Source organism: Hippocampus bargibanti, linkage group LG08, assembly GCF_051943395.1.
Source record: "Hippocampus bargibanti isolate YZ-2025 linkage group LG08, ASM5194339v1, whole genome shotgun sequence".
Lineage (NCBI taxonomy): Eukaryota > Metazoa > Chordata > Actinopteri > Syngnathiformes > Syngnathidae > Hippocampus > Hippocampus bargibanti.
This window is the reverse complement of record NC_142741.1, coordinates 19,134,346-19,278,524: the sequence shown is the minus strand read 5'-3', so window position 1 is coordinate 19,278,524 and position 144,179 is coordinate 19,134,346. Positions and strand designations below refer to the sequence as shown.

The following is a 144,179-nucleotide window of genomic DNA, read 5'->3' as shown; positions in this document are numbered from 1 at the left end:
ACCTCGGACTTCAACTACAACACCCCAACCTGCCACCTTCAGAAGTTCTCTGACGACTCAGCTATTGTCGGCCTCATTACAGAGGGAGACGATAGGGAGTACAGGGGACTGACAAAGGACTTTGTGGACTGGTGCCAGCAGAATCACCTCCAGATCAACACTGGCAAAACCAAGGAGCTGGTGGTGGATTTCTGCAGGAAACAATCGTCACCTGCACCATTGAACATCCAGGGTTCGGACATTGAGAGGGTGACCTCCTACAAGTACCTGGGTGTTACTCTCAACAATAAACTGGACTGGACAACAAACACGGATGCCCTAATCAAAAAGGGACAGAGTCGCCTCTTCCTCCTCAGGAAACTGAGGTCTTTTGGAGTTCAGGGGTCACTCCTAAAGACTTTCTATGACTCTGTGGTGGCATCAGCCATCCACTATGGCATTGTCTGCTGGTCAGGCAGCATCACCACCCGGGACAGAAAAAGACTGGAGCGCTTTGTCAAGCGGGCCAGTTCTGTCGTGGGCTGCTCGCTGGACTCTCTTGAGGAGGTGGGCAACAGACGGACGCTAGCTAAACTAAAAGCTATGACGGACAGCCCCTCCCACCCCCTCCTGCCCATCCTGACAGCTCTGGGTAGCTCCTTTAGCCAGAGACTATTACACCCGCGCTGCAAGAAGGAGAGGTACCGCCGCTCGTTCCTACCGACTGCTGTCAGGCTTCACAATTCCCAATGATCACATGTGAAAAAAAAAAAAAAAAAAAAAAAAAACTGGACACTTGTAAATATGGGTTGTTGCAATATATCTAAATGCATTTCTTGATTCTGCACTATGTACAGTCTTGTTTATAGAACGGTTTTTGCACATCTACATTTGCACAGTATACAGTTGACATTTTTATTTTGTTATGCTTAGAATATCTTGTTTTCTATCCTTTCACTCCCACCCCAACCCCATCCCTCTTCAATTGCTGCTGTGGACTGCAAATTTCCCCATTGCGGGACGAATAAAGGTATTCTGATTCTGATTCTGATTCTGAAATTGTAAAGGTTTTTTTTAACTTTCTGAACATGACCTCTGGTAACTTAAAAGTAATCAATTGCCTCATATTGATGTCTGTTGAAGAGAGGGCATAGGTGCAACAGGAGATCCATAAACGCATTGGACTTCACAGATAAGTCATCAGAATCAGAATCAGAAAACCTTTATTTGTCCCACAATGGGGAAATTTGCAGTCCACAGCAGTGCAGTCCACAGCAGCAATTTGAAAGCGGATGAGGTGGGGGTGTGTATGTGAAAGGATAGAAACAAGATACGTATTCTAAGCAGAGCAAAATAAAAATATCACCTGCATACGGGCCTTACATACGATTGTGTCATATATAAAAGGACAAAATGTTTGCTCTCCACTCGGAGTCTCCTCCTTACCTTATCGCAAATTTTATGTCATTTATTATTGAAAAATAACAGCTCATTTAGCACAGCTTGACTAGCACTGATAACTAGATGGTCACTCGGCCCACTAGACAAGCTAATACTGCGCGTGCTGTTTTTGGGTCAACTAATATATACTGTTAAACAACCCTTTATCGTTATATTACATATTAAAACTGTTTTCGATAGTGTTTCCAATTTAAATCCTTAAGGACCACTGAACAGTGGAACTTTGTTGGAAAGTTACTCAAATGACGGTGTGAGTCCCGCAACACATTCCGCAGTAAAATGTTTTTTATTTTTTTTCTTCAATTTACACTCGAAATACAGAGATATAAATTAATGTTGCATATAATAAACTTTTTATTTCAAAGCGCGTGACTGAAATGAAGGCTATATCTTCATACAAAGCCACCCTGGTATTATAAACGCTTATTCTGAAAGCAAAAAAATAACAGTTTCCGGTTACATCCCGGCAAGCATTTCCATACTTGACACAGCTGGACAACAGTGTTATCATCCTTCATATTCCGGATTACCTCATATTTTAAAACAACACCAGTTTGTTTGTCGTTAGGGGAGGTTTAAATTTACAGACGTTGCGGAAGATGGTGGCCAAACAGAGGATCCGAATGGCGAACGAGAAACACAGCAAGAACATCACGCAGAGAGGAAATGTGGCCAAGACGCTGGTGAGCCCATTTAACTGTCAGCATGATGACATTAGCAGGAATAGGTGATGTCCTGGTCCTGCATTGTCATTTTCTTTCAGCTGCTTTAGGGGGATGAGACAAGAGCCATGTTCATCGTAGGAACTCCCCATCTTAGTTCTATATCAAGAATCATGTTTCCAATAATAAAAGTAATATTTATTCCACATCTCCTCCAAACTCTGGCTTGGAAGGAGGCTGAAAGAGAACAAGGATGGATAGTAATCATCCTCCAAACAAATACAGTGAGACCTCAACTTACAAACACCTTATCTTACAAACTTTTCGTCTTGTACACGTCAAATTTATGAAAATTAAACCTTATAATATGCACTATTTTCATAATACACACCCACCACGGCTGGCGGAGTGATCTTCGGCGGAAGCACACGACTGAACAGCATCAGAGGTTAAGTTACCAACAGTCCTTATGGAAGGTGACTCTCCTTCCATAAGCCATCAACGACCATCAAAAAGGTAAATAAAACTTTATTTTACATTACAGTTTATTTCTTTAATTACAGTCCTCATGTAATGCGCCTCTCTTTCCAAACAGCAATTCCCTTTGACCTTCAACCTCCAACGCCATTCCATCAAGCCTTAAATGACCATCACAAATGTAAATAAAGTGACTTTATGATACAATGCAGGCGGCCCGGTAGTCGAGTGGTTAGCACACCGGCTTCGCAGTGCAGAGATCGCCGGTTCGCGTCCCGGTCCGGCCTCCCTGTGTGGAGCTTACATGTTCTCCCCGGACCCGCGTGGGTTTTCTCCGGGTCCTCCGGTTTCCTCCCACACTCCAGAAACATGCATGGCAGGCAGATTGACCACTCCAAATTGTCCCTAGGTGTGAGTGTGAGAGTGACTGTTTTATGTCTTTGTGTGCCCTGCGATTGGCTGGCAACCAATTCAGGGTCTCGTGCCCGAGGACAGCTGAGATAGGCTCCAGCAACCCCCATGATAGAGTGTTTATGCACCATAAACACTCTATCACCTCGCGACCCTAATGAGGAATAAGCGGTACGGAAAATGAGATGAGATGATACAATGCAGTGTATTTCTTTGATTACAATACAATAGCACATTTATTATACATAGAATAAGGTATGTTGTGTGTAGTTTTAAGGCTTATTTAGTTGAAAAGTATATTTTATGGAAACCCGGGAACGGATTATTCCCATTTTATTGGTTTCTTATGGGAATTGTTTTTTGAGATACACACTTTTCGCCTTACACACTCTGTCTGGGAACCAATTAAGTTCGTAAGTTGAGGTCTCACTGTATTTTATTTTGATCCTCCAAAGGGGATTTATCAAGATTTAAATCAACATTTAAATGCCTTAATTTCAATTCAAATAGACTGCTAACACTGCTGAATATGTGCTTTTTTATGTAATTAGAAACAGTAAAATCAAAGTGTTCCCAAACAAGGGAAATGTGACTTCTTAGCTCAGTCTCGCAGATACACACGTCAGGTATAACAGCAGGCTCAAATCCTAGAACTGCTTCATGTCAAAAAAGGGTACAGCAAGTGCTGAAGAATTATTTTTATTTCATATTATTTGTTATTCAGATTTTTTTTGTTTGTTTTACTTCAATATGGCACTGCGAGAGTGGCTGCCTTTCCAGGAGTTCCTGTATTTTGTTTTTCTACTTCTTTCTTTCCTTTCCTCTTCCTGTCATAACTTTGCTGCTGTGAAATGTAAATTTCTCCACTGCAAGACGAATAAAGGTACATCCAACCAATCCAATCCACAAAATGTGATATGACCGATAGCCATCATTGCATATTGTTGCCACTTCATACCAGACTCTGTACTGTATTTGCATTGCCTGCTAATTGAACCACTTGTTAAAGCAGTCATAATTTCCGTGTATGGCCCAAATGAAGCGTTCCTCCACACGTTTTGTTTAAATGACTCTCCGATTATGCGACACAAGCCTCGGAGCCCTTGCACATTTCATCCCATCACTAGTGAAATTAGATTGGATTTACCGTTTTTAGTCTCGCAGTGGAGAAATTTACATTTCACAGCAGCAAAGTTATGAAAGGAAGATGAAAGGAAATAAATACGTTGAAAAACAAAATACAAGAGCTGCTGGAAAGGCAGCCACTCTTGCAGCACCATCTTGAAGTCAAAAGAACAAAAAAAACCCAGATAACCAATAATATGACAATACAAAGACGCAGAGATACGTCTGTGTAAGCTCTCAGTCGTACAGGAGTGGTCCATCGATGAAAAGGTTTCTTCAGCCGTCATCTGTACTTCTTTGAAGGTGTCGGACGTTTCGCTTCTTATCCAAGAAACTTCATCAGGAAACTAAACTACCAGTAAGACTTTAGTTTGACACAGAGAGTCGTTCATTCTTAAGTACTTCCTGTACCCTCTTTGTGACATGAAGCAATTCTAGATGAAACGGGAGAGGATCAAAGTGTCCTTTTCACCAGTGGATGAGGTAATAGATATCCGTCATGTTTTATTATCAGAGGACTGTGGAAAAAAAGAGTTCTTAACCTGGATTTAAAGGCATTTATACTTGAGTCTGACTTCGCTTTTTTTACTTGCATCATAACAGCTAAATGCCGCTTCACCATCTTCACTTTGAAATCTGTACTCCACTAACACTAGTAATACTCGTTTGCCTGATAGTTACTAGTCCACAGTTTTGCCTCACTGTTAACATGCAATTGTTCTACAAGTATGGCAACGTCATGAGTGTGCAGAAATGTCAGACAGTAGAGGTCATAGACAGTAGTTAGACATCATGTGCCATATCCGTCCTACTAGTGAGGACAAAGCACATACTATTAAGTGGACTTTATTTGGCTATCAAATCGACTTTCTGAACACTGGAACAGATCAACCAGGACTAAAACTGAGTAATTAGCTCTTTGAAATAGTATTTTCTTCTAAAAGATGTTTTACTCTTTCCTCTACTGTGCTAATTATCTTGTTGTGTGTGTGAATGTGCATGTGTGTGCGTTTCCCATAGCGACCACAGGAGGAAAAGTATCCAGTGGGCCCCTGGTTGCTTGCCCTTTTTGTGTTTGTTGTGTGTGGATCAGGTATGTACTACATACAGGTTAGAGCAAAAGTGACAGTTTTGAAAAGATTTACCTTGATTTCATTTATTTATATCACAAAACAATTTGGACAACAATGTGGAGGTTTTTTTATATCCACTGTATGTTTTGAAATACAGTAAAGTCTCGTTATATCGATATTCAAGGGAGTCCGCAAAAATATCGATATAACCGGGACTATCGATATATCCGACCCTGTTTGCATGTAATTTTCTCCGTGCGTGCATAGGAATAGTATCGATATAACCGGGACTATCGATATATCCGATATCGATATAACGAGACTTTACTGTATATTACCAAGGGAGATTTCATGTAGTACCGTATTATCCGGTGTATAAGGCGCACAGGAGTACTCGGCGTACCCCCAATGAATGGTGTATTTTCACACCATTTCCAGATGTAAGGCGCACCTTCAATGAATGAAAACAGTTTTCCAAATATAATCTATAAATATATAACGTTTCCCAAATATAATACACATCACAATATAAGGCGCTCAGTGACGCAGTCAGGGGAGGCAGGTGAGGCAGTGCCTCACCTGTCATCTTGGAAATATTAAAAGAAAAAATAAATGAAACAGTTGTATTTATTTAGTGATTTGTACTTTGAAGTTCTTTTCCATTTAACTTCAGCATTTTGGGATTTTTTTTCAAAATCGCTGAATTTTCACATTTACCGTTCAAATACTAAGTAGAGACGAGCGGTGAGGCAGCAGCCAGCTGAGCCTCAACATGGATTGCGCAATCACTATGCTTACTGTGCTGGCTTGCTCTGCAGTGAGACCGCATTGCTGTCCATCTGCATATCGCTATTATAGTGTTCCAAAACTTTTAGTATATGAACTAAATTTCTACACTTGCTGGTGTATATAATGTAGAAGAGTCACTGTACATTATAAACACTGTACTACAGTGTTTATTTTATTTTATTTTGATCAAAACTGTGTGCATAGGTGAGGCACACAGTTCTCCTGCCTCATGACAGGGGGCGCTGGTGATTGCAGATTCTTCTTGCGCCTCCTTGGCTGCAGAATAATAGAATTAGTGAGAGCGAGCTACAGTAAACAATGACCAAGTTAAGTGCAACCATCCAGTCATTTTTTCGTGTTTCTTGGCCTTATTTTCAGAATGGAGGATTACATATCTAAATTGAAAGAAATAGAGAGACTTTTAAAACTGAAGAAAGATAAGGAAGGCTTCTACAAAGAAGTTATGGAGATGCCTTTCTTCAGAAGGAGCGGCACATGGACTTCATTTATTCGTAAAGATAACACGATAATCACATTTTTTTTATTCTTTTTTCTATGCTACAGTTTATATAAAGGATGCTGACATGACATTTTAAACAAAACACGTTAACTGTTGTCAATCAAATGGTGATTAAGCTACTCTGTAGAGTTCATGTTCATGACTGTGATGACGTCAGTGCCTCACCAGCCATGAACCTCACCGCACATCACTGAAGGCGCTACAGTTGAGATTGGGGTTGCGCACTCTTTATTATACATGGGGAAATAAAGTTAGTGGCTGCTAACAGTCATTGCGAGACCTGTTGTGGCTCAATATTGCTTCACATATAAGGTGCACCTGTGCATAAGGCGCAAATAAAGGCTGTTGGGTGTGCCTTATACACCGGAAAATACGATATTCATGAGTTGTAAGATTTTTTTTCTCTTCTGCACCTCACTTGAACCTTTTTTGTTTTTTTTTGCATTACTGCACTACATCGTTTTACATATGACACTACCTCATTTTACACTTACAATTTACATGTATTGTCTGTGATCAATTGTCTGTCTTTTTTAGTCACATTATAAGTGGCACACTGGGTCAGAGAGGCCAGTAATTTAATCTTTGCTGTATGTCATGCATATTAGCATATTTAACAATAAAGCTGACTTTGACTTTGATTTACTGGTTGTCCTCTCAGCCATATTTCAGATCATCCAAAGTATTCGTATGGGAATGTGATACAGAGACAACACCTTGACTTGCTTCAAGTGCCCACTGAGCCTGGCCAGGGTACACACCTGATCTCCTCCAACCCCTCCCAACCAAAAAAGGGCAGAGAGAAAGCCACCAGGCCTCAGAGAGTACATTTAACACCACCACCGCCCGTCATTCGCAATTGCAGTGTTGGAGTCTGTGGTGCTGACAGCTTTTCTATGGACAGTCTAAAACCATGCCGGCTGTGTCTTGTTAACGCATTTGACTCTAAACTGTGAGAACGTGTGCACGTTTGCGTGAGACTGTTTACGCACATGAATATATCCAGACATTCCTGCTGACAATGTGCCATACTTGCCTGTTGCAGTATTCATCTGTCTTGTGTAAGAAGGCTCTTTTTATTCTAATAAATTTTGAGCATTTCGCAAGCGCCACATTTTATGTTTCTTTGTAACCTCCCCTAGCTGCACTCATTGATCACCCAATAAGGCGACCTTTCATGTATCGAGTTGGAAAAAACAATTTTAAGATGAACAGTTTTGGCTGGGTTGTGTTATTCAGAGAGGATGCCAAGCAACAACACAATGAATGAAATGAAACAACATAATGAATGGCCACATCACCAATCTGCAGCCTTTAAAAATTGGGTGGCCCCATTGCCATGACATGGGCCAGCATGTGAGCTAGCAATTAGTTCTCATTTTATTGAGCAAGCTGGCTCGCAGACCAGTGGTGGAACCATCCCAAATGTCGAGCCATTTTGCCAAGGTCCAAAAAGTCCAGACAATTGACAAGGTTCAAAATCTGAACAATTCAGGACTAAATTATTCTCAGTTTTCATACTTGTTTCAACACTTCATCAAAGACTACATGGTATTTATTGCCTATATTTGCTGAATAACAGGCACTTCAGCAATGTTACAAAACTGTAAATTGAACTATAAAACACAAACTGGCAAAAGGTAAACTATAGTAGCCTACATAGTTCATGACCGGTTAACGTGAGACCAAGGACCTCACAAATGTAATTGACCTGGTTTTCATTAAGGAAAGCAGTTACATTTGAGTTGCAATTGCTCTTTATTTTAAAATGTTCCTCTTTAGTTGACACAAAGCCATTTTTTCGGAAAGATCTTACTGACCAGACCCGAGCACACAGCTTCATGTGCACCAAGAGCTGCACAGCTTCCAGCAGTGTAAACTATCATTGTCACATTTGCTAGGTTGATCTTCCTCCCAAACCACCCATCACAAAGAAGCAGGGCTACAAAACACCGGACACGTATTCAGGATTTTAATGAAAGTTGTGGGTGCAGCTTTCAAGTGCAATTGCGGTCTGGTATGTTACAACTTCTCATCCAGTCTTGCAGAAACATGCACAAACCATCATGAACATATAATCGTAACAGAGAATGTCATGGAAAAACATCAAGTTGTTTTTTTTCCAATGTTGAAAAATTCATTTACTGTTCATCCAAAAGTATTTTACTGTCCAAAAACAAAACACTAAATCATAAAAAAGTGCAATATAACAGAAAAGAAAAAAAAAGGTTTACAGTAAGAATGAATGTCGCAGTGGCGGTTCAAGATTACATTGTTGGCTGCACCTTGTCAGTTTAAATAACCAAACTCGTTCGATCCTGAAAACACAAGCTTTTAAAAATAGACAACAGCCCGGGCAAGGTGCAAGGTAAGCATGTTGCTGCTCACACCATGTGACCAAGATACTAATGCATCTGCTGTTTCTCTTCCTCTCATTATTTTACATGTTTACTTACACTATACAGAAATGTACATGTTTTTTTTTGCCTGCCAAACAATGTTGTGTCCAGACCACTGCAGATCTAAGAAATGTGAAAAGAAATAATGAGAATGTAAGAAAACATCTCGTTTGTTCCACCAAAGCCAAGCAACACAATCCATGCAGATGTTATTTCGAAGGGCTCCCCCCTCGCTCCCCATTCCAGATGGGGACTTGGTCTTAATATTTGCTCACATTCGTTATTTGTCATTCTGGAAAGGCCTTTTCTTTTAATGTAACGTCAGCTTCTGGGCATGAGAAATACATTTATTTACAACATATGACAAGGAGAGAAAAAAATCAAAAGCAAACAAACAAAAAAGACTTTCATTCTTCTACCTGTAACATTAGAACAATTGACATCGCTTCAAAGCCACACACAGGCACAGTGATCTTTTCAGCATCTGTGTTGAAGTGTGTGTGGTTTTACTTATTGTTGAGAAAACATTCTAGCTGATATGTCCACTTTTTTCTTCATTTGTTTTTGGCAATTTTTCAATTAGTTGCAGGATTGTCGCCTTGTGCAGCACTTGTCCCACTGGATGCATCCTTCTCAGGGATAAATATGTGCAAATTCTTGGATCAACAGCATCGACTCCTCTTCCTCATCACCTGCTCATTTAGTGTAAGCAAAAGTCGTGTTGAGTCAGTCTGCGTGCGTCGGGCTACGCTGAGGGGCCGGAGGTGTGCGAGACGGATTGAGCGAGGGTACAAGCGGCACTTGGGATGGCGACCGTTGTGGAGGTGGCGGGCGGGGAGGCAGTGTGGACCTGCGCCTGGAACTGTGCCATTTGCTCTGGGCTGGCCAGCGTTTTGAGCAGGGTATTCTCCTGCTCTAGTTGGGAGTTGCGGTCAATGAGCTCCTTGATCTGCTCCTTCAAGACTTCTACCTCCTCGCGCACGGCGTACATCAGGTGACTCTTTACCAGGTCCTGAAACAGACAAAGTCAAATGTATTATAACACTGACACACGTCAGCCGAGTTTGGCACACATTTTAAAAGGCCTGCATGGAATGATGAAACCTATCAAGACCATGCCAGATTTCATACGTGCCAACAGTCAGAGCTAATCTATTTACTGAATTGAAATTGCTGAAAACTGATTGACTCTGGGAAAACACCCCATGCAACGTGCCAATATTTATGATAGTTATGATCTATGTTGATGCTTACTCTGTTGTTAAAGCGCGATATAAATCAATATGTATTATACTCTTAGTGTGAAGCGAATTCACGAAGCATTGGATTGCTCACATAATTCTATAGGAATGGGAGCTGAGTTTGCACAGTCCTGAGACCAGGTTCGTCTTATCCTCTGTGGTGTGTTATTGCAACACAAATTACTAAAGCCCTGGAGAAATACCATCCATCTATCAAATACAGACAGCTAATACTAGCTACAATGGCTACATTGACTGTGCATGCTAGCAATCTGCAAACGTTCTGGTGACGTGTTCAATATTACTTTGAGAACAACCTGTGTGATGTCCTTTAGAATGCGTCAGAACACAGTATGATTCTTGATTCCGAAATGCTTTGGAATTCCTTCCCCACAAACGTCGGAAGCCATTTAATTCTTAACTCCTCTCTGGTTGGCAGGTGATGCAAAGTGTTAGTTTTAGATTTGCATAAAATACAAGTATGCATCTATATAGCCAAAGTTTAGTGGGTGGATACCAACAACTAAGTGCACAGCTACTTGAATAATAAGTGTGTTTATACCAAAACAACCAAAAATCTTTGTGCTTCCCTTTTCATTTTAAATGGCGTTCGCACAAAATTGACAAAGCACAAAGGTTCTCAAACATAAACATGGGCACATCTCATTTTGATCTATGTTATGAATAAAACATGTTTACATTGATTCTATGAGACTTAGGGGATTTTCCCTCTGAATATTGTGGAATGACTAAATGGAGTCTTCTTCCTTTCGGCTTTTCCCTTCAAGGGCTCGCAACAGCGAATTACTGTCCTCCATCTTCAGAGGTTTGATTCGCATGTTTGTTTTGGCCAAGCTTTTACGTCGGATGCCCTTCCTGACACAACCCTCTGCATTTATCCGGGCTTGGGACCGGCACAAGAAGACACTGGCCTATGTACCCTTGTGGCTACAGAACAAGCAACTCTATGAACTTAATAAAGATGAAGATGCTCAGTAAAAGGCTCCCAAACACAAAATGGTCATCGACACAGCAACATTCACTAAATGCAGTGCGGATAATTATTACAAGGATAGAAGAAGCAATGTCATGTTTTATAGACTCTTCTAAGTTATGAATCACGGTAATATGTCTGCACAACCTCAAAAGTCTTCCTTGAAAAAATAAAGACCTAAATGTTTCAGACATGCTTTCTCATTAAAATGTCATGTCATCACAAAGAGGGTACAGCAAGTCCTGAAGAATGAATGTCTCTCTGTGTCTTTGTTTTGTCATATTGTCTCTATGCTGTCATATTATTTGTTAATTAGTTTTTTTTTTGTTCTTTTGACTTCAAGACGGCGCCCCGAGAGTGGCTGCGTTTCCAGCAGCTCATGTATTTTGTTTTTCTACTTTCATTCCTTTCATCACTTTGCTGCTGTGAAATGTAAATGTCTCCACTGTGAGACTAATAAAGGCAAATTCAATCCAAAACTACAGTTCTGTCTTAAAATGTTGTCAATATTTTATTCGGTACATGATGCATTGTGTATTAATAATCAATGCTACTTGTGAATGAGATTTTACAGACTTATTTTCATTCAAATATTTATGCTAAATTTCTTAAAAATGATATGGATCCAGTCCATAAAGGCCCATTGCTGTGATCACACTGAGCAAATATGAGGTCTTTAACTTTATCATGTTGTCCTTGAAAAAGCTCAGTAAACGATCGTGTATTTACACACACCGTATTGTCTGAATAAAACTTCAAATACTGTGTATTTTACACACCTAAGTGGGCATTACTCGACGATAAGATTTCACATGCGATAACGTGTGAGTTCTGCCCATTAAAAAAAAAACAGCCAATGAGCGGTCTGGATTTTTTTTTTTACCCACTGTGTATATCGTCTTGCCTAGCAACAGAACCGAGAGTAAGGACAACAACATAACAGCAAAGTCACTTCGCATTATGTAAAATAAATTAATGTAATCTACAAATTCCCAGACCTGATACTGAACCGTTATACAACGTTAAGTCCAACCCTCAACGCCGTGGTTCACGGAGTAACATTGTACTATTGTAGTTTGCAACCTTACGCAGTTCAAGGCGAAAGCGAGGTACATGATAAAAGGTACAGGGCCTATTCATTGTTTTGGCACGGTATTGTTTTCATAGCTGACTCCATTTTGGGATAGAAATTCCCCTGAAGGCATTTGAAACGGCCAGTCGTTTCCAAGTGGGCTCCCGACGGTGACAAAAGGGTATTCATCACGCATGGTATTTCAAGTGGAGGACTGGTAATAAAACTCACCATCGCCTGTTCGATCTTGTTGTCGATGGCCACAACACTGGCTCCCGACGAACTGGGAAAAAAAAGAAAGGATATTAATTTGGGGTTAAGAAGGCATTGCAGATATCCACAACGAATATTAACATGTATCATCTGTGTCCCATGAGGCCATTTCCCCTGCAAGTTGAGCATCCACCGCGGAGGCAGGTGAGACGAGGCAGCTTAACAACGCTTAACAGTTAGCCAACAACAGCTGATAGTTTACCTGCTATCGAGCTTCACGTGCGAGTTTTCTGCGCTTAATAACGACGACAGGAACGAGATGGAGATATTTCGGAGCTGGCAGACGCCAAGATCCATCGCCACCGTGTAGCAAGGCGTATTCATGGCGCTTTGTGCGTTAGTTATAGGAGCTTGAGTTCAGGACAAAAGGAGTCCGCCGTGACCCGATACGGACACTGCGCGATCAGCTCCCAGGGACACATTCACGCGAGACGTTCGGATTGAGGACCGAACAACACGAACGCACAACTCAAGGTCAGCAGAGCTTGATTCAGCACACAAGACGACGCCCGCAGCTCAGAACAGGCTCGCGTGATGTCGTCCGTGACGTAACTAGGAGGACTGGTCCCAGATTGGACGAGGCACTTCGCATTTGCCTAATATGTTCAGAAACGCCCCCACCTGCCGCTCAGCTGACATATTTGCATAGAATATTCGAGTATCACAAAATGAGGTGGATGAAACCGGGAAGAACCGGATGAGACTGAAAGGGAGAAAAAAGGCAATCTCTTTGACTCTCCGGTGACAAAACACGCCCCCAACTAATATTTTAGCAGATGTCAGCACAATATTTCATTCTCTATTTTTGGAATAAATATTTAAACAATATCTATTTACTGCGTATTTTTTTGCAAAACAAACAGTAAGAATAAAATGAACACAATCAAGCATTTTGATGGCCATTGCCTATTTAGGTTTGTCGTGTCAATGGCATCAAGAAGGGAGACGCTCGATGCTTCAGAAATTTAAGTAACGCGATTCGCATTAGCATGCATTGCCCCGGTGTGGAATTGTATGTCACTGCTTGTGAAGTGAGCTCAGTCGTTGGCACACCGGCATTAATTGTACTGCTGTTTTGTTGAATATGGCTCACATATAGAAGGAACAAACATATCAATTGTAAATTTGAATTGGCGATTGATGAATCCAGAATTGTGAACAATTTTGGCCGGATCATCTTGTTATAACAAATGTTAATCCAATTTATTACATTAATTATGATCCCTCAATTTGCAATCTGTATACAACTATGTTGGGATGCACGGAGCCAGGAAGCTAGCTGACTTGCATTTTCTCCAACAACTAAATGACTACTTCCAAATAGCTGTCCCATGATTGGGAAAAGGCGCTGCAAACAAATATCCTGGTGTGCACTGTTAATGTCAGTTTAGTCAACCAAGAGTACATGATAACAATGATCAATTGTGTCATGTATATTTGTAATATACTATATTGTAAACCAATGGTAGATAATCTTTTGGTAGCCTCATGAGACAACTGGGAGTCACGACTTGGATTTATACAAGACAGGAGATGTGAGCGAATCTCTTTTTGTCAATGGACGCAACATTCTTGTTTGCTTTCAAACTCGGCTCGCAGCAAATGTGTACACATTTTCGGCATGATGTCTTTGCTTCACTGATGAAGCAATACTTTGATTCTCTCCTCTTATCTATAACTGCTACAAATAACGTGTATAAAAAAGCAGCTCCCTTCTCTCTGGTGGTTGAGAGGAAAGAAATCTAATCTGTACTCTATGTTGCCCATAGAGCACATTTAACAATAAAATCGACTTTAACTTGAACATTGTGCCAACAGCTCACACCCAGCCCTCCACACACAATGAACCACATCTTCAAATTTTTATATATGCACATGCCAATCACTCGACCTACCCAATTTACCTGGTGCTGTCCAAGCACAGAGCAAATGCTGGAATTCACGTGTAGAGTCCCTGACAAGTCTTGTCGATTATCCAAGTTGTAGGACCAACAAATAACTTGACTTTTAGTTGAGCTATTGCAGCGGTGTCAAAGTCATTTTTTGCCGCGGGCCACATTGTAGTTATGGTTTCCTCTCGAGGGCCGTTATGAATTTGGGGAACCCATTAGAATGTTTAAATCCCTTCAAATATTACATACAGAGCACAAAGCAAATTAATGAATAACTCGTTTTCAAATCTGAAGTCAAGAATAATGACTGGTTGACATCCAAAAATATGAAATTTTGGCTCAGATTTTAGCAATCATCATGGAATTTAACAAGTTTGTTTGCTTTCGCGGGCCGGAAAAAAAATGATGTGGCGGGCCGGATTTGGCCCGCGGGCCTTGACTTTGACACCTGTGATCTATTGGAATCAAAAATGGCTTATATGAAAGGCCAAGCCCTCTAGATTATGCTTATTATACCAAAATAAAGTTTTTTATCATTGAGTTTTATTATTTAATTAGGACAGCAAGATCAGACTTTGCTGGGACAAAAGTCTTGTCGCATACAAAAATAATGTCGAATACATATATTTCATTTTGAATACATAAAAATGCTACAATAACGTCAGAACATAAAGTCATGATGCCTTAGAAAAAGAATTAATATGGTGTATGGCTGCCATGAGCATGGAGGACTGCATCCATACGTCTCGGCAATGACTCAATTAACTTATTGATGAAGTCGTCTGGAATGGCAAAGAAATCAGTCTTGCAGGACTCCCAGAGTTCATCAAGATTCTTCGCTTTCATCTTCCAAGCATCCTCCTTCATCTTACCCCAGACATGTTCAATCACGTTCATGTCTGGTGACTGGGCTGGCCAATTCTGGAGCACCTTGTCCTTCTTTGCTTTCAGGAACGTTGATGCGGAGGCTGAAATATGTGAAGGAGCACCATCCTGCTGCAGAATTTGCCCTTTCATGCGGTTTGGGATGTAATGGGCAGCAAGAATTTCTTGATACTTCACGCACAACCCCATACAGGATGTAATCCCAAACCATGATATTTCCTCCACCAAACTTGACTGTTGTCTGGGTCAATCTTGGGTCCGTGCGGGTTCCAGCAGGTCTTCTGCAGTATTTGCGGCGATTGGGATGCAGTTCAATGAACGATTCATCAGAAAAATCAACCTTCTGCCACTTTTCCACTGCCCATCCTTTCTGCAAGCTGTGGGCCTTAGCAAATGCAACACGATTGTTTCGTTGTCTTCTGTTTAATGCTGGTTTCTGAGCACTAACTCGGCCATGGAGACCACTGCGTGAGAGAATTAGACAAACTGTTCTTGAGATACAGGGGTTTCTCCGCTGCAGTTGAAAAAGGGCTGGCCTTGGACTGGCGAAGCAACAGACGGTCCCCACGAACAGTTGTTTTATGGGGTCTGCCTGACCTGGGCTTGTCATGAACGTCACCGGTTTCTTCAAATCTTTGTCTAATCCTCTCCACTTGACGTTTGGACACATTAAAGATGTCTGCCACCTCAGTGGCAGACTTGGTCTTCAGGCTCTTGATGATCATTGCCGAGACGTATGGATGGAGTCCTCCACGCTCACGGGAGCAATACACAATATTAATTCTTTTTCTCAGGCATCATGACTATGTTCTGACGTTATTATAGCATATTTGTGTATTCAAAATGAAATATATAATTTCTATATTATTCTTATATGCCACAAGACTTTTGTCCAAGCAAAATCTGACCTTGCTGTCCTCATTAAATAATAAAACTCAATGAATGATACAAAACTTAATTTTGGTATAATAGGCAAAACCTAGAGGGCTTTGCCTTTCATATAAGCCATTTCTGATTCCAATAGATCAACTACAAGTCAAGTTATTTGTTGTTCCTACAACTTGGATAGGCAATGACTTTTGTCAGGGACTGTATGGATTGGATTGGATTGGATATGCCTTTTGTCATGATGCCAAAAGAAATGTTAAATAATTTTGTGTGTTCTGGATTTTGGATGGGAGAAAGGTGCGCATTTCTCCCCATCCAAAACAGTAGAGTTGGGCGACCACTAATTGATTTAGACTGATTGAGAAGGTGATTGCAACCACCTGGGAATGGCCAATTGCCGCTGGGACCTGATTGGCCAGAAGCTCAGGTGAAGCACCTTTAAAGCCAGACTGAGCCAGTCTCTTGGAGGAGGAAGAAGAGGGACAAAGGACAACCTGGAGAGCGGTGTTACCTGGGGCCTGCCGAAAACTGATATCAACTTCAAATAAAGAAAACTCACAATACCCTTCCTGCATCTGGCTGAGTGAACTTTTATCCTCTTTCCACCTGCTTGCTGTCTCGCCGCACGACAATTGGTGGCAGCGGCGGGATCGTTTCACCCTGCATGAAGAAGGTGGGATCGTTACGCCTTGCTGAAGTGGAAAAGATAGAAGGAAGCCGAGATGGAGAAGGTGGGACGAGTAAGAAGTTGTGTAGCACGGGCCAACCAAACTGGACTGAAGAGTTCTGAAGGGGATCAAGGAAACCAGAAGCTTGAGTTGCCCCAAGAAGATGCCGTTCTTCTTTTCCATGAGGCGTCTGACAGTTGCCAAGCCAAGGATGGAACTGAGCAGAGTGAGATGGAACCAGTGGTGAAGCCTAAGACTCAGACAAGAGGTGATGTTGATCGAACAGATCTAGAGATCAGATGCACCCAACAAGTAAGAATGGACATTTGACAGTCGATCTAGTTAACATTATCCCCCTCTGGGACCGCAGCCCCGGGGCGCTGACTCTCGAACAGCCAGGCCAACGAACCTTCGTCCCGCACAAGAAACTCCCAAGTTGGGTTACTTAACATGCCCAACCTCCACAGTTTCATCATCTAAGACAAGCTGCAATTCCCATGGTTTCTGAACCCAGAATTCCAGAAAGAAACGGAAGATGCAGAACGTCAGGAGCTGGAAGAGGATCTCCAGCGAGAATAACGGCAAGAATTTATCAGGGAGAGATTGGCACCCTGGACAGAAGGTGTTAATATTGTTGCATATGGGATCAAGTAAGCTACTGGCAAAGTGGCAGGGCCCATACGCTGTGACTAGGAGAATAGGACCTGTCACATATGACATTCTCTGCCCTGACAACAAATGTTATTGCTGATTATTTGACAAGAATGTCTGAACTCTGAGGAGAGGGTGTGAATGATGTCATGATGCCAAAAGAAATGTTAAATAATTTTGTGTGTTCTGGATTTTGGATGGGAGAAAGGTGCGCATTTCTCCCCATCCAAAACAGTAGAGTTGGGCGACCACTAATTGATTTAGACTGATTGAGAAGGTGATTGCAACCACCTGGGAATGGCCAATTGCCGCTGGGACCTGATTGGCCAGAAGCTCAGGTGAAGCACCTTTAAAGCCAGACTGAGCCAGTCTCTTGGAGGAGGAAGAAGAGGGACAAAGGACAACCTGGAGAGCGGTGTTACCTGGGGCCTGCCGAAAACTGATATCAACTTCAAATAAAGAAAACTCACAATACCCTTCCTGCATCTGGCTGAGTGAACTTTTATCAACTTTCCACCTGCTTGCTGTATCGCCGCACGACACCTTTATTAGTCTCACAGTGTATGTTATAGGGTAGAGACACTTGCCATGTCTATTAGGCACACACGATGTTTAAATTTAGCCACTGAGTGATTGTTTTGATGCTGTCAACCATGATCTAATTCTTGGAGAGAACTTAAGCTAACCAGCTTATCAAAAGTCTCTCAGAGCTCTTCCGCATTTTTTTGAATGATCGAGAAGTAAAGCCAATTATACAAGCCCAAATAGAGTGGCCGACTTGAATGAGCTATTCGTGAAGAAAAGCGATGAAGCTACCCATCTGAAAAATGCATTCAACCAGCAGCCAGTGTCGCGACACAAGATGGTTCGATTACATATAATGTACATAAAAAAATTAAGAAAAAAACATTAAAATCCACACATACATTTGTAGATATGGATTGCTTTTATTTTCATAACCAAATATTATATTTTAGTAGAATTAAAATGACTACTATTTGCAAAAATTAAAAGTCACGAACCAGTAAATGAGAATAAGATCAATCACACAACTGACAACCGATAACATGGATTTTTTTGGTGGGAGATCAGAATGGACTTTGGTCCAAATGGGTCGATCAAAAATCATGTTGTTTTGCATGATGCAGCAGACACTGAAATAAATACTCTTTAGGAAGAACATGAAAAAAATCATGCCTATAATAATCCTTATACTGTGCATGTCTGTCATTTTGAGTCCAGGACCTGAAATACGTTTTCAAAGCATGGCTGCATGTTCATGTATGTCACGCTTTAAAGAAAATGGGTGTACATTTAATCTCTATGTGCACATTAAGGTAGGAGTACTCAATAAAAAAGCATGTTCTTGACAGTCCAATCCAACTTCGGTCTCTCTTGGAAAAAGGACTAATTGAATGCAACTTGTCTTCCTGTCCTGTGGTGTCTAGGCGACTACATGTGAAACCAGATGGAGTAAGATGAGGGCAGCACAGTGGTTAAAGCAATCTCCACCGCCTTCCCGAGCCCCCCCACCCCCTAAAAAAAAAGAAAGCTAAATATGGCAAGCTTAGCTCTGACAAAAATGAGTTAAATTATTCACACCTTCACAGAGCATCATGGCTGGTGGAAATATGTTTTTTTTCTGGACACCATTTTGTATTCACTGCAGACACATCACAATGTAAGCAGTGAAAATTGGTGTCCAGTAAGAACATCTTTCAACATTCATACACACAATGCGGCCTTGGAGCCTTTTGTGTTCACCTCTTGTGGTGATTGGCCAGGCAGCGCTACTGTAGACCTTCTTTATTCTTTAGTTTTACCTTTTGAGATGCTGCTCCAACTCCCAGAACAAAAGCTTCATTGCCATCTCGTCATGACCCTGAACACGAACATCGCGCACTTTCATGGCGTCTTCGGTCTGGAGGAACATTTAGAATCCAAAGTGGAAGAGTGTGTCCCCGAGCCTCTTTGTTTACCTAAAAATCCTTGTGCCTTGTCAAATTTGGCAGTAGGGTCCAAACGAGCTCCCTTACAGATGTATTAGGGGTAACAACTGCACAAGTATTACAAAATACACGACGAGGTTGCCATGAGTTCCTGTGTGTGTTATCCCCATTTCCCTCCTTCATTTATTTGTGTTTGAATGGCTGTGGGTAAATTACCAGACAGAAGCTGGGTGAGTAGTGACGTGTGATCATGTGACACAGCGAGTTACATAAACTATCAAGAGAGATTAGCATGTGGCCCAATGATTTCCCTGCTCCTCCACCACAGAGCCTCCTCCTCGAGAGTGCACAGTCAAATCTGTTCAAACATCACATTGGATGTCCCAGATGTCTACAATGCAACTTCTCCATTTCTCTCTTCCATTCGCTGTAATGCATATCCTAGCTCCTTCAATTAACTAAGAAGTAATTTTTATAATGTGTGAGGAACAAAGCAAGGCGGGGGGCTGGTTTTGAAAGCTTCACCTCAGACTTCTCCAAAAATCAAGATACCAGTCAAATACATACATAAAGATCGTTTTTGTCGAATTTGTAAAAGCACTTCTATGAAAAAAATGTGTACCATGTATTTCAATCCTCTATTTGACAGGGGCGAGCAAGAGTGTATGCCTCAGGGACTTAACTTGTCAACTCTCATTGAAAGGCTTCCTAAAGATGGCCCGAAACCTTGCCAGACAGAAACCATAACATAGACCGGCAGAGCCTACAATGGCGAAAAGACAGCCGGTCAAGAAATAACAGGTATGGGAAGAGCACAATGCTGGGGATTTTTCTTGTTCTAACAGACTTCATCTGTCTGCTGTCTGAATGAATCAGCATCATATGACTTTTGGGAGGGCCAGGCGATTTCTAAAACTCAGCAACCTCATGCATGGCCACAAGTGCCAAAAACTTCAAATAGTCGATGTTTTGCAAAGGGCAGATGTCACAGCCTTGAGATATACAGTAAAGTCTCGTTATATCGATATTCAAGGGAGTCCGAAAAAATATTGATATAACCGGGACTATCGATATATCCGACCCTGTTTGCATGTAATTTTCTCCGTGCGTGCATAGAAATAGTATCGATATAGCCGGGACTATCGATATATCCGATATCGATATAACGAGACTTTACTGTATATATATATATATATATATATATATATATATATATATATATATACATACACACACACACACACACACACACACACACACACACACACACATATATATATATATATATATATATATACATATATACACATATATATATATATATATATATATATATATATATATACATATATATATATACATATATATATATACATATATACATATATATATATACATATATATATATATACATATATATATATATACATATATATATATATATATATATATATATATATATATATATATATACAGTGAGACCTCAACTTACAAACACCTTAACTTACAAAATTTTCATCTTACAAACGTCAAATTTATGAAAATTAAACCTTATAATAAGCACTATTTTCATAATACACACCCACCACGGCTGGCGGAGTGATCTTCGGCGCAAGCACACGACCGAACAGCACCAGAGCTTAAGTTACCAACAGTCCTTATGGAAGGTGACTCTCCTTCCATAAGCCATCAACGACCATCAAAAAGGTAAATAAAACTTTATTTTACAGCAGTTTATTTCTTTAATTACAGTCCTCATGTAATGCGCCTCTCTTTCCAAACAGCAATTCCCTTTGACCTTCGACCTCCATCGCCATTCCATCAAGCCATAAATGAACATCACAAATGTAAATAAAGTGACTTTATGATACACTTCAGTGTATTTCTTTCATTACAATACAATAGCACATTTATTATACATAGAATAAGGTATGTCGTGTGTAGTTTTAAGGCTTATTTAGTTGAAAAGTATATTTTATGGAAACCCGGGAACGGATTATTCCCATTTTAATGGTTTCCTATGGGAAATTGTGTTTTGAGATAAACAGTTTTCGCCTTACACACTGTCTGGGAACCAATTAAGTTCGTAAGTTGAGGTCTCACTGTATACACACACACATATATACACACACACACACACACACACACACACACACACACACACACACACACACACACACACACACACACACACATATATATACATATATATATATATATATACACAGTAAAGTCTCGTTATATCGATATCGGATATATCGATAGTCCCGGTTATGTCGATACTATTTCTATGCACGCACGGAGAAAATTACATGCAAACAGGGTCGGATATATCGATAGTCCCGGTTATATCGATATTTTTTCGGACTCCCTTGAATATCGATATAACGAGACTTTACTGTATATATATATATATATATATATATATATATATATATATATATATATATATATATATATATATATATGGTATCTTAATTAGTTGTGATTTTTTTCATGTACTATCATATTTGGCCACCAGCTTTTGTTTTTAGGACTACAGTTTTTTCCGGTGTATAAGGCACACCCAAAAGCCTGACCCTGATGACCCTGTGCCTTATACTGAGGTGCATCTTATATGTGAAGTAATATTGAGCCACAAAATGTCTCTCAACTCCTATCAGCACCCACTGACTCCATTTCCCCCTGTAGAAGTAGTGCGTGGTCCATGCTGGGATATTTAAAACATGACCGCAGCAACTACTGTAGTGGCCTTATGTGGTGTGCCTTATATATGGAAACCTTTTTAAACATGTCATTCATTGAAAATGCGCCTTATAGTCTGGTGCGCCTTATATATGGTAAGGTTTGAAAATACACCATTCATTGGCGGTGTGCCTTATACACCGGAAAATATGGTATATGGAAAGAGGAATAAAAAAAAAAAACATAAAATAGACAGCTTGGTAGTCCAGTGGTTAGCACGTTGACTTCACAGTGCATGGGTCGTGAGTTCAAATCCCCCTCCAACCTCTCTGTGTGGAGTTTGCATGTTCTCCCGGGGCCAGTTTTCTCTCACATGCCCAAAACATGTATGGCAAGCTGATTGAACATTCCAAATTAAGCCTTGGTGCGAGTGTGAGAGCAACCAATTAAAGGTGTCCTCAGCAGAGTGTCCGAAGATAGCTGGGATAGGCTCCAGCACACCCGAGACTCTCATGAGGATGAAGCGGTCCAGAAGATAATGAATATTTTACGTCTGTGTAAACTCTCAGTCGTACAGGAGTGGTCCATCGATGAAAAGGTTTCATCAGCCGTCATCTGTCAGCTTTTCTCAAAAAAAGACTTTATCAACGTCGCAGGGATAATACTCGTGGGTGGGCCTCAATCGGCATTACATATGCACTTAAAAGCTAGCAACTACTCATTTGACGACAATGAGGTCAAAATCTTAGCGAAAGAACATAAATGGTTTGAAAGGGGAGTAAAAGAAGCGATTTTCATAAAACAGCTAAATCCTTCATTAAAACGATATGGTGGGGTGATGATCAATTTGGATCGTTCGTACAACAGCCTACTCAGGCAACATAGGATTAGTAATACTGATGAGGTGATACCAGAGGAAGTGGGGCAACCAGGCCAGTCGTTAGAACAATCGGAACAATCAGTGGAGCGTCAGGGAGTAGTCCTCTGCTCCCAACCTGAGAGAAGGGACCTATCATAGCAGAGTCCGGCACCACCATGTCTGGACAGTAGGGATATATATATAGGGCCTAAACTACCAGTAAGTATTTAGTTTGCTGACGAAGTTTCCTGGATAAGAAGCGAAACGTCTGACACCTTCAAACAGATGACGGCAGAAGAAACCTTTTCATCAATTAATATTTTACTAATATTTTTAATTCACCAACAGTTTTGTGTGAATGCAATATTGGCCGCTGGTAAATGTTCATGTTGGAATATTTATAAAATATGTTTGAATTATTTATAAAAAAAGGTTGTTCGTGGACCAGCAGTGGGGGGGGGGCGTTTCTGTTGAATTGTAAAGGCTTTTGGCTGGGCTATAGTTTGATAGTTTAGTGTGTATGTACACAGATGTTACCAGTAAGGCCTGGCAGTGGCTTTCCATAGTCAAACCCTGACTATGGGGAATGACAGAGCGAGAGAGAGAGTGATCCAGCCATAGAGCTGGCTTGGAATGATGAGTAGCCACTTTAGCCTTCAGGAGCGATGGGTTCTATAGGAGGATTTCGGCTGACAGCAGCACACCATTAGTTGTCATTACGTACCTGGCAAGGGGTGACAGAGAAGGAGGAAGCGATAATCAGCTAGACTGTGCTAGAATGGTCGTGGCCTATCACCTGATCATTCATTCATATTCACATGCAGATGTATGTGTGCTAACAAATGTTTACTACCAAAAGACAGCTCGGACAGACTCAAGCATGACCCTAGTGAGGATAAAGTGGTTCGGAAAATGAATGAATGAATGACACATGCTTCTGAATTAATTAAAAGTAAAGCCATTAAAAACCGCAGGCAAGGTTCTGGAGAGATTTGTGCATGAAGGCCACTTCTGCTGACAGCAGCAATGAGACTTGAACATAGACACACAACAACATACCTACATTGCGTAACAGCAGCCAAGTTATTTGGAGTGAAAACTGCCATTATAAGGATTTGCAACCAAAGAAAACACAGCACATCAAGTTCACAGTGCATTAAACAATGTGTAGTCCAGCAACTAGAAGATCATTTCTCAGCAGCCTAACCCCAATTGCATGTGCCCACGTAAAGGTCAACTGTGAAGTAATTTTAGAAAATACCAAACAAAATATTTTGTCACAAATAACGAAAAAAATAAATCAAGCATGAAGAAAATATATATTTTATAAAATTGACAATTGACGATGAGCGCAAAACTTAGAAATGTGATTAGCCCGTTGATACATTTTCTCGGGCCATCCAAAATAATAAGTATTAATAATAGCGGTACGTATTCAGAGTCCAGTTCTGCAGCCAAAAATGGCTTCTACTCCATCTTTACTCCATCCAAACTAGGGCGTGGAAAATCCTACTGGACCCTCCACACCCTGCACACCACCTTTTCCAGCTACTCCCCTCAGGCAGGCGCTACCGATCCATGCGCACCAAATCCAGCAGACATTTAAACAGCTTCTTCCCCCAAGCCATTAACTCTTTGAACTCTTTCCACAGTAGCCAAAATGGAACTGTATAGTGCCACTTAGCAGTTTTTTTTTTGACGACGATACTAGTGCAGCGTGTTCTACCAGAAACAAATTCCTTGTGTGTTCTACATACTTGGCAATAAAGATGATTCTGATTCTGATTCTTTAAACTCTTCAAGTATCTGTATATTAATCTAGCCTAACAAAATGCTGCTTGCTCTTTGATCCAGCTTTGTTCTTTTGTGTATACTGTAAAGCAGGGGTCGGGAACCTATGGCTCGCGAGCCATATATGGCTCTTTTGATGATTGCATATGGCTCGCCGATAAAACTATATACATATTCTCGTTTTTTTCGCCGTTGATTTCCCGTTGGGGCTGCAGTTGGCGGAAAGCGCAATTTTGATTGGATGACACTGGCCGTCAGTCGAAACAGGTAAACGCCCCTTTAAATGAGCCCCACGAGTGCACTTCAGCTTGAATTCACCGAAGGATTCATTAGCCTTTGAGGAGAGAAAATGTTGGGATTCGAATTTGCAATGAAACAACACCATCGATGAAACAGTCGAATGTCAGTGACATTTTAACAAGCCCCGTGTTAACGTTAGCATCAACATACTGCTGCGAGAAGTAGATTGCAGAAAGCAAGTGTGGAAGCTTATGAGCCGTGCGCAGGCTAGCTAGCAGTAACTCCGCCTCCGGAAAGGCAAGTTAAATTTCATTCCGATCGTTTACCTGGATTTTTACTCATCACGAGGAACGGAAAAACATTAATGTTAACGGTGAGTACTATCACAAAGTTAGTTTAAATAATCCATTCTGATATTTTGTTGAAAAGTGACCGCGCGTGTTTGCTTGTGTGCGCGCGCACGCCCGTGTGTGTGTGCGTGTGCGCGCCTGTGCCGTGTGTGTGTGTGTGTGTGTGTGTGCGCCCGTGTGTGTGTGCGCACGCGCGTGGCTCTCGCTGAAGAACATTTCTAAATATTTTACTTTTATGGCTCTCTTAGTCAAAAACCCCTGCTGTAAAGCAATGTTTCCAAACTTGAACCAAGGCACCTATTTTACCCTAGATTAGTCTAGGCCCTAGAGTCTAGGGCCTAGACCAGTCATGTGCAAACTACGGCCCGCGGGCCACATACGGCCCGTTAAGCTTTGTAATCCGGCCCGCCGAACCTGCCCAAATTATAGTAAAAACAGTGTCTGAAACTCATGACAAAAAATTAGCGGACAACAGGGCCGATAACTGAAAAGTTGCCTGCCCCATTTTTCACAACTTGAAGCACAATGAGACAACTAATCACATGAAAAAACATTGTCACAAAGTATAAAGTTTTTTTTAATCAATAATGTACCTACTACAAAAGCTACCTTGCTTAATTTACGGTAAATGTGCATGGCTAGATTTTGCTGCAGTAGTCGATTGTCACTGTGGTGCACAATGCAACGTTTGCATTGCTTCCTACGAGCCACTAATCCCCTTTCATAAGTCTCACGTACACTTTACAGTGACGGTTCAATGTAAATTTACGTTTTGTAGCGTCACATATGTTGTTAGCTTCTTTTGAATCTTTCTTCTGGGCTGAGGTTCTGTGCATCTATTTTGGAAAATTATATTCAATTGCACGACTTTATAACGCTTGGGAAAGTCCGGAAGAAAGAAGCAGGCTTCTGATTGGCTGCCGTGCCGAGTATGCAAATTTCACTGCAGGTAGCCTATGTCTGTGTGCTCGGCGACGGTACACGTGTATTGTTTGCGCGTGAAGGCGAGGGCGTCAGTGAGGAGTTTGTTGAGCGCGCGGTCAGGACAAACCATCTATGATTTGGCGGAATTTAACACAAGTAGGTATTATTGAGCTTGAATATTTCGTTGTGGAATAATATGTTTTGAATGATGAAAGTGATTCCATTTTTCAATAAATGTTGATTTCTTTAACTTTGCCCCTTCAATGAAAACTTATTAAAAACAGACACAATCTTGATGAATCACAGTGCATATGTTATTTTAATCTATTTCCATTTCCTCCTCCAAGTATCTGCGAAATAGTATGTAAACGCCATAATCCTTGAGACAAATTTATTAACTGATCAGGGATATTTTTCACATTTGAAAGACAGTTAATAAATTGGGTTCTTACTGTGCTATGAGGTTTGTACACACTACATTTAAAGGACAACCGGCACCATTTTTTTGTGTTTAAAGGACAACCGGCAACCATTTTTTTGTGTTTCCCACTGACATCAGAAAAACGTTTTATAGCATCTAAAATACCCAAAACAGGCAGGCTGATATTTTTAGTTAAATGAAAAACACCAATAAAAATGACTTCAAAATGAATCCGGAAATGGCCAGTTTCAGAAGGTCCCACCCCCTTGTTTGTGATGTCACGCCAAGACGTCTTGCCTTGCTCGAGAATCAAAACAATGGCTTCAGATTCGGAGAAGATGTTTTCTTGTTACTCATCTAGTTATGAATATGATTCAAATAGTTCTGAAGAGGAAAGCAGAAATGTTTGCAATTGATTCAAGGAGTCCTCCCATATCAATTCGAGCCGTCAATGACAGCAATGTAGCACCCAGAAAATGCAGAAGATTGCGCCCAAGCTCCGTTGGAAATGGGCTGATTTGTCAGCTGGGAATTTGCGTCAGCGAATATCAAATAGTTGTCTTGGTGCAACACACAACGATTCACCATGGCGTTATTTATGTGTTTTCCTTCTAATTTCGCCATCAACACGGATCAACACGAAGTTTTCAGACCAAACAAAGTACCCAAAATGCATTGTGTGTCGCTTTCTCGGTCAGGGGCGGTCCAAACGTGATGTCACATGGGGATCGTCATCAACTCGAAAACAAGACTTCGTGAATATTCAGCGCAAGTCTTAGAACGTAAACTATAGCTATATGCTGTGAAATCTTTGTAAAATACACTCAGTCAAAGTCTTTTGAAGTGATTTTATAAATTATGGACATAACTTGTCCGGAGGCGTCGGTTGTCCTTTAATGCTTTAGGTTTAGTATTTCCGGCCCAAACACTCCCTCCAAATGCTCCTGGCCCGGCCCCTCTGTCAAATTTTAGAACCCAATGCGGCCCGTGAGTCAAAAAGTTTGCCCACCCCTGGCCTAGACTAATCTCACGTCAAACCTTAAAACAAAGATTCTGTTGTATGAATGGCAATAAAATTGTTGTACCATCTGCCAACTAATGGAAGGGCCTGTCACTTTTTATTGCTCGCATAGATGGATTCAAATGATATTTGTTGTTGGTAAATAATTTATGCACAAAAGAATAATTGGATACCGGGTAATTTCCCATGGAACCCCAAATGATCTTTTGTGCCATGATACCTGCTTGGGAATGACTGCTTTAGAGAACGTTGCTTTACATTTTTTACTGGTTTTCAATTGTAAACGATTTCTCATGATTCATACCTCACTCTGGGAAGAATTTACGCATTGGTACAAGGGGGTAGTCTTGGACTCCATCTCGTCAATGATACATTAAGTTCCCGGTCGACGGTTTGAACTACTAAAAATAAAAACGCGTCACTATGAGCAATAAAATCTAACAGCTATGTAATGTGGGGAGGGAGATGCCCATTTCGCGGTGGGATCGGAGCGTTGTCATCAAGTGGTGAGTGTAGTTTTGCTTTTTGAATGTTGCTGTGCCGATGACCATTTTGCGTTTGGGAGCCTTTTACTAAGCAACTTTGTCTTTATTTAGTTCATAGAGTTGCTTGTTCTGTAGCCACAAAGGGACATAAGTCTTCTTGTGCCGATCCCAAGCCCGGATAAATACAGAGGGTTGTGTCAGGAAGGGCATCCGATGTAAAAGCTGGGCCAAAACAAACATGCAGATCAAAGCGCTACAGATGGAGGACATTGATTTGCTGTGGCGACCCCTTGAAGGGAAAAGCCGAGAGGAAAAGAAGAAGTACATTAGGTCGCGAATGCATCCAATCGACGAACTCCACCCGAAGGTAATAATGCCTAAAAATGACTGAGATTATATAATGAAGTCAAAAACAACTGTTTATTCAAGGATTGTTGAAATAACTCGAATGAATGTTTGGCAATAATAAAATGATTTTAATGTCTCTTATTTATAACAGGAGAATTTGACATTTTGGTTCATATTTTATAGTGGCCGGTCGTCAGGGCCTGCAAGTCCTCTCCTAGACTACAAAATATCCGAATCACAGTTTTTGCTTTTTTGAATCATGCTGTGCCGATTACCATTTTGTGTTTGGGAGACTTTTACTTGTGCTGATGACCATTTTGTGTTTGGGAGCCTTTTGCTGGGTGGGTTGCTTGTTCTGTAGCCACGGAGGGTGCGCACCGCCGCTTTAATGTCTTTCAATTCCTTGATCTCCTTGATGTGCGTCTCACCCTGACGTATATCACACGCTTGAAAATGGTATAAAAGCAGCTGTCGTGGGACAGAGAGACTCAGACTCATCTCGGACTCAGACCCGGACAGACACACCGCTCGCAGAGACCTGCTCAGCATCGCACAGAGTTTCACAGCACGACTTGCTCGACTCCACGCCGCGATCAAGCTCTGCGCGTCACCTGCCTGGGAGATCTGACAACGAACCTACTTACAAATAAAGAGAAACATCAAACTCTTTATTGGCGAGCTAGCCAGGAGCATTTTTTTTCCTCCTCCTCAGCCCAATCAACTCTCCGAATGGAAAGAGACCAGATTTCCGCCGTCTCTCTCAAACTCCCCCCCCCCCCCCCCCCCCCCCCCCCCCCCCCCCCCCCCCCTGGCGCAACGACATGGAGCTCTGGTTCCAAGTGGTTGACTCCCAATTCGTTAACCGTGGCATCACCCAGGAGACCACCAAATTCCACTATGCGATCGCTGCCCTCACTCTGGAGTTGGCTGGCCGTGTGCGGCGAGTCATCTTCGATCCTCCGGCTGAAAATCCTTACTCTGCCCTGAAACAGGAAATCCTGAGGCAGACCACCCTCACGGAACACCAGAGGTACGTAGCCTTGAGGCATGACGTTGAGCTGGGGGACAGCCGGCCCTCCCAGCTCCTGCATCGCCTCGAGACTGTGGCGGGCAACAGCCTCAAGGACCAGACTTTCCTGCGGCATGTCTTCATAGAGAAGCTGCCCCCGAGGATCCAAGCAGCCCTGGCAACCACACCACCCGACTCTACCTTGCAGGAGTTGGCCGCCCTCGTTGACAAAGTTGCGGAGGCGTACGCGGGGCAGCCTACCGTTTCTGGCATGCAGCGTCCTCCGACGCCAGGGCCCTCGACTGATGCTCTGCAACTGCGGCATCGACGAAGTACCTGGAGCGAGAAGTTCGGCACTTGGACTACTTCTCGCAATTTGACCTTGAGTTTCGCCACGTCCAGGGGGCTCAGAACGAGGTCGCAGACGCCCTTTCTCGAGTTGAGATCAACGCGATCTAGTTTCCTGACGGTCTTGACTACGGTGAGATGGCAGCAGCCCAGGTACGAGAAGGTCTGGCCGACCGTGCCAACGACTCCAACATCATCGCGGTCCCTCTCCATAACTCTGGCTGCACAATCCTGTGCGTCCAGTCCAACGGGGTCCCGCGACCACTGGTTCCCGACTCCTTCCGGCGAAAGGTGTTCGACTCTCTGCACAGTCTCTCTCCTCCTGGAATTCGTGGCACGACCAAGATGCTGGCGAAAAGGTTTTCCTGGAGGGGGCTGCAAAGAGACGTGCGAGACTGGGTGCGCGGCTGTCTACGATGCCAACGCTCAAAGGTCCAGCGCCATACGAAGTCACCCGTGGGAATGTTTGACACGCCGGACGCCCAGTTCAGTCACGTTCATATAGATCTTGTCGGGCCCCTTCCCCCCTCCCGTGGCTTTCGGTACTTGTTGACTTGCGTTGACCGTTTCACCCGGCGGTGCGAAGTCCTTCCCGTGTCCAACTGCGGGTCCGAAGCTGTTGTCGGTGCCTTCCTCCAACATTGGGTCGCTCGCTTTGGGTCACCGAAGACCATCACCACCGATCGGGGAGCCCAGTTCGAGTCTGCACTATTTGGCAAGCTGTGCAATTTTCTGGGATGTGAACGAAACCGGACGACTGCCTACCACCCAGCTGCGAACGGCATGGTGGAACGCCTCCATCGCCAACTGAAGGCCTCCCTAATGTCTGCCGCCAATGCCGAACACTGGGTGGATAACCTGCCTCTGGTGTTGCTGGGCATCCGTTCCACGCTAAAGCCCGACATCAACTCGACTCCAGCGGAGCTGGTATATGGCACCAGTTTACGCCTGCCTGGTGAGCTGCTCAACCCGACCGACCCTACGATCGCTGACGTCAATGATCCACTCACCCGCCTCCGGCAGTTTGCGCTGGCTCTGCAGCCCCAGTCACCACGAACATCGTACCAGCCGACGCACGTGGATCCCGCACTCCTAACATGTACGCATGCCTTCCTGCGGTGTGATCGGGTGCGTAAGCCCCTCCAGCCCCCTTACGCTGGCCCGTATCCCGTCCTCTCCCGCGGTGAGATGACGTTCCGGATTCAAATCAACGGCCGCAAGGATACAGTCTCCATCGACCGGCTCAAACCGGCAGTCGTAGAGCCCACGTTGCCGTGCTCCCGAACACCGACGTCGGCCACCCCACCAACAACGCCCCCCATGTCCGCTGATCGACCTTCTTCGTGCCTGGCCTCTCCGTGTGGCCGAACGACCCGAAGCGGCAGACGTGTGCATTTCCCAGAACGTCTCACCTCTTACCGGCTCTTCTGAGTGCGTCCAGCTCGTTTTTTTTCCTGCGTCACCTTCCCCGACTTCAGATCCAGGAGGGGGGCCCTGTGGCGTTACCGGTGCGCACCGCCGCTTTAATGTCTTTCAATTCCTTGATCTCCTTGATGTGCGTCTCACCCTGACGTATATCACACGCTTGAAAATGGTATAAAAGCAGCTGTCGTGGGACAGAGAGACTCAGACTCATCTCGGACTCAGACCCGGACAGACACACCGCTCGCAGAGACCTGCTCAGCATCGCACGGAGTTTCACAGCACGACTTGCTCGACTCCACGCCGCGATCAAGCTCTGCACGTCACCTGCCTGGGAGATCTGACAACGAACCTACTTACAAATAAAGAGAAACATTAAACTCTTTAGGTCTTCTTGTGCCTGTCCCAGGGCCGGGTGGGTGCAGAGGGTCGAGTCAGGGGGGGCATCCGACGTGGAGGTTTGGCCAGGGCAGACATGCATATCGTGCCTCTGAAGATGGAGGTTACTGATTCGCTTTGGCGACCCCTTGAAGGGAAAGGCCGAAAGGAAAAGAAGAAGTTTGGGAGACTTTAACTGAGCGAGTTGCTTGTTCTGTAGCCACAAAGGGACATATGTCTCCTTGTGTTGGTCCCAAGCCCAGAATAATACAGAGGGTTGTGTCAGGAAGGGCATCCGACGTAAAAGCTTGGCCAAAACAAACATGCGAATCAAACCTCTAAAGATGGAGGACACTGATTTGCTGTGGCGACCCCTTGAAGGGAAAAGCCAAAGGGAAAAGAAGAAAGAAGAATAGCGTTATAAAAAATGATTGGAATCGGAAGAGATTTTAACTGAACCAAATCGAATTGTTACATTTTAAAAATGTACATTCGCAACTCATATTGCATCACAAGCATCAACATAGATATGGAATCTCCTTTCATTGGAAATGGACAACCATAGGAAACAATTATGGAAATTGTACATTTTAATACTTTTTATGAAGAAACTGGGTTTCCCTTGCAAACTGCTTCAGCGTCCGCCTGAGAAAGAGCGTGTGTTGGGTGACCTCTTCTGGCTTCTCTGTTAGCAGGGAGAGCGATTTTTGGACAGCTCGCATGCGTAGGAAGCCGTGCGTATTTGGGTCAGCAGAAAGTGTGTGCGCCGACGCAGTAATAAAGATCGATAATACGAAATATAAAATGATTAAAATGACACTAAAAGTTATAAGATTTATAAATGAACTGTCAACATTTTGGTACATTATGGATTTGTTTTCAAATGAACTACTTATCAGTTGACAATGTATTGCAATTTAATGTTCTAAATCAATCAGAATAAAATATTCAGCAAGAATATCATTCCATAAATATTCATGAATTCTGTTTACAAAATACAGCTGTTGTAAAAATCATGGAAAACATGATTATTTTTCAGTAAAATACATTTAGTTTCACTTTGCTGCTGTGAAATGTACATTTCTCCACTGCGAGACTAATAAAGGCAAATCCAATCCAACACTTTTCCATGTTGGGGAATTTATTAAATCAGGTTTGATATATTTTCCATAATGTTCCATAAAAAAACACACACAATGTAAATTAAACCTAAAGTCTCAATTGCATTATGACAGGTGTGTGAAATGGACAGCAGTGCATTTTTATGATTTTAAAAATTTTCTTTTTCTCGTGTGGCCATATGCAAGCTTGCGAATGAAGACAACATACAGCTCGAAGTGGATTAACTAAATACGACTCCTCTGTCAGGGCCTGAATCTGTGACGACAGCAGTGCTATCATAGGCGCAGCTTAGTTGCATCGCAACAAGAAGCCTGGCTTGGACAGTTAGCTTAATGATGAAATATCTTGTCTTCAGAGTGTATTCAATTAAATATAGTTTGAACATAATTTGCATATAATGTTACAGTAAAGTCTCGTTATATAAATATCGTTTATATTGATAATACTGCTTATTACGACACTATTTTCATTTCCCGTGCATTTACGATAATCCGGTTACTACGGTGCTCTTTTTCATCTCCCGCCGGCCATTTTGCTGTGTTTATATCGATACAAAAGATACTTACGGTAAATCATATTTGCTTAGGGGTTTCTATACAGTACTACTATTATCGAAATCCGTATTGGTCGCTGTCGCTTTATCGGTCGCTGTATCGGTCGCGCCATTGGTCGACTTGGTCACGTGAGTTTGTTACGTGACCAGCTCCCGTGAAGCAGACGGCATTTTCATTTTCAGACGCCAGCTCGTGTGTAACAGACAACATTTTCTACCGTCTTCAACAATGGCGACAACAATGGCATACATGTTTGCAATCGATTAAAGAATTAGATGTGCCATTTTGAGGCAACATTGGGGGAACATCTCTCACCCAAAAAAAAGAGGCACAAAATGGCGAGCTCCGATGGCCACCTCCGTTTCTTATATGGCGCTTGGATGCCCTCTTTTGGCGGCTTTTGGACGCAACACGCTTCTCAGACCAAACATACTTCATCAACGTAAGTAATGTAAACGTTGCAGTTTTGGTTTTTCATACATGTATTTAATTGTGTAGCATTCAGATATCTTTATCACTTGCAACAATCACTGTTTTTTTTTCGTGGTTTTGTGTGAATAGAACGTGAGGATTTTGCATTGGTCGCATTTTTGAAAAGAAATAGTCATTAAAAAGGGTAAAGACGTTTTTATTTTATGCACAAATTTATTTTTCACTTCACTACTATACAAAAAGCATGTTAGATACGCAATCCATGAACCCAATGATAAAATGACATGCCATATCAAAGATCCCCCGTTTACGTGTTGCCCCCCCCCCCCCTTAATGCAGTTCGGCGCAGGACGGATATATCGACAGTACGGTTATATCGACATTTTTTTCTAACTCCAGAGAATATCGATATAACGAGACTTTACTGTATTTATATTCAACACAAGGTCCTTTATTCATTGGAATATGTTTATCTAAAATACATTTATAACTCATTTGGTGTATTCTTAGAATACTGTTCACAGATTTGGGAAACCAGATCTGTGATTATGAAAGGATGAACTAAAGCAAAAGAGAAACAGTGACATTTGAATACAAAACTGTTTTCAGTCACAGAATGAGAGGAGGTGGCCTTACTAATTAGGCAGTAATTAAATATATCACCAGTAATAATCTAATACCTTTGTTTTGATTAATCATGACACAGAAAATGCATTAACAACTGTAGTTTCCATCTAGAAACAAAAGGCCTACTTATTTCAGTTCTGCCAAGGTTTAGCAAACTCCTGACTCAATCACAGGTCAAGACAATCTGCTTAATAAAACGTTTGAGTGTCATCTTCACAATCACATTGCTTGCTCTTTCTCCTTCAGTACATGATGCTGGTGAGACGCGCCACCTTGTGTCGGATGTAAAAACAGATCATGATCAATTCTAGTGCTTAGTTTCAGGGGGAAAATGTTCAGGTGAAATTAAGTACTTGGTTTTTTTTCAACCCGCGTGCAATGAATTTGCACCCACTTTTTTTATTTTAATTACACAAAGACGCCTCCAAAAACCACATCAATTAGATACAACCTTTGATCCTCTCAGTTCCATGTCACAGTTCGTCGCTTCAAGCTGTGGAACAATTTATAGAAAAGCTATGCCACGCTATCTCAACGAGTCAGAATAGTAATCTATCCAGAAATTCCTAAACAGCAAAGGACCCACTGTGCTCCCTCAAAATATAAAAAACAAAAAAAGTTCCATATGTTATCTATTTTTCTACATTGTTGTGTACTCTATTGCTCACTCTATTCTTCTGTTGCTCACTATTAACTGTTTTTTGTCTAACTGTTGTTGTATTTATTTGTTATGGTTATTATATGCATATTTTTCACCGCATACTTTTTTGAAAAAGGAACTTGCCGATGCACGGATAAGAACTCGCCCGTGGCTACATATTAATGGTCAGTCATGTATGAAGGCCCTTGGTTTGAATGATTTCAGGAAAAATAAAGCACAATCAGAAAGGAAGTCTTCAGTCATTTTATAGATTCGGTTTCACTGGGAACTCCTTAATCTGCTGTTTTGCAGTTTTGCTTCATCACCGCAGCATCAAATTGATAAATACGGCGACAAATGGTATAATTCTCCTGGTTTGAGTAGAACGTTGAGCGCTAAATTACCACAAGGGGGCAGCGTTGCATTCTGCACAAGTTGAAAGGGCACCAAAACTTCTCACTGACTAGACAAGTAGTGTATCTTTTGCTGATTCAAGTCCTAAAGGATTGCATGTTTGTGCATGGATGAATATTTGAACTAAAACTAATTATTTAGCGTTAAAGCAAATCTGAGAATCAGCCTCCTGTAATTACCCACTTAGATGTCACACAAGTGAAACAACGCCTACAGCACATCAGACATTAAATAGTGCAACAAAGAGAAGCAGCTGGCGAGACTACTGAAGATTAAGGGGGGAACGGGGCAGTAAGAGAGACTTCAACTCCCACCAACCCCCTCCCTCCGCCCTCCATATTCAGCAACACAGTGCATTGAGGAGGGGATTATCTCACACAAAGCAAGATTGGAGGACTTTGAAACCCTGCTAACTGCCCAGAATGACTACAACAGACACCATTAAATGAAAATAAATAAATAAATAAATAAATAAATAAATACATACAACCAGCCGCCCAAACAGCCAGCTTTGCAGTTCTCAAACATATCGCGTGTTGTGTCATGTGCTCACTAATACTTGTTGGAGCTTTATTGAAACCAAAATGAAAGGAGCATAAAGAGGCTCAATGTTCATACATAAACCCAAGTTATGTCTGTGGGGGGTGGCGAAGGGGTGTCATTTCTGAGGCTATCTGGACAGTGTTGTGACCACAAGAATGCCAAGCATGATTCAGCACATTGCCAGCGTGATTTGTGGCATGACACGGACAGACCATTCCAAATGAAAATGAGCCTTTCGTGATTTCGATCAATCAAACAGTGACCACCGTTCAAAATATGATTGAAATGTTTAGCGTATGTGAAATATTTGCATGGGAAACCAGCACTGGTATTGGCAGAGAAAGAACCCACTGCATCAAAACAAACGTGTGATAATTGATTGAGCATCTTGCTACGAGCATCTCCAAACAGGCATTGCAAACATGACAAAGGTATGTGAGAATGAGCCAACAGAACCTGCTTTGAAAGGGAAAATACTTTTACAAACGTTCAAACATCCATTCTGTAGCATTCATGTAGGTTCGATTATGAGGAAATACATGTTGGTGAAGCTTTTCTTAATATAGTTGAGGGTTAAGTCGATTGCGCGGCTTTTCTGCAACCATCAAGGCAATTATTCAGTGCGATTTAGTTTGTAGCCGAAACAACAACTTGATGTCAGTCCTGGGAAGTTAACCGACATCAACAGGGGAGAGCAGCATTACAATATTCTCAACACAGAAGTCAATTTGTGAATGTAATTGGGAGATTCTTCCATTCCAGAAAAATAGAGCATTGATTCACTTTTAGGTTTCCCCAAAGGCAATTATTTTGTCTAGTCTACAAAGCATATATTACATAGCGATCGATGCTCATGTTAAAATGTATCTGTGTGATTCTAAAGCATGACGACGTACTTTGACAGTTCAAGCTCTCATAGTCAATACAGTTAATACAGTACATTGTTGTACTAGGAATCGGCTCCCCCCGCAAATAAATCCCAATCGCCCTATTTCTGAAGCATTTTTCCCTTTATTTCTGCAATTAATCAGTGGAAAAATTGTCTGATAAAGCCAAAGTGTTGAGTACGCCAAACAGCCACAACCGAATGATATCTTCTGAGATCTGATGACATTCAACATTTCTTCTTCTTCTTTTACTTTCGGCTTTTCCCTTCAAGGGGTCGCCACAGCGAATCAGTGACATCCATCTTCAGAGGTATGATCCGCATGTTTGTTTTGGCCAAGCTTTTACGTTGGTTGCCCTTATTAAAACATCAGCCGCTATAAACAATAAGTATATTGCTATGTTTAATATTGTGGTCAAACGTGTGCACAACTGCAGTGCATCACAACAACAATTGTTTTAGTCTTGATTACCTAATAAAGCTGAATGAAAAAAAAAGGCAAACAGTTAAAATGAAATTTTGTTGCCACTTCTATATCTGTACAGGGGTTCCATTGGAGAGCGTTTTTCTCCTAAATGAACTGCTTAAACTACTAGCCATTATCATCCATTATGAGTCATTAGTATCGCTTCTGCACTCTAACTAAAACAATACTGTTTATTGATGGATGAACAAACCATCTGTGAGGAGGCAAATACTACAAGGGAACCACAAAAATGTAATTTACCAGTAAATACATTTATTGAAATAGTTTGAGCTCTTTTTTTCCTCAAATGAATTATATTCGCTTCATTTTGTAATGTTGGTCTCTCGTGACAGATTTTCGTTAGGATGGACAAGCAATGTCATACTGAAGATGAAATTCAGGTTGGAAACGCAATGACAATGCTGTCTGAGATCAGACAAAAAAGACAAAAAAAGACCCCAACATCTGCGAAAGCTTTTAACCTCCATTGTTACAAGGCCCTACGACAAATGCACAGGATTTCCTTGTTCATCCTGCCGCTGAAACTGGAGGAAGGCATTAATAGATTGCAAACACTATTCATAAACACTAACAGCACGTCGCTGCTCTGTTGTTGATTTCTGGTGTTCTCTCGGTTGGCCTGCGTAGTGAGAATGGAGGGGGATGCAGAGACACCCCCGCAAAACAAATAACAAATGCTGTTTACTTTTGGAAAATCTCTCGTCACGTCTGACTGGATCAAACTTAAAATCTGAATTGAGGAAATACACCACCCGGAAACACTGTTGTACATTTGCAAGTTTCAGAATCTTACATATCTTCAAAACAGTATGAAAACAGCATAGGGCTTATACAGTACATGTTTGTCCTGTCCTTGAAAAAAAAGTCTCAAAAGAAATGAGTTCACCACATTAGGATTTTGGCAGTGCAAACTTAAATGTGTAACCAACAACAAAAGAATCCACTAAGCAAAAGAATAGGAGGATTTAACCGGGCTGCCCCAGCAATGCTCAGTCTAGTTTTATCTGGTCGTGTGTGCTGTGTCCTCAGTCATAGTCTCAATCAGTTTGAGTCAGCCTGACCAAGTTGTGTTGGGTCAGATTGGGTCACTTCCTCTGTGTGTGAATTGTGGGGATCACACTGAGCTCAACACAATGAGCAACAGGTCCAGTATACACTGGCTGCCCGCGACACCAGGGACAAGATTATACTGCTTTTCACGCGCCCAGGACAAGATCAGCAAAACAAGACTCGTTTTGGACAGCACACTGCTCAGTACTATAACGTCACTTACAAATCCGTTTACCTATAAGAGACTTTTTTTATTTCCACAAACACTGGCACAGTATACCGTCGGCACTACTAAAAAACACCCATATATTTTTGTCCTCATAATGTCAGATTGCAAAAATATTTCCTAATAGTGTCCAAGCGTGCTCGTTTCAGGCAGTTTTTTGTCACACCTGCGAAATATGTACAGTGAGTAAGTACAAAACTACCAGGCTAAACCCATGCAAGGATCACAAGGTGAAGAATTAATTTGCGTCTGGTGAGAGCAATATAATGATTGATTAATTACTAATTCTGTGTCAAAATAGTAATTCACTAGACTATTGTATTTAAGATCATAAAAAGAAAACACATTTTAAAATCCTCCACCGCCTAAATGGTTGTCTTCTTCTTTTCCTTTCGGCCTAAATGATTGTGATGACTAAAAATACAATTTTTAAAGATCCATGCTTTGTCATCTATGATTGCACTGTTTTTACAGTTAGTATTACATATTTGATAGTACTTTATTAAGGCAGGCAGGTCAGGATTTTGGCACCGTGGAAAGACTACTATGCACATAACCTGTGTGCAGGGAGAATGGTAGTCTCTTTGGTGTTAAACTTAACACCCAGTTCCCAGCTTTCCACTATATCCACTCACAGAGCCCCCCATTCCTGATTCTCACATGCCTCTGACACTTCATCGTGAACCGGGAAACAGGCAAGTAAAATTCAAGCTCCCATACTGTGTCGGTACACAACAGTGACCAACAAAAAAAAACGTTATGACAGCAGTGTAAAAGGGGCTTGCGCTGAACTACACTGTCTCAGGCGGTACATTTGCAGCCATGCACATAAGAAAAAAACATTAAATGGATTTACACATTGTTCAAAGAAACCAGCCATGCACCCAACCACCCTAATTTACTGCGTTTGACTTTTTAAAGTTGAATGAATGCAATGACACAATTTAAATGGAAAACAAATTCTCCTTGCATGTATAAACATTGACTAATCAAATATCGGACCCGCTTTTCCACACATGCTCATCCCCTGATGAGTTGATTCCGATTTGATCTGAACAAAACAAAAGCAAATGGAATTAACATTTGCTTCATCAAAAGGCCAAGACACAGCATAACACAAATTAGACAAAGAAACTGGAAAATACACACAACTGCTGATTGACTAAGCCTGTAAAAAGAAACAACAAAGTGCATTGGATCTTTGCTTTGTATTGTGATCTGTAGTAGCTCCAACTCTCCCTCCCCACTACTATTTGCTGTACAGAGGTCAGAGGTCTACCAATTAGCTGACAGCGATGTGTCTAGCACCACTACTGTATCACTCCAACCTTGAAAATAATGAATGGCATGCACTCACATTGCAGAGCAACTTTGAGTCAAGTTTACCACCGCAGTGACCACCAGCTGCAAGTCATAAACAAAAGTACATTACAGTGATACTTCGGTTTACGAACCCCTTGGCTTACGAACTTTTCAGTTTACGAACGTTACATTTATTAAAATTTTACCTTGGCATACAAACTTTACCTTGACATATGAACTTTTTTCGTACATGGAACTGCTTCAATATGTGATGTGTTGTTCGCGAACGAGCCCGTTCTTCTAACAACAAAATGGCAGCCGACTTTTTTTGTACTCTATTCCCCGCCCCCAGTCTTCGGTTAAAGCCGCGTGATTGGTCAAGAACGCAGCAGTGAGGGGGGGGTGGTTTAAACATTAAAGAGACAGGCAGACGACAGAGAGAATTTCAGCTTTGATAGTTCAAAGGCAGAGTGTAGACTGCAAGGTTAAAATATCCCATCAATCAGGCTCCACAAACAACCCGCACAAGCCATCTGTACACTTGATGCAAAGAGTTATCAACCCAGCTAAACAGAATACAATTGATGAGGAACTAGATACAATTATCACTGAGAAAGTCCCTACAAGGGATCATTCCTCAAGATGGTGAAAGAAGGTTATGTTCCTCATCAATTGTTTAATGCTGATGAAACTGGCCAATCCATTCCATCAAGCCATCAACGACCATCACAAAGGTAAAGAAAATGACTTTATTATACAGTGCAGTTTATTTCTTTAATTATAATACCATAGCACATTTATTATACATAAAATAAGGTATATTTTGTGTAGTTTTAAGGCTTAGAAAATTAGAAAGTAGAAAAATATGTTTTATGGGGACATAGGAACAGATTATTCTCATTTTAATGGTTTCCCACGGGAAATTAATTTTTGGCATACACACTTCGCCTTACACACTGTCTTGGAACCAATTAAGTTCGTAAGGCAAGGTATCACTGTATTTCATAAACAGAATTATGAGTAGGATTATAACTAAAGATTCTCATTGGAATCAATTGAACTATTCAACATGTTCGTCTGTGTAAGATCTCAGTCGTACAGGAGTGGTCCATCGATGAGAAGGTTTCTTCAGCCGTCATCTGTACTTTTTGAAGGTGTCGGACGTTTCGGCTCCTATCCAAGAGGCTCCGTCAGCGAACTAAAGTCTGACTGGTCGTCTATTTATATATCCGTAATGTCCAGACATGGCGGTGCCGGACACAGCTATGATAGGTCCCTACTCTCAGGTTGGGGGAGCAGAGGACCACTCTGGTCCCAACCTGAGAGTAGGGACCTATCATAGCTGTGTCTGGACATTAGGGATATATAAATAGGGCCGATACGACCAGTCAGACTTTAGTTCGCTGACGAAGCCTCTCGGATAGGAGGCGAAACGTCCGACATCTTCAAAAAGTACAGATGACGGCTGAAGAAACCTTCTCATCGATATTCAACATGTTCTGATCCAATCAATGAAATGTAGTGAAAAAAATATTTCCATTCAAAAACAGGAGGACATTACTGTATTTCATATTGAAAACAAAGAATCTGCACAAACCAAGTTTGATTCGGTTTGCAAGGATTCGGGCCATAACCTTAAAAATCGAGGGGGAAAAAACTAAACAAAACAGCGTATCGGTTTCCAAAGCAGGGGTTTACAAATGTGTTCTTTGGATTCAACACAAAGATAATCAGAGTTGTGTCATAAAGGGCTACAGCAATCTGAGAATATTTATTGTGGACAAACTGAAATTAGATTAATTTGAGCAATTTGTACTTCAACAAGCTCTTCAAACAATTGATTTTTGAAATATTTCAGATTACAGTTGATTAGTTGTCAATTAATCGATGAAATGTTGCACCTGTAATCCTGAGTGGAATGCTTTTGGTTACCATGGTGCCATAAGCGCAACATTCAGCAGTCCGGTCAGCCCACACTCAAAAAAGCGCCATTGCTATTGAATACACATGCATAAATCTCAACAAACGCTCTTTCATGATCTACTTATACAATCTCAACGCTTAAAGTAACACCATCATTCTTTTGGATTTATCATCACAGGATCATCTACCTCCCCAATAAAGTCTGAAAACAATGTAGACAGCAGCAACAAGACATATTGTGCATGGACTGCACTTACTGTCCCACAGACCTCCCTGCCACAGGAAACCGCGACAAGTATGGCCCTGCCAGATGTAGATCATCATTTCAAAGAGAGGGGGTGGCTCCTTTTCAATGAGCAGACAGAAACATTTATTGTTGTGTGTCAAGAGTGGCTATCGATTTGGCTGGATGCTTTCGCGTAAAGAGGAAACCATTACAACAAATAAAATGATTTACAAGTTCTGGCAAAGCCAAGCCATCATTTAAACAAAATAAAAATAATATAATTTGTTTCTTGGTAAATCGGTCACGATTTAGTGTCGGCTCCCTGTTCCCCAAAAAATTAATTGAAAAAGATAGCCACCCTACTTTAGTCAATTAAATTTTATCAACTATTAAGTAGCCAGACAGGGCTGAACGATCTCAACATTATTGGTATCAGTACAGATAACTTGGCATGTTTTTACAAGACCAAATTCACAAATGCTCACAAAACCCGATTGATTAAGCAAAAATTACAAACAGATTTCTGTACACAGTGAAAGCTTCTCCCCAATGTCTCCTATACAATCAGTGCACACTGTGAACACTTTGCCTTCAGAATTTAACAACAGAACAACATGTACCCTGTCAGTAACCTCAAAAGCTCACTCCCACAGAGTTAAAAATCACACTGATTCCAGTTCATCTGGAAATGACAGAACGCCCTTTTTCTTCTTTGGGAGCAGAAATGTGTAGTTTGTTGAAAAATTAATGAAATTATTATTTTGCAATTTCAGCAAAAAATATAACTGTCACATTACACGCGACCGAACTAGTCATGTTACTGCCTAAAATAGAGACAATGTGCAGACGGTTGCCCATTAACGGCGAGAGATTTTTTTTAAGCAAGCTGTGTGGAGAAACAACCGGTTGTTTTTGTCATACATTAATTTGTTCCATCAGTGGCCTCATAAAACATGCCAATTACTCAAACAAAAAGAAGCAAAATAAGCCCCATACTCACGCGAAAATATTTTCCATCAATCGTTGTACTAAATTCATCCTGTCTACTTGATAACTAATGTTAAGCAGATTCCTTACTTACAGACAGTGTATTGTCGGTGTTCAAATACCTGACATGTTTCGGCGACTACTTCCGCCTTCGTCAGAGTGCGCGAAAGCGAGGACCAAGGACCATCCTGGTCCTTGGTCCTCGAAAGCGAGGACCAAGGACCATCCTGGTCCTTGGTCCTCGAAAGCGAGGACCAAGGACCATCCTGGTCCTTGGTCCTCGCTTTCGCGCACTCTGACGAAGGCGGAAGTAGTCGCCGAAACATGTCAGGTATTTGAACACCGACAATACACTGTCTGTAAGTAAGGAATCTGCTTAACATTATTTTCCATCAATATCACTGGGAAATTTTAATGAAAAGATCTCATCGCTTTGCCACGGTTATCTTTTAGCGTGACAACAGGATTTGTAGTTCAAAATCATAATCTCTACTGTTACTGCATATGTCTCATTGCATTGTTTGCCAGGTTGAGGTAAGAGTGAATCACTTTAACCGACATCTGTTTTCTGAAAAGTTCAGGTAGAAACAGAAGTCGGGTGGTGTTAACAATTCCTGAAGGCAATTTTCTTAATTGTAACCAGGGCTTTACTTTGTCCCAAATTCTGGGCATCATCAGCGACAATAATCCATCTGATCTCCAAAGATTTCACATTCCTCGGAGTTAGACGTCATGTGATAACATTAGCCAACTTTCAAGGTACATTAAATCACAGAAGGGAATTCTGGCTAATATGCTCCAAGCCATGCAGTGGCAATGTAATTCACATTTTGAATTTGGGTGAAAAAAATAGCGTGTCTTACTACAGATCATATCGGGATTTCATCAGAAAATATTTACATCAGGCATTATATCAACAACAGAATTATGTAAGGACTGAAGAAGAGGGACTGCAGATGCAGGTAAAGCGCGAGTGTGACAAGAGTGAGCACTTCAAGGACAACCGACGTCTCTGGACAAGTTGTGTCCATAATTTGTAAAATGGCTACAAATGACTTCTACTGAGCGTATTTTAATAAGATTCCACCGCATATAGCTATATTTTACGTTTTAAGACTCGCTCTGAATATTCAGGAAGTCTTATTTTTGAGTTGGTGATGAGTCCGTACGTGACGACATGAAAGGACCGCCCCCTGACCGAAAAAAAGACACATTGTAGCAGTCCTTCCATCACGTCAATGTAATTTGCTGTACATGTTTGGTCTGAGAACCATGTTGCACCCAAAAGCCGCCAGAAGAGGGCATCCAAACTCCATATAAGGAATTTATCAGCCTGTGGAAGCGGAGGTGGCCACTGGAGGTCACCATTTTGTGCCTCTTTTTTTGGGTGAGGGATTTTCCCCCAATGTTGCCTCAAAATAGCACATATAATTCTTTAATCGATTGCAAACATGTATGCTTTCCTCTTCAGAACTATTTGAATCATATTCATAACTGGATGTGTAACAAGAAAGCATATTCTCCGAATCTGAAGCCATTGTTTTGATTCACAAGCAATGCAAGACATCTTGGCGTGACGTCAAGAACTGGGGGCGGGACTTTCTGAAAATCTCAGCTCAATTTTTTGCAGATTTTGGACACTAAGTCATTTTTATTGGTGTTTTGCATTTGACTAAAAATATCATACTGCGTGTTTTGGGTATTTTAGATGCGATAAAACGTTTTTCTGATGTCAGTTAAAAAACAAAAAAGTGACGTCGGTTGTCCTTTAATGAAATCAATAAGCTTTAACTGATAGTTTTTAAGGTGTGAATGAGTCAGTCTCTTCCCTCAAAAGGTCACCCACAGATAGGAGAATTTGCAAAAGCCTTTGCTTGGAAATCTGTTTTTCTATTTGCTGCATTACATTCGGACACACAGGAGAAGTCATGCCCTGTAACGCGGCCTATCAGGATTCAAGTGGACAAGCTAGTAAGAACGCCACAGCAACTTGACCAAGACAAGATGTGTCCGAGCCATCTGAGCCCTTCAATATGTCCCCCTGGCAAGAGGACAAGATCAGATTGTAGGAGCCTGGTCAGTGTCTACTAATTGACTAACTAATAAGGCTCTTCCTCCTTCACAGCTGGGACAATGACAGTGAGCATTAGAACCCCTGCAGCTTTGCACTCAAATGCTGAGCGGCTCAACAAACAACCTTCAATTAACAGCGTTCAAGGGAAACAAAAGGAGCAGAAAAGAAAGTTTCTTACCCATCCTCCTCTCCTTCCAGATTTTTGAGGCCAGCTGATGCAGTTAAGGCACTGGCGATGGCAGCGTTGCCTTCGGCTTCTTGACCTTGGCCAGCGTTGGCTCCAGATCCCGGGTCCCCTCCTGAAATCTTCGGCAATCCCAGAAGAGCCGACTGGTGCTGAAGGAGGAGTCGCTGGGCATCCTGCAGCTGAGTGGTCGTGAAAGTGGGAAGACTAGCATAGAGGGCACTAGCCTGGGCAGCATGGGCCAGGGCCTGGGCACTGCTGAGGTCCTGGGGCAAGGTAATACCCCGTGGGAGCATTCTGTTGTTCCCGACTGTGAGAACGTGTGGCAGGGCATGTGGGTCAGGGTTAGATGGAGGCACCCTAGGTGTGGACACCTGGCTCTGAATCGTAGCGGGCAACTGGGTGCACAGACCAACATTTTGGACTTGCGTCGGGAGCGACTGCTGGCAATCCAGGTGGGCAGCGTGGCTTGCACACTGTTGACCTGCAGCGCCAACATGAAAAGCCGTATTGGAGGTAGTAGCCTGGAGAGTTGCGGGCTGCTGGGGTTCACTTTGGAGGATGACCTGGGACTGCTGGACGCCCGCTGTCATCTGACCCGCTCCATTAGGTTGCCCTGAAGAACTCAGTCCGGCTTGGTTCAAAAGATGCTGATGATGCTGAACCCCCACATGGCCCTGTGTGGAACCTGGGGGTGGATTCGCAACTGCCTGGGCGTAGGTGAGATGTTCTTGGGGTAGAGCCGAAATCGGCATTCCACCGGTGATCAGGTGGCCTTGCACAGGTACAGGCGGATTCGTGTTTGAGGGAGTCGAAGAAACAATGTTCATCTTGATATTGGAATGGGTGATGTCTTGTGTGTTTAGGAGAGGTTGTGATTGAGAGGCGCTCACGCCGACTAAGCCACTGGAAAGGACTGCTGGGAAACCCTGAGGAGGGGAGGCGTAATCCTGTGCATGTTGGGTAATTGGGGGAACCCCGGTCTCACCACCACAAATGCTTTCCATATAATGGCTCACTGTGCTCATGGTGCTACTCACAGAGCTACCGCTAGTGCTTTCCCGCTCTGAGCACCCAGAAAAATTCTCACAGACAAACGGACGGCTGCTGCCGGCATCAGATGCGGATGAGCAGGATGTGGAGTTTGGGGTGTCCTTGTCATAAAATTCAGTGCACATCCATCTGCCCTTCTTGAAGGGCTCAGAACTTGAGTCCAACTTCACCACTCTGAAACGAGAACTAGTGGGAGCGACCACTGGTGCAGGGCCTGGGGCAGGAATGGTTGAGACGGCAACGGGGGCACTCACTGACTGCAGCGGAGCCAAACCGGGTCTTCCCTGGATCCCACTCGAGAGACACAGCCCCCCAGAGGCACTGGCAATAGTAACAGCAGAAGTGGTTCTAGCAGTCAAGGAGATGTTAGAATTGAGAGTTTGTTGTTGCTGAATCATGGCGTTATTGGTGTTACTCATGATGTTGCCTCCACCCGCACCACCGCTTTTTGCACTTAGAGGAAACCCTATGGAGCTGTTGCTCGCACTCGTGCTTATTCCCCCCTTCACAGGCACATTGGCAGAGCTCAACATATTCACATTACTAACACTGCTGGTCTGGGGATTAACTATACTCACTGCAGTGCCTGTAGCGGAGCTGTGCATTCCAGGAGCAGATCCCAGCCCCACCATCCCCACAGGCTGGGAAACAATGTTTGCAGGGGCAGCCTCTTGAGAGACCCCAACATTAGAAGGCATTTTCTGAATTACAGAGGGAAGGGTAGATGAGGCACCAACTGACCCACAAGGCAGTGGGTAGCCCTGGGCATGGTTCTGATGATGAGGATGACGGTGCACAGTCCCATTAACCATACAACCACCATGCTGTGGTGCTTGATGCAAAGCATGGAGGTTTGAAGGCTGGTTTGGTGACAGCAGCCCCGGAGTTTCAGCCTCATGAAAATTATTCAGGGTCTCCTCAGAGGAGCTTCTCTCCGCTCCAACGACGTCATTAGCTCGTGAAAGGGACACATCGATGATTTCTGAGGACGACAGATCCTCCGTGTGGGACTCATCCAGGTCATCGTAGCTCTCTGTATCCTCTGCAATACTGTTGCTGCTACTGACAGAAATTTGCGCTGGAGTCACGCTTGTGATCTGGAAACCACTCTTCTTTTTCATCTGAGCCCCAGCAGACTGTGTGGCCTGGGAATGTATATTTAGGCTGTGGGAAGGAGGATGGTGGGGACCTGGGGACGACGAGCCTGCAGGAGTTTGGCACTGAATCAAATGGGAGGTCTGATATTCTTCAGCAGCTGAGCTGTGGCTGTTGGTGACCACCGGTGTTGACAGCGAGGAGCCGCTCCCGCTGCTTGTATTACTACCCCTTCGGTGAAAGACAGCCGGCTGTGCCATTTTTCTAACACTGCCAGAGTCTCCAGTGGGGTCCGGATGATGCATTTTAAGACAACCCGGGGGGTAGTTGGTCTCTGACAGTATGTAACAAAGTTGAAGCAAGTTAACGCCGCCGTCTTGACAAAACTACGATGAACGGACCAAAAGACCGAAAAAAGAGAAAGATGATAATTAACAATGTATCTTGAATATATCGGAAAGTTGTACTTCTGGCTGCAGCCACTCTGAAATGTTAGACTGACACACGAAGCTGGTGGCCGCTTTACGTGTAGCTAACAAGCTAGCGTCAGCTGATACCAGTAGTAATTCACCGGCGTTTTTGGGCTTTGTTAATCATGACCAATCATATTGTTTACGACAAACACCACGCGTGTTAAACAGGGGCGGCAGAGGAGCAACCGAGTGAATTTATAGCAACCGCTACTCGCCTGGCAAAGAAGTAACGTCAGCGAGCTAGCTTCAATTATCCATCACCGCTGAGCTAAACACAAGCTACACACAAACGTTTTCTGCGCTCCTCTCTCAAAGAAAACTACAAATGAAGCGACCTTTTATCCGTGGCACCGTGACGTAAGTCCCCATACGATCAGTAAACTGTGGCGTAAAAGGGTTTAATCCATCCCATTGAATTTCCACGATGTGGCTCTTGGTTTTGCTGTATCACCGGTCCTTCCCAACAGTATCGTTGGTCAGTGTGAGTGTAGCCTCCCCTTCACCGCAGCTGTGGCTCGTTCTGTGCCGGGACCCAGGCTGGAGGGAGGGAGGAGAGGAGAGAGAAGAGGAAGGGCTGGCGGCGCAATATGGCGCCCGAACGTGGTCTTCATCGTAGACATGTATACAAAGTTTATATCTTGAGTGCTGAATTATACGTTGACGTCTCCGCCATAGTGAATGTGACAAAGTGGGAGACAAACGTGAAGATGCTGCTTGGAGACAGCAGCCGTGACACACAAAGCTACAGGAAGATCTCATGATTCCTCACAGTGATTGTAACTGGCTGTTGGAATATCCTTTTGCGAATAGGACCAGAACTTAAAATAATTAGTTATGGTGTCAGACAACAACGTTTTATGATTTAGCAAATGAAATTGAACTAAATAATATGACTGATGCAAACGTGTCTAATGCTGTATCGGGGCAGTGGATTGTTTATTGACACATAATTAAATCAACATATACAAATGAATATAAAAAAACACACAGCAAAATCAGATGAACGCCAGAAAAAGCAATCTTTATTCAGAAACACCAACCCATCATGAATGTATTTCATGATGTTTTTATTCTAGACTAGTTAATATTTATCATCACAGTTGAAGACACAAATGTAATCCATCCAACACTCCTGCATAACACTTTACAACAACCGTCTAGTATTTATCCTGTTCTGGTTTACAGTAAAGATGGACTATATCCTGAATTGGTCAAGAGACAACCATTCACACTCGCATTTGCTCAAGTCAAAAGTGAGAAATGAACACACACAACCTGCATGGAATTTGGGGAAAATTGGCCCTAGTCACCAGAGCTCACGAACCTAGTGCCCACAGGCATCAGGTAGCCCCCAAGGGCCACCATATGAGTAGCCCACAGGCCTGTTCCAGTGAAATAATATTATGCTGTTTTTTTAAAACATGGTGTCAACACTGGCAGAGTTTTAAAGATGCAAGCAATTTAAAATGTGGCAGATTGGTGATTATTGTGACTGCTTTAACGTGATTGGTGTCTTGATTGTAATAAATAAACAACATTTAGGATACGTTGAGCAAATTAGTTATTTCGAATGTGTGTCTAAAACTAGGAGCGCTTTGCATTATCAGTACTCAAGACGTCACTCTCCCCTATTAGTTGGGCACCTCCCTCAGTAAACATTTATAGTGCACAGATAGAAAATCAAACACATTTAATGCTTAACTGTGACGCTAACTTTGTGTACTTTTTGCACTTTATGACGTACATTTTATTAAAGCTACCACATTCAATATGGCAGATGCTTTGACGTAGACGAGCAATTAACCATCCCGCTCGAGGTCCTGTCTATGCATGTAGGTCTTTGGTCTCCACGACCAGACATAAAGCAGTCTGGGAGCGTCTGACGTCAAAGTTTACGAAAATTGCCGAAAGTTGCCCAGCACGTTCGTCATTCACTATTCGTCTTTATTGCCTTTGAGTTTGTTTACAATATTATGAAAATTGTATTGATTCAGGAAGGGCATCCGACGTAAAACAAACATGCGGATCAAACCTCTAAAGATGGAGGACATTGATTTGCTGTGGCGACCCCGTCAAGGGAAAAGCCGAAATGAAAAGAAGAAGTGTAATATTCTTCCTAATTACTCTTGTGAAAAAAATGAATATGAAAACCCACCCTACAATGATAGATAGGGCTTGATAGCGCTGCCCAATTCAAAATTTGAATCAAATGGCTGATAAAAGATACACATCCTTCTTTTTCCCCGAACGCATCAAGTTTTTGAATGTTTGAATTTTCCGGTTTTTATTTTGGAGGGCTTTCTAAATCAAGCTGTCTATACTTTGCGCTTATTCGTATTCAACCTCTACAGATGACTGCAGTCGTTTTTCCCATTGGGCTAAACCACATGTGTCAGAGCGAAGGCCAGGGGGCCAAATCCGGTCCGCCACATGTTTTCTTTGGCCCGCGACTTGTGAAATTCCATGAAGCTTGCTAAAATCCTAACCAACATTTCATATTTTTGGATGTAAACCACAATAACAGTCATTATTCTTGAGTTCAGATTTGAAAACTAGTTATTCATTAATTTGTTGTGTGTTCTATAATATGTGGAGGGGATTAAACATTCTAACGGCGTCCCCAAATTCATAACGGCCCTCAAGAGGAAACCATAACATAACAATGTGGCCCGCGGCAAAAAATGATTTTGACACCCCGGGGCTAAACTATCTAAAATAAATGGATGTTGTATCCCAGTAAAAAATATTTATTTTCTAATACAGGATAGGTTGATTGAAAACTCTCAATAGTGTGATTGTGAGTGTGAATGCATTTGTCTTTCTGTGCCCTGAATTTGGAAAGCAACAGTTGAGAGTGTACCATGACCGTGATAGGCATGCCTGTAAACCTTTTGAAGTTTGGCAAATGAATATAAATGCTTACACATTTATCCATGTGTTGTAATTCTCACATGAACTTATGTTGCTGAACCTAAACTCAAAATAAATACGATGAAAGATCATTCAATTCATTCATTCATTCATTCATTCATTCATTCATTCATTCATTCATTTTCTGAACCGTTTTATCCTCACTTGTGGTGTGGGAGGTGCTGGAGCCTATCCCAGCTGTCTTTGGGCAGTTGGCGAGGTACACTCTGAATCAACTGCCATACAATTGCAGGGCACACATGAACAAACAACCATTCGCACTCACACCTAGGGACAATTTGCAGTGTTCAATCAGCCTACAATGCATGTTCTTTGGAATGCGGGAGGAAACCAGAGGACCCGCAGAAAACCGACGCAGGCCCAGGGTGAACATGCAAGCTCCACACAGAGAGGCCGGTATTGAGGCCAGTACATTTGCACTGTGAAGTTGGTATGCGAACCACTCAACGATCGGGCCACCCTATTATGGAACTGATTATATTGCTGATTATATTGCTGGATATTGTTTTTGATTATTATTTTTATAAAAACATGGTGTGCTGGACAAAAAAAGACCAAGCAGATTTTAAATCAGCCCAAAAAATTAATCTAGAAAAATTATCGCACTTTATGTTTTGTAATTACTCACAATGGTTATGTCAACAGATTTTCCCCAAATACAATTGTTTTGTGTTGAACCTTTTCCGTGTGTGCTCTTGTGAGCCCCACTGGTTCCCAGTCAAATATACATTTAAAGCGATCCATAACCTTGCCCCCCATACCTATCTGACCGTCTCAATTTTTTTTCCCTCTCCTTCCCTCAGATCCTCTTCCTCCGCCTCTGATGGCGCCCCCCCCCCCCTGCCTGTCTCAGCATGATGGGTGACACAGCCTTCAGCTACTCTGCCCCCAAACTTTGGAACTCACTTCCTCTCAACATTCGTAACATTGATTCTCTTCCCACCTTAAAGTCCGATCTCAAAACCCACCGATTTAAAATTGCATTTTCTGTGTAGCTGTCTCTCTTGTTTCTATTTATAATTGTATTTTATTTATTGCATTCTATTTGTGATTGTATATTATTTATTATAGTACCTATGCTTGTCTGTGACTGTAAAGTGTCCTTAAGAGCTTTGAAAGGTGCTTAAAATGTAATTTATTATTATTATTATTATTATTATTATTATTATTATTATCGATAGTACCGCTTATTACGATACTATTTCTATGAACGCAAGGAGAAAATTACATGCGTGCAGGGTCGGATATATCGATAGTCCCGGTTATATCGATATTTTTTCGGACTCCCGAGAATATCGATATAACGAGACTTTATTATTATTATTATTATTATTATTATTATTATTATTATTATTGTACACTGCTTCAATTTTGCCTCCTGTTTGTTTATATTTTTAAGATGCACCACCACTAAACCTAGGCGTATATTATATCCAATTTAGGGAATATCTTTAAAAATGTTTGGAATTGCGCTAAAAGGAAAATAACCACTACACTTGTCTGCCGGATCTAATGTGGAGACACGACAGTGATGTCACAACCCTGTTTTCGAAACAAAGGTATGCTGAGCTTTTCTAGATCTGTCTGTAGACACCCGTGTCAAACACACTGAAATGTCACTCCACACACAGGTACAGTGTTGTCCTTTGCTAGGTTCCCTCTCATACCCGCATGTTTATGCAGACAAGGAGGCAGAGAGGTGCAGAGAAAATGAAGGCATATGTTGCCCCCTAAAGGTTAATGAACCCTACAATTGAAATACAAGTTGAAAACCATTTCCGCATTCGTATACTCCATTCTTAAAAATTGTGCCTGTGACAAAAAAGTCTCGATTGACCAAAAAAATGCAGTAGTGCAATTGGATTGGATTTACCTTTATTAGTCTCGCAGTGGCGAAATTTATATTTCACAGCAGCAAAGTTATAAAGGGAAGAGGAAGAAAGAAGTAGAAAAACAAAATACAGGAGCTGCTGGAAAGGCAGCCAGTCTCGCGGCGCCATCTTGAAGTCAAATGCACCTATGATTGAGCAGACCTTTTTCTAACTGTCCATAAAAACTGTTTGAGGCATTTTCATGAAAAATATAAACAGCATTGTGATGTTAATCCGATTTGTTGCTTTTATTTTCTATGTTTATAAAATATTTGTCAGCCTGCATTGCATCAGAGAGGTACCAACAGTCATTTCAATTAATGATTCCTCCCCCTTGGTTAGGCATACGAGACCTTTCGAGTGAAAGGGAAACTTGACATCAGCCATGGTTTAATAATGAAAGAGAAAATCATGAATGTGTTAAGCTCTCAACATCAGCATTTTAACACTGTTTGAAAAAAAATACTATCTGATGAAGGCACATTGTCAAATGCGTGTTTTACTCTTCGTTTTTCCATTCACTGCGTGCCATAAAATATACATTTCAAGGAACACATCCCACTATTAAGACAGCAAAAAACACATTATTTAATACAATAATATAACTTGAAAACAATATTCATTTCTAGCCAATTTAGTGATCCAACATTTTCTCCTGGATTATTTATGATGATGCACTCACAATAAATGCATCAGTCTGAACGACATAGCATGGAAGCGCAATGGTACATGCCAGGAGAAATACTGTACCTTTGTTTGCAGCACCTCTCTCAGGTTAGTTATGGACATGACAGCAGCGACCGAATATTAATCTTGCAACTATTATTGAGAGGGAACGATTATGTGAACATTTCTAGTCAAGGCAGATCAACTGAAATCACATTTTAAAATCAAGAGAAACGCGAATTTGCTAAAAATGTGGACAAAGTGACAAGGGAGAGATAAGAAATTGTCATTATTATTGCTAAATCGTTTTATATTGTTTAGAGATTTTCCAGCAATGCAAAGAGATGAATACATTATGATTATTATTATTATTATTAATAATAATAATAATAATAATAATAATGTGGTGGAGACATAATGAAATTTTATAAGCAACAATTTATTCAATTTTCCATTGCCTGTCCAGATCTGATTGATGAGCATTAATGATCCTCATATAGCTGTTTTGAAAATGGCCATGTTACTACTTACTAGTATTTTCATCTTGTTTCGCTTCTAAATGTGAATCTGAATTAAATTAGATTGAGTCGCTCTTGTGTGCAGGGGTAGATCTAATCTTGTGGGATACAGGGCCAAGGCCACATCAAAATCTAGAGAACCCCAATCCGTTTTTACTGAAACCTCTTAAGTAGCCTTTCCCCCCAAATGTTACTTGAAATAATAAATGATATAACATTTTTCATTTTCTTGAATTAAGTGTAGGCTATTCAATATTTTAAGGTAAAATAATTTCAAAGTCATTTAGTATTTATAATACAGTTGAAACATATGGATGCAGACACATTTTTTAAAGTAGATACTGTATATTGTTTACTTTAAAGGACAACCGACGTCGCTGGACAAGTTGTGTCCATAATTTGTAAAATGGCTTCAAATGACTTCTACTGAGCGTATTTGACAAATATTCCACCGTATATAGCTATATTTTATGTTTTAAGACTCGTGCTGAATATTCTGGAAGTCTTGTTTTTGAGTTGGTGACGAGTCCGTATGTGACGTCACTGAAGGAACGCCCCTGACCGAAAAAAAAGGACACATTGTAGTAGTCCTTCCATCACGTCAATGCTTATTTGGTCTGAAAACCTCGTGTTGCACCAGAAAGAGCCAGAGAGGCCGTCCAAGCTCCATGTAAGGAATTTATCAGCCTGTGAAGACGCAATACACTGTCATGTCTACAAGAGGTGGCCATTTTCTTCTGCCTCTTTTTAGGTGAGACATTTACCCCCAATGTTGCCTCAAAATGGCACGGAATAAATTCTTTAATCAATTGCAAACATGTATGCTTTCCTCTTCAGAACTATTTGAATCATATTTATGACTGGATGTGTACCATTTCACGGTAAGAAAATAGCATTGTCATCAAATGGTGAGTATAGTTTTTGCTTTTTTGAATGTTGCTGTGCCGATGACCATTTTGTGTTTGGGAGCCTTTTACTGAGTGAGTTGCTTGTTCTGTAGCCACAAAGGGACATAAGTCTTTCAATCCCAAGCCCGGATAAATACAGAGGGTTGTGTCAGGAAGGGCATCCGACGTAAAAGCTTGGCCAAAACAAACCTGCGGATCAAACCTCTAAAGATGGAGGACACTGATTTGCTGTGGCGACCCCTTGAAGGGAAAAGCCGAAAGGAAAAGAAGACTGGATGTGTAACAAGAAGCATATTCTCTGAATCTGAAGCCATTGTTTTGATTCTCCAGCAATGCAAGACGTCTTGACGTGATGTCACGAACTGGGGGCGGGACTTTCTCAAAATGCCCAATTCGCTGCTGATTTTTTTGCAGATTTTGGACACTTTAAGTCATTTTTATTGGTGTTTTGCATTTGAATAAAAATATCATACTGCATGTTTTTGGTATTTTAGGTGCTATAAAACGTTTTTCTGATGTCAGTTAGGAAACAAAAAAGTGACGTCGGTTGTCCTTTAAAAACATGTATCGTGTCCAGATGATTTTTTTCATACAGCTAGCCCCTTGATGAAATAAAATTGAGCCAATTTAACATTTTTTTCCAGCGTATATAGCCCTCTGGTCATGACATTTGGACACTCCTGCTCCACACCCAACTCATTTTGCACATCTCTTCACGGTGGAACAAAAAAATCCATGCCCCAAAACAGTTCCCTGAAAATGGAACCAGGGGATACAATTACCCAATATACAGTAGCTTACTGTGAATAATAGTAATAATAATAATAATAATAATAATAATAATAATAATAATAATAATACATTAAATTTCCAAGTGCCTTTCAGAACACTCAAGGACACTTTACAATCAAAAAACAATACACAGAACAATAAAACCATAAATAATCAGAAACAAATTCAGAAAACCTTTTTTCGTCCCACAATGGGGGAATTTTCAGTCCACAGCAGCAATTTGAAAGTGGATGGGGTGGGTGGGGGGGGGGGGTCAAAGGGTAGAAAAACAAGATATTCTCAGCATAGTAAAATAAAAATATCAGCAGACTGAGATGTATACTGTAAATGCGCAAATGATAAATTATAAAATAGCTGATTGAACTAGACCATGAATGCATGTTTAAACAGATGGATTTTGAGGTGGGATTTGAAAGTAGGAAATGAGTCAATATTACGGATGTTGGGTGGGAGTGAATTCCAGAGTTTGGGAGCAGAGCGGCTGAAAGCTCTGCGCCCATCGTGGTGAGACGGGCAGAAGGCACATCGAGGTGAAGGGAGGATGAGGATCTGAGGGACCGAGAAGGAACGGAGATTTGAAGCAGGTCAGACAGATAGGGGGGGGGGGGGGGTTATGGATGGCTTTCAATGTAAACAGAAGTATTTTGAATTCAATACGAAGCTTAACAGGGATCCAGTGAAGCTGCTGGAGGACAGGGGTGATGTGGTGAAAGGAGGGAGTTTCAGTGATGATCCAGATCCAAATTCACATAATTCAAGGAGCTTGGCCGAGTAGCTATGCGAATGGGATTGATGAGACGTGTACACAGTGTGGCACAAGAGAAATGACAATACGTTCAGTTTTGAAGGTCACAATGCCAAGCAATAAGGAATATTTTGCATTGTGGCATGTAATTTATAAAATGCAAGGCAACATGTCTAAAACCTTTCTGAATCATCCGGGAAAATCTTGGCGTCTGTCCTTGTACTCCCACTCCAAAGGCTATATAGAGAATTGTTGCTGCCATGGCAACAGACCCTCAACTCATTGTAGAGATCTGTGCCATTAGAATCTTGATTAATATTGTATAAATGTTAAAGAATGTAAGGCTCTGGATTAATGATCCATGCAATAAGTTGAATGCTTAAAGTCAAAGTCAAGTCAAAGTCAGCTTTATTGTCAAATATGCTCATATGCATGACATACAGCGCAGATGAAATTAATGTCCTCTCGGACCCAGCGTGCAAGGCATGCAAGGCACTTATAACGTGGCTAAAAAGACATACAATTGACAACAGACAATACATGTAATTTCTGAATGTAAAGTGAGGTAGTGTCTTCTGGAAAGTGAGGTAGTGACGGATGTAAAGTGAGGTAGTAACATATGTAAAGTGAGGAAGTGACGTATATAAAGTGACGTAATGTAGTAATGCGAAAACAAACAAGAAAGGGTTGAAGCGAGGTCTTGCAGAAAAAAATGAAAAAGAACAAAAAAATAGAGTTCGGGATGATAGTACAGCATGTAGCGTGTACTCAGAGTTCGGTGAGTGTGGCAGTGGGAAGGGACAGGGTGGGCAGGTATGGGAGGGAGTTGAGTCTCCGGACTGCCTGGTGGCAGAAACTGTCCTTGAGCCTGCTGGTCTTGGCTCAGAGACTCCGCAGTCTCCTACCCGATGGCAGCAGGCTGAAGAGGCTGTAGGAGGGCTGTGCGGGTGAGGCGGGTGTTGTAAATGTCCTGAAGGGGGGGAAGAGAGACACTGATGATCTTCTCAGCTGTCCTCACGATGCACTGCAGAGTCTTACGGCAGGACACGGTGCAGGCTCCGTACCACACGGTGATACAGCTGGTCAGGATGCTCTCGATGGTACCGCGGTAGAAGGGGGTCGTGATGGGGGTCGGGGCTCCAACTCTTTTGAGCTTGCGGAGGAAGTACAGGCACTGGTGGGATCTCTTGGCCAGTGTTGCCGTGTTGTGGCTCCAGGACAGGTCTTCGGATATGTGCACACCCAGGAACTTGGTGCTGCTCACTCTCTCCACTGCAGCACCGTCGATGATGAGTGGAGCATGCTGGGGGCGCACTCTCCTGAAGTCCACAACAATCTCCTTCGTCTTCTCCACATTCAGACATAGATTGTTGTCCTTGCACCACGTGGCCAGGCGGCTGACCTCGTCCCTGTAGGCTGTCTCCTCATCGTTGTTGATGAGACCCACCACCGTTGTGTCATGTGTGGGTGGAGCTGGGTGATGATGGTGAGCAGTCATTCATGAGCAGAGTGAAGAGGATGGGGCTCAGCACACACCCCTGGGGGGACCTGAGTTCAGCGTGATGGTGCTGGAAGTGTTGTTTCCAACTCTGACTGCCTGTGGCCTCCCCGTCAGGAAGTTCAGCAGCCAGTTGTACAGGGAGGTGCTGATCCCCAGTTTGCTCAGTTTGTCCATGAGCTGTTGGGGGATGATTGTGTTGAATGCTGAGCTGAAGTCGATGAACAGCATTCTGACATAGGAGTCTCTGGTCTCCAGATGGGTGAGCGCTGTGTGGAGAGCAGTGGAGATGGCATCATCGGTGGAGCGGTTGGGCCGATATGCAAACTGGAAAGGGTCATGGTTGGGGGGAGGGCAGCCTTGATGTGGTTCATAACTAGCCGCTCGAAGCACTTCATGAGGATGGGAGTGAGTGCGACCGGGCGGTAGTCATTGTGGCAGGTGGGGGACGACTTCTTAGGGACCGGAATGATGGTGGTGGCTTTGAGGCACGTGGGCACAACAGCCTGGCTCAGAGAGGTGTTGAAGATGTCCGTGAAGACATCTGTGAGCTCCTCAGCGCAGTCTCTCAGAACACGGCCAGGAATGCCGTCGGGACCTGGGGCTTTGCGTGCGTTGGTCCCTCTGAGGGATCGCCTCACGATGTCCTGGGACAGTGTCAGCACGTAGTCGCCGGGAGGTGGTGGTGCCTTCTGTGCTGGAGTGCTGTTGTCTGCTTCAAAGCGGGCGAAGAAGTCATTCAGCTGGTTCAGCAGAGTGGTGGAGTTCTCGCAGGTCTGTGGTGGTAGTTAAACAAGTTATGAAAATAGTATAGTATGAAAATAGTATACTAATTATTGTAATATTAAGGTCTACACTTATTCTCTTCTTTCATTCTGGGTATATTGCTCTGAAATATAGTTTCAGTTTTTGTAAAGTAAAACCCTCCCAAAGAAACGACATATAACTGGTTGCTTTCTTGATATAAGTGTTGTGAACAGGGGTGTCCAAATGCTGGAAATAATTGAATTTGCTCAATTTTATTTCATCTATCTATCAACACAGATGGATGGATGGATGGATGGATGGATGGATGGATGGATGGATGGCAGTGACGTGCGGTGAGGTTCATGGCTGGTGAGGCACTGACGTCATCACAGTCAGATTTACAAACATATGAACTCCACAGAGTTCAACGTGTTTTGTTTAAAATGTCATGTCAGCATTCTTTATATACTGTGTACAAACTGTAGCAGAGAAAAAAAGAATTAAAAAATGTTATTATCGTTTTACCTTTACTTATAAATCAAGTCCAAGTCTCTCTGTCTCAATGGAGATCACTGCCAGTGAAGAAAGTCGTCCCTGATCAGTCCTGTTCCGACTGTATGTTTTTAGTCTTTTCGTTGCTGAGAATGACCGCTCCACTGATGCAGTAGTAGCTGGAACAGTGAGCACGAGCTGGAGCAACTTTGTCACCTCAGAAATAGTTTCAATGAGATCCTTCTTGGCCAAAAAGCTGAGAAGCTGTCCAGGATATTTACATTCATCCCTCACTGTTTGTGAGCTATACAGTCCGGTGTCGGTCTTCCTTTAATTATTATCTCCTGCTTCGATTGAAAGTCCAGTTTAGAAAATTCTTTCAATTTAGATACGTAATCCACCATTCTGAAAATAAGGCCAAGCAACACGAAAAAAATGACTGGATGGTTGCACTTAACTTGCTAACAGTGTTTATAATGTACAGTGACTGTACATTATATACGAAAAGCTTTTGAACACTTTAATGCCGATATGCAGAGGGACAGCAATGCGGTCTAACTGCAGAGCAAGCCAGCACTGTTAGCATAGTGATTGCACAATCCATGGTAAGGCTCAGCCGGCTGGTGCCTCACCGCTCCTCTCTACTTAGTATTTGAACGGTAAATGTGAAAATTCAGCAATTTAGAAAAAATAAAAAAATAAAAAAAAAATGGTGAAGCTAAATGGAAAGGAACGTTAAAGTACAAATCACTAAATAAATATAACTGTTTAATTTATTTTGTCATTTGACATTTCCATGACAGGTGAGGTACATCCTCACCTGCCTCCCCTGACTGCACGTCACTGATAAATGGATAGATTGATAGATGGACAGATTGATTTTAATGGGTGTTGCTGCTTTGTGTGTTTTAAAAAAGCAAAACCGCCAGTTTTGGGGTGCCAACTTAATTTTACTGACAATGAAAAATGATTCATCAACCTTTCAACCCCAGTTTAGTTTTGTGTGGGCATGCCCTTGATATTTTCATTTTGCGAAATGGAGGCTATGTATTTCGCACGAACTCAAACAGTCCTGTTTTTTTTCCTGTGTCACATTTTACAGTATACTGTACGTTCATCCATAAACAAACAAGCACATATAGTGGACAGGGAAAGGAGCAATGGCGCATCGAGTCCAAAACTGAACCTCTCCATTTTTTTTCTACTCAACATTATACAAATAACATGTTGTAGGTTTGAGTGTTTATTTGTCTGGTTCCTTAAATTATATAATATGATATAATTACCTCTGGAGTAAATATGTAATCTAGAGTATATTATATTCACTGTTTTCATATTTCTCACAAAAAGACAGCTTTTGGGTGATTTCTCACGATGAACCTAAATACACTGCAGTTTAACCTTTACTCTATAAGTGAGCATTATGGTCGACTGTTCACTTTTTCACACTCAGTCCTTTTTGCACAACGTTCTGCTCTTTCACAAGGAACTCCACATTCGTAACACGTTTTTGATCAAAGAATACGCCAAATTGTCATACATCAAAGTGTACATCATTCTGCCGTGCTTACAATCTCTTGCCCATGCTTCAACTTGCTGATAGCGATGACATTGACTCAGAAGCTCAATTGTAAAGATTTTGAAATACGTGTACCGGTGCACTAATATACTAATAATACTCAAGTGCAGTATTGCTATTAATCCACAAGATGATGCAAAATCTCTGTTGTAGAAATCCTGTCGACTAGGCCAAAAGTACTTTAGGGGCGTTTCCTGCTATTTGTAAAAAAAAGACAGTGGCGGTACAGTGACTCTTTTGGTTTACAGTTTCTACATTAGAGGAGTACTCGGTTTAAATCTCAACTCTGAATCGAAAATCAGCATATTTTAATGCTCTACAGTATTTTATTTTCTGCACGTGACACTGTCACATGCAGAAAATAAAAAATAAAAATTCATTCGTGTTACATTGTGACACGAATGAAACAGACCAAGTAGTACGTGTTATGTCCTTTGTGGTTTTGCAGTAGTAGCCACAATAAATAAATAAATAAATAAATAAATAAATAAATAAATAAACAGATCAGTCAATCAATCAATAAATACATACATCAATAAATTAATACAATTATCAGATGTATTTTATAATTAAGTTGAGCTGATGCATTAATCTATTTAAGTATTTTATGTATTTGTTGTTTTAAGGGGACTTGTTTAAAATTCCCATCATCATCGTCATCATCATCATCATCATCATCATCATCATCATCATCATCATCATCATCATCATCATCATCATCATCATCATCATCATCATCATCGTTGTCGACATTACTTTGAAAGAGACAACGACATAGCTCATTTGGGAAGTTCCGGTCTGCGCAAACAAATTCAAGATTGAACGCACCTAGTATTTAGTGTAATTTTCCTACACTGAATCGATAATATTGCAGCGCAAATATGTCCGAAACTGGGGAAGTTAATCTCGCTGGAGCTAAACAAAGTAAAGGCGTGTGGCTTGTTAAGGTTTGTTTGCCTGCAAGATATCAAGATGGCAAAATGTTCTGGAGAACGCAACCACAATTAGATTGCAATTTACAGATTGACGACACCTCATATTGATGCAAGATAAAATAAAAGTAGCCACACAATTAAGGTCTTGGTAGGCATCTTTCAATTATCAAATGTGACTTTTATTTGTTTTGGGGGGTGGGCTGTCGTCTCTTTTCCCTAGGTTCCAAAGTATTTAGCACAACAGTGGGACAAAGCAACAGAGCCCGGAGAGGTGGGGAAGGTTACCATTGTAAAGTGTGTATTGGTTAATCGAGTTTTTTTTAATGTTTTGATTGTTCTCGCTTTCCATTAACTGTTGGTTGTCATTCCTTGTGGTCCTTCTAGAAAGCAAGGCAAAACTCAGGTGAGTGATCTTCACTGAAAGCACTGGCCTCAAGTTCTTTTCTTTTTTTCCTTGACAGATTTCACACATATCGTTAAAAACAAAATAAGATATATAACATGATAAATATGACACATTATATTTTTATTTTTGCATTGTGTTACCTTCAAATATCAACACAATACTTTTCCTACTATGTATTTTTTAGCCGTAAATGATTAGCTTTTTACAAATGTATTTTTATGTTTTGGAATTGACTTGCTTAATTTGTCCCCCTAGCCTCCCTGAGAGTGCACTACACATTTTAAGAGAAAGTCTGCTTCTTTGGATTCATGAATAACAGCTTTGAATGTTCATCCTGCCTGATACTCTGGCTCAATGGCTGTTGTTGCACTCTAAATTTGTAAACAGCACATTACAAACAATGCTGTTATTTTCCTATGGTCCAGAGTGCAGCACAAGGTGCTAATTCACAAAAAAAAAACAAATCCAATAAACTAATGCATGTTTTGCAGATGCATTTTCATCATGATGGACAATTTTATATTCTCCTATTTTACACATGGATCACATTTTGTTGTTTTGGTCAGGTTTGTTTCACTCTAAATGAAGAGCTTACAGCGATCGGTGCTGTTGGGGAGAGTGAGTCCCCTCTGCAGGTCCCCAGAGAGCATCCCTTCACCATGAACTCACTGGGTGGACAGACCATGGCTGTCTTCAGCCAGAGTGAAAAAGGTCAGATGTGGTTTTGAGATCAAATGTTATTTAATGTTGCATGAACACTTAAAAAAAAACACCCTTGAGAGCGGTGCAAGCTTTGGAGAAATGTGTATTTTTACAATTGAATTCATTTTTTTCTTGTATTCATAGGCAATATAACATATCCACAATCTTGAATCTTAATTTACCAAACAAATATTGTAGTTATTTTGTTTGAGCAAAAGCTGGTTGTTGTATCAAGTTAATATTCCAATGAAAATCCCTGATAACACTAGGGAGTATTGTGATTTACATTTGTAGGCTGTTTGTTGGAAGATTGATTGTGCTATAGAGTTGACAGATTTGCAGGAATTGGCAGTAGAACATAAATGTAGCTGCAGAATTTTATAGGGTTGATTTATAAATTTTTGTCTCCCCACATTTTTATAAAATTGCATAAAACAACACACAACTTAAACCACTGTATGACACATTTGAAAAAAAAAACAGAAGCGAATACAATATATATTGATTTATATAGCGCTTTAACAACAGCTGATGTCAAAGCAAATAAAAAATCCTAGAATTGATAGCTGACGCATAAATTTGAGGTGGCAATGATAAAAACAAAGCTATATTGTATTTAATTTTTGAAACTTATAAGGAGCATTGTTGAATGCTGATGAAAATGGATGACTCCAAGATGGCGCCGCGGATGGCAGCCTCGGTCACACGCTCCCTAGTATTGTTTCTGGTTTTGTCATTTTCATTTGTTTTTTGCGATCCTACGCGACTCAGTTACACGAGGGAAGAGTTACTTTCACCGACACACCAAAATCTACAAGGTTTTTCGGGGCTGCTCGCGAGCGGCGTAGCAGCTCTGTACGGAGCTTTGAGACGCTGGCGTAGGAGGGGGAAGCGAGCCGGCGTGCTCGTCAAGCTACGGCAGCGTGGATTTCGAACGCCGCTCCCATCGATCCACCTCGCTAATCTACGCTCACTACCAAACAAGATGGACGAACTTCTGCTTCTCACAAAGACCAATAAAACGTTTGCCCGCTCTGCTGCGCTGTGCTTCACTGAGACCTGGCTCAGTGACCGCCACCCGGATTCTGCGCTACACCTACCCGGATTCCGTCTCCTTCGGGCCGATCGTGACACGGAGCAATCGGGGAAATCCAAAGGCGCTGGACTATGCTTCTACATCAACGAAGAATGGTGCACCGATGTCACGATGCTCGACGCACACTGCAGCCCTGGTTTGGAATCGCTGTCTCTCAACTGCAAGCCATTCTACTCGCCACGTGAGTTCGCTTCCTTTATTCTCGTTGCCGTGTACATCGCGCCACAAGCTAATGCTAACGCGTGTATACAAACGCTAGCGGACCATGTAAACCATCTCGAGCTAAAATATCCAGAATCACCCCTGATCATTTTGGGCGATTTTAATCAAACACGTTTAAACCGTGAACTTCCCAAATATAAGCATCATATTGACTGTTTCACCAGAGGAGAAAACATTCTAGATCATTGTTACACAGCACTCAAAGGCGCATACCGGGCTGTTGCGCATGCAGCATTGGGACTTTCTGACCACTATTTAATCCACTTAATTCCCACATACAAACAGAAACTCAAATGTGTAAAACCGGTAGTCAAGACAGTTAAAACATGGACAGATGAAGCAAAGTTATTGCTACAAGAATGCTTAGACTGCAGTGATTGGAGCGTCTTTGAAACTTCAACGGGCACATTGGATGAATACACAGACACTGTAACATCATACATCAGTTTCTGTGAGGACATGTGTGTACCAACAAAGTCCTTCCGCTCATTCAACAACAACAAGCCATGGTTCACTCCCAAACTCAGGCAGCTTAGGAAAGAGAAAGAATCCGCATTTAAAAGCGGCGATCGAGCAGTTTACAAACTCGCCCGAAACAGACTGACGAAGGAAATTAACATCGCAAAGAAACGTTATGCGGAGAGGCTTAACAAACAGTTCTCCGCTAACGACTCTGCATCGGTGTGGAATGGCCTGAAAGCAATAACAAATTATCGTTTACCTTCCCCCCCAAGCAGTGTACAACAATGGTATGGCTGATGAGTTAAATACATACTTTTGCCGATTTGAAAAGGACACCACCATTTCCCCGGTCTGCCCACCATTACCAGAAACTACCGTATCTCCGCCCTCTGCCCTACAGATCCACGAACTGGACGTTAGACGGCTCTTCAAGCAGCAGAAGATCAAGAAAGCTGCAGGACCTGACAGAGTGTCCCCCTCCTGCCTGAGAGTCTGCGCTGACCAGCTGGCTCCGGTCTTCACACAAATCTTCAACAGATCCCTGGAGCAGTGTGAAGTCCCATCCTTCAAACAGTCTACTATCGTCCCAGTTCCAAAGAAACCAGCACCCTCGGGATTGAACGACTATAGACCTGTCGCTCTGACGTCTGTGGTCATGAAGTCCTTTGAACGCCTCGTGCTGAACCACCTAAAGAACATCACCGGACCTCTGCTAGATTCTCTTCAGTTTGCCTACCGGGCAAACAGGTTTGTGGAGGATGCAGTCAACATCGGACTGCACCACATCCTCGACCACCTTGACAACACAGGAACCTACGCAAGGATCCTGTTTGTGGACTACAGCTCTGCGTTCAATACCATTATCCCAGAACTCCTCATCCCCAAACTTCTCCAGCTTGGTGTGTCCCCCACGATCTACCAGTGGACCCTCAGCTTCCTGACAGGATGGACACAACAGGTCAGACTGGGAAAAATATCATCCTCAACACGAACCACGAGCACTGGAGCCCCGCAGGGATGCGTCCTCTCTCCATTGCTCTTCTCTCTCGACACGAACGACTGCACCTCAACGCACCCAGCTGTCAAATTCATAAAGTTCGCAGACGACACCACGGTCATCGGTCTCATCAAAGACGGCGACGAGTCTGCCTACCGACAACAAGTGGAGCAGCTGGAGCTCTGGTGCAGCCGTCACAACCTGGAGCTAAACACGCTCAAGACAGTTGAGATGATCGTGGACTTCAGGAAACATCCATCACCACAGCTACCCCTCACACTATCCAACTGCCTGGTGTCAACCGTTGAGACCTTCAAGTTCCTGGGAATCACAGTCTCCCAGGACATGAAGTGGGAGGTCAACACCAACTCTATCCTGAAAAAGGCCCAACAGAGAATGTACTTCCTGAGGCTGCTAAAGAAGCATGGCCTGCCACAGGAGGTGCTGCAACATTTCTACACGGCTGTCATCGAATCCATCCTGTGTTCTTCCATCAGCGTTTGGTTCGGGGCCGCCACAAAAATGGACAAAATCCGACTTCAACGGACAGTTAGGACGGCGGAAAAAATCATTGGCACCGCCCTACCCACTCTCGAGGACTTGCACACTGCAAGAATCCAAACTAGGGCGCGGAAAATCCTACTGGATCCTCCGCACCCTGCCCACCACCTTTTCCAGCTACTCCCCTCAGGCAGGCGCTACCGATCCATGCGCACCAAATCCAGCAGACATTTAAACAGCTTCTTCCCCCAAGCCATTAACTCTTTGAACTCTTTCAACAGTAGCCAAAATGGAACTGTATAGTGCCACTTAGCAGTTTTTTTTTTTGACGACGATACTAGTGCAGCGTGTTCTACCGGAAACAAATTCCTTGTGTGTTCTACATACTTGGCAATAAAGATGATTCTGATTCTGATTCTGATTCTGATTCTGAAATATTTGGCACTGAATTACAAATAACATGTCACAGCAGGCGAGCATCAAGGTGCCCATGTAATTAGGTTTCATTTCATAATGAAATTAGCAGTAGGCTACATTACCAGATCAAAAAAAAAATCTCACCGAATCCTTGGTTGTTAATGTTTTTCTCTGTTGAAGTGGTGTTGTTTATTCATTCCCTTGTAAATATCCATGCGGATTCCATTTATTTGAACAGAGTGAAAGTGGAACCCATTTATACAATTTCCTCATTTAGCAGCAGAACAGATGGGGGGCAGACAAACCCAGGCTCTTACAAATTCAATTATTTTCTGTTCTCTGCTAGAGGACAAAGCAAGAAGCACACTAACACAGGCGTTAAAAGCAGTGTAAGGCTTGTTTTGCTCAATAAGGAGGCTCTCTCATTAAACTGGAAACAAAATTTGAAGCATTGAATAGTCCATCGTGTGCTGGAACCTATCCCTCTTCGGGCAGTAGGTGGGGTACAGCCTGAACTGGTTGCCAGCCAATCACAGTGCTTGGATAGACAAACAACCATTTGTGCTGACAAAAATAAAAAAAAAGTAATGCTTTTCATTGAAAACGCTTGTGTTATAAATAGTCGGTGTTGCATCAAATGTTGAGTATAGTTTTTGCTTTTTTGAATGTTGCTGTGCCGATGACCATTTTGTGTTTTGGAGCCTTTTACTGAGTGAGTTGCTTGTTCTGTAGCCACAAAGGGACATAAGTCTTCTTGTGCCGGTCCCAAGCCCGGATAAATACAGAGGGTTGTGTCAGGAAGGGCATCCGACGTAAAAGCTTGGCCAAAACAAACCTGCGGATCAAACCTATAAAGATGGAGGACACTGATTTGCTGTGGCGACCCCTTGAAGGGAAAAGCCGAGGTGAAGAAGGTGTTGAAAGAAAGCTCGAACAGAAACCAGACACCATCTCGACCGGTTGGTTTTGACATGGAGAGACAGACTCCTGAATAGATAAAGAAATGGGTTAGCGAGGTAGTGCACAGATGGCGATGAGCTGAGAAGAAGGGAAACGAAGCTCAGTGCTTCATGGGTCCCATACTATAATGTCCGGGAATCCAGATATGAATTACAGTCATCATTTATTAGAGTGAATGATTGGAAAGCATGCACTTTAACAAGATACAGCGCATGAAGCAGACAGTAGGGAGCTTATGTGAATTGCTCTACGTGCTTGTTTCCCTTCCTCATCAGTCATACTGCTGCCCAACTTGCTGAACGTTGCATGTACAAAAAAAATGACCGAAGACTGAACTGTACAACTACACAAAAATGTTTCATAAAAAGAACTGTACATAGTGCAAATTATAAAAATACAGTAAATACAGTGGGAAATAAATGTGCATTATTTCCTCTGAGATGTAATGTTTTATTTTATAGTGTTTTCGTCGTCACTGTTGAGCTCATATCACACATTTTTGGTCATTGTATGTGGTTTTACATGATTTGGGCACATACATTTCAGTGTTGCGGATATCCTGTATTGTTTCAGTCATGATGAGGGAATGCAGATTTTTGGTTTTCAATCCGACGCTCAAATTTATGTATCCACAAGTTGTACCCGAGTACTTAAAGTTTCACAATTAACCACACTCTTATTTTAACATATCTCTGCAATGAATAATGAATCAATGCAGCTGCGCAGCGTAACGCAAATCCCCTCCAACTCTTTTTGCAACACGAGCATCCCCCATTTTTTCCCCATCCACATAAACACCAATCTGGCAAGTGTAATATTTTAGCTCCATCGCCATGACAACAACCTAAGGTAGAGGCACATTTATTGAGAAGATGTAATTGGATTGGTCATTTAATGTATCACACTTGTGTGTGCGTGTGCGCGTCAAATTTATGACATCATTTAGCTTCCATTCACGAAATACCTCTTGGAACGCTTTCAATATAGTTATGACATTTTAAAGCAGTCCCGCAAGACTTCATGCTTTGACCTGAAGGCCTATTTTCCCTGAAAAATTTGTTCAAATACCAAATTCCAACCATTTGGTTTGTCAGCGATTTTTAATGCCCTGGTGTAGGCATTTGCATGAAATTGTGAGCAAGTGGTCAGTACAAGTTGCAATATTTTGTAAGCGAAAATGCTAATATGTTGCCTACGTCTCATATGCTGCTTTGAAGGCTTTATTTATTCTTGAAACCGGACAACTGATAGTTGTATCCCCTTATTCCCTGCTTGGACACAATTCCCGTTCTCCCCAAGCCTTCAAGATTCAGTTGTGTGTTTCCGCAATCATCTTTTTGTAATTGAAGCTGCCTTTGTAATGCAAGCGTTCAGTCAGGCAACAATGGTGAGAGTTCGCTCATGACAACCACCAGTGACAGACAAACACATGAATCTCACGTGGCTTTTGTACTTTTTGTACCAAAATGAACTTCATTATTTCCCTCTCCGCCTGATTTTTTGTTTGGCAAGACGCAAGTATTGATCACGAAGTTGCTAAGCAACAGGCGCAGCTGCCGCAGAAGTATGCGAAGACCAGAAAGCCAGCTGTAAAGCAATGCTGTGACTTAAGGCTATGACTAACCTGTTATAATTGGGCAAAACCTTGAGCTCCCATCTTTTTGTCCTGTTGTTCTTACAGGCTATTTAGATATTTAAGTGCGTTTTGTATTTTGGGAGAGTTTGTTCTACTCCAGTGAAACCAAAGTTGCAAAAATTTTGGCTGTAATTCCAAATTTGACAAAAGCAGAACACTGCTCATCAACATAAGAAAAACACAGAAATTGACCTTAATGGTGTTTCTTGACAGTCTTATACTCCCAAGGGCTGCCATAAAATGGTTAGTATTGTCTGTTACTTTTTTGCATGATGTTGAATGTGCAGTTCTTTAATATGTCACATTGTTCTCTTTGGGTTCTCACTGAAATAGTCTTATGAAGCTTAGCAATCTTATTTTGCCAATCATATAGAATAGCTAAAACACCACTTTTTGACAAGTGTTCTTGCACTTCAGGATCACATTAAATATTTAATCTGGTGTCCAATGTCATTAAAATATGAATATCTTATATCTTCTTATTATTTACATCCTTGGATATATTGCAGTCTTATCTTTGCAAAAGTGTGGCAAGTAAATTACTGTTCAGTCGGCGATGTCGGACATAATTTTACATTATTTTCTCTTGATGAAGCAGCACCCGAATTGCATGAATTATAGCCAAATGCCCCCATAAATCCACACACAGGTAGGCATTAAGTGTTGCCTTTCATTTCTGTTATGCTGGACTAAATTTCGCAATGTTGCGGTGTGACTTGGCTGTTCATTGCTGGCATCGAGAGTTGTAACATTTTTTTTACAATTGATGTACATTCAACAGTATTTTTAAGTTTTTCAGTTCAGCCCTCAGAAACATTTTTACCAATACAGTAATGTTCTTCTTTTGGACAACATGGTCATTGTCTGAGTTTTCCTGAAAATTAACTGAATTGCTGATCATTGAGTATAATTCAGACGTTATGCAATAGTGGCAGAGGAAGCTGCTTCGTGTGATCAAATTTAAAACAGGATGAACTTAATACCTCTAGTGCTTAGTGCAGGGGTGTCAAAGTCATTTTTTGCCGCGGGCCACATTGTAGTTATGGTTTCCTCTCGAGGGCCGTTATGAATTTGGGGAACCCATTAGAATGTATAAATCCCTTCAAATATTACATATAGAGCACACAGCAAATTAATGAATAACCTGAAGTCAATTATAATGACTTTTATTGTGAAGAAAATGTGAATATGAAATATGATGAAAAATATGACATTTTGGCTCAGATTTTAGCAATCATCATGGAATTTCACAAGTTTGATTTGCTTTCGCGGGCCGAAAAAAAATGATGTGGCGGGCCGGATTTGGCCCGCGGGCCTTGACCTTGACACATGTGGCTTAGTGTGATGATAAGGTCACTTAAGATTTTCTTTTTTTCCCAGAATCTATGGTCTTGTGCACATTTTCAGAATCACTGCAATGCATTTGGAGCAGACTTTTGAATTCATATTTATCTACTTTCATAACCCATCTGACAATTTTATTTGTTTTCAAGCTTCATTTGTTAATACAATGAACTTTCACCTTAGGATGAAAGTTGTTTGTTTTGACATTTTATAGAATTTATTAAATGTTAGTTCAAATATAGAATCAACATTAAAATTCTTCTTTATCCATTTAAAGCGATCCATAACCTTGCCCCCCTTACCTATCTGACCTTCTTCAAATTTCTATTCCCTCTCGTTCCCTCAGATCCTCTTCCTGCCTCCACCTCTGTATGGCCCCATGCACCATGGGGGACAGGGCTTTCAGCTGCTCTGCCCCCAAACTTTGGAACTCACTTCCTCCCAACATTCGTAACATTGATTCTCTTCCCACCTTCAAATCCCATCTCAAAACCCACCTATTTAAAATCGCATTTTCTGTGTAGCTCTTTCTCTTGTTTCTATTTATAACTACAGTAAAGTCTCGTTATATCGATATTCAAGGGAGTCCGAAAAAATATCGATATAACCGGGACTATCGATATATCCGACCCTGTTTGCATGTAATTTTCTCCGTGCGTGCATAGAAATAGTATCGATATAACCGGGACTATCGATATATCCGATATCGATATAACGAGACTTTACTGTATTTTATTTATTGTATTCTATTTGTGATTGTATATTATTTATTATTGTACTTATGCTTCTCTGTGACTGTAAAGTGTCCTTGAGAGCTTTGAAAGGCGCTTAAAATGAAATGTATTATTACTATTATTCTTATAACCTTTTAATAATTAAAATGACATCTCACATACTGTAAGTCAACATTGGCTGCAAGGTTTTCCACAGTATAATTAGTTGTTTTAAAAACAAATATTACAGTACATTTACATTGTTAGAGGTAGGTTTTTATTGTTGTGTTGCTTCACAGCCGTGTGAACAAGGGGATTGAGCTTGTTGAAAATGAGGTACTTTTATTCTTCTTTTTGTTTGTTTGTTTGTTTTGTCCAAGGTGAGCATTGGATTGTGACTCAGTCAGGGTTGAAGTGGCCAAATTGAATATGCATTATTTACACACAAACGCTTTGCCTCCTACCTGCTGTGCTCTCAGCCACCCACACAGGCGTCCTGTGACATGTAAATAACAAAAAAGTTACCAAATGTGACATTGTGACATTGCATGTAGATATTAGCAGGATTGCTTTTATTTTATTTTTTTTAGAAAAAAAAGCTTTGTTTGTTTAGTGTTATTAATAGTTTTAAATTTCTTTAAGTTCTTCTTAACTACAAGCTAAAAAAGTTCACTAAGTATTTCCTAATAAAGTAAACTACAATTCTGAGAGAAGGTTTCTTCAGCCGTCATCTGTACAAAAGTGAAGGTTTCGGACGTTTCGCCTCCTATCCAAGAGGCTTCGTCAGCGAACTAAAGTCTGACTGGTCGTATCGGCCCCATTTATATATCCCTAATGTCCAGACCTGGTGGCGCCGGACACAGCTATGATAGGTCCCTACTCTCAGGTGGGGGGGGGGGGGCGCGGGACCCCCCCCTGTGGCCCCACTGATTGTTCCTACATTCCTGACTAGCGATTGGCCTATTACACCCACTCCCCCCGGTATCACCTCATCAGCATAACGACCCTCATCAGCATTGCGAAAGTTGCCTAACCTGTTTTGCCTGAGCAGGCTATTGTATGAACGATCCAAATTGAACCTCACACCACCAGACCGGTTTAATGAAGGGTTTTGTTGTTTTATAAGAATCGCCTCTTTTACCCCCCTTTCAAACCATCTATGTTCTTTCGCTAAGATTTTAACCTCATTGTCGTCAAATGAGTGGTTAGTAGCTTTTAGGTGCAAATGTACTGCCGATTGAGGCCCACTAGTATTATCCCTGCGATGTTGATAAAGTCTTTTTTTGAGAATTTGTTGAGTCTCCCCAATGTACTGCTCTTTACAATTTTCATTCTTACAATGTATGGAATAAACTACATTACTTTGTTTTTCATTTGGTAGCCTATCTTTTGGATGCACTAATTTTTGCCTTAACGTGTTTATCGGTTTGAAATAAGTAGGAATTTTATGTTGCCAAAGGACTCTTTGTAATTTTTCAGAAACTCCTGCAATGTACGGTACTGCTACTCCTCTCCTTTTAGAATCTTGAGAATTATTGGTTTCGTTCGCTATTCTTTCTTTCTGACATTTGTTGAATGACCACTGAGGGTACCCACAGTTAGTGAGTGCTCTCCTGATATGTTTTGACTCCTTTTCTCTACCTTCAGTGCTAGTTGGTATTAGTTTAGCCCTATGCTGGAGGGTTCTGATAACTCCTAGTTTATGTTGTAAAGGGTGGTTAGAGTCAAAAAGTAAGTATTGGTCAGTGTGCGTAGCCTTCCTAAAGACTTCTGTTTTTAGCGCTCTGTCCTCTTTTATAATTACTTTACAATCCAAGAAGGCTAGTTGGTTCTCTTGAATGTCCTCACGAGTAAATTTAATGTTGAAGTCTACAGAGTTGAGATGATCTGTGAAGGATTGAATTTCTTGTTTCTTAATTATGACAAAAGTATCGTCCACATATCTAAACCAGTGTCTAGGTTTTGTCCCTGGGAAGGATGTGAGGGCCTGTTTCTCCATCTCTTCCATGTAAAGATTAGCCACTATGGGTGAAACTGGTGAGCCCATAGCACAACCATGGATTTGTTTATAAAATTTTTCCCGAAATTGAAAATACGTAGTATTAAGGCAGATTTCTAATAATTGGCAGATGTGATCCGGTTTCAGTTTGGTTCTTTCATGCAGAGAAACATCCGCCAGCAGCCTCGTCCTCACCACTGAGACTGCTGCTGGGGTTGGGACAGATGTAAAGAGAGAAGTCACATCGTATGATGCCAAAGTTTCCTCAGGTTCCAATATGAGGTCTTTGATCCTCTCTACAAACCCTGTGGTGTTCTCTACGTGGTATTCTGTGTTACCAACCAACGGAGCTAAAATAGTTTTTAAATATTTGGCTACATTGTATGTAGAGGAGTCAATGCTACAAACAATGGGTCGGAGGGGGAACCCTTCTTTATGTATTTTTGGCAGGCCATAGATACATGGCGTGGCCTCTCCCGGGTATAATCTAAAATACATCTGTTAACTGCCAAAAATACATAAAGAAGGGTTCCCCCTCCGACCCATTGTTTGTAGCATTGACTCCTCAGAAGTCTTTAGGAAGGCTACGCACACTGACCAATACTTACTTTTTGACTCTAACCACCCTTTACAACATAAACTAGGAGTTATCAGAACCCTCCAGCATAGGGCTAAACTAATACCAACTAGCACTGAAGGTAGAGAAAAGGAGTCAAAACATATCAGGAGAGCACTCACTAACTGTGGGTACCCTCAGTGGTCATTCAACAAATGTCAGAAAGAAAGAATAGCGAACGAAACCAATAATTCTCAAGATTCTAAAAGGAGAGGAGTAGCAGTACCGTACATTGCAGGAGTTTCTGAAAAATTACAAAGAGTCCTTTGGCAACATAAAATTCCTACTTATTTCAAACCGATAAACACGTTAAGGCAAAAATTAGTGCATCCAAAAGATAGGCTACCAAATGAAAAACAAAGTCATGTAGTTTATTCCATACATTGTAAGAATGAAAATTGTAAAGAGCAGTACATTGGGGAGACTCAACAAATTCTCAAAAAAAGACTTTATCAACATCGCAGGGATAATACTAGTGGGCCTCAATCGGCAGTACATTTGCACCTAAAAGCTACTAACCACTCATTTGACGACAATGAGGTTAAAATCTTAGCGAAAGAACATAGATGGTTTGAAAGGGGGGTAAAAGAGGCGATTCTTATAAAACAACAAAACCCTTCATTAAACCGGTCTGGTGGTGTGAGGTTCAATTTGGATCGTTCATACAATAGCCTGCTCAGGCAAAACAGGTTAGGCAACTTTCGCAATGCTGATGAGGGTCGTTATGCTGATGAGGTGATACCGGGGGGAGTGGGTGTAATAGGCCAATCGCTAGTCAGGAATGTAGGAACAATCAGTGGGGCCACAGGGGGGGGTCCCGCGCCCCCCCCCCCCCAACCTGAGAGTAGGGACCTATCATAGCTGTGTCCGGCGCCACCAGGTCTGGACATTAGGGATATATAAATGGGGCCGATACGACCAGTCAGACTTTAGTTCGCTGACGAAGCCTCTTGGATAGGAGGCGAAACGTCCGAAACCTTCACTTTTGTACAGATGACGGCTGAAGAAACCTTCTCATCGATGGACCACTCCTGTACGACTGAGAGCTTACACAGACCTACAATTCTGAGATAACTTATTGACCTACCTTCTGAAACGCAAAAACAAAATAAATACTTTTCAAATGAAGGTGGAAGCCTATGTCGTATATTAATTGAAAAAGTTTTTTTTTTCAGTCTTTCATCTGTGTAACCTCTCAGTCGTACAGGAGTGGTGAGAAGGTTTCTTCAGCCATCATCTGTGCTTCTTTGAAACTTGTCGGATGTTTCGCTTCTTATCCAAGAGGCTTCGTCAGCGAACTAAAATTTGCTGGTAGTTTTGTCGGCTGCCATTTTCTTTTTGGGAGAATGGCTTCACTCTCTTTCTGTCTGTAACCCCCCGCCTTCCCTCACTGCTGCGTTCTTGACCAATCATATGGCTATAACCGACGACTGAGGGCGGGGAATAGAGGACCAAAACAAGCCGGCTGCCATTTTTTTTGTTAGGAGAAAGGGCTCGTTCGCAAACGACATCACTCATTGTGGCACCTCTGTGTGTATCCCGAAAAATAGTTCATATGCCAAGGTAACATTTTCATAAATTTAAAGTTCGTAAGCCAAGGGATTCGTAAACCAAGGTGTCACTGTATATATCCCTACTGGCCATCAGCATAACTAAGCCTATGTGGTCTAAGAAGTTTGTTGTACGACCGATCCAAATTAAACCTCACCCCACCATTAGTTATGACGATGAGGTAATACCAGAGCAAATGGGGCAATCAGGCCAGTCGTAGACCCCATAATCAGGCAGGACAATAAAAATAATCCGTCTGGACAATAGAAATAATCGGACTATCGATATATCCGATCGATATATCCCATCCTGCGGCATGTAAATTTTCTTCTTGCGTTCATAGAAATAGTATCGTAATAAGCAGTACTATCGATATAACCAATATCGATATAACGAGACTTTACTGTATATATATATATATATATATATATATATATATATATAGGGCTGAAACTACCAGAAAATTTTAGTTAGCTGACAAAGCCTCTTGGATAAAAAGCGAAACGTCCGACACCTTCAAAGAACTACATATGATGGCTGAAGAAACCTCATCGTTTTTTCAATCTTATATATTTTTTATCTTCAATCTTGGTTTCAGGTGTGGCGTCCTTGAGTGGGTCCCAAATTCCAGAAACATACATGGCAGGCTGATTGAACACTCCAAATTATCACTAAGGTGTGGTTGTGAGCGCAAATGGTTGTTTGTTTCTGTGTGCACCGCGATTGGCTGGGAACCGGTTCAGGGAATCCCCCACCTACTGCCTAAAGACAGATGGGATAGGCTCCAGGACCTCCCACTACCCTAATGAGGATAAAGCAGTTAAGAAAATGAATGAATGTAGGTAATACCCTTGGTCCATAAAAAAAAAAAAACAATTTGTGAGGTACTAAATAGCATCACATAAATAAGCGTTATATAAGCATGTTTTCATTTCTTCACAAATGATACCAGGCTTTTAAAAATCAAGGTTAGCAGACACATTCCAGTGAATTTGTTATTGTATCATTAAAAGAATGGAAGACTTGGCCACAATGACTAACTGTAGTTGCTTTCATACCGTATTCCTGTTAAATTAGTGCACGAGAGGCAAAACACTAAACGTACACCTGACATTCAGCGCTCCAATGATAACTACATTCAACACAACCGGATGTGGAACAACAGTCTCAGGTGTTAAATTTCACTGTTGTCACGGCTTGTGAGGTTATGCATCTTGACACCGCATCTGATGCTGGCTAACTTCAACCTCACCATCTTGCATCAGTCCCCAGGACAGTAAGCTGAGGAAAAGCTCCACTCTAAAACATTTAAAATTTTCTGGCTTGGCTGATTGTGCCCACTTGTCAAATTATAATGTCTCACCCTAGCATTTCCCAACTCAAAATAAATGTACGGCCATTATCAGAATCAGAATCAGAATCATCTTTATTGCCAAGTATGTAGAACACACAAGGAATTTGTTTCCGGTAGAACATGCTGCACTAGTATCGTTGTCAAAAAAACTGCTAAGTGGCACTATACAGTTCCATTTTGGCTACTGTTGAAAGAGTTCAAAGAGTTAATGGCTTGGGGGAAGAAGCTGTTTAAATGTCTGCTGGCTTTGGTGCGCATGGATCGGTAGCGCCTGCCTGAGGGGAGTAGCTGGAAAAGGTGGTGAGCAGGGTGCGGAGGGTCCAGTAGGATTTTCCGCGCCCTAGTTTGGATTCTTGCAGTGTGCAAGTCCTCGAGAGTGGGTAGGGCGGTGCCAATGATTTTTTCCGCCGTCCTAACTGTCCGTTGAAGTTGGATTTTGTCCATTTTTGTGGCGGCCCCGAACCAAACGGTGATGGAAGAACACAGGATGGATTCGATGACAGCCGTGTAGAAATGTTGCAGCACCTCCTGTGGCAGGCCATGCTTCTTTAGCAGCCTCAGGAAGTACATTCTCTGTTGGGCCTTTTTCAGGATAGAGTTGGTGTTGACCTCCCACTTCATGTCCTGGGAGACTGTGATTCCCAGGAACTTGAAGGTCTCAACGCTTGACACCAGGCAGTTGGATAGTGTGAGGGGTAGCTGTGGTGATGGATGTTTCCTGAAGTCCACCATCATCTCAACCGTCTTGAGCGTGTTCAGCTCCAGGTTGTGACGGCTGCACCAGAGCTCCAGCTGCTCCACTTGTTGTCGGTACGCAGACTCGTCGCCGTCTTTGATGAGACCGATGACCGTGGTGTCGTCTGCGAACTTTATGAATTTGACAGCTGGGTGCGTTGAGGTGCAGTCGTTCGTGTAGAGAGAGAAGAGCAATGGAGAGAGGACGCATCCCTGCGGGGCTCCAGTGCTCGTGGTTCGTGTTGTGGATGATATATTTCCCAGTCTGACCTGTTGTGTCCGTCCTGTCAGGAAGCTGAGGGTCCACTGGCAGATCGTGGGGGACACACCAAGCTGGAGAAGTTTGGGGATGAGGAGTTCTGGGATGATGGTATTGAACGCAGCGCTGTAGTCCACAAACAGGATCCTTGCGTAGGTTCCTGTGTTGTCAAGGTGGTCGAGGATGTGATGCAGTCCAATGTTGACTGCATCCTCCACAGACCTGTTTGCCCGGTAGGCAAACTGAGGAGGATCTAGCAGAGGTCCGGTGATGTTCTTTAGGTGGTTCAGCACGAGGCGTTCAAAGGACTTCATGACCACAGATGTCAGAGCAACAGGTCTATAGTCGTTCAATCCCGAGGGTGCTGGTTTCTTTGGAACTGGGACGATAGTAGACTGTTTGAAGCAGGATGGGACTTCACACTGCTCCAGGGATCTGTTGAAGATTTGTGTGAAGACCGGAGCCAGCTGGTCAGCGCAGACTCTCAGGCAGGAGGGGGACACTCTGTCAGGTCCTTATGGTATTATGGTATACAACTATACACCATTGACTCGTACTATCTGCTCTGAAATTCAAAATGTAAGCAAGTCAGTCGTGACCATGTCTTTTTTAGTTTGTGTGTATGTGTGTGCTTGAAAAATAGTTTGGCAGGGTAATCACTTTTATGCAGGAGGATTTCAGCAAACTTTGTTCAATCAAGTCTTAGTCTTGTCATTAGTTCGTCAGTGGAGATTTTGTTTTCTACAAGTCAGTAATAGTCTGAACCAGGCCTGATGGAGATTGACAATTAAATACCCCATGATGCTCACCCATCCTTAATGGAGCTATTGAAACTGGAACAGGCTGTATGAATCATTCTGCATACAGTGCTTTATTCAGGGTTTGAGCGTAAGACGGCAACGTCCAGTTAGTCATAGTTCAGGCAAAAAAAGGGCTTTGGTGAGGCTTTGAGTTTATTTGTCTATAATTAAGAAAACAATGAATTCCCAAATTAAATACGTGTAATCCTAAATAATTGTGACAAGTACAGTATTTGAATAAAAATTGTTGGCAGTAAGTCACAATTTGGTTTTTTTATGCCTGTTCTTGACTGTCTTGTTGTTGCAGGTCTAGAAGACACATGCAACAACAGTACAGTCAATGGCTAGATGATTAATTAATTGTTTAGACTATGCAATGGAACATATATTGAAGCATGTTTGTGATGGCACTCATTTAATTGCTTTGGTAGCATGTCCACTTCAGATTGTTGTCGTGGTAACTGTTGGCTTGAGAGAGAGAGATAAATGTCTCTGCACATTGAAAATAAATAAAATGTAAAAGGGGGCATGGGGAAGATTTAGTATTCTGATTTGATTCTGATTTTCAGTGGCCTGATTCTGTTTTTATTCTTGTTTTCAAGCATTGAGCTGATGACCAACTCAATACGGATTGCCCATCTTACAACGATCAAATCGGAGATCTCTTGAGCCTCCTGACAATTTGATTCAATTACTAATGAATGGATGCATTATTTTATTCACAGTATTTTTATCCCTTAACAACCATCCATTTTTGTGCCTCTGTTCGCGACGTGGAATGTCCTCGGTATCCTTATTTCATCCCCCTTTATTACCATATCCCTGCTCACCTACAGGCCACGGTTTCTGTTTCTGGACCTTTAGGATAAGAATCTGAGGTATGTTAGTCATTTTCTAGCCAAGAGTTGATACCGGACTGAGGTCTCCTGACAGAGTCTGTATTGTATTTGAGAGGATGATGATGGAAATGTTGGAATGGAGTTTGCCCAGCAACTAGTGAAAAGCCCAAATTTATTTGCTTGCTGAGATAATCTATCTGCTTTTGTCTCACTCTTTTAATCCAAAACTGCCTTTTAATGATGCAAGAATCACATGACCTTGCAATTAGTATGTGTAGCAGTAACCACCATTAAAAATGCATGAAGCTCAACAGCAGTTATAGTGGGTTGTTGCTAAAATGAGAACAGTCCAGGTTCACCAAGATTTTCAGAAAAAAATATCAGTGTTTAATCAACCACCAATAGTATCTGTGTGGATGTTTTGCATTTGAACTTGAATGGAGTTACTGTTGACCACAAGTCAAGATGTCCGAGGTTGATGTGGCAGCGTGACTCATGGAGGGCGTTGGCTGCAGATGATTTCGGTCGTCACAGATGGTGCAAGTCATGGTTGTCACCATATGATGGACAGGTGCAAGGTCTATTAGTTGGTTTATGTCATATAATATCAGGGGAGGGAATTGTTGAATTGTTCCATTTTGGAAACAACCAACATTCATTCAACTCAACCTTTCTCATGTCTAAATTGCAAAAGAAAGAACACCACATTCTTACATTGTGGACCGCAGCCTTATTTTCCTGAATTGAAACTGATTGTTTTTTTAAAAGACTTGATATTTCTGTTTTCTCTTTGGTATTAGAGTCCCTGAGGAAGACATCTTGCTCCGCTAACTTTTAATCATGTGGGATGTGGTATATTCACTGTGTTTTGACATTTTCAGGCAGTTTGAAGGCATGGTGTGCTAATGGCACATACTGCCAAATTACACCCACTAAACAGTCATAATGTGACCACATTCTCGAGGCATATCAATAACAAATGATCTGTGCTATAATGTGTGCTTCAGCAACCCATATCATAGAAAGAGAAGGGCCTACTCAAACTACGTGTAATGGTGCAATTTGGCGGGTATATTTTCCAATTGCATTGCACTGCCTAGCACACGGAGTAATTGTGTGGCGTTTTCATGTTAATAGTACACTATAGTGATGTGCAATCCGACAAAAAGCGTTCCTCTTTCAGGGAAGAGGATGATTGTCCTATTTTCTACCAGATCTTTCTCCACGAGCTGCTCTATGTTGAGTTGTACTGTTATCGCAGCAAGCTAGCCCGTGTGTGTTGTAATCTAATGTGTTCTTGAGCATGGTTTCGTAGAACAGACGATATGCTCTATGTGCGTGGCATTTTCAGTGGGGTGCAGTGTCGGATGACACATTTCAAAGGGCTACGCATTGAGTCAACCACTCGTGATCAAAGTGCGTCAATGTATTGAGGAGGATTGAAGTCTTTATTTTCTTCCCCAACTGCCCTGTGTCAATTCACTGATATTCTCTCCACCACACTATGACAAAATATACTATCTTAACTCATTCGATGCCATTCCCGAATTTATGCAGGAATTGAAAAGTGTGACGTGGAGCGCCATTTCCGAATGGGTTTTGGCTTTTTTTCCGGGGGGGGGGCACAAACTATACTTGCACTAGAGTACTTTCTGAGTGGTTGACAGTGACTTATTTTGTGGCAATATGAGGTGTCTTGACGTGCTTTTTTAAAGCAACCTCTTAATCATTTCTGTGATTTATTTAATGGCAAATACAACAATATTGGAATCACCACACATGTAAGGATACAAAAAATGTTTCACTGTGTCATTAAGGGGTTTTAATTTCATTTTATTCACAAAATATTTGCATTATCATGATTGATGCACTGAATACAGAGGCTCACAGCACCAACACAACATTTCTTGAGCGCACAAATGTGTCATGCTCAATTTTAAAGCCCTTAAAACAGTCACATGTGTTTGCACTAAAATCAGCTGATTGCAAGGAAAAGAGAAACGGATGCCGGTTCATATTGGGTACGTCAACCTCGGTGCATAATGACCTATTAAACGCAGTACACACGTTGTATTGTAACACGCACAGTCATAAAAGCTGAGCGGCACAATGGTGCACATCACTGTTAGTTTTTCGTGCTGCAGCTATTGCGAAAGCAGCAGAAGCAGTTTTTGTGCATTGAACCCACCAGTGAAGCTAGAATCCTCCCTCCCATTTTTTTCAATTTGATATCTCAGGGTTTCATGTGCCGTCTTCATTGCACTTGTGGCGACTGATATAAAGTAAAATTAGCATCGGACCATTAAATGCAATAATCGGCGGAACAAACGGTGAAACCAAAATAGCATTCCACTCAAATTATTCTGGCCAATTAAGTACTTTAATTGTGGGCCAACGTTGCACAATGAATTGTGACGAAATGTTATTAACATCAAGTGAAAGCACACTCTCCTACTCTTTTCGCTAATAATGAATCACAGCCTGTATGATGAGACCTTCAAGTCAGAATCAAATGTTCGAGCGGCGGAGGTGTCATCAGGCAGTTTTTTTATACTTCATCCTCGCAACATCACAGCTCTCTTCTTTCTTCCAAACGCCCTTCAAGCCTATTTGACAAAATGCAGGGCTTCAGCTGCCACAACGGAGCCTTTGCTGCTGTCCAGGCTGGTGGCCAACCTGAAGCCAGATTTCAAGGCTAGCATCACGGTCTCGAGTTTCAGGCAGTCAAGCGTGCACAAGAATGTGCTGTCCTCCTTCAGAACGAGCCGCGAGCCCGGCTCTGACTTGATGAAATGTCTGAACTGGATCACATTGGAAGACACCTCAAATTCTTCCGGAAAGCCATCCAGCCGACTCTTTGAGATCTGCACCAGCCGCCCTTTGACCTTTTCAATGAAGGTGTGATCACTGCAGTACACCTTGAGACCTTGTGACCTCTCGTGGCTATCTGTCATCTCCAAAAAGGCAGGCTCCCGCTGAGCAGCCCTGTGACTTTCCCACTCAGCCACGGCTTCGACCAGTTCAACCAGACGGTAAAAATCGGCCTCTCTTCGGAGGAGCCCCGCCTCCCGGAAGTCGTCTGGTAGCTGGAGCTCTCCAGTTCGGAGGTAGTTGAGCACATGCCGGAAAACTGGACCGTCTCTGTCAATGAAGGGGTTTCCCATGGAATCCATGTGCTGGACGGGCTTCTTACCATTGGCCAGTTCTTCCAGAAAGGTTCCCTGGTGCTTCGCGAGGGTGCTCCGGTGAGCGGTGTACAGGAAGCCCCCGACGTTGATTGTGATCGTGCCCGACGTGGGCTTCTTGAAGCTCTTGCTGGGCTGCAGCAGGTCAGGGTTGATGTGTCTCAATTCACTTTCCATCCTCCTGAGATTCCATTCCATTCTCACCTAGCCTCTCCAGCTTGGACCTCAGCCTCCTCAGAGCTGGTGTATATGCATGTGTGCAAGCTGCGCTGATTGGATTAGTGGTGGTCTTTTTTTTCTTTTGAGATGTGAGAATGAGACTCCGACACTATGATCAGTCTTCGGCTCGCCACCTCGTGATAACGGGTATGTTTTAAAAAGTGTGGAGTTGAATCCTGTCAGGCAGAGTACCTCCTGTGGACTGATCGTTCGAAAAAGAGAAAGAGGGTCTCTTTATTGGTCTCTTTCTCACTCCCTCTCTCTCTCTCTCTCTCTCTGTCTCCCTCCCCTTGAGTGGGTGAGCAGACTGTACCTCTCTCTTTCTCTCTCTCTCGCACGCACACACACACACACACATTCATACATGCATTCGTACCAAATGAGTATGGGAGTAAATAGCGGAGGGGTATGAACTCTAGTCTGTTTTTTTTTCACTCACAAAAGGTACAGAACTAAGCTCTGCCCATTAGTGTGCATATATACACACACACTTACATGTTCGCACCCTCTCAATCAATTGGAGAATCTGAAATTGGGACTGTGTATATAAAAGATCTTACAGACTTGTTTTTCCTCTGCATTTGTTATGGTGCTTTATTCCCTACTAATTGCAAAGCAACACAGTGTTATGTTAATAGGTCGATTTTATCTTGGTCCCATAACTCAAGGCTTCTTTTGTTCGGGAGCGCTCGTGTGTGTGTGTGTGTGTGTGTGTGTGTGTGTGTGTGTGTGTGTGTGTGTGTGTGTGTGTGTGTGTGTGCGTGCGTGCGTGCGTGCGTGCGTGCGTGCGTGCGTGCGTGCGTGCGTGCGTGCGTGCGTGCGTGCGTGCGTGCGTGCGTGCGTGCGTGCGTGCGTGCGTGCGTGCGTGCGTGCGTGTGTGCGTGCGTGCGTGTGTGTGTGTGTGCTTGTTTGTATTTATTGGGCCGATTGTGTTGGAGGCACATAATGGTAAATTGAGTTTCACTTTTGGACCTCCCCAATATACTGTAAAGCAGGGGTGCTCACACTTTTTCAGCATACGAGCTACTTATAAAAACTACCAAGTCAAAATGATCTACCCACGACAAAAATGCAAAACATAATTATTTTCAAATGTTTTAAGGATTCTTTGTATGTACAATACGTCTGTGGTGGTTCTTAATTTGGTTCTCAAATTTGTACAGATGATGGCTGAAGAAACCTTCTCATCGTTGTATGTACAATGTATGTTGATTTACCTTGCATAACTGAATAAGCCAATATTGCACAACACACATAATAACTATATATACATAACATAATAAATAATTATTAACATTTTTTGTAATTACCTGAGTTTACTTTGATGACTTGCACTGAATTGAATCAGCCAGGGATGCATAGTCCATACAGTAGCTACTGACAGCCAGCCTCAAGCACATTTCCAAATGTTCTTCATTCATGGTGGAACGGTATTTGGACTTAATGATCTTCATGTAGGAAAAGGCTGACTCACATAAATCAGTGGAGCCGAATAATGCAGTCAAGGAGGTAGCTCATTTCCTCATGTTGGGGTACTTTTCCTGTGTGAGTAAATTACAGAACTGCCCATGAGCCCTGGACTTCAGCAGTGAGAACACTCACAATCTCCTTTCAATCTTTCCACATTTGCTGGGTTAAATCCTCAGCCATGGCTTCACAGCGCAGACAGCTGCAGAGTTTTGATTGAAGAAAATATCTCTGCCTTATTTTTAAATCTCTGAACAAGGAGTCAGCTGATTCAACGAATGCTTCTTTTACCATCTCTCCGCCTTGGAAGGACTTATTGTTTATAACGATGGCGTGACTCACCCGGAACAATGTTTTGGTTGGCGGCTTTCGCTTTTGAAGTATGTTGAGTGAAAAATGACTGCTGTCCGGACAACTGCGATTTTAGTTCGTTCACCGTACTCTTTCTCAGCTGGCTTTTCAGCGGGAAGTCAATGTCGTATTTTCCATGAACAGTCCGAAAATGCCGCTCCACATTTTCCCATTTCGTATGAAAGTAATATGTTTTACCCCCTTACTTTATCCAGGTTTCTCACTCATTTTGATCACCATATGTTTTAGCAAAGGCTTAAAATCTGAGGTAATTCGCTGACTAGCTTGTAAATTTTGCTGCGTTTAGCGCCGTTGTTTACGCATGCACGGAGACCTAAAGGTAAAAAATCAGTTGTCATCTGAATGGTTGCCCTGTATGTCAATCAAGTGACGGGATGTTTGATAGGCTGACAAATGTTTTTTTTACTGTCACGCTGCGATCGACCAGTACTACCTCCGCGATCGACCGGTAGATTGCGATCGACGTAATGAGCACCCCTGCTGTAAAGCATTAAATGTTAATGTTTATTTATAGAATGTGATCTACTGAATGACAGGTGCGCTCATGTGACAGGTGATACCAAAATTAATGACTGTCCGTGTTCAAAACCTGAAATAGATTTTCACAGGCACGATCTACCATGTATAGCAAGGGTGTCAAACTTTATTTTTGCCGCGGGCCACTATGTACAGTAAAGTCTCGTTATATCGATATTCTCGGGAGTCAGAAAAAATATCGATATAACCGGACTATCGATATATCCGATCCTGCGGCATGTAGATTTTCTCCTTGCGTTCATAGAAATAGTATCGTAATAAGCAGTACTATCGATATAACCAATATCGATATAACGAGACTTTACTGTAGTTACGGTTTCCTCTCGAGGGCCGTTGTGAATTTGGAGAAGACCATAACATGTTTAATCCCCTCCACATATTACATATTAAGTGCAACAAATTAATGAACAACTAGTTATGAAGTCAACAATAATGACTGTTATTGTGCTTCACTTGGGAGAATTTGAAATTTGGGATCGGTCTTTAGCAAGCGTCACGGAATTTCACAAGTTTGATTTGCTTTCGCGGGCCAAACAAAATGATGTGGCGGGCCAAATTTGCCCCCGTGGCCTTGACTTTGACACCTGTAATGTTCAAGGAAATGCATATTTTTGTCATACTGCATTTTCATATTTCATATGTTCTTCTTGTCAGGACATTCATCTCCCATAAAACCATAATGCTTACTAAGTTGATATCATTTTTGGAAATGTGGCTAGTCGGAGAGAGGCCTTATTGATGATTATCTTAAACATTTGAGTACATTGACCGACGAAGATATGATTCGCGTGTGGGGGTGTACGCACACTTATGTGTGTGTCTGTGGTAGTTTTCGCATCATCAACAACTTGTGGAGTTATTATCAAACTACACTCAGTCAGAATTGCAAACGAGCCAAGTTGAACTGGGTGGACTTACCTTCTTTTCTTTACGATGGCCTGTTGAGCATGCTCATTATCAGGCTGTGTTTGCTCAGCAGGTGAATCTGACTGAATTACATTTCCCAAAATGCTGCTGCTGCAAAAAAAAAATGGATGTTCCTTCCCTCTTTCAGGTGGTGAATAATTCATTAAGGAGCAGTAACAGCTCTTGGTGAAACACAGTCACTTGACTGCTGTGAAGCTGGCATGGCAACCACTTAAAATAGGGTCCTCGTTGAGCTCAGAGCTGTCAGTCTCATCTTTTATCCTTGCAGAAGCCTTTCTTTGGCATAGATCCTCCATCTATAGATATAATAGACCCAACTAACCACGTTTTCAGAAGGTAAATTTAAATGATCAGAAAACTCATCAAAAATACAGATTTTTCCCAGCTATGATCAACACAGCCAACCATACAGCTTGTTCCTCACAGCAAAATGCAATAATTATCAAAGAGCCAACATTTTATTCTAGTGAATTCTTATTTGTCAAAAGAGGTGAAGTATACTACTTCACCTACAAGTTGAAAAACTAATAATTTGTGTGCATTGAAAACATTAGTGGATATTGTATCCACCCCGGTCCCTCATACTGATGTCCAAAACATTTATTATGGAACATCATGAAAACTAAAAGACATTGAAACAACAATCGACATTACTACAATATGTTCGACAAGACGTACAGTAAATAAGCAAATTAATAAGATACCGTGTCGACAAACTGCAATGATGTTGAATAGACTGTAATTCTATCTCTCTCTCTCTCTCTCTCTCTCTCTCTCTCTCTCTCTCTCTCTCTCTCTCTCTCTCTCTCAACAAGCCGAAAAAATATATATTTTTGTAGTCATGGCAACCAATGACTCATCATTTGCGCCAGTTACACATATTTTGTAGGATGTAATATTTAATATAGCTTTTGTAAGATTGAAAAGGACATTGTGGTTTTATGACTGTAATTACTACTGTACCTATTTGAATGCTTATTAGACAGAAACAGTACTGCAATTGCAGCATGTGCTTGAGCTACGCTTTTTATTTTTTGCACCAACCCTCACATTTAACTGTCGGTAACCTGAACCACATTAAAAGGAGTGTGTGGACATTAATTTCATCGGCGAAGTTGTGGCCAGTGTAGACCAGGGGTCGGGAACCTTTTTGACTGAGAGAGCCATAAAAGTAGAAATTATTTTTCAGTGAGAGCCACACACACACACACACACACACACACACACACACACACACACACACACACACACACACACACACACGCACGCACGGCCACTTTTCAACAAAATATCAGATCGTATTATTTCCAAATAACTTTGTGATAGTACTCACCATTAACATGACTGGTTTTCCGTTCCTCATGATTGGTAAAAATCCAGCCAAATGATTGGAATGAAAGTCAATTTGCGGGTCCGTACGCAAAGTTATTGCTAGCGACCCTGCACACGGCTCATTAGCTTCCACACTTGCTTTCTGCTGTCTCTCACAGAAGTATATTGATGCTAATGTTAGCATGAGGCTTGTCAAAGTGCCACTGACATTCGACTGTTTCATCGATGGTATTGTTTTATTGCAAATTAGAATCAGAACCTTTTTTCTCCACAAAGGCGATTCCTTTCAACCTGAACAATACGAAACTCGTAACAACTGCAGCCCAAACAGGAAATGAACAGCAAAAAAGCGAGAATATTTATTTAGTCAGATGCATACATGACTCGCGAACTATAGGTTCCCGACCCCTGGTGTAGAAAATAAGCTTAGAGACAAAATGCTGATTACGAACCTCCACTTTGTACCTTTGCCTTCTCAAACATATTGGAGAACTTGCACAGCGATAGTAACGTTTCTGATTAAGGGGCCACATTTTGTGTTGTACCTCATCTTGTCAAAAAAATGAACTTTCGGCGAATAAAATTACAGTAAAGTCTCGTTATATATATGCATGTTACTGATTGGAGTCATTGCCTTTCTTTCCTTAATGAGGCAGCCTGCGGGCTGCTCAGATGAGCTTCTAATAATAGGAAATTATATTTGGACAGCCAATCAGTAGGTTGCACACTTACATCCAGTTGGCTTCTTCCTTATCATTAACAGGCGACGCTTTATTTGCTGGCGGAACCTTCGTGTTTCCAAAATCATCGCTTTTCAGAGAAAAAAAAAGAAACATGTTTGTTAAGTCATTAATATTGCAATTGGCCAGTTTTCACACTTCCAATTGGTCACTAATGTGTGAAAATAACTTTGTTGGGACTGAAAGATTGTATCAAAATTGGATCTACGAGGTTTCCATTTGACAGTGACAATTTGTAACGTGCGTTTCCCATTGTTATTTAATTTAAGTTTTCTATTTGTGAATGAATAAAGACGATTCTTCCACAAATTTTACATAACGTATGTGTTCCATCTTTGTTTTTGTTCTTTCATCTTTTTCAATATGTTGTGAACGTCGTTACGAGCTCTCAGGAACAGAAACAGCAACTAAATAATGAACTCATCTGTTTGCATTTTAACAAGTCCTGCGCATCTGCCGTCTTGCATGGCCGTGGCTATTTAAAGCACCTGCATTAGGTCTTGTCATGTACATGGAGATTTGTCCTAGTAGATTAGAGAGATAATGGTTATTTGACGGGGCCTAAGGTGAGTACCAGGAAGAAAGAAAAACGAAAAATGATCACCCACAGTAGAAAATGTGCCTCCAGGGTAAATGGCGATGGCATGGAAGTAATCTATTTTGATTGCTATTGTATTGACCATGTGTCCTTTGAGCTTTCTACAGATGTTTGGAAAACTAATTGTTACGTATCTCATACGGCTAGCGTTGCCTCAGACTGTAGTAAGGCTCCACGCGGCAATTAACAACCACGAAAAACAAAAACAGATGCTATTCTGAGAGCACGATTTGGACGTGCATCAATGTAGAAAGCCAGGAGACATTAAGCCTGTGTATTTACCATATAATCTTGTATACGATGGATGAGGCGAGTGAGGTTAGAGACTGGTGGCCTATGGAGGCTTGGTGGGCGGCTTGCTGTTTGTTGTGCGAAACATTAGGAAGGTCAGAGCTGCAAGCGCAGGGCCTTGAAACAGATGGAGATGTGAGCCGAGTGTGAGGGGGTGTACAGGTAACCTCTGCCTCGCATCCGTCTCTCTGTCTTTATTCCTCGCATCCTTTATTCAACTCTACCATGAAAGAATGTGTAAATGGCCTCTCGTCATCTCCCAAAATACACCTCAAATCATACAAAAACCAAGAGTTTAAACCGCTTCGGTGTGAGCAATAAGCGTGCAACAAGACGTTTTGTAAGTATTCAATTATTATGTCTGTGTAAGCTCTCAGTCGTACAGGAGTGGTCCGTCGATGAAAAGGTTTCTTCAGCCATCATCTGTACCGACACCTTCAAAAAAGTACAGATGACGGCTGAAGAAACCTTTTCGGTATTCAATCATTAACCATGTTTTGCTTTTTACACTTATTGATCCTCTAGAGGAGGCAAATTCTATAAATCACCTGCTATCACGACATTTTGTGGCTGCATTTGGTGAGTAGTTTACAGCAGGCACCCCATCGGGGAACTATTGGATCATAAGGAAGTCCGTTGACTTTGTTTGCTGCAGTGACTTTTTTTTATTATTGTATTCATAGGCACCGTAATGTTGGGATTATTTTTCTGCTACACAAAAGCAAAAGATCGGTTCCCTTTTTTAAAATTGGCTCGTGCAGGAATGTTGTTCAAATGTGTACAACACAGCTTCAATGTTTTTTTGCATTTTCCTCTTCGCAATAGTTAATACATGAGTGTGTGGGCAAAAGCACCGATTTAATCACTGGAGATTTTTATCGTGAAAGATGCATGCTGGACTCTGTAAATCTCAAGAGTTCTTCCCCCACGCCTAAATAAGCCTTGAAATCCCTCTGTTTGGCTTTTCCTCCTACCAAACATTTTCATGTATTGTATTTGGGGGTCGTTTTTGGTTCCGTTTGCTAGCACGTGTTTCATCCAATCATTTCCTTTAATTGCCTGCCTTGAGCAGTCAACAGATCAACATCCTTTCTTCTTCGACTTCTACTTGGAGCCGTTAATGGTCTTGTTAATGGTCTCAATATTCCGAACCTATCGACTGTAATTTGATTGAACCTAATGCGACACTTGAAGTCAGACAGCATGTGGTGGTTGCTATGGTGACCGCGGCTATTGCACCTTCACTAAATGATTCAAGGCTCTTTTAAATCAAATGACACGGTTTGTAAGCTACAATCAGCTTTCAACCGACAAGCGTGAACTCAGCCAAAGTGTGCACCGAACATATTATGCATGCATGCATGCTCATCATTACAGATTGATTCACTACAACAGATATGTGCATTTTTAAAGTAACCATCTTTTTTGTTAGTTGTGTTAAAGACTGCTTTATTTCCCGTACAGTGATACCTCAGTTTACGAACTAAATTGGTGCCCAGAAAGTGTGTGTAAGGCAGAAAATGTATCTTCCAAACATTATTTTCCCATATTCCCAATTAAAAAGGAGAATAATCCGTTTCCAGGTCCCCATAAAACATAATTTTCTACTAAAAAAAAACAAAACTACATGAAAATATACCTTATTTATGTATAATAAATGTGTTATTGGATTGTAATTAAATAAATAAACTGTACTGTATAATAGTCGTTTTCTTTACCTTTGTGATGCTTCTTGATGTAGTTGCTTCTTGATGATATCCGAGTGAAATTGCCGCGCTTTCTCGGCGGTAATACCCTCACTCACTGTCCCCTGCTAGCTGCTTTCCGTTAATCCAAATCAACAGAAGTTTTTCATCCTCTTCTATTGCCTGAGACCGTAGCTTAGAAAACACAGAAACACCTTTAGCCACACATAACGAATGGTCGACTTAGCATAGTGGTAGTGCGACGCTAACTCACACAACAACACTAGCCTGTGGTGGGGTCACTTAAAAGAATCAGGATAAGTTTTTCTGTGGGTGAGCAGCGGTAGCCACACGCGCCAGCGTTCACTCAACCCGGAAGTAACGCAGATAAAAAGCTAGCTAGCCAATAGATAGCTAATAGCCAGCCAGATAGATCGTTAGCTAGCTAATAGATAGCAAATAGCCAGATAGCTAATAGCCAGCCAGCTAGATTGCTAGCTAGCTAATAGATAGCGAATAGCCATCTAGCTAGAAAACTAGTCCACCACCCATTGTGGCGCTCCGTGTGTTTCCCGAAAACTAGTTCATATGACAAGATTATATTCTCGCAAATTTAATGTTCGTCAGATGAAAATTGTGTTAGCTAAAGCGTTCGTAATCCGAGGTATCACTGTATAGGATAGTTGTCCATGTTAAATGCTTTGTTACAGCATGTCACGGTTTTTGCGAGGTGGTGATGGTGGGTGCGGATCCCAAAAAGCAGGCAGGAGGGAGCAGGAGGTTGTTTGACAAATTGTATTAAAATAAAGGTCAGCAGGAACAAAATGTAAAACATCCAAATCATCTGAACAGAAAAAATACAAAGTATCAAAAGAAGACCAAAAGTAAAAGTCCGCCAAGTTTAAACAAACACATGCACAGCATACACAATGCATGCAACAAACATGCAGCAAACAATGAACCGACACCGGATGGTCGTGCCGGGTGTCCTTTTAAGTGTCAGTGATTAAAACGACCAGCACCTGCGAGGCTGCAGGCAGGGCTGACGTCGCGACCCGTTGGTCGCCAATGTGATCGGGACGACCAGCACCCGTGCAGGTGCAGGCGGGGCCGACAGCGCCCCCCGTTGGTCGCCAACCCGATCATGACAGTACCCCCCCCTTTAAGGGGCTGCTTCCAGAAGTTCCAACAGTCTCCCAAAAGGTCCACTCGCCAGGGAACAATGATGGAGACGGCAACCGCTGCCTCTCCAGCATACGACGGGCGGCGGCCTGATGGGAACGGGACTCGGCCTGGGGTGGACGAAGACGCGGCACGGATCGTCGTGGGCGTGAGTGCGATCCCTCTCGCACATTCACGCGACGATGCATGGCTCAACTCGGACGTCGAACTGCCAGACGCAGAATGGCACCCCGTACGGCCGTATGGGACCAGGTCTCGGCCGGACGCCGACGTGGGCGTGAACTGCCCGGCACCGGGGAAACGAGACCAGTCGTGAGCCGCTCGGATCCAGCGGTGAGTGGGGTCTCGGACTGACGCGGACGTTGCACGGCTCGTCGTGGATGAGACTCAATTCATAATGCACGACGACAGCGTGGCTGGACGTGGGCGTGCACTGCCAGACACCCAGTGTCACCCTGGACGGCCACCTGGAAGGAGGTCTCGGCCGGACGTTTATGTGGACGTTACGGCTCATCGAGTGACGCAATTCAAACTCGACGAGGCGTGGGCTAACGTGGACGTAGCATTGCCAGGCACAGGGTGGAAATGAGACGGGTCCGTTGTACCTGCGGGATCCGATGGTTGGTCGATTCATTCTGTCACGGTTTTTGCGAGGTGGTGATGGCGGGTGCGGATCCCAAACAGCAGGCAGGAGGGAGCAGGAGGTTGTTTGACAAATTGTATTAAAAAAATACTTTTGGTCTTCTTTTGATACTTTGTATTTTTTGTGCAAAACGTGACACAGCATCCACTTAAAGTGATATATAAAGATGTCTTGTATTGTATTATTATTATTATTATTCTTATTATTATTGTTATTTTTTATTTCAGTAAGGCAGGCATTTTTTCATAGTTTGCCTTGTCCTGAGACTTGGATTTATTAAAATTAGAGGTTGGACTGGTAACCAAACTTCCCACTCCCCAACTGTGTGGACTTTCCTTTGGCGATTGGCCAGTACTTTTTGGTGCATCATCGCCAACGGCCAGAATGCGGTCTGAATAACAAATGGCACATTTGAATGATGCTCTGATTATCCGAACAGAGTGAAAGTGTGTATTCAAAATGACTTTTTTTGTCTTTATCATTATTCTTATTTTTTTTTTACTTCTTTGATTATATACCCAAGTCAATCCACAATGCTTTTCACTGAAGGCAACCACAGTGAAGAATTTGTGTTGCCCGAGGGAGACGCTAGTGTAATCTGTCTCCTTTATTGATTGGACTTGTAGCCATTTATCCATTTCATCTTCCCTATCTGAATAATGAGGATCAGAGGCCATCTCAATAAGATCAATAGTTTTACTCTGTCAACAATGCAGTATGCACCACTGTCAAAGAGTGAGCTCTTCCAACCCCAAATCGTAGTGTATTTCGCAAATGAATTGAATATTAAAAAAAAACAATTTACAGAATCTTAACTCATTCCCAAATGTATTTGGGAATTGAAAAGCATGATGTGCAGCGCCATCTCTCAATTTGTTCGGATTTTGGTTTATCTTGCGGGGGGGGGGGGGGTGCTGATAAATCTCTGGTCAGACTCTTAAAGGACAACCGACATCACTTTTTTGTTTCCTAACTGACATCAGAAAAACATTTTATAGCATCTAAAATAGCCAAAACGTGCAGTATGATATTTTTATTCAATTGCAAAACACCAATGACTTAGTGTCCAAAATCTGCAAAAAATGAGCTGCGAATTGGGCATTTTCAGAAAGTGCCGCCCCCAGTTGCATTGCTGGAGAATCAAAACAATGGCTTCAGATTCGGAGAATATGCTTTCTTGTTACACATCCAGTTATGCATATGTTTAAAATAGTTCTGAAGAGGAAAGCATACATGTTTGCAATCGATTGAAGAAGTCCTTCCGTGTCATTTTGAGGCATCTTGACTGCAATGTAGCGTCACAGAAAAGAGGCAGAAAATGGCAACCAAGCTCGTGTGAGGAATTAATCAGCCCGTTTCCACAGGCTGATAAATTCGTTATAGGGAGCTTGGTTGCCCTCTTCTGGCTCTTTTTGGTGCAACATGACGTTTTCAGACCAAACAAGCACATCAAAATGCATTGTCGTGATGGAAGGACTGCTACAATGTGTTGGTTTTTTTTTTTTTGGTCAGGGGCGTTCCTTCAGTGACGTCACGTACGGACTCGTCACCAACTCAAAAACAAGACTTCCGGAATATTCAGCGTGGGTCTTAAAACGTAAAATATAGCTGTATGCGGTGGAATCTTTGTAAAATATGCTCAGTATAAGTCATTTGAAGCCATTTTACAAATTATGGACACAACTTGTCCGGAGACGTCGGTTGTCCTTTAATTCTTTTTTTCTGATGAAAGAGGAAAGTCTAAGGTTTCTTACGCTGCATTGAATGTTTATGTCGTCTTTAAACTTAATATTCTGTGGGTCCTGCAATTTCAGTGAAAATGATGACAAAAACCATGGCACTGTAGTGAACACTTTTTTGCACATCGTCTGGCAGTAAATGAGTTAATGTCGCGAATCTGTTGTCAAAAAGCAGAGAGAGAAATTGCATTTTAAATTCATTTTATGTCCTTTGATAAAGGGTATGTTTGGAACAACAATGAAAACCCTATTGTTAGGAATGAAGCGAAAATATTTCACAATAATAAAATAAGAATTATTATCTGTGCATAGCACGACATTAGTCGTGCGCACAAAAAAGAACAGTTGCAAAGAGTGGTAGCAGTTGGCGTGTTCTGACAGGGGATCCTGCTGTGTCACATTCGCACTGAATGTCGTCACGCCAAGAAAACGTCATGCTTCACACTTTTTTTGGGGCTCGCTTGCCCACACATTTGAAACGCAGAGACAAGGTGATGATGGCTCGCATCCCTGCACAGTCAACTCATTTGCACTTCAGGGGATTCCTCCGCGGGTCATCTGGACCTCCTGCAGCCCTTTGAGCATCTCATTCAACTGAGTGTAAAATGTTGCGGCTTCTCCCAAAATGCTGCATATTCACACACAAACAATGACTAATGAAAAACCAGAGCTCATAAACAGGCCAAGCGGCCATCATTCTTACAACAACCTAAACAGTTGGTTTATTCTGGAGACGATATATCGATTCCACATGATTGACAGCATCTATTGACATTGAACATGCTTCAGCTTGGAGTTTTTATCAAGAATTGCATACTTTTAACCACCTTATTTGATGTTAAAAAATGAGTTAACGATGAAACTGTCATTTTATTTGGAAACCAATCAGGGACTTGACACTGCTCAAACTGGTCAACAATAAGGATGTCCTGAGTAATGACAGCTAGAATAAGCAGACGTTGAACCGAATTCATGGCTTTGGTGTTCAACAGGAGAGAATGTAACGGCACATGAAGATGACTCGTAGGAGGCGGGGGTCACTCACAATCTGTGAGTGTGGTAGCTGTGGGTCTTCTAACAGCACGTTATCGCTCATATCAATGTACTAGACTTCTTTCTTCTTTTTTTGGACACAGTACCACATTTTGGATTAAAATGTGCAAGCAATATCCTGTAATTGCATCGTCCTAATTTGTATGGCCACTTACCTCACCGCAGCACTTGTGTGCATGCTGTCACGGTTACTTTATTTCCCCACAGTAATTCTTGTCATGTGATCAAGGCCGATGTCCTCAAATAAATCCAATCAGGAAATGACAAAGAATTGATATGTATTAATTCCTGCAAAGATCACTTTTTTAATGACACAAATCTTCATTCTTGCAGGTGAGCTCAGTCTGGAGGGGATGGTGGTGCACAGAGCTGAATGCAAACCAGTCGTCACTGACAACTACATGAAGCTTAAGAAGTGAGTCATCTGGGAAATGCACAACTTATGTTGACAAAGAAATACGACAAAAGACCAAAACAACTGAGATCACAGTTGCGATGTCATGAGGTAGTTGCAGTGATCTGCCCTGTGGGAAATTGGCACCCAATCATACCACAACAGCATCTTTTTTTGGGCTTTCCAAGTGTGTCCACCCAACTGTAATTTATTTTAAATGTATTTATATGTGTATGTATCTGTATCTTTATGTATTTGTCTATGTGTTATTGCCACTTCACTGCCACTCATTCACTGCCCTTCGGGAATTAAAAATAGGATGTAGAGCGCCATTCACAAAATGTTTCGGGTTTTGGTTTTTCTTGGTGGAGGTGCAATACAGCGCTGCTCAGACCTCTGGCAATGTTTTTTTCCCTTCCACGAGGGAGCAGCATTTGCCTCTTGTACAGCCGCCCTCACTTGCACCACATATTACTCCAGACCCATCTACTGTAACTTAGGAATTAACTATTTTTGTCTGATGAACCAAGACAGTATATGTTTTTTTTTACGCTGTACTGAAGTTTATGTAGTGCCAAAACTCAATATTTTGTGGGTCCTGGAGTCTGGGGGAAAATGACAAAAACCCTGACACTGGAGTGGACACATTTTTGCACATCTGGCAGTGAATGAGTTCATGACCTTGGTCTGCTTTTCATTGGAATCTCCTACTCAATGAAGATTAGTGGATGGTATCACGATAAACTATCACAGGCAGATGCGCCACAACAATCAAAGTCCAATGCAAACACAACACCATTCGGTGAGTTGTTTCAGGCTATTTCTGTATCCTCCATTAATTAACATAGAAACTGCAAGAGCACACTTGCTGAGAGGAATGGTCCTGTTGGGTACTATGTGGGGGAGAGCGGGGTGGAGGGGTGAGTCATGTGTTCAAATTACGCATTGATCATTTTGCTTTGGATCCGAGACAGACCTTACAGATGGCCACATTTTAGTACACAGTGATCTGTCCAACAAAACTCCTTCCATGAAGGCAAAAGAGGATCATGAAAGACTTGCCACTCATCATGATTTAGCCTGAGTTATCTTGATTTCTCTGAACATCTATTGCATCAATTTTGCCTTCTGCTTTCCTTCCCCCCTTCTCCTCTCAAGAGTTCGGGGTATGCCTTCGAGCCTCATCCGTAGCTGGAATTTAACCCGGTACCTCTGCACTGTGAGGTTGACGCGCCGGGTGGCCCCAACAATTAACATTAAAGTATAAAATAATATAACGCAACATATCATACCACTTTTCCTGCACGGTTTGTTGTTTGAAGCAATTATAGACCAGAGAGAAGAGAATTAAGATGTCGTTTTAGAGACGTCATGCTCAAATTGTGGACATGTTTGAAAGCAAACAAGAAGCAGTAAATGTCTTAACAGTGCATTGACACATCCTTGTGTGAAGTTCATACTGTCTACTTATTATCTAATTTACAACTGATTCTTTTCTTAAAGACAGTGGCATTTTGAGGTGTTCAATTACCTTACATGTTTCGGCGTGTACTACTCGAGATCTGACGAAGGCGGAAGTACACGGTGAAACATGTAAGGTAATTGAACACCTAAAAACGAATCTGTTGTAAATTAGTTCATTGACACTTTCAGTTGAAGTTTACTGTCAAACTAAACATAAAACAAGGCAAATTCCACATTGCATATTTAAAGTAACTTTATAACCTACATTACCTGGATGCTTACATGTCTCATCTCATTTTCCGTAGCGCTTATTCCTCATTAGGATCGCGGGGGTTGCTGGAGCCTATTTCAGCTGTCTTCGGGCACGAGGCGGGGGACACCCTGAATTGGTTGCCAGCCAATCACAGGGCACACAAAGACATACAACAGTCACTCTCACACTCACACCTAGGGACAATTTGGAGTGGTCAATCTGCCTGCCATGCATGTTTTTGGAGTGTGGGAGGAAACCGGAGGACCCGGAGAAAACCCACGCGGGTCCGGGGAACATGCAAACTCCACACAGGGAGGCCGGACCGGGATGCGAACCGCCGACCTCTGCACTCGACTACCGGGCCGCCCATGCTTACATGTAATTAATATAATTCATACTGATGTAACCATCTATAGCCAGATCCATACGTTTTGAACTCGTCTTTTCTTTTTGCATCTTTAGATCAAAACACCATCACAACAGACGAAATGAAAAAAATATACATTTTAATTTGACGGCTTTACACTGTAATACGGTGAACAACAGTGGTCCCCAACAAGAAATGATTCATCCTTTTTGACGGGTCAAAAGTAAATGTTCAATGTTTATAACTTGGCCTTTGCATTCAGTTACAGCCCAAAGTCCAGACCTAATTTGAATGTGTTCATTTTGGCAGAATCGAGATGACGAACAATGATGTTGCGTTTGGACTGTTAGTCAAATGCTTACATTGGTAAATACACAAGCATGCATATGTTTGTGTGTCTCAGGGCTCAGATGAAGGAGTCCTTGAAGCCGCAGCGTTTATCGCAGCAGCTGGAGAGAGCCATCACGACCGTCTTCAAGCCTGTGGCCAACCATGACTTCAACGTGAGAGCGACGTTTCTCCCACGCCTGGCAAAAATATCAGCGTTCATCCTCCTCTGAGGGACCTTAATGCTAACTGCGATATGTTCCCCAGGTGGAATACGAGAAGAAGAAGAAATCCGAGGGCAAGATGGTGAGAGCTGAGCGACAGGTGGTGTTGGACATGCTCTTTTCTGCATTTGAAAAGCACCAGTACTACAACATAAAGGATCTGGTGGACATCACCAAGCAACCCGTGGTGAGAAAAAGGCACAAGCGCAAACGGTGTTGATGGCATAAATAATACACCTGTCCACCACCCACCTTGCTTTGTTCCATTTGCGTCAATCGCCCACAGCATGACGTTTGTGTGTGTTCACACAATCGGCTGTGGCTACAATTTGGGCCAGTTCTCTTTTCCCCTCCTCTCACACGCGCGCACACACACACACACACACACACACACACATATGGGTTGCTTCGATAACAGTGTATTTGTTCCAGCAAGCAGAGAACAGCAACATGTAGGTGCTGATGAGAATGAGACCTTGAGGTCCTCCGCTCCCTCTGATTGCGTAACCATCGCTTGAGTGGGAGACAAACGCCGCAACGCACTGCAGGCCACCATTCCTCTCCCAAAGCACTTGGCCAGCACTCCAATTATCTGAACTGAAGTAAACTAAAATGCCCATTGTCAAGTCTTGCTGATAATCAGCGCGCAGACTGCGGCCGGGGCTCTTTTAGCACTATAGTGACACCCAGTGGAGGTTTATTATATTGCTACATGATCCGCGCCACATATGACAGATTTATGTTAAAATACCTATATCAACACATTTAGTTCAACAGTAATTGACAACTGTTCGTTTTCCATCAGAGGTTTTAACTTTCGTCGTCTGGCATCTTGCCTTACCGATATCAAGTCATAATCACCTCGCTTTGTTTCGGTGCGTTCCAAAGTCGTAAATGATATAGAGCTTTTCCGTGATCCGCCGGAAGCTGCCGAAAAAGATAATCCAACGCTGTATACGTTTACCCATGATGCATTGCAGTATTTACATCGAACATGGCGGATATTTGCAATATGGAGCGTGAGAACAGGAGTAAAACTCTAAAATACATTAAAAACGGGCAGCAAACAAACATATTCACGTTTTTAACAAACAATCGAATACGTCTGCGGAGGGTAATGACAATTCGGTGCAGCCAACTGCTGTTCATGATTCGAATTTAGTGGCTCATGGGAATGTCAGAGCTCTTGTAGCACATTGAAAATCTTCAAAGCTAAATAATGTGTTTAAGTAGACACTAACTCCTAAGAAATATTATGCAGTCTGTCTCTTTGTCTTCTCTGCAACACCGTCGAATATCAGAATCACACAGGATTGATTATTTAGTAACTAAAGAAAATTGCAAGTGTTTATTTTAATCAGAATCAGAATCAGAATACCTTTATTCGTCCCGCAATGGGGAAATTTGCATCATTAATTTGCAAAATTAATGATGGATAAACTGTTTGAGTGGAATTAAAATGGTTGATATTAGAAAATTAGATGGCACTCAAATAATGGTTTGACATTTAGAAATATGCTCCAATGAATGTATTTTGGTTTATTTCAATCTGTTTAGTCTTCTTCTTTTCCTTTCGGCTTTTCCCCTCAGGGGTCGCCACAGCGAATCAATGTCCTCCATCTATCCCGGTTTTGTGCATCCTCTTCCCTCACACCAGCTACCTTCATGTCCTCTTTGACCACATCCATAAACCTCCTCTTCGGTCTTCCTCTCGGTCTCCTGCCTGGCAGTTCAAGGCTCAGCATCCTTCTCCCTATATAGTCACTCTCTCCTCTGGACATGTCCAAACCATCTCAGTCTGGCCTCTCTGACTTTCTCTCCAAAGCCTCTAATATGAGTTGTCCCGCTAATGTACTCATTCCTGATCCTATCCAACCTGATCACTCCCAAAGAAAACCTCAACATCTTCAGCTCTGCTACCTGCAGCTCTGCTTCCTGTCTTTTTTTGAGCGTCACTGTCTCCAGTCCAAACATCATGGCTGGTCTGACCACGGTTTTATACACTTTTCCTTTCATCCTAGCTGAAACCCTTCTATCACACATCACACCTGACATTTTTCTCCAGCTGCTCCAGGCTGCCTGGACATGCTTCTTCACCTCTTTTCCACACTCTCCATTGCTCTGGACAGTTGACCCCAAGTACTTAAAATCCTCCACCTTCTTTATCTCTTCTCCCTGTAGCATCACTCTTGCACTTGGATCCCTCTCATTCACACACATATATTCCGTCTTGCTGCGACTGATCTTCATTCCTCTCCTTTCCAGGGCTTATCTCTACATCCCTAGTTTCTCCGCCACCTGTTCCCTGTTCTCGCTACAGATCACAATGTCATCTGCAAACATCATGGTCCAAGGAGATTCTTGTCTAACATCGTCTGTCAGCCTGTCCATCACCACAGCAAACAAGAAGGGGCTCAGAGCTGACCCCTAGTGGAATCCCACCTCCACCTTTAATTCCTCAGTCATACCGACAGCGCACCTCACAACTGTCTTACAGTCATGATACATGTCTTGCACCGCTCTGACATACTTTTCCGTCACTCCAGACTCATGCAATGCCACAGCTCTTCTCCGGCACCCTGTCATACATTTTCTCCAGATCTACAAAGACACAATGCAATTCCTTCTGGCCTTCTCTGTTCTTCTCCATCAGCATTCTTAAAACAAACACTGCATCTGTCGTACTCTTTTTTTGGCATGAAGCCATACTGCTGCTCACAAATGTTCACTTCTGCTCTTAGTCTAGCTTCAGCTACTCTTTCCCATAGTTTCATTGTATGCCTCATCAACTTTATTCCTCTGTCGTTGCTACAACTCTGCACATCTCCCTTGTTCTTGAAAATGGGCACGAGTACACTTCGTCTCCATTCTTCAGGCATCTGTTCACCACCTAAGATCTTGTTGAATAACCCAGTCAGGAACACCACCGCCACATCTCCAAGACACTTCCATACCTCGATTGGTAAATCATCAGGCCCAAGTGCCTTTCCCCCCTTCATCCTCTTCAGCGCCGTCCTCACTTCATCCTTGCTAATGCTTGCTACGTCTTGGTCCACAACAGTCACGTCTTCTACTCTTTGTTCCTTCTCATTTTCCTCATTCATCAATTCTTCAAAGTACTCTTTCCATCTTGCCATCACACTACTGGCACATGTTAATACATTGCCATCTCTATCCTTAATCACCCGAACCTGCTGCAGGTCCTTACCGTCTTTGTATCTCTGTCTCGCCAGCCTGTAAAGATCAGTCTCACCTTCCTTGCTGTCGGGCCGAGCATACAAGTCATCATAAGCCTCTTGTTTGGCCTTTGCCACCTTTACTTTAACCGTTCGCTGCATCTCCTTGTACTGCTGTCTACTCTCGTCCGTCCTCTGTGTCCCACGTCTTCTTTGCTAACTTCTTTCTCTGTAGACACTCCTGCAGCTCCCCATTCCACCACCAAGTCTCCTTATCTACCTTTCTTCCACTCGATACACCAAGTACTTTCCGACCCGTGTCTCTGATTATGTTCGCTGTAGTTTGCCAGTCATCTGGAAGGACCTCTTGCCCACCCAGTGCTTGTCTTACCTCCTTCCTAAATGTGATGCAACACTCTTCCTTTTTCAACTTCCACCATTTTGTCCTCACTTCAGCCTTTGGTTTCTTCATCTTCCTCACTGCCAGCGTCATCCTACACACCACCGAGCTATGCGGTCTGGCTACACTCTCACCAACCACTACTTTTCAGTCACTGATTTCCTTTAGATGGCGCCGTTGACACAAAATGTAGTCTACCTGTGTACTTCTGCCTCCACTCTTGTAGGTCACCCTATGTTCCTGTCTCTTCTGAAAGAAAGTATTCACAATAGCCATTTCCATTCTCTTAGCAAAGTCAACCACCATCTGTCCTTCAGCGTTCCTCATCTGGAGTCCAAACCTGCCCATCACCTCCTCATCATCTTTGTTTCCTGCGCCAACATGTCCATTGAAGTCTCCACCAATTACAACCATCTCACTTCCAATTACAACCCTCTCTGTTCTGTATGACTTCATCAAAGTCCAACCAAAATTTCTCCTTCTCCGCCAGCTCACATCCTACTTGTGGGGCATACCCACAAACAATATTGAACATCAAGCCTTCAATTTCTAGCTTCAGTCTCCTCATTCTATCTCTATACTCTTTTTACTTCTAAGACATTCCTAACAAACTCCTTTTTTAAGATAACCCCAACTCCATTTCTCTTTCTGTCTTCACCATGATAGAACAACTTAAACCCTGACCCTAAGCTTCTAGCCTTGCTCCCTTTCCACCTGGCCTCCTGGACACACAGTATGTCTACCTTCCTTCTCTTCATCATGTCAACCGGCTCTCGACCTTTACCTGTCATTGTTCCTACATTCAAAGTTCCTACTCTTAGTTCTATACTCTTGACGTTCCATCTCTCTCTTTAATTGCGGGCACACCTCCCTCCTCTCCTTCTTCGACCAACAGTAGTCCATTTTCCACTGGCACCCTGAAGGTCAACATTACCAATGGCGGCCATTGTTAACCCGGGCCTCGACCGATCCGGTATGGGATTCATAGGTTTGATTCGCATATTTGTTTTGGCAAAAATTTTTACGTCGGATGCCCTTCCTGACACAACCCTCTGTATTTATCCGGGCTTGAGACCGGCACAATAAGACACTGGCTTGTGCCCCCTTGTGGCTACATTATTTCAATATGATTAGTATACTTGGGTAATCTAGTTAAATTGGGCACCATTAACTTTAAAATGTTGCCTCCTTTTCAGACACAAGACAACTGCCCCCATGTTTTACTTTTCCAGATGCATCCCTGATACTGGATGCACACTGGTACAGCAGTGAGTTTGGACAGAAATAATTCTCAACTCAATATTTTTGCACCTGGTTTGGCTCTTTTCGTTATGGCGTATGGGTTTGCTGACTACCCCTTCCTGTCCCTTACTCAATATGTGAGAATCTTACTGATTGATTGCCCTATTCTAATTGCCCTTACTTTGATTATTAGCTGTTTTATTGCAATGTTGAAACAAATATATATATATATATATATATATATATATATATATATATATATATATATATATATATATATATATATATATATATATATATATATACACACACACACACACACACATGCCTCACATGATATAGGCATATCAGTCAATCCTTTGACGCACCCTGAGCTCTCGCATCATATTTTGATGCACACTAATGAATGAAGTATTCCAAATGTGATGTAATGTAGGGAAAGAGATGCCCATTTCACGGTAAGATCAGAGCATTGTCATCAAATGGTGAGTAGTTTTTGCTTTTTTGAATGTTGCTGTGCCGATGACCATTTTGTGTTTGGGAGCCTTTTACGAGCGAGTTGCTTGTTCTGTAGCCACAAAGGGACATAAGTCTTCTCATGCCGGTCCCAAGCCCGGATAAATACAGAGGGTTGTGTCAGGAAGGGCCTCCGACGTAAAAGCTTGGCCAAAACAAACATGCGGATCAAACCTCTAAAGATGGAGGACACTGATTTGCTGTGGCGACCCCTTGAAGGGAAAAGCCGAAAGGAAAAGAAGAAGACATGATTTGCATATATGATATTGTGATCCTGAAAGTAAAGGTATGTTTCTGCAATGTTTTGTAGACATACCTGAAAGAGATCATGAGGGATATCGGTACATACAACAGCAAAGGTGCTCACAAAAGCACATGGGAGCTGAAAGCAGAGTACAGGCACTACCAGTCAGCGGAGGAGGAGGAGCAGCAGCAGCAGGAAGAAGAGATGCAGACGGTCTAAATTCCATTTACAAGCAACTTTTTTTTTCTTCTCCGCCAGTATGATTCACTTTTGTTACTTTGGTTATGCAGTATTGAATTTATTATGGTTTAACAATCAGAATTGCTTTTCTTTTCAGTGGTGACAATGCAAGACTGTCTCCATGTTGGAGAGTCCTGGTAAAGTTCATTTTCAACATTCTTTCGAAGTTGCTATGCCAACTACAGATCAATTGACCTACGCCATTTTATTTTGGGAGGCTGATTAAAATGATGAAACATGGATGTGTATTTGGAACAGTCTACAGAGTTTACATGGGACAGTAGAGTTGACACAACAGCTTCGTTTTTGACTCAATTTAGCTTGTGGCCAGCTTGCACATTTTGAGGATTCCGCCTCTAATCCACTTGTGAAAGGATTATTTTGTACTGCTTCAAACAACAAAGTGTATGAAGGAGTGGTAAAGATTAGGATGGATTGTATCTGGCAAGCCAGATTTGGCCCCTTGGCCTTGGGTTTGACACCTGATCTGCAGTGTGTTCCGTCTGTTTTATTCCAGCTTTTCTCAATCCTTTTAGGTGCAAAAACGGAAATTTTCCTTTCTTTCATCTTCAATCAAATGCATGCGATGCTGTAGGGCAGGGGTCGGGAACCTTTTTTGACTAAGAGAGCCATAAAAGTAAAATACAGTAAAGTCTCGTTATATCGATATCGGATATATCGATAGTCCCGGTTATAATGATACTATTTCTATGCACGCACGGAGAAAATTACATGCAAACAGGGTCGGATATATCGATAGTCCCGGTTATATCGATATTTTTTCGGACTCCCTTGAATATCGATATAACGAGACTTTACTGTATTTAGAAATGTTTGTCTGTGAGAGCCACACACGTGCGGCCACTTTTCAACAAAATGTCAGAATGTATTATAAGTTTTTAAAATAATTGTGATTGTACTCACCATGAACATGAATGGTTTTCGGTTCCTCATGATTGGTAAAAATCCAGCTAAACGACCGGAATGAAAGTCAACTTGCCGGGTCTATACGCGAAGGTGCTGCGAGCTAGCCTGCGCCCTTCTCATTAGCTTGCACACTTGCTTTCTGCTCTCTCGCAGAGTATACTGATGCTCACTAATTTATATTTTTTTCTTACAGACACTGTCTGTAGGACAAGAATTTGTTGTAAATTAGATAAGTAGACTGTATGAATTTAACACAACTACTGATGTTAATGTTATCATGGCTGTTTCATTGATGGTATTGTTTCATTGCAAATTGGAATCAGAACATTTTTTTTCTCCACAATGGCGAATCCTTTGGTCCGTTCAACCTAAAGTGTATGATACTCACTTTTTTTACTCGTCGGGCTTATTTAAAAGGGCCGTTTACCTGTTCCGACATGAACAGCCAGTATCATCCAATCGAAATTGCACATTCCGCCAACCCAGGTCAGTATGATCCAATCAAAATTGCGCTTTCCGCCAACTGCAGCCCAAACAGGAAATCAACAGCAAAAAAGCAAGAATATGGATTTAGTTTTATCAGTGATCCAGATGAAATGATCAAAAGAGCCATATATGGCTCCTGACCCCTGCTGTAAGGAAATGTTTTTTGAGGCATAATGTCAAAATAAACCACAAAATAATTGCACTCAATTTCTCCATTTACTTTGTTGCAGCCCGATGAGTAAGAGCTCAGGTAACAACAGTGGTGGGCCGTCAGGGCCAGCAAGGCCTTCTCTGCTGGCCTAACATAATCAGACATCATTATCATAATTATGATAAAAGTCAATTTCAGTAAAAAAGTATTTTTTCTAAATATATATATATAATTATTCTACATACTGTTTTCTTGATGTTATATTATATCCATTTGGTTATGCTCCTTTCAGTGTTGTAGTTTTAGGTCAGTTTTTAATCCAATCAGAATTCAGCTAGTTTGTCGCCAGGCTGTATGAAATCTGACCGACGCCTTCAGAATCAACAGAGGGCATCTGTGCGCTGTACATGAACGGGCACATGTAGTTGATATACAGTTGCGATAGCCAATCAGATCACGAGTTGGCACAGTAAGGCCAGCTAGGGGGCCTCGCGTTGAACATGACGTACGCGTCCTGTGATTGGATACTCACTTTACCTCAGCCCTCAGGGGAGGCAGCGCTATGCAAATCAACCAAGCTGACAACAGATCAGACCCGGAAACTTTAGCAGAAAAACCAAGTATATCTACTCGCTTTTTTAACCCACAATGGCTGAAGGAGAGGACAACTCGCTGTTGCTTGTAGGTAAGCCTATTCTCAAGAACAAATGAAAAAGATTTGTTTACTTTTATTTTCAACAAATAGTTCGTTTTGTGAACGTCTTGGTTTTCTTATATTAAACTGACATTTTGTAATTTAGCATAAAATCTTGTTAAAGATTGCATATTCTTGGTGGACTTCATAAAACTTTGTGGACAAATGATTTTAAATTTCCTTTTATTTTTAAGTGTTTGCAGTATCACGTATAGTGACAAGTTCTAATTGCTGATGCAGATTTATTCATGTGTAATTGCTCCGGAAAATAGCCTGTGTTGTAGATGATTATGGTGATGCCACGCCCAGTACTTCGTGCGTGTGCTTTTGTAAATGATATCTCCAGCCGTTGTGTCATAAATTATGGTATTACGAGGGATATTTGTTCAAGTCGGACTAAGCAGGACTTCACTGAAGGCCTAGGTGTGAAATGCACGGACCGCCACTGGGTAACAATGAATCACGTCTCAACTTCTGAAAACAGCTGGTCAGCAATTGGTCATAACTTCACCCTCAAGCAACTGATGTGTTTTTTTTGCTCGACAGTAAGCGGCAAAAATAGGTGGCCCCTATATGCCGAAAAGCAGGTGTGTTTGCTGCTAAACTCTTATTCTACAAACTCAATATTAACCAGAATGGTGCGTTTGTTCTCGCAGAGGCGTAAAGAACATATCACTGCAAATTTTTGGGTCGGTGTCCCCTCAAAATTATTCCTGTACATGTCTAGTTTGGCTGCAACCATATCCCAAATCCTTGCAGTCACACAGAATGACAATTAGTCACACTTGAGTTTGTCAAACCCATTGAAAAAAACAAAAATTGTTCTCCAGATTTATTTTCAACTTAATAAATGAAATTTTGAATGCAACCTTGTACCCAGAATGTGAAGGAAAGCAGTCATTTTGCTCGAGGTCAAAAAAAAATCCAAAACTTGGGAGCGTTGAGCATTTTCTTTCAGTTTTACTGAAAAAAAAAAAAAAAAAAAAAAAAAGTCATATCTATTCGGCGAAGGGGAAAAAAGTTTAAAAACTGCTGTTCACTGGGACATGATGTAAAATAGCAAATGATGCACTCCGCTCTTGGCACGTTGAGGGAGGAGCAGCTGTGGCCAGTCAATAAACAGGTTCGTCCATGTCGTTACTGCAAGAATAATAATCAGTGATTAAGAAATGGTATGCAACACTTGGCATCGTCATACGCCTAACAAGTACTCTTGTGTACTTACACATTTTTCAGATCGGATGCCATCTTTAAAGAAGCGCATGTAAGGTGTTACGTTGTCCTCACGATAGTCCAGGATTGCAACCATGCCTTCTTGGTTGTAAGACTCTCCTACGTAAAACTGACATGAAAACAGCTCGGATTAAAGAAAGACAAGACACACAAAAGAAAAACAAGTGGGCAAGCAGTCTTTTTTTTTTTTTTTTTTTTTTGCTTAAGTGCAAATCATCAAAACGGGTCTTTTGTATGACACCCCGGACTAGTATAGCTGGCTTTCTATCTGACTTTTACAAAATATTAATTCCCGAAGTAGGGATCAAATTAGTTTCCTTCTACTGAACCCTGTCTGTTTATTAAATAAAAAAATAAAATAAAATATCTACAAAATGGAGAGGACGTTCAGCGCCATTACGTTCCTTCTAGGTAGAAGTCATCCGATAAAAACAGCAGAATGCTCAATGAAGCAAAGATAATATTCTGCGTCGGCTGAAGAGACCGCCGACACCGGCAATCTGTATATTCCACAGCCTCATAAATTATCTGCTTGCAACCCCCTAATTAAGTTTGCTGCTTATTTTAGGCATGAACCTCAAGTGTCTTCGAGGATTCAAACAACTACCTTGCTTTTCTACACAGTCTTAGTCTTCAGTTGCATGACACGGGTGATGGAACAGGGTAAGTAGCCCAAACAGCTAAAAAAAAGACAACAAAACATCCTTGATAATATTTAATATGGTATTATTCAGAAATTATGTTAAATGTTAAAAACAGCAGCTTCCGTGAAAGCGTTGTACAAATGAAGATGGATTGTCTATGCTGCTACTGCCAATCTTCTTTAATAAGCGCTGGTAAGGAGTAACCGACCCTTAAGGTGATTTAAAAGCTGCATTGTGGTCAGCATTCCAAGGCCTTTGTTGAATTTGTGTGCTCTGTTCTCAAAGTAGGCGGCCTGTTGATCCAGTGGTTAGATCATTGACCTCGAATGCACTCTCTACAACTAGTGACTACAGTTGGCTTACGAACTTAATTGGTTCCCAGACACAGTGTGTAAGGCAAAAAGTGTGTATCCCAAACATTAATTTCCCATAGGAAACCATTAAAATGAGAATAATCCGTTCCCAGGTCCCATAAAACAATTTTCTACTTTCTAATTTTCTAAGCCTTAAATCTACACCAACTATACCTTACTTTATGTATAATAAATGTGCTACTGTATTATAATTAAAGAAATAAACTAATAAAATAAAAAAAGAAATAAAATTGATGGAGTGGCCGATTTCCTCAGCATTAAACACTTGATGAGGAAGGTAACCTTCTTCTTTCACCATTTTGAGGAATGATCCCTTGTAGGTGCTTTCTCTGTGATAATTGTATCTAGTACTTCATCAATTGTTATCTGTGTACAGATGGCTTCTGCGGGTTATTTGTGGAGCCTGATTGATGGGAATTTTAACCTTGCAGTCTACACTCTGCCTTTGAACTATCAAAGTTGAGACGAGTCAAAATTTCACTGTTTTCTCTTCATGTTCTCACTTTCTCTGTCGTCAGACTGTCTCTAATGTTTAAATCACCTCCCCTCACTGCTGTGTTCTTGACCAATCACGTGGCTTTAACCAAAGACTGGGGGTGGGGAATAGGACAAAAAAAGTCAACTGCCATTTACTTTTTGGAGAACGGCCTCACTCTCCCTCTGTCTGTAACCCCCCCCCCCCCCTCCCCCATCACTGCTGTGTTCTTGATCATTGGGAATCGCACCCGAAAACGCAAAAATAATAATAATTAATTAAAAACCCTATCTCTGGGGAGAATTTGGAATGTGCAGCATCAAGATAGAAAGCCAAAGAGTGCATTTAGGGAAGTGTCGGCAGATACGTCGATAACTGAAGTGAAATAAATAAGAAGATGCCGACCGTGAGCTAAAGAGGTGTCAAGCCGTGAGCAAAGACGGAGGATTTGAAAAGCATCCCGTCCCTGCATGATTTGTAGTGAGTGTGTCCACACGTAGGTACCGTGAAATCCTTGAGTTTGCTGATAAGCGATTTCACTTCGGCAGTGGCGTCGGCCATAAACTGATCCACTCTTTCGGGGTTGGTTTCTTGCAGAGATTCCTTTATTCTGAACAAGAAAGAAAATGCTTCAGACTGTGCACCAGACCACCACTTTAATAAGTTGGACCCACTATTTTGAATCTTTGGATTTAAAACAGTGACATGCAAGTGAGTCTTGATTGCAGGGACTCTGCTGTAATTGCCAATGTCTTTTATGTCATTAATTTACATCATGTAGATCGTGATATCCAAATGAAGAAATGCAATTACGCTGAAGACAAAGTGACATTTTTCTGATTTGAAGTGAACGAGGCGAGTTACAAACTATGAAACATTCAGGAGAAACTTCGAGTCGGAAAGGCTCAAATTTAGGAGACTTTTCTTGCTCAGTCCGATTCTGGCATTATCGATTGCGATTGAACGCACGTTTGCACATTTTCTACCGTTGGCAAACTGGACCACCAAGAAGAGAGGAGGCGAGCTGTATGGCACCAACTATGAGCCTCGAAAACTTTGAAGCGTGGATGGCTTCAAAAGTTTGTGCACGACATCAGCTGAGCAATGCTGTGTCTTGTGTGATCGCGGGGATCTCAAGTTTGAGACCGCGAGGGGATGGAAAGAACACCGATAAATTACACGTGCTCATCTCCTTTCGTAGTAAATAGTCCTAACTCTGTTATATTCTGTATGTCTTTTAATATGTACACACCTGTACTGTATGTCGCAGTTTTTGGGCAATACACCACTTTGTTGCATGTGTTGTCACACATGTATGTTGTCAACATACTTGGACGTTCATACACGACAGAAACTGGACCGTAGTTGTTTCACTGTTTTGATGAATAAAATTATGTTAATACCTTAGTGGCTTTGTTCTGCTGATGCTTGATAAGGACTGAAAAAAATAATTGTGCAGTTTTTATATGTACCGCATCTTGTGCTGACCCGGCCTGCCTGTCAAATTTTAAAAATGAATGTGGCCCCTGAGCCAAAACGTTTGTCCACGTCCGCTTTAAAGTAAGCCAAACGATATGGCTAAGCATGGGGACTCACTTCTTGAGGTATGACTTCATGTATGCAAGGTAACTCTTCTTGTCGAAGGGGGGCAACTCCTGCAACTTGCTGTAAATGACGATGTTCACGCCAGACTCCACAGAGGCTTGTGTGGCCTCCGGTGTCTCCTCAGATGATGCATTGCCGCCGATTAAAGAGTCGTCAATGTCTGACGAGGTGACGGTGATGATCTAAAGCACAGATGGGACAATATAGTGGGCGTCACCCTTTTTTTAGGTGGCTTTTCAAATGGCTAAATAATAAATGGTACACGCTAGAGCAATCCAGCTTTTTTTTTTTACACCAAAATTGCATTCCAGAAAGGAATCCAACATCTTCATTGCAAGCTAGCCAATTCAATGTCACCCAAGGTCAAAGTCTTAATTTAATGCCCGTGTCCCAAAGCACATGCACACACATCCATACATATTTCATCTGTTAATTTCTGATTTATAGCACATTTTTAAACTAATTCAAAACAGATTTTCTTGCAGACAGTTTATTGTAGGTGTTCAAAAACACCGCCGAAACACGTCAGGTATTTGAACACCTACAATACACTGTCTGTAAGAAAATAATCTGTTTTAAATTAGATATCAAGTAGACAGGGTGAACTTAATACAACTAACTAAACATTTTTAAACTGCTTTAAATGTACAATAGTTGTTATAGTCATGCTAATGAACTTTTAGTTCCCATGACATAAAAGTATGAGTAAAGCTACTTCAACTGCCTACTAATGACGCATCATCTAAAATGTGTTCATTGCTTGGCAGCTGGTGTAAGATATCAGCCAGGATAATGCTGCCGAACAAGTAGTAAAAGAGGGGGGTGGTGGCTTGTAGTTTCTAGAGAATGCATTTAAACCAGAATCTTATTAATTCACTCGTGAGGATTGTTTTGGGAGAAGAAAGTCTTCCACCACGCCGAGGGAGATGCAGTTGCCGAAAGCAGCAAAATGCTTTTCGAAGCGCAAAAGAAGCAACCATCAAGAGGCCCAGTGTGCACAAAGATAAGCAAAAGCCACACCGCAGTGAAGGTCTTTGCAAAGGCTCGCAAAGTGAAACCAGAATGCAGTGTCTCAACATGTGTCTCTCAATCAAGGCAATTGCCTCATCTTGTAGCACACAAAAACATTATGGCTCAATTGCAGGGTGAAGTGGGCTAACATGCAAATGCTCAGTCAACTCATTTTTGTCTTATGTTCATCATACATTCCATCAGTTCAATAGAGTCATCCTACCAATTGAGCCTTAATTGAAATAATGCACATGGACATTATATTTCATCTTTTTTTAATAACATTTAGCTTTAATTTTCACATGATCCATTTATTGACTCAATTCTTTTTAATGATCAGCGCAAATCAGCTGACTCTGAAATCCCAATTTGGGATAAATTAAGTGAAATAAAACCATTTCCGGTTATTCAAAGGTTGGGAATTACTGCAGTACGCTCTGAATAGCACGGTTTCTGAATTAGGAAAAGGAACAGATCAAATACGCCTACTAGCCAGAAAAGGCCTCTGCATTTAGGAGAGATCCTATCGGAAGTTTAAATTGTGTTGTCATGTAGCTACATTAGTCATTCACATGTGTGATGTTTTCGGCAGCAGACGACTAACAAAAATGCTGAGGCGTCCACAAGTCATTCAGCCAAAATTGCAAAACATGCATTCCTTGTACCATGTATGTTCCTGTCTTACCTTTCCTTCCACCTCATAGAAGATTGGAGTCTCCTTGATCGGGAAGACGTCTGAGAACATCTCATCGTCTAAGGAAGGAAGACAAAACACTTTTAAAGGGACAATTTGTTAATTTAAAATCAAAACTAGCATACATTGCCCTATTGACGACGCTTCCATATTACAAGTTTCAAATCAAATATACAGTACTGTAGTGACAGTTTTCCACTACAGTGACTGACTTTCGGCCACTGAATGTTACCAATTAGGACACATTGGGAATGAGGTTAGACTATACCAGTAGAGCTACCAGTGACGCAGATTTAAAACTCGTGCACCGTGGGTGGAAATAGTAACACGTAGTTAGCCGATAAGAATGACGAAAAAAGACACGTCGTTATTGAGTGCTCTGGATTGTCCAGAGGATAGTAGGGCGCGCTGTAGACCTTAACTCAACTAAATGCCCAAGAGGCATCTAGATATAAACCTACGCCAATAAAACTAATGGGAGGAGAACATTCTCGTGGTCGTGATGCTAATGCTAATATTAAATCGGGCATGAAGACATCTTCCCTCAGAATTTTAACTAAAAGCCAGCGAGTAATTATTACACGAATCTGGGGCGCCATCATCGTTCAAAAGGCGCCACCGCACTTTGCAAAGTATTTAAAACGTAACAGCAACCCTCGAACAATGGTCGCCGTAATGGCGTCATCTATTGCATTTCGACCACTACAGCACGAGTTAGCCAGGCGACGAATTAGCGGACGCAAGATTAAAACTATTTTAAAACATTTTTAACCACTCAAATGACTTCAGCGACGGCGATTGTGGAAGCAATAAGGGGAGGAGGTAGATCAAGGAACTACTTACTGCTGACGATACACTTGTAGATGATCATTTTTGCCGCTTTGGTGTTAAATCGTGCCGCGACAACTACCAAGGCGCCCCAAACCAAACACGAGAGGAAAAGGCCGAGTAGGCCTCGATGCGGACTATTTACATCCCGTTGACGTCATCATGAGGGATGGGCTGTGCAAGCCGGACTTTGCTTCCACACTCAAGATGAGGCGACGGCGGGTACTAAACCACTTTTTGTTGTTGTTGTTGTTGTTTTTTTTTTTTTTTGGGGGGGGGGGGGGGGGGGGGGGTGCAGTGGGGAAAACAATTATTGTACCGGTAAATAGTGCCTTTACTCCGACATCGTCGACGATCGTCGTAATAGCGTGCAATCTCAACCACGTTTCTCCAGACGCTTTGCCGTTTGAAGCAGTCGAGATGAAAGAGAAGATCAACGTGATCTTTCATCAGTGACTTAGACATCAAGCTCGAAATGTGCACAAATTGGCTAAGTTTAAATGTCAACATGAAACAGTAGCGTCATTTGACGAACAAAAAGAGATTGGTTCACTTTTCCTGTCACATGTAAATTCGTTTCAATTCCAAGCAACTCTTAGCTCCAAATACGCATCTGCATTACTCTCTCATCCTCAACTATTGCAGCCAAATGTGAATCCGCACCAAAGCAGACTGAGACTGTCAAACGTGAAGTAAATAATGACACAAAAAGTAATCTGGACTCGAAATGAATAAGGGAACTAATTAGATAACACTAGACAGTACAAAAGGGGAAACAAAATAAGATATTGTCATGAAAATGCGCGTTAATCAAGACCAACAGAAAATTGCGACTCACCCTGAATCTCCTCGAGATTGTTCTGGAAACTATGGGCGGGACATAGTGCCACACTGTGCGCCGTTGCGTCACTTCCTTCATAATTTAATAATCTAAGCGCACAACTCCGTTACATACACCCCCCTTAAATTATGCAGAAGTGAGGCAACATACACACGGAAGACAACAGAAAGACCAACAGGCACAATAGACAAGGTTATCGGGCAAGGATGTACAAAAATGCTGTCTAATTATGTCACTCATCTGACCAACTACGTCAGGTGACTGGAGTAAGGGATCTGTCGCCGGTGTGTCAGGGTCTGTGTGCTCGTCGGAGATGCACTGTACTGGGTCTGGGAAGGAACTCTGTCCCCACTAACATAAGTGGCCTCAGCTCGCACCTGCCCATTCCCCTCTGTACAAACTACATCACCCTGCATAGCACTACATAACTGTGACAGACTGGAGAAAGGGATCTGTTGCTGGTGTATCCGTTGTCTGTGCGCTCGTCGTAGATGCACTGCACTGGGTCTGGGAAGGAACTCTGTCCCCACTAACATAAGTGGCCTCAGCTTGAACCTGCCCATTCCCCTCTGTGCAACCTACACCACTCTGGATTGCACTACACAACTGTTACACGGTTGGGAAGCCTCTACCTCTACCAACACACTCATTCAAAGGTGTGCTACTTGTTACTTGTAAGGAGCTCATTCTTAGACTTAACACATGAAAACACGTACATGAAAAAAAACACACTAATTGCAAAACAGCAGGTAGACAATTAACACACTACATGTATTTTCAAAACGGGGGTCGACACACCGTCCACCGAGTGATGGGACTGCACAGCGTCTTCATTGTGCAGCATCGCGGTCCCGGTCCGAAGTGGAGAGTCACTTGTGATCCGGGTCACGGCACCAATGTGACGGGTGTCACAACAGTGACTGTCTTCATCTCCACGATGCTGCCGTATTAATGAAGACGAGACGCGTGGATGTGTCTTTTTATTTCTTTTATTTCTGCAACACTGCAACACAGTATGGCAGAAGGGATGGGTGAAGTCGCATGGGTTTCGTCTTGTGATTAACCTGAATCTCCTCGAGATTGTTCTCAAATGCAAAACATTGTAGATAACAAAACAGAATTAACAACGTGTGATCGTATAGTGGTTATTTACAGAAAAAGAGAATACAACACAAGTTCACTGTTATTTACAAGATGTCCCTGAACGCATCATGGGCGGAGACTCAGCAGAACACGCGGTGCGCTTGTAATGGCTGGCGCACAGTTCAACCAGCCACGGACACTCACGGGCAAATGAGACACGACACAAGAAACTAAATATTGTTCAATAAAAACGAAATGAAAACATCGACATCTGTACTGAACAAAACCGGGCTGTGAATAATGCTGCCCATGACAGGTACAAAAAATACTCAAGTGACCTGCTGTCCAGCAAACGTACAGCATTAAGATTAATCAGACGACCAAAGCATATCTGTAGCGTTCTGTATACAGTATGTACAGTAGTATTTATAATCGTTTTCCCTGCAATTCACTGGCAACCAGTTCAGAGTGTCCCCCGCCGACTGCTCAAAAACAGTTGAGATAAGCGGTCGGCGGTACAAAAGGCAAATGCTTCCCCCTGGTGGGAGGGAAAAATAAATTCGGGAACGGCAGTGAATGTGTCGTCATGTTATTGAGTACATACTGTTTCAGGTGAATCGTTTTACAGCACAAATTGTGTTTTGGGATATTAAATATACACTATAATTTAAGACATGGTATTGGTGGTATTAAGACATGAATTAAATTGAGTAAATGGATCATTCCATGTTTATTGTGTGGAAACCAAACTCCCAGACATTACATTGTAGCAGCAAAATAAATTTCCAAAGCAAATCGACCCGAGTTATAATGAATTTCTACTTATGATCACCAAAATATGGGCACGGGTTATTCAAAGCATTTTTATTTCTTGCTCATAATCAATCTTGAACAGAACTGCAACCGATTTTCATTGAAGCTGTTTTATGTGGGCAACAATGAACATCGGGCAGGAGACAAATGACACAAACATGGAGTCCACCTGGATCAGTAAAAAGCGGTACTTTGAAATTACATTCCATTTGTTTAAATTAACTTTTTGTTTTTAGATTGGTCTGTAAGGGTGTTTGGTGTGTGTGCCGTTAAAGTGTACCTATACATTCAAATTGAACACATGCAAGACAAAATAAAAAGTTCATGTACAACTATTTTGACAACATAAATGGATGAGATTTCCACGTCTGAGTAGTATAGCTCAAAGCGCCCTGTACAAAATATTTGTGGCCCTCGACAAGTTGTGTTGTGGTCAATGTGTAATTCTTTGATACACATGGGAGTGGGCAAGCTTCAAAACATAAAGTCTAAATCTGTCCACAGTCAGTGATAAGAAGCTTCTTGGAGGGGACGCCTCCCTTTGTGCCAAGCTCCCCCATGCGTTGCACCACTTCCAGCCCTTGTCGAACCCAGCCAAAAGCCACATGCTTGAAGTCCAGGTGTTCGGCCTTTTTCAGTGTGATGAAGAACTGGGAATTGTTGGTATCGCGACCGCGGTTGGCCATGGACAGAATGCCTGGACCCGTGTGACGGACGTCGAAGTTCTCATCCTCAAACTTTGTGCCATAGATGGATTTTCCGCCCGTGCCATCGCTGTTGGTGATGTCGCCGCCCTACGGGAGCCATGAAAAAATATCAATCAATGGCATGACCACCCAAGACACATAAAATGCAGCATATTGTACGTTTAAGATAGCTTTACCTCTTCTATGTTTTATTACGAGGACAATTGAATAACAGAGTTGGTAAGTTTTCATGCCAAAATATTGTTGTTTAATTATCTTCATTATGAATTACACTTTTTTTTCCTGAAACTACAAACTTTATGAAGCGTTACCCCAAAACGATTGAGATCACCATCATTGTAGTTCTCTTCACCTGACACATGAATTCCGGGATGACCCTGTGGAAGATGGAGCCTCTCAGCCCAAAGCCTTTCTCGCCTGTACACAGTGCCCTGAAGTTTTCCGCTGTCTTGGGAACAAGGTGGGAGAATAGCTCGACGGTGATAGTGCCAATCGGTTGCCCATCTGCCTCGACTGCGAGGAACACTTGCGGGTTTGAGTCTCTGGAGTGCTCCTGGATTCTGGACATCGGCACGGGACTTTGTGAACCATCAATTTGGCTGATGTTGCTCTGACATTCGCAGAAAGTCTTCTTGAAGGATGAGGCTATCTCCGGGGTTTTGAACTTGACCGACAGCTGCTCCACGGCACCCTCGACGCTGTCTGAAAATACAAGACGAGGAAGAGCTGAGCCTTAATTCACTCATTCACTGCCATTCGCGAATGTATTCGGCAATTGAAAATATGACAGAGCACCATTCCTGTATTTGTTCAGGTTTTGTTTTTTCTTGTTTGGGTGCCAATAAAGCGCTGGCCATGGCCTCTGGCAATGTTTTTTTTTCCTTTCCACAAGGTGGCAGCATTTGTGTTTCTCCATATTAGCACTTTGTTCCAGCTTCAGCTGAAGCTGGAACAAAGTGTTAAAGCTGTTAAAGCGCTGTTAAAGCTGTTAAAGCGCTATATAAACCAACACAGACGCTCCCCGACCTATGAACATTTGAGTTACGAACAATGGTACATACAAACATTTTTACGGGTATGTCGAAAAATGTTCATGGTGTAAGGTAGATTTTCTATTGCACACCTGTTTCTGGCCCAGCTCGCTTGCGATTAGCTGCGTACTGTGCTTCAGTGTTTGACCTAAACATACATCCCATAAAAAACAGCACTGAAGGAATTTACGAACAAATTCACCTTATGAACGACCACTCGTAACGTATTGCATTGTATTTTGGACAGCCGCCCTCATTTCAAGCTCATATAACTCCAGACCCATATAACTTGGGAATTAACTATTTTTTTTCTCGTGAAAGAAGAGAGTCTAAGCTTTTTTACGCTCCATTGAATGTTTTTGTAGTCCAAAAACTCTATATTCTGTGGGTCCTGGAATTTGATTGACAAATACAAAAACCCTGGCACTGGAGTGGACACATTTTAGCACGTCTGGCAGTGATTGAGTTAAAAAGCACCCCACTCCGTCACACTTTACTATACGGCTGTTGTTGTGCCCATTGTTCTTTAAACCAATACATTTTTCATATCAGTGTACTGTATATGTATGTATACGTATAAGTAACAAGCCGATGTTCGTGTGTACCCGAATAGTCTGTGGCAGTCCAGATGAGAGCATTGGCCGAGGTGCTCATGGGCTTCAGCTCCATTGTCTGGGATATGTTGTGGTTAGCGCAAACCCGGAACACTTGCTCCCTTCTCATGAGGATTCGGTAGAAACGCTTGGCCGGGTGGTAGAGGATCTTGATGTCACCCACGCCGCGCTCCTTCCACTGGCTTGCGTCGCGGTCCCATCGGTATAACTTTGCACGCTCCTTGAATAGGATCTCTTCGTCCTCCTCTCCAGACTTGGTTTTCACCTGACATGATGGAGTGACACCATTTATGTAACAATCAATTTGTCTAAAAACAAAAAAACTGCAAAATGTCTGTGAACAACCCATGCTTGACATTATTCTTTCCTCTCTGACACAAGACAGCAACTGTATCTTTAATATATCATTCTTGATCAATGACTACTTTTCCACTTGGCCAGGCTTTGGCTTCATCTCACATGATGCAGATTGTTTTCACGTCTCCGTGAGACAAACTTACCGCTGGGAGTGTAACGATCGGTTCAAAGTGTATGTCAATATTTTTTGGAGAGTCCTCCTCGTCGCTTGCACCCTCATCATTGTTCTTGTAGGCAGGAACCAAAGAACCAAATACAGCAGCGCCAGCGTTTGCCCAAGAGAAGTTGGAATCTACACACACATATTAAAACAATACTTTAGTCAGCATTGGCAATACAGACGAGTATAAATTACACACTCAAACTAACCTTTTGTTCCAAATGCAAAGCCTTCTGTATTTTGTGCCAGATCGGCAAAAGAGAAGCCTTCAACTGCTGTGAAGCCAAAGCTGGGTGCACCTGAAAAGGAAGAAAATTATTATTTCTGCCACCCAGTCGTGTTTTTTTGTTTTCAACTGGGATGGGTGAGCGAGCATCTGATGCAAAATCCATCACAAAAAGTTGGGCATATTTCAGTCTTTCGAGCAGACACCAATGCAGGGTACACAGAGGAGCCAATCATCCATTCAAACTAATGACTCACTCACACTAACACACACACGCACATCTGGCACATCTAATACAGTGGTAACAACCTATTTCCAAAATTAATTTAGAAGTGAGAAAATTTTGTACGTCGAGACGTGTTTTCCATGTCCATCCGAGCCCCAAATTCATAGAACTATTTCCTAAAAACATACGTAAAAATGCACCAAAATATGTAACATGTAATATGTTATAAACAGCTATAAGTATGTTGCGTTCATTAAAATCAACGCTCCAAGCAGATGAGATTGTATTTCTACATTTCCCATCTCAAAATGTATTTTGTAACAAGATTTTCCTGTTCACACATTTTGTAACTTGAAAATTTTAGATGAAGAGACGTTCATGAGTAGTTTCCACTGTACAAGTGCAAACCTGTACTTGTCGTAGAAGGAGGAACTGCGGAGGAGGCGGCAATGTTCTCTGCTTGTGGCTTAGTTGACAAGTCAATAGGGGAGCTGCTGTTATTGCTGTTTGGAGCTTGTGTCTGCACATTTGCTGTTTGGCCTGAGTCCTCCTCCTTGCTCGATTTGCAGCCCGGGGCCGGCTCCGTTGTCTGGTCTTCAGGAGGGCCGCTGGACACCTTTTCAGCAGTCTTTAATTGGGCATCCTACAGTATGCATGAATGGAAGTCATGTCATACAGTTATCACAAGACCACAAGAAAGATTCAACCAATATCAAATCAATATCAATTCAAAATCTTTCATACTCATATTGGAACCTGAGGAAACTTTGGCATCATACGATGTGACTTCTCTCTTTACATCTGTCCCAACCCCAGCAGCAGTCTCAGTGGTGAGGACGAGGCTGCTGGCAGATGTTTCTCTGCATGAAAGAACCAAACTGAAACCGGATCACATCTGCCAATTATTAGAAATCTGCCTTAATACTACGTATTTTCAATTTCGGGAAAATTTTTATAAACAAATCCATGGTTGTGCTATGGGCTCACCAGTTTCACCCATAGTGGCTAATCTTTACATGGAAGAGATGGAGAAACAGGCCCTCACATCCTTCCCAGGGACAAAACCTAGACACTGGTTTAGATATGTGGACGATACTTTTGTCATAATTAAGAAACAAGAAATTCAATCCTTCACAGATCATCTCAACTCTGTAGACTTCAACATTAAATTTACTCGTGAGGACATTCAAGAGAACCAACTAGCCTTCTTGGATTGTAAAGTAATTATAAAAGAGGACAGAGCGCTAAAAACAGAAGTCTTTAGGAAGGCTACGCACACTGACCAATACTTACTTTTTGACTCTAACCACCCTTTACAACATAAACTAGGAGTTATCAGAACCCTCCAGCATAGGGCTAAACTAATACCAACTAGCACTGAAGGTAGAGAAAAGGAGTCAAAACATATCAGGAGAGCACTCACTAACTGTGGGTACCCTCAGTGGTCATTCAACAAATGTCAGAAAGAAAGACTAGCGAACGAAACCAATAATTCTCAAGATTCAAAAAGGAGAGGAGTAGCAGTACCGTACATTGCAGGAGTTTCTGAAAAATTACAAAGAGTCCTTTGGCAACATAAAATTCCTACTTATTTCAAACCGATAAACACGTTAAGGCAAAAATTAGTGCATCCAAAAGATAGGCTACCAAATGAAAAACAAAGTAATGTAGTTTATTCCATACATTGTAAGAATGAAAATTGTAAAGAGCAGTACATTGGGGAGACTCAACAAATTCTCAAAAAATTGTGACAAGTGTTTGATATAATGGGAAAACAATTGTACATACTAAATGTGAAACAAAGTAGCAAAATCGGCAGTTACTGAAGATGCCTTTCATGTACACTTATGTGGCCGGCTACGCAAACTAGTTCATTGCGTGCAGTTTGCAACCTTGAAATCTTGGATATCAGTGCTGTTCTAAAGAGAAGACCTTGGTAAATTTGATCGCAAATTTCACAAATTCTTTCTAATTTTTTCCTTTTTACACTGGTCATGTGAAGTGTAAAGAGTACACATGTATGTTTTGTGTGTTGAGTATGTGTGTGTGTGTGTGTGTGTGTGTGTGTGTTTATATCTCAGATAAAATTTGCTATTGCGAAAAGTCACTCTGTGAAACATTTACTGCAAACATGATTTCATTAAAGAGGAGTTTCAGTGTAATATTGTCACATTTAAATTATTTTGCCAAGTGGTTCAATCTAGTTAAAGCTCTGCATAGTAACAGTTATTTGAAAAATTCAACAATTGTTTTCAGCTACCTGCAACAAAAATCATCTATTCCAGAATCTGAAAAAAAAACGTTTTTTTTTCTGAAACGTAAATTCGAAGCTATGGCTCATAGTAATTGGTAATGAGGACAATTGTGGAAATGACATCCACTGTTCTTAAGATCTTGTCAGGACCGAACTGGGTTTAGGTTGTCTTATTAGTGGCAAGGTGCAGACATTCTTTGCCATAAGTATATTTTTAATCAGCTGAGTTCTGTTTTTATGGGTAGTGCAAAACTATTTCTAAATATTTCTCCATGTTTGGGGATATACATGCTCATTAATATGGGCAATTTCTAAGTATGTAGGGGTGAGTGAATTTGATGTTTTTGGCAGGGTTTGGTCACTACTCCCTCTGACTGTAATAACTACTTATTTAGCTTATGAATCGTAAATTAGGTGAAATAGACTCTTTCAACACTTTCAGCCTTTTCCTACCAGTTCCCGTTGGGCCTTTTGAACTTCAGTCTCAAAGTCTTCTGTTTTGTCAGGATCCAGGTCGCTGTCAGTGGAGCTCAGGCCACAAAAGAAGGTGGTTGGAAGCTGAAGGCTCTTGGCTTTTTCCTCCTCCTCAGGCGTTGGCATTTTCTCCCAAACAACCTGGCAGTCAGGTTCTGAATGGATCGGAGGCAAAACTTCAGGGAAATGATGAGTAATAAAATTGGTAACCCTGAATTACCATACCGTGTGTAGATGTAGTGTCTTCTCTTTCAAGAGGATCAGGGTAAAGTTTTCCATGCAGGGATTTCACTGCCGACTCATAGTCCTCATCTACACAAATAAAAGTAAAAAAAAGTGAATAAGTCATCACAATACAAGTAGCAGGCTACTCTCCTTCAACCCTATTAAGTCGATCACACCGACTGCTGGTGAATATATCTCTAATTGTTCTGAAATGTCAATGTTTGAAAAGCTTAGTTAAATTATTTTATTTTCAGAAGAAAAAAGCACTCTCCTACAACTAATATTGTAATTGCCGTGATTGCAATATCTAAATGCAATTTGGCTTCCATGGGAAATTTCTTGAAACTATAAAAAGTTCAATAGTGTATTTTGATACTGAACTGAAAAAAAAAAAACAATCTCAAAGTCAAAGTCAGCTTTATTGTCAAACGTGCTAATATGCATGACATACAGCACAAATGAAATTAATGTCCTCTCGGACCTAGCGTGCAAGACATGCAAGGCACTTATAACGTGGCTAAAAGACATACAATTGACAACAGACAATACTTATAATTTCTGTATGTAAAGTGAGGTAGTGTCGTCTGGAAAGTGAGGCAGTGACATATGTAAAGTGAGGTAGTGACATATGTAGAGTGAGGAAGTGACGTACATAAAGTGACGTAATGTCGTAGTTGCAAAAACAAACAACAAGAAAGGGTTGAAGTGAGGTCTTGCAGAAAAAAATGAGAAAGAACAAAAAAATAGATCTGTACACAGTATTAAAAAAACAATGTATTCACAGTTATTTCCCTCTGGTTTTAAAGAGTTAAACAACAGCACTATTGTTCTCAATGATGCTAATGAAACATTACACACACTGACACGTTTATATTTTGTCTGTGTTCAACTCATGCATTCTGCCTACCAATTTAGCCATCATTGTTGAAATCATGCTGTCCAAAAAGAAAGTGCAGCCTCACCATCAGGTTGATCTTCACTTGTATAGCCCGGTTCATTTTGGTAGCAGAAAAAGGTCAGTGGCAGCATAAATTTTTTGGCTAGAGCAGCTTGTTCAGCGGTGGGTTCCCTGACATACACAATCTCTAGCTCTGAATCCTCATCTGACCCAGCACCGCTGATTCCTGTAACAAATAAACCAACATGTACATTAGTGAACGATATCTAAAGGAAACAAATCCATTGAGATTACCCACAAGGTGTTAGTTTTGCACACTAAAATATTATGCACAGCAAAAATGAACATGAAGGTTATACAATTAGGGTGACAATAGTTGCTTATTGTATGCATGCCTCATCACATCACGGCAAAACACAAAAGTGTGAGAGTACACTGCCACATTGGGCAATAGTGTAAAACTATAAATACATTATATTTAAGAATTTGCAGGCATTTGCATTGCAGAGGCCCCACTTGAATAGGAGCTGCATTTCACACTGATGCACCTGCACGAAATGTGGAGTGTAGGATGTTTACAACGCATACATTCCTCTGAGGAAAGCGGCACTCAACTCACCATTTTGGCGACAATGGCTTTTGGTGAGAAATGTCTTTTTGGCGCTACGGATGATTGGTAAATTGAGACTAGCCTAAATATTGTCTGGCACTGTTTCAGAAGGAAAAAAAGCTCGACTGCCCTGAAATTTGTTACCCCAACAATTTCAGAACTGGATGAAAGCAAACTCATTCATTATGAATCTTTCATTCCCTTACTTTGACAGCACCCCCCACACCAAAAAAATGCATGGTTGCCAACCTCGACATTCAGGAATTCTACCCCCTGCCAACATGTCTGCAATAACATTTATGCATTTTACATTGATCATATATTTGTTTGTCACCAATACATTCTTTGTGTACCATATTATTGCACACATTTCTATTGCATATAACCTATTTTGTAACCAACGCATGTTAAACTGTAACTGTAAAATATACTATAATTGAATTATTTGATCTTTTATTCGCATACAATAGTACTGCATGTTAAAACATTTCAAAATATCAAAGAACCAAACTTGAGATACATAAAGGGTTTATCAAAAATGTCTTTCCAATGCATGTATTATGTTCCATTTGGCCGCACTTCTCTGAACATGGTATTTTGATCAGTCATCGAAGGGCAATGCCATTTTGTCCGCAACATCACGCAGATAGTGTTTTACACAATTGGGGCATACAGAACACAATTCAAACAAAATGTTTCACTTGTTTTCCACTTTAATGGACTCAAAGTATACCACTTCTGAACAGACATGCAGACATACTATTCACGTTTTACTGTTTTCCACTCGTGCATTTGGGTTATTCCTTTCTAAGTGCATCTACCACCAAAGTAACAGCTGAAAAGTGTTAAGAGACACCCATTGTAGTACCTGGACTTTGAAATCGAGTGCTCGATGTGCTTGTCCAAAAGGCCATTGGATTATCTTTGAAAAGCCTAAAATCCAGTCCTGAAGGGTGATGGATTGTTGGGTTAACAGGAACTAAATGGCTATCAACACTATAAAGGCCAAACTTATGAAATAATGTTACTTGTTTTCATTTGCTCATGGTAGCAATGTATTTTATGGGTATTTTCTACCCAAGAAAGTATATGACCAGTTCGATTTTTTGGGGAAGAGCAGGGGCGCATGTGAGGGAACCCACTTTGTCTGATCAGAACATTTGATAAACATTGAGTAATATTTGCTTACCTTTCTGTGGAATTTTGAAGGCAGGTGATACAGATGGTCCCTTGTTAGGATGTGGAGAATCTTTGACTTTCAAACTGGCTTCGCAGTCGCCACAATCAGAGTTTGATTTTGGACTTCCAAATATCTTCTGAAGACTGTCAGAGCCAAACACAAACTTAGGGGGCGACATCACTGACTTGGCGGGGTGCACTGGAGTTTCAGTACCACATGTTTTATTATCAATGAAGAGTTCGGTGCGTTCCTTTGTGGTGTCTTCCAAAATAGCAATTGCTGCCTTCCCACACACAGTATTTGAAGAATCTCCACTGTCCTGAGAAACGATGGATGCCACGGGGGTCATAAGTTCCAGTTTTTCCTGAGCGATCTTGGCCTCATCAAAGACCTGCTTAAACGTGTTTGCAGTTTCTTGCAATTTGAATCTCACAGCCAACTGCTCCACTTTGCCCTCTCCTTCTTCAGCAAAGTCCAGTGCACTCCACACCCACGCCTTCTCCGCACCTTTCATAGGTTCGAGCTTCATGGCCACTGTGACCCACTGGTTAGCACAGATCTTAAGCACCTGGTCTCGCCTCATAATCAGCCTTATCCGTTTTGTGTTATAGTTTTGTAAGATCTTGAGATCTCCAATACCTCTCTCTTTCCACTGACTTGCTTCTTTATCGTAACGGTAAAGTTTGGCTCTGTGACTAAAGACGACCTGTTCGTCTTCTTCACCTGTGGAAACGTCAACTAGGTCAGGCAAGGGAACCACAGGTTCAAAGTACAGACCATCTCGCTCCTCATCCTGGGTGACATCTTGCTCATCATCCGTTCCCACGGAGGATCGGCTCTGGTCAAGTTTAGTGGGAGACTTGGAAGGGCTTATGCCAGGTTGAAAGCTAAAGTTGAAACCACCCATGGACTCCCCAAATCGGAAAAGGTTCTTTCGTAATGGGCTGCTAGGAAGGGGAGAGGCATAGACCGACGAATCAGCAGTGTCATCCAAAGCCTCTTCTCTTAGGTCATAGTTATCCCACTCCAAAGTAGGGCCAGTGGTTTCACTATGAGGCTTGATTAGAAGACTTGACATTGACTTAACGTTCGCGGGTCGAGGCTGGCCGTCATCATCATTGATCTTTTTTTTGTCGTCTGTCAAAAATGATTTCAGGTCTTTCAAGCCGGTCTTCATTTCTTCCGCTTTCTGAATCAGATGTGCAGTTCTGCCTGTGTCAACCAGTTTGTGTGGTGTTTGCAAGGGGATGTCCAACAGGAGACGTTGACATTCTTCAAACTTTGCTTTGAATTCCTCAGCAAGTTCTGGACTTTTAAACTTGGCGGCCAGTTGTTCAGGCTTGGCATCACCATCCGAGAAATCATTGGCCATCCAGATCCACGCCTTATCTGAGCCCGCCAGAGGCTTAAGATTCATGGTGGTAGTGATCCAGTGATTGGCGCACACTTTTAGAACTTGCTCTCTTCTCATTAAAACCCGAAGTCTGCCATTGGAGCTGTTTTTCAAAAATTTTAAGATTCCCACCCCACGTTCTTTCCACTGACTGGAATTTGAATCAAACCGGAAGAGTTTGACACGCTGTGAATAAAGAACTTGCTCATCCTCTTCCCCTGTGACGAGCTCAACCTTATCTGGCATTTGCACCACTGGTTCAAACTGGATATCGTCGTTTTCTTCAGTTTTATACATGTCGTCTTCCACTTGTTCATTTGTGTTGTTCACTTTGGTGGGTGTTGATGAGAACAATTGTTCACCTGCACCAAAGAAACCTTTGAAACTGGGGTCCTTTTGGCCAAACTGGAAGTCTCCTCCTGATGACTTTGACAGGTCTGCAAAACTAAAAGCATTAGTGTTACCTGATATTAATGGATTTGTCTCAAACTCTTGATTAACCTCCAATGGAGTTAAATCATTTTCTTTCACCTTGTGCTTATCAGCTATACTTTTAAGACAGCTGGAGGCTGAAGCTGAACCCATCTGATCACATGGGGTGGACTTATCAGTTTCATCTTTTTCAGTACCTGAAATTCCAAATGTAAAGCCACCTATAGGCATGGGCATTGAGAATGAGAATCCAGAAGAAGTTGTGGTCTTTGGAGCAGACTGGGAAGCTTCAAAGTTGAAAGCAGCAGCAGTTGATGTTTCAACTTTGTTTTGCCCAAACTGAAAAGAACTGGCAGATCCAGAAGATGCAGTGAAGCCAGTTTCCGTCATCTGCAGTGACGATGTTTTTATTCCGAAGTTGAAGGGGGTAGCTGAAGCAGTTGTATTACTTATACTTTTCGTGTTGGGATTTGGTGTTGAACAGGCAACACATTTACTGCTGGTGGATTCATTTCTCAACAAACAGGTGTCACAGTCCCACTCTGAGTTTTTCTTTGAAAATATGGCTTGTAAAGTTGATGTGCTCCTCTGCTTATCGTCCTTTGTCAGATCAGCTCTGAACCCCAAACATTGTGCCATTGATACATTTGCAACTATGGGAGCACACTCTTTTGAATCACTGCTGTGCTTGGGACTTGAACAGCTTGCACAATTTGCTGCATCCTTTTTATTATTTACCCTACACACAGCACACTCCCACTGACCTGGTTCCTGTGTAAATTGGGTGCCAAATCCAGAACTCACAATGGACTCTAAGTTGTTGCTTGCAGACACGCTTTGCTTCTCGGTTGTGCCTGCAGGTTGACTGGAATTTGTGCCAAATGTAAAAGACGAGGCCGATGAAGTTCCAAAAGTGCCAAATCCAGGAAAGGTGGATCCAGAACTGCTGTTTTTTGATTCATTTGTCCCAAACTTGAAAGTATCAGTTGTTCCAAACTTGAAAGCAAAGGGAGCGCCCTTTGTTTGCTCTTCAGGCTCCTTGTCTGGCTTTGCTGTGGATTTGGGATTGGCACTTTGACAGGAAACGCATTTCAGACTCTCAGGTTGATTTCTCACAAAGCATTCAGTGCAATCCCATTGGCCTTCTTTTCTTGCAAACCTTTCCAAAAGGTTGGGAGTTTTTATTTCGTCTTCTATCTTCTCTTGTTGTTCCTCATTTGATTTCACTACGATGCTCTGCGCTTCGACCATGCTCTGGGCTTCTTCAAACCTACTCTTAAACAGCAATGCCTCATCTATTGTTTTGAAGCGGATGGCTAGTTGTTCAGACTTGGGCTGTTCATCAGCATAATCAATGGCCTTCCATACCCATGATTTATCTGAACCACTATTAGGTTTCAGTTTCATATCAGTGGTTATGTAGTGATTAGCACACACCTTCAGGACTTGCTCCCGTCTCATTAATAGTCGAATCTTCGACGTAGTGATATGTTTCAATATTTTAACATTGCCAATGCCTCGTTCCTTCCACTCTTTTGTCTCCATGTCAAATCTAAACAGCTTTGCTCTATTGCAAAACAACTCCTCCTCGTCTTCCTCACCTGTTCTCACATCTACTTTATCAGGAAGTGGTACAATGGGTTCAAAGTGAGGACCGTCGTCATCATCATCCTCCTCCTCTTCCTCCTCTTCAGCATGAGTGCCATCATTGTCACTCTCGGCTGCATTTTCATCTTCAGGTACAGACTTGGCATTACCAAAGACTGGCTGGGTAGCTTCCCCAAATTGAAATGGTCGATCTACTTTTCCTAACAGACACAGGGGGCCTGCGCTTTGTGTTGTATTAGCAAACGAGAATCCGGAAGAATTTTTATTGCCAAATGAGAAAATGCTTGCCTGGCCGGATGTCTGCTCATGAGCAGGAGCTTTCTCTGGCAAAGCATCAGTCTTACTGGGGATGTCAGATGTAAGAAGACCGAGCAAACTTTCGCTGTGCTTTGCTTTGGATGCTGAGAAAGTGAAATCACCATCGTTGGATTTAAAGTTAGGGTTAAATTTAAAGGCAGGCGATGGTGTTGACTGCGAAATGACATTTGTTCCAAAACTCGGGACTTTAGGTACTTCAGCAGGTGCCTCCTGACTAAAGGAAAGCTTCCCAAAATCTATAGGTTTCCCCTCCGTGTTCTTTCGTGGCTGAGAAGGAATGACAGGTGGTTTAGTGAAATAACCAGGTTCGGGTAAAGGAGGATTGCTGGCTTGATGAGTTGCATTCTGTCCAAAATAATCTTCACTATACGGAGATAAGAGGCTGGTAGCTGGCGTTTCAAACCGCAATGGGGGAGCAAAGGTCTGTTCTTGAGGAGGGTATACGCAAGCAGGGGCAGGAGGAGGAGTATGGGTCGTCGGTTGATATGCAAACATATGTTGCTGGGGTGGCATACGGTTCATACCATACATTGGGCCCTGTATAAAATGGGGTGGGGGGTCATTGTCAGCATGATGAGATTTTGCATGCTATCAAAGGATAAAATGCTTAGTTTACCTTTGTTGGGGTTACATTTGTAGCGGTGCGCAGGAGATATTGAGAGTTATATGCTGGAGACTGATTGAAGTACCCAGGGGGACCTGTAGTGGCAACTTGACCACCAATGCATAAAGATGAAGAATGACACATCAATCAATTGGCTTCCTGTTATCAATAACCAATCGTAAATGCCACGAATAAAGTTTTTTTGTGTACCAAATAGTACACTGACCTGTCAAGGGGGCCCCATGGTAGGACTGCACAGGAGTAAAAGACTCTTGCAGGCCTTCTGCGCCATAGCTTTTAGCATACATTTTGTGATGAGGAGAGCTCGTGTTAGCTGAAGAGTTGTGTCTCAGGTCATGGACCTCATTCTGAAAAAAATAAAGACCTCAGGACTTAATTTGATTCATCTCATGCTCCCTTTACATAACTTCTTTCAATACTGTGAAACAAAAGAATTATTAGCTCCTCGACATCTTCCTAGGCATATTACTACACAAGCCACAAGAGCAGGCCTTATGATTCGCCTGCATTAAATAGAAAATACATGAGGATGAATAAAGAAAAAACTAAATAATGTAAATTAAATTCATTAGTGCTGCAAATATGACGATTCATAGACTGACCTTAAGGGCTTCAACTTGCTGACACAACATTTGGAGGAGACTTTTCTGGTCCTCTACCCAGTGAGGCGGTGTCTTTGGAGAAATCTGGAAGAGAAAGTAATTTGTAGTACAATATTTAATCACACAGAAATTTCAGATGGTGAGCCAGTCATAAATTAGTAAATAAATGGTGCCCACCAGGTTTCGTTTGGAAGGAGAAACAAGGGTTTTGCTCGGTGAAGGACTGGAAAACTTCATGTGTGATATGGTGGCACTTGTGTCTGTGGGATAAGCAAGGCTTGAATGGGCTGGTCCCCGGAAACCATTTTTCTTTTCTTCTTCGTCATCCTCTTCACTCTCGCCAAGTTGCTGGTTCACATCATTTAAAAGGTCCACAATTTCCTCCATGGACACTGGAAGCTGAAATACAATATGCATGCAAGGTTTTTACAGCTTTGGAGCTTCTATGCATTCATCTGGCTAAGAACAAAAATAAATGGGGAAAAAAGTATTACTTTTTCAACGTCATCCATATTGGCATTGTAGATCTTTAATAGATAAATCCTGAATTTCTTCAGAAAAGTGATGCACCTGTCCTGTGTCTCCTCAATCCCATTGCGGGCCTCCTCAGACAGCCGCTGATAGATCTTTCAAACAAAACACAATAGTTGTAAACAAGAACAGACATCAGAAGACAATTATTCACAAGCTCAAATTGCATTTGATGGATTCCTATCTGACAATGTTGATGCAAAAGAAACCCTTGGAGTTGAAAGACTTCATCACGAAAACACATCAGTACAAAAAAAGCAAGGTTGGACTGTCCCATTAGAACAATAAAAAGGTGTTAGCATAAACTGTATCATTACCATGTGATCAAGTTTGGTTATGGTATGAACATTCATTTAATGTTTGCTTGATTATCAAAAAATTCTAAACAGTATTTAGATATATTAGCCAGGAGTAAAATTAGACCACCAACCTGAGCCAAATGCCAGACAGATGACATGTTATTGATGGATTCCAATGTGGCAATGGCCTCCTCTGTCTTGCCTTCAATGTCCAGCAGAGTTGCATGTGCTATTTTGGCCTCTTCTTCAAAACCCTTCACAGAGGAGACCTGGGCAAGAGATAAGTTACATGCATTTGATTCTGATATGCCTTGCGAAATCTAATACAAAAGAGCTCTTTCGTTTCAGGGGGTTTCAGTAATACCAACACACAAATAAACGCATAGGACAACTAGGAAAACTAACCCGAATATCTTTGGATGCAAAGTGTATGTAGAGGGGGTCAAGAGGTTCTGGTATACTTCGCCGGTTTTTGATTTTGTCCAACAGTGGAAGGACAATTTTCCAGTAGTGGACACTGCGGCCGATGTACTCCTTCTGGTCATAGTATGACTTAACGCCATCACCCTTTTATTTTACAAAACAGCAGAGACTAAAATTAACAGAAGTGCACATCTCTACAGCCTAATAGACCAAATCTTCAACAAATGCATATATACATACATTGTACATATAACCAAAAACAGGCACATATAGATTTACATACCGTTTGGGTGAGGCACTCAGCCCAGTGTATAGCCAGTGCTGGATGCAGCCCATGTTTCTCTCCTGCTCTCAAAGTGTTCAGTCCATGTTGTACTATCATTCGCAATTTCGCTGATATGCCGGGACTTACATAAAAGAGAGGCATGTATATTATTTAAAAACACACACATACATTTAAGTGCGTAGGTATTTTGGGCAAGAGAGGTGGGTTGAATCGACAGTCATTAAAACTGAACTGTCTTAGTTGGCTATGGCAGTTAAAACAAGCTACAGTACAAATGAGGTAGTATGAAGCAAATGAGGTAGGGAGACTCACACTGCTCGTTTGTGAATCAGACTATAGATGGCATCCCACCACTCCCTCTGTCTTTCTGTGGTCAGGAGGCGGAGGATTGGAAGAGGGAGGCAGCGAGGCTCAAAGAGCTGTTGTTGCTGGTTTATTCCACGATTTAACTTTGCAGTCTCTTGCAGTTGACAATGGCTGCAGAACACTACACCATGTAAAAATACCTGTAAGACAAGAAACAGAACAAACCACTGACTTTGTTGAAGATGTTACAATGGTATAGAATTGTCCAAGTGAGTGTCAAACATGCGAGTTTGGCGTATAGACTAGAGATGTGAAATAAGAACGGGCTGTTTCCACTGACCTCTAAATCCAGAAGGCAGATGGACTCTGGTGCATTCGTGTCCAGTTTGGAAGTTTCTAAATTAAGTCTGGGGAAAAGTTGTTGTAGCCAGGTCCTCAAGGATGGTCTTTGGCCTAAAAGGGCCCATTGCAAACCTAACCAGCTCAAATGTTGCAAGTCTCCGCAATATAACAGGATAGAACCTGTAGAAGAAGCATACACTTTATTTCACTCTATTAGTATTGGATTTTTTATCAAAATAATTTGTTTTGGTGATAAATTCTGTTTGTGTAATTGAGCTGTTGTGAAGGTCTTTGCACAGTAACTTTAGGTTATGAGAAATATCTCATCCATGATTCCCCAAAAGAAAATATTATATGAATGCAATTATTTCAAGGTTACAGTTATTGTATCAAAAGTAGTGATGAAAAAATGAAGCTTTCAAATGCTGCATGAGCCAAGTAGTTGTATTTTGACTCCTGCCAATGGCACAGTTGGTTTAAAGAAAAGGGAAGCCTTCGCATGTGGCTCTTTCGAGCCAACCAGCGGCTCCCTCGGGCTGTTTTCAAAAATGTTTTTACAATGGAAAAAGGGTGGGAAACATATTTGTTTTAATATGGTTTCTGTTGGAGGACAAACATTCTTAATGTTTTCCATTGTTGTAAACACGCGGAGTTTTATGAAATGTTGGGTCCAGACTTAATGTATGCATATATCACAGGATGATTTGCGTCATCGCCTGTGACCCATTCTCAGGGTAAGATGCAACGCAGGCGGCACTTGTCGACAGAATGGTGATACGTGATAGGCTATTGAGCCCAAAGGTAAAAAAAAAAAAACATTATTATTATAATATATAATTAATATTATTATTATTATAAATTAATAGAGAACAACTTTAAACAGCTTCTTCCCCCAAGCCATTAACTCTTTGAACAGTAGCCCAAATTGAACTGTATAGTGCCTCTTTGCAATTTGTTTGATGATGATACTAGTGCAGCGTGTTCGACCGGAAACAAATTCCTTGTGTGTTCTACATACCTGGCAATAAAGATGATTCTGATTCAACATATATAAATGCACGCTGTGTTTTATTGCCCTTTTGTTTGTTGCCCAGGTAAGGGGCACGATATGCATCTTCTATTTTGTTTCTATCTATTTTTGAATCCTCAAAATAATAATATTCAACACCGGATTTCTTTGCTGCATTTCTATAATTTCAAAGCAACAAAACACATTACAATTCATTCATATTGTAATAGTTAGACTTGAGGCGGCATCCTACAAATTAGTCAGGTGGTGCGTCATTCTCCACATGTAATCATTTAATTTAATCATGAAGGCTCATTCTGTATTTGTCAGGAACCTAGTCATTCTGATAGTAGGCCAATATAGCTAATTTAGATACATACTACACATGTTACCTTCATTGTAAATTATTGCAGCTCCAGACAGATTTGTGTTGTGGTGTGTGTTGTTTTTTGTCCAATGTGGCTCTTTCAACATTTTGAGTTTCCAACCCCTGGGTTAAGGAAATGGCTAGCCACTGTGCGTTCACCCCAATGTTTAACTTGAGGGCGACATTAAAAATATAAATTGGATCATAAAGCAACTTGAAGCCCAATTTTTCCTATCACGAATCGATACCCTTCATTTTTGGTAGTTTCTGCACCTGCATCCCACTTGGCTAGCTGAGAAATTTCTGGAGTTTGTGCTCGAATGGACCGGATGTCATCATTGGCAATGAAGGAGGAGCCAGTCGAGGCCTGCGGTCCTAATAATAGTTCAACAAGACAATCTTGACCACTGCGGTTGCCAAACGCCTCAACAACCTAGACACACACAACCACTTTTTTAAAATCAACAAACAGGGCAGTCACCTCACCTCTCAAGAGCATAAACCTTGAATAGTGCACTAACACTGGGTTCACTCATCTCAACAAAAATCATGCATACCTCTCTGATCAAGTTGCATGGATCAGTGTTCAGATTGAGTAGCATGTGGCCCGCTTGACTCTGTCTGTCGTTAGCCAGCAGCTCGAGAAGATGGGGGGTAGACTGATCTCTTTTGGGCATCTTTGGCTTGGGAGCCTTGTGGGTAGAAAAAAATAGTAATAAATCCTACTGTTCCACCATATTTCTTGCACGCCTTGAAATAAAGTTCGATTTTGAAATGCTCTACTCTCGCCCAATACGAAAGGTCCCAATGTTTCAGATCATGATTGCTTAATACCTTTTAATAGTTGAAGTCTCAACCAGCAATATGTGTGTTTTTCAACAGTCATACCTAACATTATTAATAATTGTGCTTGTTTGACTAAAAAATTAAATGCACACAGTTTTCATTTCCAAAATGTGAAGCAGATCAGGAGGGCCTCAGTGAATGGGAGCAAGCTAAAAGGAAAGTTGATCTTTATAAAGCAAATGGTGCTAGTGAGGTTAAATGGCCAACAACAAGGCATCAGTCATTTGAAAATGTCAATATTTATTAGAAGACTATAAAGCCTGACTTACACTCCTTCCACCTTGTGTGTGCGCGCCAACAGGCGGACACATAATTGGAGCGTTTTCGTTGTATGTCGAAGTAGAAGCATTAAAAAACATGCATTCACATCGTTTCACTGGATGAAATTGTTCCCAGGAGCATTCGCAAGCATTAAGGTTGAATTTTCAAGCCCAGAACCACTCTCAATGAAAATGAATATAATGGTAACAAACTCAGAAACAGCATCTTGAAATTTGATTGGAAAACCGTTTTAGCCTGTTGTAACAACTTGGAATATAGATTAAATATTTTACACAACAGCTTTATGGGCAGTACAATGTGTGTCACCGGGCACAGCTAACTCCCTCCTTTTCATTGTACGTACAGCACGCATATTAAAGGCATAGTATACCTGCAGGGCCAGCAAATAGCAGAGCGCAGCTAGGTCGATCACTGCCCGCCATGTCTGTAGGCGTTCCTGTGCCATCTTCAAGAGCAGTGTGCCAGCATGCAGGTAGAGGTGAGCTCGCATCTCCACAAACACCTCGCAAAGGTCATCGGTTTGCCGTCCAGCAACACTACTCAGTTTCTGCATCGCGCAGTCAAGACTGTGTGTATGCAGAATGATGGAAAAATATTACACTACACAAGTCAGTTCCAAAAGGGTTAGAAATTGGAAGCTATTGTCAATGAAAGGCAGTTATAATAATCAATTACTTTAAAATTAAACCACCTCACACACATTCGAATAATAATAATAATAATAATAATAATAATAATAATAATAATAATAATAATAATAATAATAATAATAATAATAAATGACATTTTAAGAGCCTTTCAAAGCTCTCAAGGACACTTTACAGTCACAGACAAGCATAGGTACTATAATAAAATATAATCACAAATACAATGCAATAAATAAAATAAAATCATAAATAGGAACAAGAGAGAGAGCTACACACATAATGCAATTTTAAATAGGTGGGTTTTGAGATGGGACTTGAAGGTGGGAAGAGAATCGATGTTACGAATGTTGGGAGGAAGTGAGTTCCAAAGTTTGGGGGCAGAGCAGGTGAAGGCTCTGTCACCCATCGTGCTGACACGGGCAGGGAAGGGGGGGGGGGGGCACACAGAGCCGGCGGGAGGAAGACGATCTGAGGGAACGAGAGGGAATAGAATTTGAAGGTCATATAGGTATGGGGGGGGGGGCAAGGTTATGCATAGCTTTAAATGTATAAATAACAATTTTAAAGTTGATTCTATTATTTGACCGGGAGCCAGTGCAGCTATTGGAGGACGGGGTGATGTGGTGAAAGGATGAGGTTCTGGTGATGATCCGAGCTGAAGAATTCTGGACGAGTTGAAGTTTGCTGGAGAGATAGAGCTGGGTGTCATTCGCAAAGCAATGAAATTTTATGCCAAATTTGCGGAGAATATTGCCAAGGCAAAGAAGGTAGGTGGTAAAGAGGAGCGGTCCCAGGACAGCGCCTTGGGGTACACCAGAAGATACAGGACAGGACTGTGAAGTGAAGGGGTTAATTTGGATGAACGGAGAGCGGTGAGAGAGATGAGAGTGGAACCAGCGTAGGGGCGTGTCGGTGATCCCTATGGAGGAAAGTCTGTCAAGGAGGATGGGACGAGAAATGGTGTCAAAAGCAGCAGAGAGGTCAACAAGGACGAGGATGTTGAGTAAACCGGCGTCAGCTGCCAAAAGATCATTCGTGACTTTTAAGAGAGCTAATTCTGTAGTGTGGAGAGGGCGGAAACCAGATTGGAATGGTTCGTAGAGATCATTCTGGGAGAGGTGAGAGTGTAGCTGAGAGTACACAACTTTTTCTAAGATTTTGAAAATAAAAGGAAGGTGAGAAATGGGGCGAAGGTTCTTTAAGTCATTGGGATCAGATCTAGGCTTTTTAAGAATTGGTGTGAGCCGCCAGTTTTGAGGGGGACAGGAACAATTTCTGATGACAGCGAGGAGTAAATAATGGCTGAAATGAATGGAAGGAGAGATGGCAAGCAAGATTTGACCAGAACTGTCGGGAGGGGATCTAATTGACAGGTGGAATTCTTGGATTTATTTATGAGCTTCGAAATTGTAGAGGGATGAGGGAGATCAAAAGAAGCTAAGAGATGAGATGGGATATGAAGGATATGGGTACAGAGGATCCAAGATGCTGGTTGATTTTGTTGACTTTTTCAGAGAAGAATAGGATAGAATTGCAGGTGCTAGAGAAATATAAATGTGGGGGGAGAGAAACAGGGGGTTGAATGATTGTTATCAAGAGAAAAGAGAGCCAGAGTATTTCCAGTATTTAAGTCAATGAGTCCAGAGTAGTATTGTGACTTAGCTTGAGAGATACTGTTCTTGTAGAGAGAAAGTTGAGTGATGTACATATCTTTGTGAACAGTGAGTCTGGTTCTCCGATAGTCTTCCAAGCGGGCATGTTTTCGATTTCATGGAGCGGAGATGAGCATTGAACAAGGGTGCAGAATGATTGAATAAAACAGAGCGGGATTTGACAGGAGCAAGCGAGTTAAGAATGTCGTTGAGGTTCGAGTTGTAGCGGGAAACCAGATCATCAGGAGAGGAGCTTGGGTCAAGAGATAACGAGGTGAAAATTAAAGCAGGAGAGTCCGGGTTAATGCCCTTGATGTTAGGAAAGTTGATAGAACGGGGTGTTTTGGTGGTGCAGAGTGAGATGGAAACGTTACAAGTAACGAGTTAATGGTCTGTTATTGGGAGTTCAACAGCTGTGCAGTTGGAAGGGGACAAACCACAGTAGCATATCAGGTCAAGTGTGTGACCCTTTATGTGCGTAGGAACGTCCACAAGTTGGCTGAAGCCAAGGCGATCAAGGGAAGAAGTGAAGTCAATTGTTAGCGGAGTAGTTGGAAACCTTTGTCGTGGCAAATCAATTTTATAGCATCCACACCCACAGCTTTTATAGGAAACTGCAATTTTACTCCCACGTCACACACCGGCTTACCACTTCAGAGCGTCAAGGCAGGACTGCACAGTGCTTCCAGAGAGTGTGATTCTCACAAGATTGCAGTGGGCCAAGAGGAGCTCACTCTGAAGACGTCGACACATCTTTTCATTGGTGGATACACTGGGCTGAGTCAGGTAATCCTGAAAGTAGTTGGCCCAAATGGATTTTGATCAATCAGCAGTAGGTAATAAAGCGCAGGGATTTGGGGAGAGGGTTTTGAGTCCCATTGAGATTTCCAAAATTCAACTCTACACCGTTAAACTTTTTTTGGGGCCTTCTGTTATTTATTCGAATTGAATAATGATTCTGTTTCTTATGTGCGCTCTTACCACAGTAATAGAAACATTCACATCACTGTTGTGCATGGCGCTTTGCGATGTGTATCGAACAAACATGGAGTGACTGGCTCGCCACCTTATTTCAGCACGGGGAAGTTCTCCTAATTTTTGACTCTTCACATTGTCAAAACATGAACAAAAATCTATATATCAGAGTCTATGAAGGACATCTCACTTGTCCATTGAGGAAAAACTATTTCACAAATACCATATCATTTTATCACCAAGCCCTAAAAGACATTCTGACGGACCATCAGCATGGCATCAGCATGGCTGAGTTGCCCAGAGTGCTGCAGCCAAATAAAATAAACTGACAAATGCCTTCATAGGAGTGTAAGAGGTATAGCTTTGACACAAAGTCCCATAGACCCACCAAGAAAGACACCGAATCGCAATTTTATGAAAGCCTCCATTTGTGGCCATACTGACCTGAAGGGTCTGCACCACCACAGTGTACCAGTCCAGACTGTGACGCAGCAAGGTCTTTCTCTCAGTTGCCAAGCAGTGCTTAACAGCCTCCTCCACTCGGCCATCCTGACAAAAGAGCTGGACCAGCTTCACATTGACATGCGCATCGCCTGGTCGTGCTGCCAGCTCAGCCTGAAGGAGGTCAAACAGTCGGTTCCAGCCCTGCTGACCTTGACGACTCAACAGACGCTCCTTTATAAGTGGAAAAAGAGGGGGGAAAGCCGTCCGTGTTATACACTCTATCAATGTCACATGACAATTAGTATACCTTGGTGGAATATTAAAATGTTAATAATCGCTGCTGTATTTGTTGGGATCTTTTGGGGACACCTCAATATAATTTTCAATCTATTGCATAACTTTAGTCTTTAGACAGGCAATAACCTGAGAAGAACAAGAGCCTCACCTTCAGATTAAAGACTGCTGGGTTCCCCGGCAATAACTTGGCAGCCTTGTCCACCCAAAACTCGGCTCTGCTGTGGCTGTCCTCTTTGGTGACCAGCAACTCAGCCACCTTCAGCACCAGGTCTCTTTGGACTGGATTCAAGTCCACAGAGCGCTGCATACACAGCACAAAGAACGTTTAAGCACTTAATGACTCACTCAATTCACAAACCCGGTGCTAAATATTTCTAACATTTACAACTAGAGTAAATTTGAGTTACTTTACTGCAAATCCTACATAAATTATCAATCTGACGAGATAGCACTTTTAAAAAAGGAAGAACCAATCTATTAAAGTCAGCCAAACAGCAATTTGGGGAGCTAGCAACAAACATGGCTATCTTACCTTGTAACATCCCACAGCCCTGTTGACATCTCCCTCTCGCTCATAGAGCTGTCCGAGGAATTTGTGTGCTTTGGGATCCCTCTCATGGACTTTTAGATACTCTGATACATGTCTAAGAATACAACCAAAATAAAATAATACATCAAACATGTTTAAAACAGTGCAGCATAATTAAGGGGTGATGGGTTCACCCTCATTGTTACCTTTTAGCCATCTCATACTCCTTTGCTTCAAAGTATAGTTTAGCAAATAAAAATCCTTTGACAGGCCTCTGTAAATGACAAGAAATCAAACAGATCTTGATTCAGCCACAACCTTTCTGTGTTGAGTTTACATGTTCTCCCTGTGCCCAAATGGGGTTTCTCCACTTCCCTCCCGCGATCCAAAAACATCCATAAAGGTGTGACAGTGAGTCAAAATGGTTATTTCTCTATGTGTGCCCTATGATCGGGTGGCAAACAGGTCATGGTGCACCCCACTTATTGACCAAACTCAGCTGGGACAGCCTCCAGCATGCCCACTTAGCCTGGTGAAGATAAGCGCCTCAGATAATGGATGGATACACACTAATAGAATTAAGGGAACATTAATTTTGATTTGTGTGTTCCTTTAACCCACATTAATGCTTTTGGAATGTGGGAGGAAATCAGAGTAGCCCAAGAGAAGCCACACATCCACAGGTAGAACATGCACATTGTACAACATTCATACATAGATAACCTGATGGAAATTGCAACAGAGAAGTGAAATGTAGCTGGTGCAGCCATCTGTTGTATCAGATGGATGACTTGTTTCTCATTCCAACTGCCTTAACAAGTGTAATGGCAAAAACTTGAGCAGGCACTCGTGTTTGCCGAGCAGTATAGTTTTGCATTTAATATGATTTTGGCGGAATTTCTTTTTGATCCCTTACACCAGGGGTGCTCATTAGGTCGATCGCGATCTACTGGTCGATCGCGGAGGTAGTACTGGTCGATCGCAGCGTGACAGTAAAAAAAACATTTGTCAGCCTATCAAACGTCCCGTCACTTGATTGACATACAGGGCAACCATTCAGAACTGTATTTTTACCTTTAGGTCGCCGTGCATGCGTAAACAACGGCGCTAAACGCAGCAAAGTTTACAAGCTAGTCAGCGAATTACCAATTTTAAGCCCTTGCTAAAACATATGGTGATCAAAATGAGTGAGAAAGCGGGACCAAGTAAGGGGGCAAAACATATTATTTTCATACGAAATGGGAAAATGTGGAGCACCATTTTCGGACTGTTCATGGAAAATACGACATTGACTTCCCGCCGAAAAGCCAGCTGAGAAAGAGAACGGTGGACAAACTAAAATCCCAGTTGTCCGGACAGCAGTCATTTTTCACTCAACATACTTCAAAAGCGACTCACCCGTTTCGGGTGAGTCACGCCATTGTTCCGGGTGAGTCACGCCATTGTTAAAAACAATATGTCCTTCCAAGACGGTGAGATGGTAAAAGAAGCATTTGTTGAAGCAGCTGACTCCTTGTTCAGAGACGTTAAAAATAAGGCAGAGATATTATCTTCAATCAAAGCTCTGCAGCTGTCAAGACATACAGTTACACGGCTCTGTGAAGCCACGGCTGAGGATTTAACCCAGCAAATGTGGAAAGTCATCGGAGATTGTGAGTGTTCTCACTGCTGAAGTCCAGAGGTCATAGTTCTGTAACTTACTCACACAGGAAAAGTACCCCAACATGAGGAAATGTGCTACCTCCTTGACTGCATTATTCGGCTCCACTTATTTATGTGAGTCAGCCTTTTCCTACATGAAGATCATTAAGTCCAACTACCGTTCCACCATGAATGATGAACATTTGGAAATGTGCTTGAGGCTGGCTGTCAGCAGCTACTGGCCGGACTATGCATCCCTGGCTGATTCAATTCAGTGCAAGTCTTCAAAGTAAACACAGGTAATTACAAAAAATGTTAATAGTTATTTATTATGTTATGTATATGTAGTTATTATGTGTGTTGTGCAATATTGGCTTATTCAGTTATTCAAGGTACATCAACATACATTGTACATACAAAGAATCCTTACAACATTTGAAAATAATTATGTTTTGCATTTTTGTTGTGGGTAGATCATTTTGACTTGGTAGCCCCGTCAAGGGAAACGCCGAAAGGAAAAGAAGAAAGAAGAAGTCTTTATAAGTAGCTCGTATGCTGAAAAAGTGTGAGCACCCCTGCCTTACACAATGTGTATACTCTTTGTTATCAGTTTCATCAAATAAATGTAGATATTTTGCATTGTATCATCTTAAAAATTAGCATTATAATGAATGAACAATTTATTTTATCCATTTTGAACTGCAGCTATATAATCAGATTTTTTTTACTTCCGTCAATTATGAAATTATGAGAAAAATCTGCATATTCAAACTGATTATTTCAATCACATCTTAAGGCTGACGTCATATTCATTTTCCCCCTCTATCATTTCGTTACACTTGTTAAATCACACAAGTCATATGAAAACATGGTATAAAAATGCATGTCAAGAAGCGTATTGCAGTGTTGTGTTTATAAATGTGCGTACACTGATTATTTGGTTTCAGTTTCATTATTCTGCTTCTCTTTCATGGTAGCTGATTAATTCTTAAAATGTCACCGAATGCACACCAAGGTGGTCGCAAGCCCGTTCCATATCACTCTAACTAAAAATTCATTCTAATTGGACATTGTGTTCAGAACGGCCCATGTTGAATTGTTTTCGTGAGTCAAGACGAGCTAGCTGACAGTGCTCAGTAACTTAGCATCCGTGGCCAGTCCATGCCGCGCGCTTTCTCTGCATTCAAGAGGGCACGGCTATCGTCGTCAAGCCTGTTAGCTAAAACCACTAGCTCGCGATGACCAGATGGGCAATATCGACCACAACAGTGTGCTCCGATGGAAGTCATCCTCAAACTAACCCCAACCCTTATTGACTTATTCGGGCTCGCTAGTTGAGTTGAGATTCGGGTGAAGCAGCAATGTCCGATAGCAACGCTAACATTAGCCGCCACCGGCTCACTTACCTCTTTAAGAGAGGGTGACGACGTCTGTACGGAGGCCACATACCGGTCTACTTCACTTTTACTTCGCCGCATGTCGCTCAAATTAAGGGCACTAAAGAAGTCGGTAACGTTGCATAGAATGTGATTCGTCAGTAATTACAAATGCGAACATGAAAAGAGCGATCACCCCGTCACATAACCCGCTAGTGATATTATTTCGCAGGCTTGCCAACGTCAAATTGTAGAGGGTCACGTGGCTCGTATTGGACTCCTAGTCCAATCCAAAATGAGCACTTGCCTGACGCGAGTGACGCACGTTTAGTTTGAAGGAAGGGGCCGGGCTCTTATGTCGCGAGTACCGAATTCAAGGCTGCAATTTGGCGACTGGAGAATACCACTGATGTTGTAATGACAACTAGGGAATATTTCTTTGCATTTTCTACCTCCTGAATAGAGTTGTGTCGTTAGCGAACGATTCGGCTGTTAGAGTCGGCCCTTTGAATTGAACGACTGGAGTTGGTTCTTAATGGGGAGCCGCTTGAGGAGCCGACTTCTCCCCCGGCCCTCCTACGGTTGAAGACCGGAAAATGCTAACTCCAATTACATACATCCAAGGATATTGATTCGACCCCTGAGGGGAAAAGCCGAAAGGAAAAGAATATATATATATATATATATATATATATATATATATATATATATATATATATATATATATATATATATATATATATATATATATATATATATATATGTAACGGAGTTGTGCACTTAGATTATTAAATTATGAAGGAAGTGACGCAACGGCGCACAGGGTGGCACTATGTCCCGCCCATAGTTTCCAGAACAATCTCGAGGAGATTCAGGTTAATCACAAGACGAAACCCATGCGACTTCACCCATCCCTTCTGCCATACTGTGTTGCAGTGTTGCAGAAATAAAAGAAATAAAAAGACACATCCACGCGTCTCGTCTTCATTAATACGGCAGCATCGTGGGGATGAAGACAGTCACTGTCGTGACACCCGTCACATTGGTGCCGTGACCCGGATCACAAGTGACTCTCCACTTCGGACCGGGACCGCGATGCTGCACAATGAAGACGCTGTGCAGTCCCATCACTCGGTGGACGGTGTGTCGACTCCCGTTTTGAAAATACATGTAGTGTGTTAATTGTCTGACCTGCTGTTTTGCAATTAGTGTTTTTTTTTTCTTCATGTATGTGTTTTTGTGTGTTAAGGCTAAGAATGAGCTCCTTACATGTAACAAGTAGCACACCTTTGAATGAGTGTGTTGGTAGAGGTAGAGGCTTCCCAACCGTGTAACAGTTGTGTAGTGCAATCCAGAGTGGTGTAGGTTGCACAGAGGGGAATGGGCAGGTTCAAGCTGAGGCCACTTATGTTAGTGGGGACAGAGTTCCTTCCCAGACCCAGTGCAGTGCATCTACGACGAGCGCACAGACAACTGATACACCAGCAACAGATACCTTTCTCCAGTCTGTCACAGTTATGTAGTGCTATGCAGGGTGATGTAGTTTGTACAGAGGGGAATGGGCAGGTGCGAGCTGAGGCCACTTATGTTAGTGGGGACAGAGTTCCTTCCCAGACCCAGTACAGTGCATCTCCGACGAGCGCACAGACCCTGACACACCGGAGACAGATCCCTTACTCCAATCACCTGACGTAGTTGGTCAGATGACTGACATAATTAGACCGCATTTTTGTACATCCTTGCCCGATAACCTTGTCTATTGTGCCTGTTGGTCTTTCTGTTGTCTTCCGTGTGTATGTTGCTTCACTTCTGCATAATTTAAGGGGGGTGTATGTAACGGAGTTGTGCACTTAGATTATTAAATTATGAAGGAAGTGACGCAACGGCGCACAGGGTGGCACTATGTCCCGCCCATAGTTTCCAGAACAATCTCGAGGAGATTCAGGTTAATCACAAGACGAAACCCATGCGACTTCACCCATCCCTTCTGCCATACTGTGTTGCAGTGTTGCAGAAATAAAAGAAATAAAAA

At 41.9% G+C, this 144,179-nt stretch overlaps 6 protein-coding genes across 7 annotated transcripts; 2 read left to right on the top strand and 4 right to left on the bottom strand.

The window, feature by feature from the left end:
- The first annotated feature begins 1,936 nt into the window (after nucleotides 1-1,936).
- Nucleotides 1,937-7,602, top strand: serp2 (stress-associated endoplasmic reticulum protein family member 2). The gene is made up of 3 exons (XM_089002469.1): nucleotides 1,937-2,123; nucleotides 5,136-5,208; nucleotides 7,159-7,602. The coding sequence occupies exons 1-3, from the start codon at nucleotides 2,040-2,042 to the stop codon at nucleotides 7,197-7,199; spliced, it is 198 nt and encodes a 65-aa protein (XP_088858595.1). The 5' UTR covers nucleotides 1,937-2,039; the 3' UTR covers nucleotides 7,200-7,602.
- An 852-nt stretch (nucleotides 7,603-8,454) lies between these two features.
- On the bottom strand, nucleotides 8,455-48,401 carry LOC148894725 (TSC22 domain family protein 1-like). Its single transcript, XM_089001920.1, has 3 exons — nucleotides 45,362-48,401; nucleotides 12,435-12,486; nucleotides 8,455-9,908 (listed from the first exon to the last, which is right to left on the bottom strand). Exons 1-3 carry the CDS (start codon nucleotides 47,818-47,820, stop codon nucleotides 9,642-9,644), a joined length of 2,778 nt encoding a protein of 925 aa, XP_088858046.1. The 5' UTR covers nucleotides 47,821-48,401; the 3' UTR covers nucleotides 8,455-9,641.
- A 13,167-nt stretch (nucleotides 48,402-61,568) lies between these two features.
- Nucleotides 61,569-107,033, top strand: LOC148894723 (general transcription factor IIF subunit 2-like). The gene is made up of 8 exons (XM_089001921.1): nucleotides 61,569-61,682; nucleotides 61,891-61,964; nucleotides 62,055-62,073; nucleotides 62,643-62,787; nucleotides 95,583-95,664; nucleotides 98,131-98,230; nucleotides 98,322-98,465; nucleotides 103,923-107,033. The coding sequence occupies exons 1-8, from the start codon at nucleotides 61,617-61,619 to the stop codon at nucleotides 104,073-104,075; spliced, it is 783 nt and encodes a 260-aa protein (XP_088858047.1). The 5' UTR covers nucleotides 61,569-61,616; the 3' UTR covers nucleotides 104,076-107,033.
- On the bottom strand, nucleotides 81,098-82,880 carry kctd4 (potassium channel tetramerization domain containing 4). Its single transcript, XM_089001922.1, has one exon. It carries the CDS (start codon nucleotides 82,660-82,662, stop codon nucleotides 81,886-81,888), a length of 777 nt encoding a protein of 258 aa, XP_088858048.1. The 5' UTR covers nucleotides 82,663-82,880; the 3' UTR covers nucleotides 81,098-81,885.
- Nucleotides 107,034-107,173: 140 nt separating the features above from the next.
- Nucleotides 107,174-113,392, bottom strand: tpt1 (tumor protein, translationally-controlled 1). The gene is made up of 6 exons (XM_089001923.1): nucleotides 113,234-113,392; nucleotides 112,382-112,449; nucleotides 110,677-110,867; nucleotides 109,585-109,690; nucleotides 107,580-107,696; nucleotides 107,174-107,494 (listed from the first exon to the last, which is right to left on the bottom strand). The coding sequence occupies exons 1-6, from the start codon at nucleotides 113,259-113,261 to the stop codon at nucleotides 107,492-107,494; spliced, it is 513 nt and encodes a 170-aa protein (XP_088858049.1). The 5' UTR covers nucleotides 113,262-113,392; the 3' UTR covers nucleotides 107,174-107,491.
- Nucleotides 113,393-115,853: 2,461 nt separating this feature from the next.
- ranbp2 (RAN binding protein 2) lies at nucleotides 115,854-142,386 on the bottom strand. 2 transcript variants are annotated; one of them, XM_089002380.1, is made up of 29 exons: nucleotides 142,178-142,386; nucleotides 139,337-139,404; nucleotides 139,134-139,245; nucleotides 138,750-138,902; nucleotides 138,305-138,535; nucleotides 137,535-137,677; nucleotides 134,957-135,152; nucleotides 134,016-134,150; nucleotides 133,732-133,891; nucleotides 132,081-132,262; nucleotides 131,747-131,940; nucleotides 131,432-131,555; nucleotides 131,131-131,292; nucleotides 130,857-130,994; nucleotides 130,390-130,521; nucleotides 130,073-130,294; nucleotides 129,896-129,979; nucleotides 129,499-129,640; nucleotides 129,285-129,379; nucleotides 124,927-129,205; nucleotides 123,192-123,353; nucleotides 122,230-122,316; nucleotides 121,984-122,159; nucleotides 119,685-119,919; nucleotides 119,034-119,123; nucleotides 118,808-118,956; nucleotides 118,299-118,572; nucleotides 117,015-117,364; nucleotides 115,854-116,749 (listed from the first exon to the last, which is right to left on the bottom strand). In XM_089002380.1, exons 1-29 carry the CDS (start codon nucleotides 142,247-142,249, stop codon nucleotides 116,444-116,446), a joined length of 8,853 nt encoding a protein of 2,950 aa, XP_088858506.1. In that variant the 5' UTR covers nucleotides 142,250-142,386; the 3' UTR covers nucleotides 115,854-116,443. The 2 variants fall into 2 exon arrangements, with proteins under 2 accessions (XP_088858506.1, XP_088858507.1); XM_089002381.1 differs by having other exon boundaries at nucleotides 129,285-129,367.
- Between the last annotated feature and the right edge of the window lie 1,793 nt (nucleotides 142,387-144,179).

Coding starts and splice junctions, on each gene's coding strand:
- LOC148894723 (XM_089001921.1), top strand. CDS start 61,617: ATGTCCGAAACTGGGGAAGTTAATCTCGCTGGAGCTAAACAAAGTAAA. Junction 61,683..61,890: donor AAGGCGTGTGGCTTGTTAAG/GTTTGTTTGCCT, acceptor TCTTTTCCCTAG/GTTCCAAAGTATTTAGCACA. Junction 98,466..103,922: donor ACATCACCAAGCAACCCGTG/GTGAGAAAAAGG, acceptor AATGTTTTGTAG/ACATACCTGAAAGAGATCAT.
- tpt1 (XM_089001923.1), bottom strand. CDS start 113,261: ATGATCATCTACAAGTGTATCGTCAGCA. Junction 112,450..113,233: donor CTACAAGTGTATCGTCAGCA/GTAAGTAGTTCC, acceptor TTCCTTCCTTAG/ACGATGAGATGTTCTCAGAC. Junction 110,868..112,381: donor TCTATGAGGTGGAAGGAAAG/GTAAGACAGGAA, acceptor TCTGTGCTTTAG/ATCATCACCGTCACCTCGTC.
- kctd4 (XM_089001922.1), bottom strand. CDS start 82,662: ATGGAATGGAATCTCAGGAGGATGGAAAGTGAATTGAGACACATCAAC.
- ranbp2 (XM_089002380.1), bottom strand. CDS start 142,249: ATGCGGCGAAGTAAAAGTGAAGTAGACCGGTATGTGGCCTCCGTACAG. Junction 130,522..130,856: donor CTGTCTGGCATTTGGCTCAG/GTTGGTGGTCTA, acceptor TTTGTTTGAAAG/ATCTATCAGCGGCTGTCTGA. Junction 129,206..129,284: donor CAAATGTAACCCCAACAAAG/GTAAACTAAGCA, acceptor CATTTTATACAG/GGCCCAATGTATGGTATGAA.
- serp2 (XM_089002469.1), top strand. CDS start 2,040: ATGGTGGCCAAACAGAGGATCCGAATGGCGAACGAGAAACACAGCAAG. Junction 2,124..5,135: donor GAAATGTGGCCAAGACGCTG/GTGAGCCCATTT, acceptor CGTTTCCCATAG/CGACCACAGGAGGAAAAGTA. Junction 5,209..7,158: donor GTTTGTTGTGTGTGGATCAG/GTATGTACTACA, acceptor TTGTCCTCTCAG/CCATATTTCAGATCATCCAA.
- LOC148894725 (XM_089001920.1), bottom strand. CDS start 47,820: ATGCATCATCCGGACCCCACTGGAGACTCTGGCAGTGTTAGAAAAATG. Junction 12,487..45,361: donor CTGGAAGGAGAGGAGGATGG/GTAAGAAACTTT, acceptor TTTTTTTCCCAG/TTCGTCGGGAGCCAGTGTTG. Junction 9,909..12,434: donor ACAAGATCGAACAGGCGATG/GTGAGTTTTATT, acceptor TGTCTGTTTCAG/GACCTGGTAAAGAGTCACCT.